We start from the raw sequence: 144,179 nt of genomic DNA on the forward strand, positions 1-144,179 counted from the left end.
CTTCCTGGGGGAGGCTGGACTTCCAAAGAGAAGACCTATTTCTCTACCAGATGGGAAGGTTCCAGACCCAACACCTGACTCCAGCCATAGATTCAGAAGCACATCTGCTTGCCAGTCTAGAATACCGAAGACCTGACAGGTGCCCGTGCTGATGCTGTGCGTGGGACAGGGCGATGAAAAGTCTACCCTACCTTTACAGAAGAGGTTATCTCCCCAATGTGTTCTGAAGCCTGTCAGCAACTGTGTTTCTTTTTGGTTTGTTTTCCGAGACAGGATTTCTCTGTGTATTAGATGTCCAGGAACTTTCTCTGTAGACCAAGCCAGTCTCAAACTCACAGAAATCTACTTGCCTTTGCCTTGCAAGTGTTGGGATTAAAGGTGTGTGCCACCATATCCTGCCTGTGGTGTAGATTTAAAGCATGTTTTCTGAATCATATGTGGCTGAGTGGAATCTCCAGCACAGCTTGCAAAGAGCACACAGCTAATGGGCGGTCTGCATCACCTGGGCTGACTTTCCCCACTCAATGCTCTAGTCATGGTGAGCTCAAACTCCTGAAGCCGGATTTACACAGCCATATCAGGAGGCTGTTGCTTCAGGGTCCCCATGTGTGCATTATTCAAATTCCAACAGGTTTACCTAGCACAGGGCTTGCACACCATAAAGAGCGGAGAGGCCCAGGTGTCTGGACAACAGATAGACAACAAGTACCTTTAAAATTTAGTGCTGTGGTATATTACAGAGCTAGCTGTATTCCAGTAAGGAAGGTCAAAGCATGATGTAGAGCTATCAGTTACTTACTTGTCATGCTTTGAAACCTCTAGATTTCAGGGGCCCTGGGAGCACGTTGCACCAGCACTTTTCTTATGGGGACTGTTCCTTTATAGACCCAGTAGTAGTATTTTACAGAACACAAATTAACTGAAGCCTTTTCTTTTATTACATCTAAAAGCTCTACATAAACAGGTAACATTCAATAGGGAAACAACTTTTCTCCAATGCATGTAATAAATATTTTCACTTGGTACTTTTATACAAACTGACATTGGTCTATTATACATTTTTAAAAGCCATTTTACTGGTTTGGCATGCGGTATGGAAATTCTAAGAGAGAAAGTTTTAAGGCAATGAATCACAGATTTAAGTTCATGGAATTTATGGTAACTTTTATCTATTTATATACATTTCCTCTTTGTTAATAAAACAGCAGCAGCACACTCTGGGACCACCAGATATTCTCCCTCCCTCTTTGAAATCTATGCTTTGTGTTTAATTAAAAACAAAACCAAAACAAACAGAATGCAATGTGTATCCATAAAGCAAAGTTCTTACCAAAATAAATTCAAATGTGCTTTAAAGAGTCCTGAAGATCCTGAAAGTTTTATGTACTTAAAGTTCAAACTGCTTTAAAAACTAGGTTATTTCTACATGTATCCATTTACAATTGGGATATATTTTCACTCAGTTTCATACACTTGTCCTCAAAGAAAAATTGGCTGAAACACTTCCCACACTTTTCAAAACTTAGGTGATTCTTTAAGTCAGTAATGTAGATGTATAATACCTAAATTAGCAATGGAAAAACCTTGGTCAACCAAGTATGATGCATGGTTAAGTTTTATATTTAAAAAATGTGTTCAGTAATACTTACGTAGTAAATTAAAAGCCACCCCTACCCTGCTAGCTGAACAGCTACTTTTCTGATGATGTGTGCTTACAGATAGATGGGGCACACACAGTACTATACAGAGCACATGTGAACATGCTAGTAAGAAAGACTAAGGAAGAGGGTTCCTAGCAACTTGTTGAAAGATACTGAGAACAGTATTTGTCCACAGCCTACCAAGGTTGGCAGGGCTGTGGAATGAGGGTGGGCTAAGGAAAAGCAACAAAAAGAGATGGAGTGACCATGTGCTTTTTCTTGTTAATGTAGGAGACAAAGCAGTGCATGACTAATAATTACTAAAGATCGTGAAAGTCCGTGACTGAACGTAACCATGTGTAATGTTTAGGAAGTCAACAAATGAAGAAATAAACTCTTTTTGACGTGGAACGAGCTAACATGACCAAAGCCATGAACATATATTTCTCACTGTTACCCACTCTCCCCTTAGGTTGATACAATGCAGGACAGGGAAGGAAACTGACCGTTCCTCCACAACTGGGCTGAAGAATGCAGAGGGCTGGTTTTTCAACTGGATTGTTCTAAGTTTGTAATTCAGCATTAGACACAAAAACTGCTGATCAGAATCCTAAAACCACTAACAAGTTAAAAAAAAAATCCAAGAACAAGGAAAACTATTCATTTCATCTCAGATAGTTGAAATAACAAAAATGTTTCCTATTGCAATGCTAACAGAAATAGCCACAATTTTATTGATTCCTACTCTAATCTCAACTTAGACACAAATTAAGACCTTATTTGAAATGAGCCTAAATTAATATAGCACTGAAAAAAAATAAATCAAACGTGTACTCACCACACCCGATAAAATTTAACAACGTAACCATTTCTGGTTTGAACTGACAACAAATACCTTGTTTTATTGCGGATTGTTTTGTGACTCTAACACAGCCGTTTCTGTGTGGAACACACATGCGCAGGGGAAGACGATGTTACTCACACACACTTGTTTATAAATACATATATACACACACACACATATACATATCAACACCAACTTTTTCAAAATTCAAGTTGACAGTTTAGTAGCAGAGACGCTATAAAAACATATTTTTAGATGCCACACTGTCATGTGAACCATTCACTTTATCATACAACTGAAGATACAGCAATCTTGACTTCTACCTGCATTAATATAGGTCCTTCGTTACTGATGCAAGGTTTGAAAACAAGTTTACTATACACAAAGGAGGTCCTTCAACTCTGAGAACACGAAGTTGTAACATAAAAAGTCAGTCTGGGAACTGGATGTTGTGCCCCTTCCTCTCTGCCGATAAACCTGTGCCCTCCATCAGCCACCATCTATCTTTACTGTAAGAGCACTGCATCTTCTCTGATGACTCTCAAGTACGAGAAGCACTTTTTCCTTCCTTTGACCCTTAATCATTTCCTGAAGAAAATTTTAATATATTTACATATTCTGCTATTGAGAGTAGGTAAGACCAAGTAGATATGACTGACTGATTCTTGAATTAAAAAAATAATAGCTTCCTATGTCATACTTGTCATTAAAAGCTGAGTAAAAACAAACAAGGCTAAGAAAAGAAGTATATTTAGAACCAGAGAAACAAAATAACTAAAGTTATTGTTGAGTTTCAACTGTTTATCAAATAGATTTGCTACAGATCCACATGTGGGCTGCACTGTATTGTCAACTTTAGGGTAACTGACTTCTTTCTTTTTTGAGGTGGTACAATGTCTTCTGCCAGTTGCACATGATACCCATACCCCACGGGGCTTCCAGGGCTCTTTCACATCCCACTTTGGTATGAAGATTCTCAAAAACTTGTTACCCTGTGACCAAAATGCAGGTACTCACAGATTTGCCTTACATACAAAATACTGGCAATTCCGATTCAGAATCCACACAAGCGTATCGTCGTTCACAGGCCTGCCCTCAGACTGCCTATCCAGGCAGCTTCTACTCCAACACTTCTAGGAAACACACTCTTAGGGGGTACACGGTAGATCACAGAGAACCTGTGATGGCGAACACGCACTGGGAGAGCTGAGAAAGATGCTTATGTTAAAGTTCAAGACCTCTGAAGCATTTTGAAAAAAGCAGGCAACTGATATTAACTAAATGCCAACAGGAGGAGAGGGGACAGTGATGACAGAACAGTACACTCAGGCACACACTGAAAACACACACACACCCACGAGCTATGTCCTGCAAACAAAGGGAGTGCAGTGGGACAGGTGAGATTATTATAACTTAAGGCTGGCAAAATCCACGCATACATAAACAGACTCCAAGTCTGTTGCTTTGAAACAATGGAAATCAAAACTATCCCAACCCCCTCCCTACAACAAAGCCCATGATTTAAAACTTCATACATACAATTCTGTTTCTGTTATTGCAAGTAAGATAATGCCATTGAAGTAAAATAAAACCCAAACCAGAGGACAAATGGTGAAAAAGTCTTCAGAATCCAGAAAAAAATGAACTGAAGGAGGTTTGTGGGTGCTTGCTTTTTCTTTTCTTTCCTTCCTTTTTTTTTTTTTAAAACAAGTATTTTATCAGACAGGCAGTCTTAGATTTATATACAAAAGTAAAACTGAAAATATAGTTTTGTTCTCTGTACATTTCTTTTAATTTTTTTCCCTAAAAAAAGGAAAAAAAAACACGCTTGTGTACTTTTCTAAACAAGATAAGGTAAAACAGAGCACAGAGTTCTCTTCTGCCAAGTCATTTAATCTGGGACAGGGTGGGAGCAGCAGGACGAGGGCGTCAGTCCAATGAGATAATGTCTGGTATGATGCCAAAGATGGACGCCGTGTCTGCACTGCTCCTGCTGGCCATGCCATGGCCATGGCTCTCCCTCAGACTGTTGGAAGACACAAGGCTGCTGTTGCTGCCACTACTGCTTCCGTTGGTGGCTGGCAAAGAAGTGCTTCCTCCAGCACTTAGCTGATCGAGAAACATCTGCGAGGAGGTATACGGGAAAAAGCGGGAGGAGTGCAGGAGGTCCTGGTCATCTGAGACCGCTGCTGCTGCTGCGGCAAGCAGGGAGGTGTTGTAATGCTAGGAGGGACCAGAGACAAAACACTCTCGTTACAATCAGATGCACCTCTGTACTCTTCTCAGCAGAGCAAGTCCCAAGTTAACATATCCTGAGTGTCTGGCTCCTCAAGTAACAACACATTCTGCAGTGAAATGACTGGTCACTGAGAGCGCTTTGGCATGGTATCTGAAACTGGAATAACACTTTTGATTGTGTTGTGTGTGTATTTTAGTTTGCATTGCACGCAGTTCTTAAAACTCTATTTCTGAGATGTTCAGAAGCAGCAGGAAGGAGGGCAGCTGCCCCTCTCAAGATACATCCCGCATTCCCACTGACAAGTTCATCCTGAGAACTGCATCATGAAGAAGCTCAGCTGCTATCGTGCTCAGGTTGCGGCTCTGTGCAGCCTGTCACTGCTTTCAGCACTGCAGGCACTGGGCACAGTGTTTGTGCACATGAGTAGGTCTGAGTTGGAAAAGGCAGGGAGAACTTGCTGTAAAAGATAAGCAATGTCACACTTCTGCAGGGCACTCCCATAGTGGGGTGTGTGGAGCTGCAAGTCTCTGGGTCAGGGACTGCTGCCTGCTGAGTGGCTGTGAAGGCTGAGGACTACTGTGGGCTTTACCAATACTCTATGCTTAGGTTACTCTACATTTATTTAAAAAAAAAAAAAATCCCAAAGCTCGCCTTTTAATTAATTGGTTACATAACAATTTTACTTTGTTTTTAAGCTTTTTCATTTTTAAAGATTTTATAACATGTACTAATTATACACAATCATAGGTTTCATTATAACACTTTCACATGTAGATAATGTCTTTTGATTATAATTACCCTCTACTGCTTTCCCCTATTTCTCTCCCTCTAGCTGATCCTTGTCTCTTCTCAACAGTCTACCTTCAGTGTGTGTCCTAGTGAGTTACTCAGTGTTGCTTACAGAGTATGAACAACTTACCAGTGGCTAACCACTGAAGAAAAAAACATCTCCCCCACTAAAGAGTAACTGCCTACAGATCTTCAGAGAGGTTGGGGTTTCTTAAACACTCCCAACTATTTTACTCTTTATAATAATACTTAAACATGAATAGACCACGTGGCTGTGCAAAAACCTTCTTTCATCATATCTATACCCTATGAGATCTAATTATGTGTTTTGCTAAAAAGATGTGTGTGTGTGTGTGTGTGTGTGTATGTATATATTCATTCATAGGTCTACACAGGCCAGGGGTCAGTGCCATGTCTTCTAGGCACAACTTGTTTCCTGGAAGGTTTTCAGGGCAGGGGAAATGCCTGCTTCTCCACTAGAGCTCATCCTAAGCAGGTGCCATTCTTCAGAAGCATGCTGTAGTGCTTTGCTTGGTCTGTGCCTTTTCATCGAAGATGAGCTGTGAAAAGTGTACACAAACATTCCCCTTCTCTGATATTCATGTTCTAAAGTATCTCATCTGAAGGGGACTGCTGATGTCTGTGCAAGTTCCACTAGTTCCTTTATGAAACTCAGTGGGGACTCCTTCTGTCTCTTACAGTTCCCCTTGCTCCTGCCTGCTTTTCAGTCCCAAGCTTCCACAGCAGCTTCCTTAGGAAGCTCGCTGGGGCTCCTCAGTGTCACATACACCATCTTGGAGTTAGTGGCCACGACAACTACAACATTGCTTTGCAACCTCTTCATCAAAAGCAAATCCTCTGCAGTCAGCAGTAATCGCTCGAATGCCTACACAAGGCTACTGCACAGCACTGGTGCTATCATCCGTCCACACTCACAGGCTTGTCTCCTCAGTGTTCCTGTTGCAGCAGTAGCCTGGACAAAGGTCCTACTCAGGCAGCAGGTCCCAAAGGCCACTAAATCTCCTTAATCAGTCATCAAGGCAGCTCAGCAGATAAAGGAGCTTGCTATAGAGCCTGAATACTTGAGTTCAACAGTTGAAACCCACACAGAGGTGGAGAAAACTGACTCCATACAGCTGTCCTTTGACTTCTAAACATACATTGTGTCACATATACAACCATGGATACAATAGTAATAAAATTTAAAAATTTATATACAGAGAGGGGCCACAGAGCAGCTGGAGGAGGGAAAGGAATGGGTCAAAATAATGTAAATACAGTATATTCATGTATGAAATCCTCAAAAAAATTTTTTTAAAAATCTCCTTGATCTATTTCTATTGGTTGGGTCAGAGACATGGTGTTGGAACAAGACGACCACTGTGATACTGGGATGAAGGAGGATGTACATGAACACCATCACCAATGAACAACAACATCTTGCAAAGTTTGCTAATCTCCAATTAGTGCTCCAGCTTGCTGGCACGAAACTCAGGAAGGCATCTGGACAGTGGCTGGATCACTGCTTTGGTAGAGAGTGTCACAGTACCGAGCGGGATGTGCTTCTGCATCCTGGCCTTAATCCACATCCTTAGCCATTTCTCTATTGCTGTAGTAGGCCTTTCTCAATCTGTGTTTGTCTCACTGTTTTCGATGAGACTTCTGTCACTTTGTTCTTGCTATGCAAGTCTGTAGCTCTGGTGCAATGGGACAGTCTGACTGCTGAGTAACAGTCACTGACTTTCTCCTTCCACACTCCTTGATCTCTTTTAATCTTGCTTCCAGGTCACTAGATGTGGCCTTTTTAGCAAATGATTTTGTACATTTAGGGTCTGAGATGAATAAAGCAACATGAGCTGAGACAAACATGGGAGCAGAGGAAGCAATCAGAGCTGCAGGAAATACAGTTTGAGGAAGCACAGCATGCTGTATAACTGAAAATCAGATCATTCACTATCACTGTCTAGTACTTACGGACTGCACACACACAACTGTATGCTTTAAACATACCATTGGCAATGCAGTAGCACCACAGACTAATATAACAGCTATGATGTCCTGGGCAACAGGACACTCTTGACACATGTGGCCAAGACTGAAATCTATTAATCACATGGTTCACAGGCCTGTGTCTTTATACAACAGTATTGAGAAATCAACAGACAAATACTGTTTTTACCCTCTACTGGGGGTGGAGGGCAGTGATAAAGGATGGCTTTTATTTAAATTCTTACAGCCAGAGCAACACTGTACTCCCCTTGCCAAGGAAATTTATTCTTTCTTCTGGCTATGTATTATAGCTTGATATTTTAATATACAATTAAAGAAATGGATTGTTTTCACATTAACATACCTGATTGTCTCCTGATAAGAAAGGAAAGAAATCTAATCCTGTGGGAAGAATTACAAAAAAAAACTTAGCTTGTAGGCAAAAAACAACAAAAAGTAAAACTTTTAAATCTTACATTCTATACACTCTGAATTCATATTTAAACACAAGGAATGCTGGACATGTGGTGCACACCTTTCATTCAAGCATTTACAGGAGGCAGAGGCTAGCCTGGTCTACATAAGCAACTTCCAGTCTAGCTAAGGTGATACCAAAAGACTCTTCAACAACAAATACCCCACCAAAAGGAAAAAAAAAGTCACAAGAAGTTAAGTTGGGCGTTATATGGCATTTTCATCTCTAAGCTATGAAGGATAAAGCCCAAGTTTGGCAACAAAGACCTTGCTTTTACTGATTCCTCACAAGTAAACATCTAATTATTTAGATAGAAGTTCATGTAGTTCAGGATGGTCACTGTACTCCATGACCATCCTGGGTGGGTGGGTGGGTGGTGGTAATGGTTTGTCAACAAAAAGTTTCTTTGTGTTAAGAGCCCTAAATGTCCTGGAGCTCGCTTTGCAGACTGTACTCACCTCAAACTCAAAGAGATCTGCCTGCCTCTGCCTTCCCAGTGCTGGGAATAAAGGCGTGCGCCACCATGCCTGGCTTGACTTTGAACTTCTTAATTGTGTCTTCACCTCTTAGTGCTGGGATGACAGGCACATACCACTATGTTCAATTTATCTGGTGCTGCAAGTCAAACCCATTGCTTTATGCATACTTGCCAAGCATTCTATACACTGAGCTATGTCCCTAGCCCTTAGATTTCAATTTAATTTATTCTACATGAATGCCTCTTGGGGTATTTCATACTTTTGGTTTGATTTTACGGGTGAAACTTTAAGAGGCCACCCAAGTTGTAGCAAAGCTTTTTATTCTCCTTCTCAAATGTGTTCACTTCCCATCATCTAAACCAGACTAAAACCCAAATGTGAAGTATGGCTAGGCATGATGACACATGTCTGTAATTCCAGCTTTTAGGAAGCAGAGGCAGGTGGAACTTCTACACAAAGAGATCCTGTCTTTAAAAACAAGTGTCTGGTGGCATCACAGAAAGCTCAGCCCTGACTCCTGGCTGCATTGTTTTACACTAGCCAGCACTACATAACAAGAACAAGAAAAGCAAGGGCCTCATGATGATGTTTAACCTTGACGTACACAAGCAATGCAATATTTTGGCCACTACTCCTACCCACACCAGAAGAGACTACAATATAAGGAACTACAAAATGCGTCTCAGTAGTGATGGATGTGTGCAAATAGCTAAAAAAAAGCATTTTAGAAAACTGCTGGGAGTGACCAGCCTCCAGGAAGTTAAATGACTAGTCCATAAGTCACTAAGTTATAAAGATACAACCCAGACTTGAAATTCTTTTTGAGATACAAATGAATATACTGGCATTTCAGACTACTTCTCTTAAAAAGAGTAAGGCTGGGTATGGTAGTTCATACCTGCAGGTGGATGGATATCTATGAGTTTGAAGTCAATCAGGACTACATAGAATGACTGTCTCAAAAGATTAAGACAAAAAAAAAAAAAAAAAAGGGATAAGGTTCAAAAGAACCAAAGTAAAAAATTTCAAATGTCTCAATTCATTACTATTACAGGGCTGGCAAGATGTCTCAGTGGGTAAAGGTGCTTGTCACCAAAGCTAATGACCTGAGTTTGATCCCTAAAATCCACATAGTATATGGAGGGAATGAATTCCTGCAGGCTGTCTTCTGATCATCACATGTGTGCCATAGCATGCTATGATGCAAGCCTAAAATCCTAGCTCTTGGGAGGCAGAGGTAGGAGGATGACAGCAAGTTTGAGGCCAGTTTGGTGTGCTATATGGTGAGCGCCAGGCCAACATCAGGGTTACACAGCAAGATCAAGTCTCATAATACAACTCAGCTACACATAGTGAGCGTTAGGTGAAGCCATAATCAAAGAATAAAAGCCAGCATTCACCCCCACCAAACTGAAGGCCACATGCAAGAAGTGTTCCAGCAGTCCAAGGGACCGGGAAGCTCACAACACCTTAAAACCCCTGCCTCAGGATTCCCACAGCAGTGAGGGCAGGCTGCCGAGGAAGATGCCACCAAGATCCAGGCCATTGTTCTTGGGCTCCAAAGCCCCGTTCTCCCATCTCCACATCTCCCCTATATCTCTCATCCCCAGACTGCAGCCACACAGAGTGAAGGCATTCCTCAGCTTGTATGACAGCAGCAAAGGACCAGGGACTCACCTTGTAAGTCGTAAGGCATGGGTGTCATGTGGAAAGGGTGCCTGTAGTCCTGGATGAGGGAAGTGTTGATGTAGCTTGTATCTACAGCAGGAAGGCTGGGGGTACGGGACACAGGCGATGCTTGATGAGGAAGACTTAAAATTCTGTGAGAAAGAAATGTTTAGAGAATTTAATAGTCACTAACAGTTTAACAAATGAAACTGTATCCCACAATTGAGCTCTACTTTTTATGATTAAAACATGAAAAGATAGTATAACAAAACCAAACAAACAAAAAACAAAGCAAATGGTAAGAAATAACTTGGCATGCAGTAGCATTTGCAAAGGCTGTAAGGTGAATCAGATAAATGCAATGGAATCACCATTCATAGTTCATAGAGTCCTTAGAGAGGCACCCTCCTTTCTAAGAATACAGGAACCATGCATAGCTGAGTCACCGTAACAGAACAGGAGTGAGAGGTACCCACAACAAAGGAAACTGTAGACCTTTCAAAGTAGGTTCTGAAGGGGTAGATAGTGAAAAATCTAGGGATACTAGGATTGATGTGGGATTCCCCTCTATATGCTGTGAATACTGTTAATTAATAAACTGTCTTGGCCTGTGATAGGGCAAAAGAATAGAGCAAGGTGGCGGAGGTGGAGGGGGACGACTAAACTGAATGCTGAGAAAAGGAAGGCAGAGTCATAGAGAAGCCATGGGGCCGCTGCCAGACCCAGACATGCTGGAACTTTGCTGGTAGGCCATAACCTTGTGATGCACAGATTAATGGAGATGGGTTAAATTAAGATGTTAAGAGTTAACAAGTAAGAAGCTAGAGCAAATGGGCCAAGCAGTGATTTAAATAATATGGTTTCTGTATGATTATTTCGAGTCTGAGCTGCCAAGCAGCCCGGAACCAACAAGCAGCCTCCTTACAACGGTGCCGGAAAGTTTTACATTAACTTGACACATGCTAAAGTCATCTGACGATGGAGGAAGGTCATTGGTTAAATAATAAAGAAACTGCCTAGGCCCATTTATAGGCCAGCCCTTAGGTGGGTGGAGTAAACAGAACAGAATGCTGGGAGAAAGAAGCCGAGTCAGGAGTCGCCATGATTCTCCCACTCCAGACAGACGCAGGTTAAGATCCTCCCTGGTAAGCCAGCTCGTGGTACTACACAGAATATTAGAAATGGGTTAGATCAATATGTAAGAGCTAGCCAATAAGAGGTTAAAACTAATGGGCCAGGCAGTGATTAAAAGAATACAGTTTCCGTGTAATTATTTTGGGGCATAAGCTAGCCATGCGGGCGGCTGGGTGCCGGGGACGCAGCCCCGCCACCGCTCCTATTACAACAATCTGAGAGGAGAGAACCTCAATTACTCAAGACTTCAGGCTGGGCTGTGGGGGTGCATGCCTTTAATCCCAAACTTGGGGAGGCAGAGGCAGGCAGAGCTCTGTGAGTTTGAGGCCAGCCCGGTCTACAAAGTAAATTCCAGGACAGTCAGAGATACACAGAGAAAACCTTGTCTCGAAAAACAAAAACAAAAACAAAACAAAACAAAAAAACAAACAAGTCTTCATAAGGCTGAGCTGCAGGTAATCCTGTATCCTGTAGGGCATTTTCTTAATTAACGATTTACAAGAAAGCAAGCTAAACAAACCACAAGAAGCAAGGCAATAAGCAGCACCCCTCCATGGGCTCTGCATTAGCTTCTGCTTCCAGGTTCCTGTGCTGACTTTCTTTGATGAGAACAGTGATATGGAAGTATGGACAGTGATGCAGAAGTGGAAGCCAAACAAACCCTTTCCTTCCCTACTTGCTTTTGTCATGGTGTTTCATTACAGCAACAGAGACCTTGGCTAAAACACCCCGGTAAGGAAAACACAAATTGAGACAACTAGGGGAGTGCAGCAACTTGAGCACGAGGAGAAAGCAGATTTATGAGCCTGCTGAGAGTGAACTCTGAGCAGTAACTTTGGTTCACTCAACGTCTAGCTTGGCTATCAGTACAGTTCAAATAATAGGGCCTTTGAAGCCAATCAAGGCAGTGAGACAAGGCAAAGTGTCCCACAGTGAAAAGGAGGAAGAGAGGTTTTAAACAGAGTGCTACAACTAGAAAAGAAACAAAGAAACTCCAGAAAAAGCAGTGACATGCTTCATAAGCTAGAGGTCAAATCTTTCTCCTTATCTCCCTTAAGAAATAAGGAGGAAAGCCCAGTGGTAGTGCACATCTTTAATCCCAGCACTCAGGAGGCAGAGGCTGGTGCATTTCTGTGAATTCGAGACTAGCCTGGCCTACAGAGCTAGTTCCAGGTTGGTCAATGCTACACAGAAAAACCCTTTCTTGGCAGCGGGAGGGGAGAAGAAAAAGGGAAAAGGAATGAAGAACCAACTTTGAAAAGAAAATAGTTATGACAGTCCTAGGAAGGTTTATGCATCATTACATGTGATCCCAATCGTGTAAGGCTAACAGGCACAGAGGAAAATAAAGTAACAAGAAATGGAGGAATAAAGACTTCTTTCACGTTGCATGTGCATGGGTATGATGTATGCTAGTTTAAGTGCATAGGTGCTACAGCACACACACGGAGGACAGAGTACAACCCGATGTTTTGGTCCTTGCCTGTCTGTCACTGCTCAATGAGATGCATGACCAGCTAGCTTATGAGCTCCCAGGGCTTCTCCTGTCTGTCTCCCTTCTTGATCCAATAGGGATGGAATCAGACATGCAGACTACTGCACCTGGCTTACACTGGATCTAGGGATCTGAACTCAGGTCATCATGCTTATACAGCAAGTATTTTATCCAATGAACCCCATCCCAGCCCTGGCTTTTGCCTCTAATACTCTACATGAAGTACTTCACAAGACACCAAGGTTAGATTTCCTGGAAGAGAATCCTAATTATGAATATGTACTACACTTTTCTGAGTGGGATAGTAAGCATAAGATACTTTCAGGTGCTGCACAGAAGTGTTCCATGCAATGCAAATGTAAACTTCTTACACCCACAGAGAATGTATGTTCCTTAGCTGTGTCCTTTGCCTATGCTCAGGAGATTGCAACAGGAAGAAGCAGTCAACTGCTAGTCTTTACAAACATCCCAATCTAGCGAATGGTATGGAACTTCTGGGGAAATCAAACATGTGGCAAGATGCTGCAGTCCTTATCTCCTGGCTATGGGATGGCCACCTGTCTTTTAATTCTGTGACTGCTCTCAAGTGTATTTCCATATCACAAAGTCCAGCAGTGAATGATCTGCAGGGCTTAGTGTTCTAGCAGCTAGTGGCTGGCTGCTGCTGTGAACACTCACAGTGCTGCGTAACCATTTTTTTTCCAAATTTAATTATATATATATATATAGTGTTCTGCCTACATGCATGCCTGCAGGCCAGAAGAGGGCACCAGATCTCATGACAGATGGTTGTGAGCCACCATGGGGTTGATGGAAATTGAACTCATGGATCTCTGGAAGGGCAGGCAGCATTCTCAACCGCTGAACCATCTCTCCAGTCCTGCTAATCATTCTTTTAAAGCTGCTAGAGACATTCAGGTTTTATTTATACAGCCATAGAGAAAGGCCTACATTTGTAGAGCTGCATCTAGGCTCAATTCATCACGGACAAAAAGTCAGGGAAGTAGTTAGTGCACATAATGTAATTTTCCAAACATAATAAACAGAGCTATTTTTGGAGGAACAGTAAATATTCAAAGAAATATTAGATTTTTAAAGACTCTAAAGTTTTCTTGATTAAAAATATATACTCAGATAGTAAGACTATTGCAGAGTTCACATATGACTATTCTCTGAAGAGTAGAAAAAAGCCACACAAGTAACCCAAGAGTATTATATACTTGTTTTAGAAAGTATCTTTTAATTTTGCAATTAGGACACAAAAGAACGACAATACAATTTTCTCCTATATCTGTGTGTGTGTGGGGGGGTGGTTCTATGATTTCCTACAGATATCCAGATCCAATGTTATCATTTTTTTATTGTTCCTCATGTGTCATAGGATTTATGTATCACCTAAGCATATCTTCTGAGTCTCTAGGTTCCTTAGAACACTTACTACATTGAAATTGTTATGGTAACTTTTTTTTTTTTTTTTGGAGATAGGCTGTCATCTAGTTCAGGCTGGCCCCAAACCAGTGGCAGTCCTACTACCCTAGCCTTATTAGTGATGGAGTTAGAAAAACGTGCTACCAACCTCCAGTTCCTGGGAAACAAAGGTAACATGTCTTTAAAACAGGACTACTATGAGGGAAAGCCCAAGTCATCTCAGATCTTTCTTGGCAGTTCACACATGTCTACAGCCAGCTTTAGTGATCAGGCATACTCAGCTCTCTACTGTAAGAGCTCTACCTGAGTTAACTTTATAGCAAGTAGGTTCCAGTTTTTAGCCAGTGTTCTAAACCCTACAAGCAGGCCAAAGTGAAATCTAATAATTTTGTGGCTTCTGACCGGGCAGCAACTGTGAAAGGCATTCAACCACCTCCTCGGATTCAGAGGGAGGCCAGTCTTGCCCTCCTTCCCAAGGGCTGAGACAGACGTGCACTGTTCTGTCCACACCCCCAAAAGGGTGAGGAAGTCTGAGTTGTGTGAGGACACATGAAGGTCAGCAGGATGGCAGAGCAGTCTGAGTTCCCAGGAAGAAATGCATTGTGTAAACGGAGATTGTGTTTCGTTCTCAAGCCACCCAGACTCGAATAATCACACAAAAACTACATTAATTACAACACTGTTTGACCAACAGTTCAGTTCAGGTGTATTCCTAGCTAACTCTTACATCTTAAATTAACACATTTATATTATTTTATATTTTATCGCGAGGTTTGTGGTTTGTTACCTCACATCTTGCTTCTTGGGCAGCTAAATAGCGTCTGGTTGGTGACAGACTCTCTGCCTTTCCTCTTCCCACAATTCTCTTAGTCTGGTTGCCCCGCCTATACTTCCTGCCTGGCTACTGGCCAATCAGTGTTTTATTAAACCAATGAATGACAAATCTTTACAGTGTACAAGAGCATTATCCCACAGCAGTATTGTCTACACTGAACAAATTCAATAGGAGAAAGACTAGTGGCTCAGCTGTCTGTCATGTGGTACTCTCTAGCAAGATGGCTATCACCAGGCTAAAATTGGATAAAGACTGCAAAAATAGCCTAGAAGGAAGGTCACATACAAAAGAGGAGAAGAGGAAACATAGAAAGATCTTTTTTTTGGGTGGGAGAAGATGGGGGTCTCATTCTATATAGCAGACTGGACTGGAACTCAAGAGATCTATCTGCCTCTGACCTCCCAAGTAATGGGATTAAAGGTGTATACCACAACACCTAGTCCAAGAGTAATTCTATTTACAATATTAATCAAAAACTGGTTCAATAAGGACTAGTGAGATTGCTCAGCAAGCAAAGGCACTTGCTACTAAGTCTATCAATTGAATTTTGATCCTGGGATCCACATGGTGGAAGGAGGGAACCAATTCCTAAAGGTTGTTTTCTGAACTCCACACACACAGACATAAAAGAAGTCTTTTGTAAAAAACAAAACAAAACAAACTGGTTAAATGTAAACAAAACTTTTGGTGATTCTGATGTGTATCAAGAACCACTGTATACAACAGAACTATCCTTAAAACAAACAAACAAAAAAACCAAAACTGTGTGTATACATGTGCACCCCTGGAGACCAGAAGGTGGCATCAGATCTCTTAGAGCTCAAGTTATAGGCAGTAGAGAACTATCTTGTGGGTACTGGGAACTTAATTTAGGTCCTCTCCAAGAGCACCAAGCACTCTTAATCGCTAAGGCATCTCTCTAGGCCCAGAAGCATGTCTTGATATGAAGAATCTTATATCCAAACCTTGTAGTGTAGTACTCTAATTCCTCAAGAATGCTACATCCCTGGAAAAAGTCAATCTACATTCTGCACTCAAGCATAGTGGTTTATCTGGCAGCCTTTACTTACCAAACAAGCTTTCACATGAGAGTTTTTTTGGAAAGATCGTAGTAGCACTTACCCTTTATTATTTAGTGGTGATGTAGGAGACAGGGAAGGACAGGTCCTCTTGGCAGAGGGTTCTTCCTCTTCTTCATCTGATGAACTGTCTATGGTTAGGTCAATCACCTCGACTTTCTTGTTTTTATTTGAGGACTGGTTGTGGGAGGTCACCTGATGCTCCAATGTGGAGCTCAAGCATCCTGTGTGGGAATGATTAAAGCACAAGACCTGTGTCAATTCTCTTTTCTCAGTGTCCCTGTAGATGAGCATATCAGTTTAGAGTAGCAGCACTATTGTAGCCAGAGTTGAGAAGTAACAGTGGCTCTGTTCTACTCAGTTTAAAACTGCCACTTCTTATTGGTTGTTAATAAATTATTTTGAAAAACATTTTGAATTAGAATAATCAAAATGCACCTTATGGCTGGGTATGGTGGCACACACCTTTAATCCCGGCACTCTAGAGGCAGAGGATCTCTGTGAGTTCAAGGCAAGCCTGGCCTACATAGTGAGTTCCAGGATAGTCAAAGATACATACATGAAGAGACCTTAAAAAAAATTATCTTTCATGTCCACTTTAGAATAAAAGTGTTTTAGAGCAGGATTGTGTTACATATGTTTATCTATACAGCATCCAAAATACCTAGGAAATACTAATATTAAAAAAAAAGGTTCACCGTCTCCTAGCCAAACACTGAAAGTCAAATCTACCCATATATTTAAAGAAAAAATTAGCTAGATGTGGTGGTGCACACCCTGGGTCAGTCTCAGCACTCAGGAGACAGAAGCAAGTGGATCTCTGTGAGTTCCAGGCCCTACAGGGCTACACGGTGAGTTCCTGTCTAAAACAACAAAAAACAAAAAGAAGAAAAAAAAAAGAGAGAAGGTAAAAAAAGCAACATTCACTACTCTGCACCAAAACTACAAAAACCTTTAAAAGGACAGCACTTCAAAACTACGATTTTAAAAGTGACTGTAGCGCCATAAAAATCTTAAGGCTGGCAAAAAAAAAAAAAAAAAAAAAAAAGTTGGTTTAAAAGGAATCTATTCATAGACATTTAATTGATAACCTAACAAGTACTGAGCCAACCATACTGCTCGGAATTTTCAAAAGTCTACACGTGAGAAAACCACGGTGCATCACAGCAGTGACCACCAGATCTGTGGACACCTACTCACCGTCAACTCCGTTGTAGGAGGCAGTAACTTCTTGCACTTCCTTTTTCGATCTCATGGGAGCCCACGAGCCGTCCTCCTTAAACTGTATTTCGTCACAGTCAGTACAGTATTTTAGGATTTCCATAAACAACCTAAACAGATGATCTGTCTTTAGTACAACAGTTTAAATAAAGACAAATGAAAAGTATGACTCTTAAAATACTTAAGATTTTCTGTTTTCTACAAGTAGTAATGGGGGAAAGAAAATACAGCAGATAAATTACATTTGTTCTTAAAACCTAATGCTAAATAGGGAAAATAGTTACTCAGATTGTGTAACATTCATATAAAAATGTCAAGTAACTTTGGAAAAAAAACCTGACAACTTGAAAAGTTATTTAGTGTGTGCTAGATGGGTAAGTAGGTGCCACAGTGCATGTGTGGAAGTCTGAAGACAACTTGTAGGAGTTGGTTCTCTACTTCCACCAGGTGGGTTCTGGGGATCAAACACAGATTGTCAGTCTCGGCAAAAAGCCAGCACCTTTTCTCACTGAGCCACCTCAGTGGCCCCAAGATTTTTAAATATACAGATACATCCCAGTTCACAAAAACTGAGATGGTTAAGAAAAGATATCTAGGGGGCTGGAGAGATGGCTCAGCGGTTAAGAGCACTGCTTGCTCTTCCAAAGGTCCTGAGTTCAATTCCCAGCAACCACATGGTGGCTCACAACCATCTGTAAGGAGGTCTGATGCCCTCTTCTGACCTGCAGACATGCACACAGACAGAATATTGTATACATAATAAAAATAAATAAATATTTAAAAAAAAAGAAGAAAGAAATTTAAAAAAAAAAAAAAAGAAAAGATATCTAAAAACAAGATTCTCCGTGAGAGTAAAAGCATACACTAGTTATTTCTGAGTGGCGATTTTATTTGTATTCAGTTTTATTCTTAATACTATATACTTGTAACTTGCTCATAAAGTGTTACTTAATAAACTGAAGCTACACATATAAAACATACAACCACCTGGGTGGTGGTGGTAGTGCATGTTTTTAACCCCAGCACTTGGGAGGCAGAGGCAGGCAATTCTCTGTGAGTTTGAGGCCAGCCTGGTTTATAGAGTGAGTTCCAGGACAGCCATGGGTACATAGAACTACTTGTCTCAAATAAATAAATAAACAAACAAATAAACAAAACAAAACAAAAAATAAATAAAATGCAACCAACCGTTAAATTCAAATAAAGTAATATATTAACAGTAAAAGAATAGGGAATATATGAAATTCATTGTGGCCAATTATATTATCCAGTTATAATGTTAAATGAAATCAAAAACTAAGTTATTAATAGCATATAATCAGAATTTATATAAATAAAACCAGAAGTTATATCAAAAATGTCTTTTATTTTCTGTTCTTTCCATTTTTCAGAGAGAGAGAGAGAGAGAGTGAGCGAGAAAGAGAGAGAGAAATTTTACTCTAAGAAAGGAAAGAGCTAAGATATATACTATACAGAGCTGGTAAAATATTACTATTAATTTAAGTTTATAAGTTAGTTATCATTTTATTTCTGAAGAATCCAACAGGAAACAACACTACTTACTCATATTCTCCCAAGACTGACATCTTTAAAGTTCTGGGTTGTAAGTCTATTTATAAATACATTCAATTGCTTGTATTATTCCCTTCAGGCTCTTATGCCTTCTATATACTATAAATAAACTGTCTTGTTTGAGTGTTTTACTGAAGAACACTGGAAATAATAGGAAGGCATTTTCCTTTTTCACAGTTCATTTCCTTGTTTCTTGTTCAGTGAGAAAAAGGCAAACAGAAACCTAAGGGAAGAGACAGACTCATGGCCAGATACCACTAGGTCAAACCCACAGAAAATGAATTTTAAGAACTGCTGATCACTGTAATGCAATAGTGAAGACACAGAAAAGAAATATAAGATAAGGATAGAAACACAAGGAACAGAACAAAGGGAGCTGCTATTAGATGGCTGCCCTTTGCTGGGAGCTCTGACAATGGAGACCAAGTTTTGATGGACAGGACAGAAGCCAGATCTAGTCTCTACAAAAGTTGTCTAAAAAGTCCACTTTTAAAAGAGACCTTATTATTTACAAATTGTTTAAATTGTATGTGTTGGCTATGTTCATATAGAGTATGGAAAAGGGCATCAGATTCCCTGTTCTGGGAACTGAACCTGGGTGACCTATAACACCAATATAGGCTCTTCACTGCTGAGCCATTTTTTTAGTTCCAAAAGCTCTTATCTATCTATCTATCTATCTATCTATCTATCTATCTATCTATCTATCTATCTATCTATCTATCTATCTATCTATCTATCTAATCTATCCATCCATCCATCCATCCATCCATCCATCCATCCATCCATCCATCCATCCATCCATCCATGAATGATGGATTTGAGTTAACCAGAACCTCATAATTTTATCATGGTTTCTCCAAAACACTACGTAGGTCTTAGATATACTCAAAAGTATATGCATACCCTGTTTAGAACTACTGGTGCTTAAAATGATAAACAACAGAAGGCACTGAAAGAAAAAGAAAATGCATGTGTTTTTAAAACAAGCTAAACATACACACATAAATGAAAAGTATTTAAAATATTTAATTATTGATTTTTTCAATAATAAAAATCCTATTTTGAAAATTTTACCACTAGGTTTTATCTCAAACCTGATGGTAACAAACTCAGATAACAGAGGCTCATTTTAACACACAAAGAGGAATGCAAACATACATACCCATCAATAATAAGGTGTTCATATGGAGCCTTCTTATCACAGACAGGACAAACCCATGTTGGTTTTTTTTCGTTCATTTGGATATAAAGAGTTGCATCAAAACACTGAAGGTGGGAACAGGTAAGTGCCCGACATGGAATTGTCAGCCGCATTTTCCCAAGCTTTAAGAGAGGAGAAAGTTCAAAAATTAGTATCTGTTATTCAAACTTAAGTTTTAATAATAATTTCCTGAAATAGAATGTGCATATATTCTAATTTAAAGCATGTTGTGTGCACACTTTCTACACCTAAGGCTCAGTGAACATCATGGAAGAGGGGGTAGAAAAACCGTCAGAGTCAGAGAAGCATGAAATCTGCCGACACTGTCTCCTAGAAAATGACAGGGAACCTTCTCATCCACAATTCTGCACAACAGAATTCTGCCTGAACAGAACCCACACCAATAGACATGCTAACACAGTACAGGGAAATCTTACAGGGTCCACTCCTAGACGAAGAACTATATGTAGGTAACTGAGTGATGCTGAGAGTAGGAAAAACAGTCTTCTCCAGGGATAAATCTCCTAATTGGTTATCAGATACCAAAAGGCCAGCTCTGAAATTATGTACATACAAGTAACAATCCATCATATGAACTGAGCAGGTTGTATTTATATATATTTAGGAATATATTGCACAAATACAAGTATATGCAATAATAACACTTAAAAGAAAAAGAAGCCATGATTTTGAAAGGGGGCAATGGAGAAGGTACCTGGGTGATTAGAAGGAAAGGGAAATGGGAAAATGTTGGGTTTTTTTTTGTTTGTTTGTTTGGTTTGGTTTTTTTTTGAGACAGAGTTTCTCTGTGTAGCTTTGGAACCTGTCCTGGAATTCACTCTGTAGACCAGGCTGGCCTTGAACTCAGAGATCCGCCTGCCTCTGTCTCCTGAGTGCTGGGATTAAAGGTATGCACCACCACCGCCTGGCCAAAAATGTTATATTTTAATTTCAATAAATTTAAAATTTTAATATAAAAACATGCTGTATCTGTATTGTTTCTGTTTCAACACACTGGAAAAACATAAGACACATTTTTTTTTTTGAGAAACCTGCCTGCAGGTTAAACACTACAGTTTATCTCTGAACATCAAAACAGTGATTATTTAGCCAACTACAAGGACCATCTGCTACCATCTATAGCACTCTACCAGAGTTATATTCCCAGCCTTCTCTCACTCTCACATTCTAAATCAGTCTTTGATCTGAAAAAAAGAATCATCTAATTAAACATTTAGAAAAAGGAGAGTCTTATTAACTCTGGCCAGTCATGGAGATCAGTAAGGACTCTATCTAGTTTCATCTTTGAATGACTGTCTAGTTCACAGGATGAAGCCAATGGGAGAAAATCACCCATTTCCTCCGCAGTGTGAAGGCATAATGGCTGGGGACAGCTCGGAATAGAAAGCAGATGTTGTGTACTCTGTATTTCTCTCCTCACTAGGCAGCATCACACAGCCAACAGGCCTGGGTCTCAAGTATTGCTAGACAATTCAGGGATATTTTTCTTGCCTCATAATTGTTGAGATGACACAGGCTGACTCTATTCCACAAATGGACGTCTTCTTTGTCCTAAGCTGCTTGTTTGGGCCCAAGGTAGAAACTTTGCCTGTGCACCTGCACAAGGAGTGCTGTATCATGACCACTACAGGGTCCCCAAAAGTCTGTAATGGCCACACAGCCTGTAAGCTTCTCACTTTCTATAATGGTATTACTATATTAAGTTCATGGAAAAAGGTTTTCTGTATGTATGTGAGTTAAAAGAGAAAAAGGTTCTTTCTTGGCTTGCAAAAATTTCAGGGAAACGTGTAATTTCCTGGTCTACCAAGGAAACCAACTGTCACAGGGCCCTAAATTATTGTTCTGGTACCAATGATATACTGTACTTCTAGGGCAAACACTTGACCTCTCTGGGCCTCCTTTTCTTTCTGGAAAGTAGCACCACTTCCTCCTTACTTCCACCGGATGCAGTGATGAAGAATTTAAAAAGGACAATGGACATGTGATCAACTTAAAACAGGAGAATGTCCATTTATCATATCCAAAGACAGGAGAGGAAAGACTCAGTAAAATGAGGGTGCTCTTCTCCTGTGTCCCAGCTCTACCCTTGAGTAAGATTATACTATTTGTTTGTGTACCTCCTCCTGGAAACAAGTCAGACTCATGTCCTTGTCCCCAGCTGTGGAAAAGTACCTGCTATACTGTAGAATGCTAGTTTTGTATACTGATAAACTGTCAGCTGTGCATACTACAGTCCAAAGAGAAATTTTTATGCCTGAAAGATGTGACTGACAGCTGGGACTATAGGAAGAAAGGTATGTTAAAGGGCTGGAGAGATGGCTCAGAGGTTAAGAGCATTGCCTGCTCTACCAAAGGTCCTGAGTTCAATTCCCAGAAACCACATGGTGGCTCACAACCATCTGTAATGGGGTCTGGTGCCCTCTTCTGGCCTGCAGGCACACACACAGACAGAATATTGTATACATAATAAATAAATAAATAAATAAATAAATAAATAAATATTAAAAAAAAGAAAGGTATGTGAAAGAAAAGCCTTCGAGAATGACCTCTTTCAAGAGTAAATTCTATGGCCTCTCTCTTGGATTTTGAAACCATCTTTCTTCCTGTTTTACTGTCTCCATGAAGCATCAGGAGGAGCCCACCAGCTCTGCAGCCGAATTTAGGGTGCTGGCACTGAGTTCCCATAGGACTTTCAACCTATGGTTTCTTTACTTCATATTAAGCAACCAATAGGAATTTGCATTTCACAGTTAAGGTCTAATTTAAGATATAAAAATTGAATTTGGGACTGAGATAAAGACAATAGAACATTTGCCTAACATGTAAGGAAGTCCTGAGTCCTGTACTGTGAGTAACTCACAGATGTGCACCTGGAATCCCAATACTTGCGAGGTAGAAGCTGCTCACAATCATCGTTGGACAGAATAGTGAGACTGAGGCCAGTCTGGACAATACAATCCTTGGTTTCAAAAAACAAATGCCCCTCCCACTAAAAGTGTATTAAAATAAAAAGCTAACAATTTAATCTAGCACCATCAACTAGATCCTAACTTGGAAAATCTTGCTGAACTTAGCTAATGGCAAACAGGCAATGGATTTTCTGTTGCCAGACAAATTTATTCTTTTTTTTTTTTCATGTGCTTATGGAAATCAAATTGTAAGAAGCAAATACAAGTTCAGTAAAAGGTGTCATGAAGCTCTTTAGTTAGCCCTTTGTGCACAAAGGCAAGAAAACCATCCCAAGCCTTTGTGGTGACCTTCACCAACAAGGTGACCTACAGTCTGAAAGCAAACTGATAGGTAAACAGTATGAGTAAGTCATAGATGGCATAAGAAAGCCGAGGTTAATGTTCAAATAGATGGCCTTTTATTAACTATAATACAAATGCTACCTCAAAAGAATTATAAAATAATTCTAATGTGAAAAGTCCTCATATCTCTGAATTTTAAAATCAATCACTAAAGATTTAAGTGTCTGTCAGACAAACATGCATTATCTCTAACCTGAGTGCTGAGCAATTTAGTCTTTTATTTACAAAGTCCTCTTCTCTCATGGGACAAATGGATGTTTGCAACATCCACAGACAAACATAAACAAGCCCTGCATGTTTTCTAGTGAGGCTGACTTTACTTAATGGTGCTACAGCTCATAGTGCTGCATGAGAAAAAACTAAGTCTAAGTAAGTCTAAGCCAGCGTACACCAGCAATGTTATGACTTCTTCTTTATAAAAACGAAACATGACTGATTTAAGAAAAAAAAAACTCCTAAGTTTTCTATACTAATAAATACTTATAAAATAAATTTCTAGTTTATTTTCTCTCTATAAACTCTAAATATGCATTTGGGTTTGCAGGTCTGTTGCACAGCTCACATCTGACTTCTCAACACTTCTATCTCTGTTCTTAATAAATTAGAACAGACAATCCTCAAAGAACAAAGGCATTTTAATTATTTTTGTTGCCCTTAGCTAAATGGCACACAAATAACAGAAATTCATTTATTCTGAGCTCTGCATATTAAAAAAGGGAAATAGAAATGCACAGTAAGATGGCATATTTATATATTTCAAAGAACAAATCTCTTTTTATGATTCCATAAATTTGATATATTGATGAGTTATCACAACTGTATTTTATTTTTTTATTTTTGAGAAAAACATACCTAAAATATATGATCTTGATGTTCCGGAATAACTGTAGGGAGGTATCCCTTTAGCTAGATAGGAACTCATGACATATTGTAATTATATATCATATATAGTAGGTTTTCTATAATCTGAATTCTGAAAGCAGATGCTAGTTTACAAGGAATTGCTAAAACTGTTGGAACTAATGAGAGAGGAGCACAGGGGACTTGAAACAAAAATTATAAGCTGGCTTACTAAATCAAGAAGTGTAAGAAGCAAAATGTGATCAACATTTCCTAGTAACATGTGAAAGCACCTGAAGCACAGAATGCAAAATCATTCCATGAATAAAACTGTCACTATATACCCTGGGCTGCTTCTTTACATGAAGACATTTTGCATGACTGCTCAACATTTTATAAATATTACATATTAGTACAGCTGTAAACACTTTCAAGATGGGAATGCAAGAAACAAGACTCCTCTAGTGATTTAAGTGGGAAATGAAGCTTCTGTGTTTTTCTAAATTTATCAAATCCCCTCACCTGGGATTTTATAATGAAACAAAACAGCAAGAAACCATGAAAAGGGAAATAGGTTAAGTCAGGACTTGGAGAAAAAAATTATTGGTTTTGTTGTTGTTATTTGTTTTTCGAGACAGGGTTTCTCTGTGTAGCCCTAGCTGTCCTGGAACTAGCTTTTGTAGACCAGGCTGGCCTCAAACTCAGAGATCTGCCTGCCTCTGCCTCCAGAGTGCTGGGATTAAAGGCGTGCACTACCACTGCCTGGCAAATTATTGTTTAAGTTTTTTTCTCTCTCTTACCTTCTACTTTCCTGATCTTTAGCCAATTTTATGCTTCTTTAAAGAATTGATTGTTCTTTTATTTTCCAACTATTTCCCCATGTATTTATCAATTTATAAACAACAACAAAAACCTAGTTTCCTTTACAGGCTATATTTAGGGTATTATAACATTTACCTGGTTATTAAAGAACTTTTAGTAATAATAACCTGGCTGGACAGTAGTAGTATACTCAGGAGGCAGAGGCAGGAGGACCTCTGAGTTTGAGGCCAGCCTGGTCTATAACATGAGTTCCAGGACAGTCAAGGCTACATAGAAAAACCCTGTCTTGAAAAAATAAAACCCAACCTGACAATATTACTTTTCTGAGGAAAGCAGGCTATAAAGAGGACTTGGAAGGATGCCCTTCACAGAGCAGATGATAGGGCTTAGCAGCTCTTGCCCTGTGTTTCCTCCATGGCCATTAAGGTGTGTAATGAGTAGGGATCCCAGCTTTAGGAAACATGCAAAGGATAGAACTGAAAATTAACCATACACCAATGACTTTATATTCAAGTCAAGGTTTAGTAAATAATACAAGGCTTAGACATAGGATAAGTACCATATAATTTTTGAAAAACTTTTTGCTTCTTCAAGAACACAAGAACTACCATCATCTTAGGTTAGTGGGATCTCAATGTTGAAAACTTTCAGTATATTGCCTTTCTGAACAATCCGGCAAATCAGAAAACACATGTGTCCTTTCATTCTTCATACATTTAAATAGTTAATTTGACTAATTATAGAACAAGAGATAATCAAAATGTCAATAATTTATTATTCATTTTCACCTTTCATATGAAGGCAATATTCAACTGCCATCCCTATGTTGGTAGGCCCAACAACAAATTAGGTATGAAATGAACTTCAACAACACAATTTTTTTTGCTTATAGGTTTAATACTTTGGTCAAATTTTATGGTTTGATAATTGTTTCATTCAAATGACTATTTCTTATATCCCCTTTCTGGCTTATAAGTGAGTATTCTTGGATTTTCTCCTTTTCTCCTCTTCCCTGTTTTAAAAATTGAGACAAGGTTTAGCTCAACTGGCCTTGAACTCACGGTAATCAATCTGATTCAGCACTCCAACCCACCCCAAGTTCTGGGATTACAGGTATCACCAGGCTTGGTGCTCTCGTGCATACAAAGCGCACACGTGCACACGCGCATGTGTGTGTGTGTGTGTGTGTGTGTGTATACAGTCCACAGTACAGCTGATCCACACTACAAGAAAAGCACACTTTAGAATTATTCAGCTCACAGTCTTATCTCTCAGTGTCTTTCCATTTTGATAAACTCTGATAAGTTTAGAGTGGGCAGATTCTAGAAGTAAGCAGAATTCTCATGCTCAGTACAAAGAATAAGAGTATATACCATTTTCAAAGGCAAGCGTAAGCAAACACTTACTGGACACAGAAGCGAAACTCGTAGGCTGGTGGTAGCTATTTCACTGTCTGGATCTGCAGTTAATTTCTCTTTAACTGAAATGCATTGAAGAGAAAACAAACAGAACAAGTTTATTAAAGACATTCTCAATATAACATATTTAAAAAGGAGCTTACAATCTGAAACCTAAATAATTCAAAAATAATCTACTCAATCATGTTCTCATCAACTGGCTGGACAGCTAAGAGCAGTCACACACTTTACACCCTTCAGAGGAAGTAAAGGAAGAAGAGCCTCACTCTGTAACCCATCTGAAGCCCCTGCAGAATGCTGGAACTGCATCACAGCCCACTGAAATGCTCAGCAGAAGCTTATGTGACCAGGGTTGACTAGCCCCTTTTAGTTATTATTCTAAGACACCAATGATTTTCTTTAAAATCTGATTAATTTGTATTCTTTTAAAGGAAAGTAATAAAGAGCAATGATAAAAATAATTTATGTAAAGAAAAGGTCCGACTATTTTCTTTACCACATAACTGGATCCTGCTGCTTATCCATAAACCCACTGTGTTGTCTTTAGTAAATCAATCTGCCTCTTTCAGTTTAGTTACTTACAGTAAATCTGGAAGCCACACCAGATAATTTCTTAAAGTCTTTTCAGTTAAACTTCATACAATTCTCAAAAAAGGAGGCACCAACAATTTTACTTTTCATGGCTATTCTTTTATTATCCTCCAGTTTACTACAAAGGATTCTTTATAATTCCCATGCATGGTAGTTTGAATAAGAATGGTCCCCACAGGTTCATACAGTTGAATGCTTAGTGACCAGGGAGTGACACCATTTAAGGATTAGGAGGTGTGGCCTTGTGGGGGAAGTGTGTCACTGTGGGTGGGCTTTGAGGTTTCAAAAGCCCAAGCCAGGCCCAGTCTCTGCTTGTGGATCAGGATGTAGTTCTCAGCACTGCTGCAGCAAGTGCCTGCCTGTGTCCTGTCCCCCTCAACCCCCCCTCCCCAGGCTCCTGCCATATTGACAGGAGCCTCTGAAACTGTAAGCAGCCCCCATTAAATGCTTCCTTTTATAAGAGTTGCCTTGGTCGTGGTGTCTCTTCACAGAAATAGAACACTGACTCAGACACCATGTGCAAACCTGTGGCAGCAGTTAACCTCTGCAGACAGCACCAAAAACAGAAAACACAGTCAGGAAATGACCAGGGATAATATTCCAAAAATAAGGGCCTGAGGTGGAGTAGTTGTGAGCACAACCACCTACAGTTTTAGAGCTGTTGTACAATAATTATGACAACACTGATAACTGAAGAAAACCCAGTGAGAGAAGGGCAAACAGATATGCAAATGTCTGGGCCCTGACTCCCATTAACAGAAACTAAGTAGCCAGCCTTTATGAAGTTGTGAGCACACACACAGTTTGGAATTTTCAGAAGGTCCAAGTTTTGGACAGTCTACTAAACTGATCTCTTACATTAGGGAATCTCAAGCAGAAATACACCTGAATTTCACCTGGACCATTCTAATTTACAACTAATCACTACAGTAGACTGGGGAAGAGGAACATGAATGGGTGGTTTAAAAAGCTCTACACAGATTCTGACACCAGCCCTAAGAAGTTATTTTGCAGACTAGATATCTGAAGTTTTCAAAGTCTGACCTTCAAATTCCAAAGTCACAAAACCTTTGGATTTTAGTTTGGAAAGCAGAGTCATCAAGACACTATACTAACTAATACCAAATATAAATTAGGAATTCATGTGTTTGTCACTATTCACCCAGCCTTAGCTAATCTTTCTTAATATAATTTGAAAGAATACTAATTTAATTAGTAGGGCAAAGTGACTTTGTGATCCCAGGAGGATTGCTATAAGTTCCAGGCCAGCCTGGTCTACAGTATGAGACCCTGTTACAAAACAAAATAAAATCCCAATTAATAGTAACAACCCCCTCAACTCTCCACTCCTCTGTGACAACAGAAAATAAACATGAAAATAGAATCCAAATGTGATTCTTAGGGTGTCTGAGCCCATAAACTAGGTAAGGGAGGAGCTGCCCTCATTGTGATGGGACTATCCAACTAACTGTAAAGGGGAGCTGGGAAGTAAACAGGACAGAACGAAAAAACAAAAACCCCACTGGAATTTAGCCTTTGGATTTCAGTATTCATACCCGCATCCCAGGGCTCTGCAGCCATTGACCCCAGCTGGGAGTTACATCATTGGCCTATCTGAGTCTTTGGACTTGAGCTCAACTATGCTTCCCTGCTTCTCCAGTTTGCAGCTGGCATACTGTGGGACTTCTCAGCCTCCAGAGACATGTAAGCCAATTCCTCTATTAGTATGTCTCCCAATCTTCCTATTTTTATCCCCCTGGTTCTTACTCACTCTAGAGGACCCTGAGTTAGACACTGTCTACTTTGCATGTCTTTACCATCCAGTCCAGCAGCACCCTCCTACACTGTAATGTTAACAGTGACTGTCTGAGCGTTGTGTAAACTTGCACTTAAATGCAGCAACAGCATAATATCAGCCCTCAAATCAAAATTCAGTGGTCAGTACTTAGGCAACAAACAGAGGAGGAAGACAACAACAGTAAGTCAGAATTCTGACTTGACAAGTCACTTCAGTAACTTTTTCCATAAATGAGAATAATATCACAGCACTGGATAAAATGAGTTTGACTCAATGAAAAATGTCATAAAATACCTAATATTATAATTAATAAATGCTAGTAGTTGATACTTAAAATGATTTGCACGTTTCCTTTCTCTTGGAGATAGATGTTCTGAAATCATGTTTGCAGATTTCTATTACAACAAGCAAACAGACAAAAATCTCCTTTTGTAGCAGACCAAATCATAGCCTTAAAATACCTCTTTTAAAAAGTGAGGTAACGTAGGTTCTGCTGTTCAGGCTGAGGGTTCAAATCTATTCCGCAATATACTGGTCATCTTTGATGCCATCTGGCAGCTCCTGAGGGAGAATGGCTAGCTGATCTCTGTACTGCAGTATCAGAAGGAGCTGTGTGAACAAGTGTGTGCAGCACCAGCATGTGTTACACAAAAATCTCATTGACTGAGCTACCATGGCAGATGCTGACACAACCAGTCTTACAAAGGCAGTGGAATAATCTTCCAGGAGGCTGCTGTTAGGAGGAGTGACAAAATGGAACAAATCTCCTGAGAAACAGACAACACTAACCAACTGAGCTATTTTGAATATGGGTAAAAAGTCTGTGACTCTTTTTAAGCTGTGAAGAAAACTACTAGCTTTACCATATTCTTAATGGAAATCTGTTAGTGATAAAGCATATCCCACAATTAGGGACTGAACCCAGGGCCTTGTGCCTGCTGAGCACGCAAGTTCTCTCCCATGGAGCTATATGCCCAGTCCTGCCCTGGTAAAGATACTACTAGGGTTTTGACTGGACTGAATCTCTTGATGAATCTGGGGAACTGGCATGAGTTGTGCTGAGTCTTCTGCTCTCCTAACATCTGATGACATAGTTTGTTCATCTAACTCCAGTCTTTTGCTCTAACATCTGACATCACAGTCTGTCCATTAACTCAAGTCTTCTGCTGGGTTTCTCATTAAGTTTTCAGCACCTACACCTTGCACATCTTTTATGCCACATGTCTCTAAGTATCCAAAATTTTCTTGTTACACATTAGTAATAAATACAGTTCAGTTACATGTATTGATCAGGAATTCACTGATTCGTGTTATTTGTTCTAGCAGCTTCTTTAGAGATTCTTTGGGTTTTTTTCTATGTAAATAATCTGCAAATAAAGGTAATAATTATTTATGCATCCTTAATCTTTATTTTATTTTTCTTTTCCTTGTTGAGCTGTGTAGGACCTCAGGGCAATGGTAGGCACCAACACTCTAACTTTATTCATAGTCTTACAAGATTCAAGTGTTTACCACTAACTAGGATACTTTTTTTTTTTGTAAATGTTTGTATCACTGATGTAGTTCCTTTCTTGTTTCATTAATATTTTGCTGAGAGTTTTATCAGGAATAGATGTTAAATTTAGATAACTGGCTCTTTTGCATCATCTAAGGAGGTAGTAATTAAATAATTTTTCTTTTTCAGTTTTTCACAAAAAGTGAATTATAGATTAACTTTCCAATACTCAATCAACTTCCTGGAATACCATTTTTCATAAGGGACTTAAAATAATCAAAATACCTCTGAAAAAGAAAAAGGGGTAGACTGTTTTCAAGGCTTGCTAAGAGGTCTCAGTTATTCCTGAAATAGATTCACATACCTATGGTCAACCAGTTTGTGACAAAAAGCTAAAGAAATTAAATGACGAAAAACTACTACTTTAAAGCAATATTGCTTGAACAGGTAGACACCAAAGAAGCAGGAAAAACAAACCTTTGTACCCTGCTAAAGACAGTTACTGCTCTGTGATCTGTGGGAAGTTCTCTAGATATGGTTTTCTTGTTGTTACTATGATCTGCAGTGGTAAGAGTATTTTATGACTAAAGTTGTAACTAGTCACGTATAAAACTCATCTTGCTATTGGATCCATTTTTTTGTTTTTTGCTTGTTTGTTTTTGAGACAGAGTTTCACTGTGTAGCCACGAAAATCCTGGAACTCACTCTGTAAAAGAGGCTGTCCTTGAACTCAATGGATTTGCCTGCCTCTGTCTCCAAAGTGCTAAGAGGAAAGGCTTACATCTCTGTTGCCCAGCTGGACTCCTATTCTTATGAGTTACTATTAGCTTTAGCAACATGAGGCTGCATTAAATAAATTGAAATATAAATTTAATTTAAAATTCAGTGTCTTAGTTGTACTAGTCACATTGTAAGTGTTCAGTAGCCAATCATGTACAATTATTTCAGACTGCCCTACTAGATGGTGCTATTCTGGGATATAAATGCTTGGTTTCATTTAATATCAGAATGTTTTAATTCAGTCTTTTAGAATTTGGGGGTGAAAACAACCAAACACATTAGGCTCAACAGAGGAGACAGAACACTCTGAAGTCTGATCTCTCTCCACTTCCTTTCATCAGTTCATCCAATCCCTGGGTACAGAAGCACATGCGTGTGGAAAGCTGTGAGGAAGTCACAAATCTGACATCACAAACAGTAACAATAACTCAACAAAATGTGAGAATTTACTGTGCGTTAAGGAACTGTGTGAGGCAGTGAGAACTCTAAGAAGAATGAGATGAAAGCCAGCAGAAAAGATGCTCAGTGTGGTCCCTTCCAGATGATGGGCACCAAGAGACTCTGGAGGTGCTGGGAAACAAAGGACCACTGGAGTGAGGCAGTGAAGCATAGAGAACACTCGGAGGAGAGGGGTAATATGTTTTTGCAAAGTAAAATATAAGAAGAGTAAAAGAGAGATCTGGGGAAGTACTAAGAAAGTCACATCAGTGTTGTATGTCACACTAATGAAGCTGGAGATTTTACTTCACTGGTGTCAGGGGTTCAGGAGATAATGAGAATGGTAAGATCAGATAAGTTAGTAAGTTAGGTATCCAGGAAAGAGGCAAGAAAGGCCAAGAAAGGGGTGGAATATATCATTTAGGATGAAGCTTCTAAAGATAAAGACAAGATTTAAGGATTTATATGAGGGCAATGACAGAAGACATATTTGAGAAAGGTTTAGGTTGTTAGTTTTAAATTCTTGATTCTGATGAAGTAGAACAATGTTTAGGTGAAGGTAGTCAGTTTATGCAATCTCAAATTTGAGGAGAGACCTGAATGGAGATTTATATTTGGGAATTTGTACTAGTTTAAGCAGTAACAGTGAATGTGAAAAGCAAAACAAGCATGGAATCCCAGGGAACATTTACGATACACCCACATCTGCACCCCAGGGTCTCACTACATAGCCTTGGCTGGTCTCTTAACTCACAGTCTACCTCTCCCTCCCCATGCTGGGATTAAGGGCCACTATGCCCAGCATTAGGATGCTTCTCTCCAAGAGTCCCCTGAAGGAACTTGGCTGAGGTTAAGGGAGGAGATAATTTCAAAGAGAAAGAGGTTGGTATCAAATGCAACGAAGTATCCAAAGTAGAAATGCAGTGAGAACACCACTGCAGTCACTGCCTGAGCACATTCAGGGGGGCTTGGGACTCAAAGACTGTGAGTGGCATGGAGTAGGAACACAGAGCAATGCAGACCACCTTTGTTGAGAGCAATTGGATAAACAAGAAGCAGAGGTGTTTTTTGTTTGTTTTTATTGTTGTTGTTGTTTGAGACAAGATCTCACTGTCTAGCATTGGCTGGCCTGTAGATCAGGCTAGTCTTGAACTCACAGAGATTAAAGGTGTGTGCCACCATCGCCCAGCAAGAAGTATAGTTTTAAGGTATGAAGGAGACCTAACAGGAGACCCTTAAGAACACTGGAGGAGACAACAGGAACTAGAAATGTGAGTGAAGAAAAGCCGGGCGGTGGTGTCGCACACCTTTAATCCCAGCACTCGGGAGGCAGAGGCAGGTGGATCTCTGTGAGTTCGAGGCCAGCCTGGTCTAGAAGAGCTAGTTCCAGGAAAGGAACCAAAAGAGCTACAGAGAAACCCTGTCACGAAAATAAAAAAAAAAAAAAAAAAAAAAAAAAAAAGTGAGTGAAGGACCAGTGAGGTATCAGGTCGGGTTAAGGCTGTTCCTGAGCACTGGCACCTTCCTTGCACTCACACCTCAGTTCTCACAGTTGAAGAGTGCAGTCAGCTCTTTCACAATCTCATCTTTTAAATCCCATTTTCATTTCTGAAAATAGCATTAATGTGGAATACAGGCCAATGCAATACTCAGTGGGTTAAGGTACTTGCTGCACAAACTGACCTCCTGGAACACATGCAAAGGTGGAAGGGCTCCAAAGTGTCCTGACTTCCACCCCCAATACACACACTCTCTCTCTTTCTCATACACCCCCCCCCCCAAACACACACTTGTTTTGCTTTTTTAAGCGAAAGGGTGCTAGTTGCTCCAGAGCATCAGACTTGCCCCTCCTTGCTCATCCTCCAGCTGATGATCAGATCTTTCAAATCTGACCGTGCATTCCTCTGTTTAAGAATCCTTTTATGGCTTTCTATCACTTACCTTTACAGCACCTATGAATTTAGAGACCCCCACCCACACCCATCTGGGCTAGTCTCATCCTTTTCAATATTGTTGTTTTCCTTTTCACTGGGCATATTCCCTTCCTATCCTCAGGCTTAACAACTTCTCCTCTTCCAATACTGTCCTTAGCATCACAGACAGAGCAGTAGAATGCCCTGTGGTGTCTCTTCAGAGTTCCCTGTCTTCCTTTCTCAAGGCACATGTCACAACTATAACTTACTAATGACTTGGTTGGTCTTTCCCATCAGACTGTAAACTTTCGAAAGATACAGAGAAGGTGTGGTCTTGTGTAATATTGTGCTCTGCTGTTACTAGATCACAGCAGATTCCTCATTTAATTTCTTGAACGAAAATATAGAACTCATTTCATTCTCTCTTGACGTTTTAATTGTGAGCCTAGCCTTTACTGGCTGAACTATTGCTCCAGTCCACAGAATGCATTTTCTCAATGAAAAGCCTAAATTTTAAATATCAAGCACGGACTTGACTAATACTACTGCTAGCAGACCTTTCTTACAAGGCTAAGAATGACTTACAATCAATGCAATTATAATCAAGTTCAAGTTTCAAAAATTCCCAAGAAAGTCTGGTGGTGGTGAAACACACCTTTAATCCCAGCACCCGGAGGCAGAGGCAGGTGGATCTCTAAGTTTGAGTTCAGCCTTGTCTACAGAGCAAGTTCCATAACAACCAGGAATGTTACACAGAGAATGTCTCAAAAAACAAAAACAATCCTGAGAAGTGACATTTTCTCGTAACTTAAAACATTTTATTTTTATAAATATGAAATATAAGTATATTTTATAAAATACATTTTAATTATCTAATTTTTGGGAAAAGTTACTTCTTTACTGGTAACATAGGGTAAAGCTGCAATATATTCTTTACTGGTAAAATCCAATTAATGTTACATTTGTTCACCTGGCCAACAAGATAAAATAGAACTGCCATAAAATTCACTCAGCCTAAGGCTTAAGGATGCAAAATAACTAACTCTGGAATTAAGCAGTTTTGCTGCTTAACAGTAGCTGGATGGGGTTCCTAGAAATGCCAACCCAGCCCCCCATGACAACCTTTAGGTGGCACTCTAGCTGCAAGTGCAGAAGAAACAAGAGCCTGTGCAAACAACCCACTTTGTTGTTAAACCTGAAAGCTTCGCCTGCCTTCTTCCTAGGTATCTTTGTCTTTTCTACCATGTTTTACTATATAATTCCATAATTCTTTCTGACTAGCTGATATTTATCAATGTAGGGCAAGAATAAAGACTGTCAGTCAGAGATGACTCCAGATATGCTGTAAAAAGGAAAAATGCCTCTCTTGTACATTTCTTCCAGGTAGATGTCTAATCCTTTCTTTTCTGTCAGGATCCCCACTATTTTCTTGTCTCTGACTCATGGAGCCTCCATTCCCTTAGGTGTACAAACAGGGCTTTTGTTTTAGTTCCTCTTCTGACTCAGCTCAGATGATCCTCCTGCCTCAGCCCTCGGAGTAGCTGGGGCTATAGGTGTGTACCATCATGCCCAGCTATTCACATTTTCAAAGGAGCCTTAGTATAGAAAAAAATGTCCAGTTAACTACTGCAGGTGCTCAGATCAACGGGGGTGTTGGGATCTGTCACTCTGCTACAGAAACGGTAGAGAAGTATACAAGTTGTGCTCTAAGGGAGCTGTGAGGAAGTTGGCCTAAGCATCCTATTTCTTCCCATCAGAATGCTAACAACAAATCCTGAGAATAGGCTGCTATTATGAACTCATTTTAAGAGCTTCAAGTGCAGGATGTGGTAGCCCATGCCTACAATCTCAGCACTGGAGCAGGAGGATCACAGCAAGTCTGAAACTAGCCTAAGCTAGAGTCCAGGATAGCGGTCACACTACTGCATGTGCTGCTTCCTAAGCACCGAGACTCTGCCTGTAAATTCTCCTTACAAAGAACCCACATCTTTTGAAAAGAGAATTAAGGAAGAACTTAGACCATCTCTTAAGAAAAGTTAATGATGCTTGAAATTTGAGACAGAACTCCATATGCAGACCTTAATTCCAATTTTAACATATAAAAATGAAACATCCGAGGAGGAGCTGTATGTGTGTGGGGTGGTGGTGATGGTCATTGTATGCATGGATAAAATATTTTTAGAAATCATGTGTTGCAACCTATTGTTACAGATAAGAAATTTGAAAATGTGCCCAAGGTCCATCCCACTGAATTCTTTGGTTTTGGTAAAGCAAGCAGATAGCCATCATATGTGCATTTCTCCTGGATCTAAAGTATCCTTGAAAACAAAAATAATGTTCTTGAAATCCATGCCAAGATGTCCTTTCCATCTCCTAAAATTTCTTAAACGTTGGTTTTAAGAAGTTGTAATAAAATATTGCATTCAGGAAGTAACTTTACAAAGAAATTTTAAGATCTGTAAAACACAGATCATCAAATATAGTTTCACAACAAAGACATTAGAACTACCTTTAGATATTAATTTAAAATCTCACAATACTAGGTTCTTGGAGTTTTTAAACCTCTACAACAGGCTCTAGTTTAAAAAAAAACCACTAAAATTTGAGTTGCGAAAAAACACTACTCTAACCTTAACGAGATAGTTTAGCTGCATATATGAAGTAAGTTTATCATACGTACTTAAAGCTCTAGAATGATCCGGATTCCTTATTCCCTTTGCTCGTAACCTCTGAAGAAGAACTGTTGAGGACAACTGTTTTACAAGATATACTGCCATGGAATAGGTCTGGAAAAAAAAAAGATGTAGAAAACCAATCACATATTTAAGTAAACAGCACATCTATTTAACCCCACAGTGACAGGGAAAGAAAACTAACCCTTATTGCAGCGCCTACTGTGTGTCAAGTACTGTCTTAGGTGTTCTGGTAAATCCTGATTGATACGTAGCTCAGGTGGTTAAAAACCTGTTTTATGTGTGTGTGGATGAGAAAACTGAGGTAGCGAAGCAAAGAAATTGGCCTAACTTGTAGCAAGCGTCAAGCTGAGAACTTCAGCCTAGGGCTGCTGCACTCATTAGCACTGAGTGCTTGAAGTTAATAGATTTAAGATTTTTATATGAAAGAACATTATTAAGACTAAATATAAGCCAAGGCTGTTAAGATGTTGAAGGTATCATAAACTGTATTTAGTAGGTATCACATATTCTAAAATAGCAGCTATTAAGTATTAATAATGAGATGGGCTGTAAGTTCACTTATTTAGTGCCTCACTACGCCTGGGGTACCACTAGATCCTAAAGACACTTAGGCAGTGTGCACGTCATGCAGGTGAATCAGTAAAAGCTGCACAGAGAAGCGCTGCTTGAAGATGAGTATTGGATACCCAATGCCTACAGGGACTACTTGAGAAGATGGTACAAAAAACAGGTAGCAAGCCAAGCTGAATGAAGGGTATATTATTGGGAAAGAGGAAGACAAGAGGGCCAAGACTATGAAGGGACAAGAGAGAAAGGTTACAGATCTTTTTCTGTTTCATGCTGGGATCAAGTAGATCCAGACACTTTAAAAGAAGTGAGAAAACAGAAGTTACCATCTTCTTTATAGCAACAGTTTTTAAGGCATTCCTGATATACACTACAGATCTTATTTCAGCTTTGCCTGCAGCCTTTAGGAGGAAACAGGTGGTACTGCTCTATCTTGAAAGGCTGATGAAACTGAGGCACAGATTACACAATATGCTTATGATCATGTAACTATTTGGATGGGTGAGCAGTAGAAACCAAGAGGAAAGGGCAAGGACTACAGGAGACAGCAAGGGCCATGCAGTTCCACGAATTCTTGCTTCTACATACCAGAATTCACTAGAACCTCTTAGCCTAGCCCTACGAACATTCTAATCTAATCCATCCTGCACTGTTAAGAACTAAAGTAGGGCCTGTACATGTTAATAAGGCACTCCACCACTGAGCTGCTTTCCCAGACTTAGCTTTATACTTTTAAATATGTATTTGCCTCTTAGCAACAGGAGGGCACATCCTGCAGAACCCTCTGCAAGGTTACACTTCCTGTGAAGTCCAGAAAGCTATCTGGGATCAATGCTGAATATTTTCTGGGGGAAAAAAAAACTGAGATAGTGAACAGCAAATTTACTTATAAGTACAACTCAGTATTTTAAAGAAAAACAAGTAACTTTACAGTGTGCCTACATTTTAAAGTACACGACTCACTAATCTAATACAGAAGTGGTAAAGCATCTTTTAGGAGGAAACCCAAACCCTGTTTACCATCATTCCTTAATTGCTTAATGCTTCAGGTCAAACAGAAACTGGAGAGATGCTAATCAACAATGAGACTCTGGACTGACAGCTTCAATGTTCAAACTTGGAAATACCCCAGGGCTTTCTATTAGTATTTATGATGAGATCAAGGTAAAAAAAAATCCAGTTCAGTGAAAAGGTATGTGTGCTCTAGTGGAAACATGTAGTCAGAGAAGAAAATAAAAGTTGCAGGAATGTGAGAAATGAAATTCCCCTTGTACCAATGTCACAAGGGGATATTACACAGAAAGATCCTCCAAAACAGTGGCTAAGTAGACAGTATTTCTGCTGGCCCCTCAAGGGCCAACTCATATATATCCTCTCACATTGTCAATTTGTCTGCATTTTCCCCAAAGTCTGTAAAATTGTAAGTTCATAAGATACTTTCCCCATAAACACATTTGGTCCTTCTGTCCCCCTTTATAATAGTGTCCAAATGATTCCTCCATCCACACGAAAAGTTTAATAAATGCTAAATAAAGTAAAATGCCACAGAATCGAGCAAGAAGCTACAATACGCTTCTCTCCTTCAGGTACGGTGTGGAGTTTACTTATTTTCTTTGAAAAGACAAATTTCTTCCTTTTCGCTTCCTCTTCCCCGACTGCTCTCTCTTTGTACTAGGGTTTCTCTAGAGCTTCCTGTAAGTTAGACAATCCTTCCACTAGGATAACTCAATCTCGTCTTTACTTTTTATTTTGAGACAGGTTCTCACTCAGTTATGCAGGCTGGCCTGGAAATGACCAGACAGGTTTTAATTTTGAGATTCTCTTGCCTTAGCCTCCTGAGTAGGTGGAATTACACCCCTACACCACCAGGCCAAGCAATAGACTATCAGTAATACAGCACAACATTCTGCATGGACTATTCAGAGCAGTCTCATAAGGTAAAATAAACTAGTGATTTTAAAATAATGTAATTATCATCTGAGATTTACAAAATAATCTTGTTTTACAAAAAAATAAAAACCAAAACCAAAAACACACATACAAAAACCTTGTTGTGTGTTTTGTTCTATGGGGGGGGGCGCTATACACTAAAACCAATGGTAACATATTAATTAGTTGAAAGTAAAAATATAACCCTGATAGGTTTCAAAATGATGCTATAAAATTCAAAATTCATTTCTGCTTGCTTTTGTTAATTAATAGGCAAGGCCTCGTGTATCCCAGGATGGTCTTATACTTGTTATGGAGTCAAAGATGATGTATTTCTGATCCTCCTGCATCTACCTTCTGGCTACTAGAGAATAGACATATGTCACCACCTCCAGTTTATGGAGTGCTTAGGATAAAAGCATGGGTTTTGTGCATAGTAGGCAAGTATTTTACCAACTAAATTACATTCCCAACACCCCAAATCCATTTCTAATAACAAAATTCGCAGAAGAGGAATATTATAAATATATAATATATAATTAATGTAACTAAGTTCTAAACTAATAGTGGGTCTGGGCTTGATGGCACATGTTTTTAATCCCAGCACCCAGGAAGCAGAGGCAGGTGAATCTCTGTGAGTTCCAGGCCAGCCTGATCTACATGAGTTCTAGGCCAGCTAGTGAGATCCTGCCTAAAAACAAAACAATCAAGCAAGCAAACCAAACCCCTTCAAGGTGGGACTCAGAAGCTATGAGCACTTGAGGACCGGAGGTTAGGGTTTTCTTACAAAAGTTTCTGACTAGTGATGGAGACAGGAAAACTGCTGGGGTCTGCTGTCTTCTGTTAGGTCTGGCTACCTTGCCTCAGAGGTGCATCAAAGAGTGATAGAAGAGGACACTGATGCCATCTCTGGCTTTTATTTATACACACACACACACACACACACTCACGCGCGCGCGCACACGTACACACATTCTAATACTAAATATTATGACAGCAGTAATATTCTCCTTAACAAAAGATGTTGAGTAGCACCTATGATATATTTAAAAAGTTGTAGCTAGTAGAAGAAATAAGGCATATGTTATGTATTTGTGTAAATGACAATATCAAGTTATATACCACCTTCCTGGAAATACAAAAAGATCAACTAAAAAAACCCAAACAAACCAATATCTAAATTTAAGTAGGAAATGTCCACAAACAAGAAGTTTTAGAGTAAGTCAACAATAAATAAACCCTATAAAATTTAACAGGAACAAAAGATACACTGGAAATAGCAACTAAACCAACACAGGAATTACAAAGGATACAGGACTTACAAAGACAGATACTAAGCCTAATCAGTTACAGGGGAGCATTGAGGAAAATTTGAGTAAATGGAGAAACATGGTTCCTAGAGTTGATAACAGTGAGTATCACCACTAACTACCTCCACTTCCCAGTTCCCTAACTTCCACCTGGGATTCTACAGAAATCCTACTCAAGAGTCTGAGGAAGACACCTAGAGGTTGAGTGAGGAAAGGAGAGGAAGGCACATGGTTAAGTAATTCCACAGTTCATGTGGCAAAATAAATGTGAAGAGAAGGTTCACTGTCTCATGCTAATAACTTTCCCAACTTTCCTCCAACTCCTTCTTTGTAACTTCTCTCTTAGTTTAACTCATACTTCCTACCTGATATATTGAAGAGAAATCACCCGATCAGAAGATAGCTCTCCAACTGTTTCACTATGCCATTAAAGAAGTTGTCCTTCTTGCCTACTATGAGCTTATTCAAGAATGTAATTCAATGCTGATTATCCCTCCTTCCAGTTGTGTCTCTCACATTCTAAAAGATTTCCACCATCATCCAGACACATTAAAAATTCTCCCTCTAAGACAAAGAATTCTCAGTCTCACATCCTTCCAGTTTATCTCCTCTCTCCTAAGTGACAGGCTTATAATTCAACATCTCTACAGCTTTCCTCCAGCCCATAACACCAGAACACTCCAATCTTCTATCAAAACTATTTCTGCTAAGGTCACTTGTGCGTTCTCAAGTTGAACAGTTATTTTGTGTCCGTAAGTTTATTCATGTGTTCATGTGGAAGCCAAATATTGACATTGGGTGTTGCTTCTAAATCACTCTAGGCTAAGGCTCCCATGAACACTTCTGGAATAGTTGGTTTCTAAGATGTGATGATTTGGGCACCTACCTCAACTACTTAATGATTCTAAGGAGTAACTCTGTTCTAAAAGGAATCATGCAAACGTTCTCCTTAAAAAGAGAAAATGCTGCCGGGCAATGGTGGCGCACGCCTTTAATCCCAGTACTTGGGAGGCAGAGGCAGGTGGATCTCTGTGAGTTCGAGACCAGCCTGGTCTACAGAGCAAGTTCCAGGACAGGCTCCAAAGCCACAGAGAAACCCTGTCTTGAAAAACCAAAAAAACAAAACAAAACAAAACGAGAAAATGCTTACCTTTGACCTTTCCTACAAAGCCCTGTGTGGTTTGCCCCTCAGTCACAGTGAAACCCTTTCAGCTGCTTGGCAAAGCAGAGGCTCATCCCTGCCATTGGGTTGCTGTGTTTCCTCTGAATGTTTCCTGACTCCCATCCTTCTCCTAGCTCTTCTCTCAGTCATTGCTTCCATAGGGAAGCCCTTCCCTGAACTCTCTTCTCTTTCAAGTCCTTGACTACCCTAATATCCCAGTCATTTTTCCTCTATGCACTTAAACACAAAGACATTTCTTGGTGTGTTTGTGTAGAGCCCCCAGATCTCAGGCCCCAGAAAAACAAGGGTGTGTTCTCTCTACACTATGCAGTGACACACAGTCAACAAATCTTAATTCATGGGTATCCTAGAAAATGAAAGCTAGGCTAAGAAACAGTATAGAAAAAGTTCAGAAACAGAATATAAAAAATCATGTAACAATGATGGCTTCAGAGCTACAATTTACTTAGAACTAGGTTAGCTAGTGAAAATAAATTTCTCATACAACATATGAATTCAAGATGGATTAAATATTTAAAGATAAAACAAGAAACCTTTGTAGTTTAGTAGTCTAGCTTGTTAACAGTTTGGCAAGCATGGGTAGACAGAGGATGATAGGAAGAAGAAAAGAGTACAAAGCAAAAAGCTGGTTAACAATTGGTGCTATGAAAATGTAAATCTACATACAAATAACCACACAGATTGAAAAGCTGTATCAAAGGGTACAAGATGTATCAAAGGGTAAATTCTCAACATATTAAATCTAGTAAGACAACTAAGAAAAGGACAAAAAAGACATGGACATAGATGCAAATTTAAAATGTTAATAGTTATAAACACCAAATATGTTCATTCTCACCAAAAACAAAAGGGGTACTAAATGCTAACATTTACTTAATGGTGAAGAATTTTAAAAAGATAATATTGTTGCAGGCATGCAAATAAACACTAAAAGTCAGAGAACACATTTGTACATCTTTGGGGAAAGCCATCTGTCAATGCACACAAAACTTCTCAAAATTCCTCATATTCTTTGGCTCAAAAATTCTACTTCTGAGAATTTACTGTAAGGAGATCATCATGCACGTATGCAACGCTACAGCTGCCAGGACAGTATTCAAAGATCAGTATTCAACATCAGAGAGTAGGCCAAATAGTGGCATATTCTTACCACCATATGATATAGTCATTTAAAATGCTGCAGAAGAATATGTAACAACACGGAAAGAAGTTTATGATAAATTTATAGAGTGAACAACCAATGGAGACTACACGATCCTGCATCAAGTAGAAATAGGTTAAAAACTCACAGTGAGACAAAAATCCTTGTCTACTCGCTCACAGTATAATTCACATATTACAGACAACCACAGTAATTAACCCTTCCTCATGACAGGAAAAGAGTTACAAACAAAAGCTTACTTACCCTTCCAATTTCTGCCGTCCAAGAAACAACAATGGTGTTTGGTACTGTCGTGGACAACCGGACAAGTGAGGTGATATTAATTGGTCTGCTAGGTCGCTTTGGTTCCACACCATTTTTAGTAGGTGGAAGGTAACCCTAAGGAAAAAAAAATAATTTATTTATACTATTTCCACAGGTATTTCCATTTCTTAAAACAAAAAAACTAAACAAACTACAAAGTACAGGCTAGAAAATACAAACGATTTCATTAAAAAGTAGAGAAGCAAACATTTATGAGTTACCTAGACAATAATCTCTCTAAACAACCTAATAGTTTCACTTTAGCAAGTCTGAGAAAAAAACAGTGATAGAAATTCAAAATCTCTTAAATCAAAATGAGTTCGTAATGGCTTAAAGAGGTATATAAGGAACATTTCTGAGGAAAACAAACACAGCTCCCAGCATTACTTCATTTAAGGCACAGAGGCCCTGACGAATTCTGCTCACTACAGGCATACAGTTTCACAGGAATATAGCTGAGTGAGATTCTGTCTCCCTAAACCAAGCACAACACCGATGCTACTATGGGCAATGCTATAATTTTCTCCTCATGGCTCATGTCACAACTGCTAACTGAAGTCTGCAAGTCTCACCTAGTCACATGAATATATATAAAATGTCTCCATCCTGTGGCAGTGGAGCTGACCACAGGGTCTTTTCAATACTAAGCAAGCACTCTACCACTGAGCATCATCCTCAGTTCCTCAAGTGTTTCTTAACCGTAAAAGTGCAATTGAAAACATCTAAGATGACTTATGTAATAGTCACATGGATAATGTTATTCAAAAACTGTTTTTAGAACTTACTGGAAGGCTGCAAGGTTTTGTATTCACTTTCACACAAAGGTTGGGTGGGAAGTGATCTTCTTGTGGACAACTGGTTTCTGACAAACAAAACCTAAACGGCAAAGGTAAAGTTTAATTTCCTTTATAAAAGATAACCTCTAACATTTTTATTTCATAGCTAACTTGAAAGATGATCAATTTTAAAATAGAAAAAGAATAAGAAACATAGGCAAATAGGCTTAAAACACAGTTGCTCTTTGAACAGTGGTTTGAATTATACAAGCCTGAATATGTATGTGCATAAATTGTGGTGACTTAAACAAACTGGAAGAAAAACCAGTTATCGGAGATGTTGAAAAACATCAAGAATTTAGATAACCCCAAAATGCATAAAATATGTGGATAATAGTGTTCCTTCTAAGTTACCATAAAATACACATAGATCTACTATTCAAATGTCAAAGTCCATCAAATTTATGTTCACAGACCAACCACACCTGGTTTCATTCTCAATCAAAGTGAAACAAACACAAAGCTGAGATATTAAGTCATAACTGTACAAAACAGCAGCCCACTATGCTTCTTGAGGGATGTCATAGAGCCTCCTGTTTCTGGGCAATTGAAACACATCCCGAGTATGTACTAGGGACAGAAGTGAAAAGGAATTAAGAGTAAACAATTATTTCTCAGTGTCTATAAAAGTAAACAGAGTGAGAACAAGAATTCCAACACTGCCTCCTGTTTCTAAGACACTGAGGATCTACTTCCCGCAGTGCAGGATCAGTCATCTCTTTGAGCAGTCCTTCAATCCCATAAACAGTCACAGTAAAAATGGCCATCTCATATGCTTCTTGTTCGTTTTTACCAATATAGCAGTAACAAAGTATGTGGTAATAAGCTGTCTAGGATCAGTCAACTGTTCAGTTAGGTTTGGGGGAGACTCCAAAATTACATGAGGTTGGGCATAGTGGTCACATCTTCAATCCTAGCAGTCAGGGAGCAAAAACAGGAGGATATCTGTGACTTCCAGCTAGCCAGGGCTATGTAGCAACACCCTCTCTTAAAATAACCAAAAAGGTTACATGTGGATTTAGGAGAAGAGGTGGGAGTTTGTCTCCTTAACTCCTTATATCTCACCTAAGTTGCATAAAGTCAATAATAAATAGTTCCATCAAGTATCTGGATTAGTAATTACAACTACCACTTTGCAATAGTGTTAATGATGGCTTTAGAATTATTTAATTATCTTCTGAGGGACAGAAGCTTCCTCAGATATTATTAGCAGGTATTAAAAATCAATTTTTCAACTTTTAATTTTTTTGAAATTATATCATGTCCCTTTTCCTTGCCCTCAACCCCCTTTCCTTGTTCTCTTTTAAATTCATAGCCTCTTTCTTTCTTCAACTGTTTTGTGTGTGTGTTTCTAAGTATATAAATATAGTACGCTAATCCATAAAATGTTAGCTGTATGTACAGGTCTTCAATTTGATCATGTCATTTTGGATAACCAGTTGGTGTGCTCTTCCCTAGGGAAGACTATTTTTCCTGTTCTCAATATTCCTTAGTTGTTTGTAGTTTCCTTGTCTAAGATTGAGGAGGCATCATGAACTTTCAATTTTTTTTTTCCTTTTTAAGGCTCTGTAAGTTGAATAAACTTTTAAAAGCCTAAGCCAAAACAATTAAACCTTCTATTTAAAGACTTTCCCAGAGCTTCAAACTGGTTCATGTGTATTATAAAACAAAGAAGACATATAGCATACAATAGTTCTGATACTGCCTTTGAAATATTTTTTTTTGCTTCTCAGTAGAATATACTGAAAACATAATTTCAGGGCCAAAACCCCACTCCTAAGACCAAGTTCTGTCCAATGAGCCAAGGAGCTCCTTCACTACTGGAGAACCAAAGCCACTGAATAATCACAGCATTTGTGCTGCATCTGCATAAAGTAGAACACTGTTTCAGAAAGTCACAAAACAGGGCTGGAGAGATGGCTCAGAGGTTAAGAGCATTGCCTGCTCTTCCAAAGGTCCTGAGTTCAATTCCCAGCAACCACATGGTGGCTCACAACCATCTGTAATGGGGTCTTGTGCCCTCTTCTGGCATGCAGGCATACACACAGACTATTGTAAAATAAATAAATAAATAAATGTTTAAAAAAAAAGAAAGTCACAAAACATTTATTTCTAAATTAAATGCGTAATTTTTTGTGAAAACGAAGGCTAGATACACAATTTATAACTTCTCATCTGACTGATTGACTTTTACTAAACCAGATAAGTGTTTTTTTATTACTTCCCATTCCCAATATACAGCCATCTTTTACTCCATTTTTACAGCAAACTCACAGCACCTCTGGGCTGTACAGGAGGAGAGCCCTCCTTGTGAATTCTGTGGAACATTCATTACATGCAGTCATCTGCTCTTCACATCTGTTGTGAGGTCTTAATGTGCCAGCTATGGAATCTGTGTACAGGAATGGTTCACATAAAGGAACCACTTTGCCATGTCAAAAAGCACATGAGTGCACACTTATACATACATATATACATACATGCACCCCCACAAACATTCGTTTTTAGAAAAACAATCCATAGTTTCCAAAAGATTCTCAATTGGTTAAGAAATACTAATTTACAACCCCTTTGCTAGAAATGTTCCCAGGAAACAGCTATCAGAGTTCACAGAGATAGGTATAAACCCAGTAGAGATCTTCATTACAGGTTATTTCTTTTGTCATTGTTATCATTTTGTTTTTATTTTTGAGACAGGTCTTACTATGTATTGGCAATCCTCCTGCCTCTGCCCCATGAGTGCTGGGATGACAGGAGTGTGTCACTGCATCTGACTTACAACAGTAAAACGATGCCACAGCTTATAATTATTCAAGTGCAGTGATAAATTCAAACAAAGACACCATGATTCCTGAACCTGTAGGAAAAGAATAATCTACATGACAAGTGACTCCTCATTCTATTAGGTAAAAGGTGTCTCAAAACTGAAGGCAAAAGAGGGGCCAACAGTTTCTGTGAGACACAAAGACTGACAGCACAAAACGTTTTAGGTGATTTTTTGTTCATAAAAATCTAGAGATAAATTTTAACTGAAAATGGCTAAGAAAGGCTGAGTGTGGTGTTTTACAACCTTAATCCCAGCACTCTTTGAGTTCCCAAAATTAGTCTGGTCTGCAAAGCAAATTGAAGAAGAGCCAGGATTACATAGTAAAAGTCAGATTCAACAAACAAACAAAACTGTAAATAAAAAAACAAAGGTAGGAATACAACAGCTTTCTAATTTTAAAAGATGTATGTGAGTCTCTGTGTTTGTAAGAATATGTGTGTGCAGGTGACTGCAAGATCCCTTGGAGCTGGAGTTATGGTGGTTGTGAGCTGCTGAATATGGGAACCAAATTCTTATCCTTTGCAAGAGCAGCAAGTACTACATAGTTAGTTCCAGGTCAGCAAGGATTATGTAGAGAGACCCTGTTTCAAAAAACAAAACAAATAAAAGTAACAGCAGCAACAGCAACAACAACAACAAAGGGGGTTGAGGAAGCCAAGAGAAGCAAGTCAGTGATCAAGTCAGTGATCAGTGTTCTTCTAGGGCCTCTGTATCAGCTCCTGCCTCCATCCAGGTTCTTGCCTGGTTTGAGTTTCTGCCTTGGATTCCCTCAATAGACTATGACTCATGATATATAGGTCAAATAAATCCTTTCCTCCCCAAGCTGTTTTGGGTCGTGAGGTTTCATAACAGCACCCGTAACTGTAACATAGCTAACATCTAAGAAAGACAATCATCCTTCAAAATGTGAACTGTATTTGTTGAATATGAATATGAAATACTTAGCATAATCACTAGATCTTAAGTCTCACTAGATCACAATCTTTACTTTTGGTCTTGGTAGCCTAGAAGTCAGACACAACAGATGAGGCAGTGGGACTTCTATTCAGTAGACCTGCACTGGGCAGAGGACAGTAAGAAGGAAGAGATAACGAGGATTCAGTGTTGAGCTACTAGTAAATATACACAAAAAGCAATGCGTGAAATAAGTGAAGAACAAACAGCCAAAAATGGTAGCTCACACCTGAAATTCCAGCACTTGGGAGACAGAGGCAGGAGGATTGCTGTAAGTTCTAGGCCATCTTGAGCTACTATGTGAGACTCTACCTCAAAAACAACAATACCCACTATCCAAAATGGGAGAGGGGGCGGGCAGCAATGAGAGATGGCCTAGCAGATAAAGCCTGTAAATCCAAGTTCGATTCCCAGAACTTACATGCTGGAAAGAGTGAAGTGACTCCCTCAAATTGTTCTCTGATCCCCACACGCAAACACACCCAAACACAGCAAACAAATCAACAATACAAGCAAAAGTAAGAATAATATGTAGACACAAGAAGTGCAGAATATTGTAGCAACATGTAATTATTTATGAAGACACTGAATTTTGTCTTTTACTTTGTTCAGTCATTTTCACAGTCTGTTCTGGACACGCAATGACATCTTTGCTAGTGCCTTTTAGAACTAAGTCTTATATTAAGGCTGGTCCTGTTGCTTTAGGGTATAAAAGCTCCTAAATCTTGTCAATCACTTGGTTTTCTCAGCAAGTCTGACCTCACTACTAGAGATTAGGTGAGAAGTGTTTACATGGCTCCATGAAGCTGGGCGGTGTATAGACTGTTGACCTCTTTTCTGTCTTTAATCTGTATGTGACTGTTGTTACCATGTTGTTTACAGGAAAAACAGCCCACTGCTTTGTTCTCTTCTATTTCTTATTGCAATGAGATATGGAGACTCGCCAAGTAAGAAAAGCAAGCAAAATGGGTTTATATAAGGAAGAAAAGGGGGCTGGAGAGCTGGCTCAGTGGTTAAGAACACTGGCTTTTCTTTCAGAGGACCTAGGTTCAATTCCCAGCACCACGTGGCAGCTTACAACTGTCTTTAACTCCAGTTCCAGGGTATCCTACACCCTCACACAGACATACATGCATACAAAACACAAATGCACATGAAATAAAAATAAAGTAAAAAAAAAAAACTAATTAAAAAAAAAAAAGATGTCTTAGATGCTCTAGAGGGAGAAGGGCCCAGAAACAAAGCATGAGAAGGGCTGCAAGCCTGTGTTGGCATGCTTCTGTTCATTCCTGAGAACTTCCACAAAACGACAGGTGAAATAGGATGAAGCAGATTAGAATATCTAGTGAATGTTCATGATATTCTGCAGACTGTGCTGTCTGTCACCTCTTCAGTAGAGAAAGCACATGAACTCACAGAGATCCTGCTGAGCCTTCATCCTAAGTAAGTGCTGGGATTAAAGGCCCGTGTCACAACGACCCAAAAGTTGATGCTTCTTAAGTGTCTTTAAAGATGTCATCAGTTGCATCTTCCCAACCACCCAAGGACCACCACCATGGAAAAGATCCCACATGGGCAGCAGAGCCTCCCACAATGCTTTTTCTTCCTAGGTATCTTGTTGAAAATTGAGGAGACTTAAAAAAAATTAATTTCTAAAGAACATATTTTAAAATTTGAATATATATTATAGTCAACACTGTACCTTAATTGGACCTGTACTGTGAAGTCACATTTGGTCCCAGAAATATCCCTAGAATAGAATGAGAATAGAAATTACTTTAAAATAAATACATGAAGACATGTTACTCCATTCCTAAATACCAGAAATGTCAACAGTGCTTATACTCATGTGTCTGTGTGTGTGTGTGTGTGTGTGTGTGTGTGTGTGTGTGTGTTAGAGAGAGGGGAAGAGGGGAAGAAGGGAAGAGGAGGAGGGAAGAAAGGAGGGAGGGAGGGAGGGAGAGGGGGAGGGAGTGAAGGAGGAAGGGAGGGAGGGAAGGAGGAGGGAGAGGGGGAGGAAAATATGCTGGAGGCCAAACCCATTTACTATGTTGGTCCTGGGCTTATACCAAACTGCAGGTCAGATAGAAGGTGACTTACATGGAGCTGCTGATCTGCTGCACCTGTTGTGGAGTCAAGGCAAATGCAAAACAGGTTTCCCGAAAGCGCTGGCTGTTGTCTGATGCTAAAGAAGAAAAAGAGTTACATTTTAATAAGCTTGAAGTTCATCAGAACAGAAAACAATAGTCAGAACCACATCCTTAATTAACTGGAGTATATCCTAGAGACCAGACAATGAAAGCAGTGAGAATTAACAAATATGCTAGATATAATATATCAGAAAGATACAGAGAGGCCTAATTCCAGATAGCAAATTAGAATTCAAATTCACAGTACACAGCAAACACTAACCAAAAGTTGTCTAATTATATGCGCATTTTTATAACAGCATATTAATTTCATTTAAAATGCAATTATATAACCTCATTTAAATATACAGTTTCTGAAGTAAGAAACAAATATATCTGCTTTGAGATCTGCACAAGTAAAATTGCATTTAGTTTTTGAAGTAAATGAAAACTTGTCTCCTATTAATACTAGACTTGTTTGTTTTGAGATAGGGTCTTGCCACAATGCTATGCAGTCAAGATCAGCATCAAACATAACTCTCCTGTGCCCAGAACCTGAATGCTGTGATTATAGGTGTGCACCACCACACCTAGATACATATTTTGTATAATGTTATATACAGTTTCTCTTATTCTTGGATGAGTTTACTTCTCAAAGAAGGAACAAGGTATAAGAGAAATACAAGAACGAAGAACAAAAAGGATAGGGGTGGGGCAGGCAGCAAGCAGTCAGGTAAGCACTTGTCATTGTAGAACAAGGATTCCCTCCCTAACTATGCTGAGATCAACAACAGATCCACTGGCTTTCCGAGAGACATTCAGGCACACAGAAGAGAATATACATAGTGTCTGGGTGTCGAGCACTGAATGACTATTTGTTGAATAAACAAATAAACTGTAAACATTAAGAAATATCAGGCCTGGGGGTATGGCTCCATTAAGAGGTTTCTGGCTGGCAAACTCCAGTACCACATAGACTGGGTGTGGTGGTACACACCTGTAATCTCAGTACTCAAGAGGATGAAGGTTCAGAAAGCCAAGGTTATTCTCAACTACACATTGAGTTTTAAGGTCATCCTGGGCTATATGAGGTCCTGTCTTTCAGGAGAAAAATTTAAACTGCACTTTTGCAAGGTAATTTTCTACAACTGAAGAATCACTAAGAGTTATTACCATGGAATTCTTGGCTGTGGGCTATTTAAGATTGCAGACAAACTGTTGGCTAATTTCAATCTCTTGCTTAACCAGGTTTGTTCTCTTACAAGCAGCACTTAAACCACGTCAAATGCAGCATGCTTCATCAAAAAATCTGCACAACCACCACTCTAAGAAAAAGCGATGGAAAAGAGCATGGATCTAAAATTACATCTCAGTGCAGAAGCAGCATCTTTTAAAGGCTAGATTTGCATTTCTACTTTATGTGTGGGGAGAGGCTTTTTCTTAAAGAATTATCACCAAGGAATGGTTGCTAACCAGAAAAAGTTATTGCAATTCTAAGTGACAGTTTGGCAATGACCAATAACTAAGGAGCAGTGTGCAGGAAAGCAAATATTGCCCTCTGTCAGCAACCCAAGATACTAGCTTTCTTTCTTAGAGGATCCTGTATGGAGATTTTTTTTGCCCAGCAGGCCTGGCCTAATTTAAATCTTTGGCTCTGCTCTAAAACAGTGCTAAAAAAAATCTCCCAAGAACAAAAATTCGTATTATTCACTAGACAAAAATTTAGATTCATTTTCAAATATATGACTATTGTGAAGTTTCAGATGTGTATAGATTTAGATAAGATGATTGCTAAAACAACGTGGTTGCTTCTTCCATCCTACAATGATTTAAAATCTGCAACGCAATGGATTCTACCCATGGATGCCATAAAGCACTGACCTAATCTCATTATTTAGAACAGCGATTTTTCAAGTATCAGAAAACACGGACACCTTCTCCCTTCCCATCAGCCATTTCTCTTCACATATCCTAGGCTGTGACACTTGATTAAAAGGCCATAATAACTGAACACTCTTTTATAGCATTTATTATTTGTTCAAAAAAATCTGCAGACCCTCTGCACTGACTGGCACAACTGGGTGGGAGGGTCAGACTGCCCTGTGCAAATGAAGTGAAGCAGCCTTCTAAGTTTCATCGCCTTTCTTGCCCTCTTGCCTTGATTCCAGAGAGCAGAACATGAAGCAAAACCACAGCCAGGAACACACAGAGAAGCAAACCTCAGTTGTCAGCCACTGACATCTGTCACTCTATGATACTACAGGTGGGCCATGACCAGAACACCACAATTACTACGGTTACTATCACTGTTTATTATTTGGGACAATCTCTGAACATCTCTGAGTTTACAGGTTAGTGTTTGTGAGCGAGGAAGGTGCTTATTTTCTGTCAATCAAATCAGAGCTGTACAATTTCACAGTTAAAAAAGTATGACCATGGACTGCAGAGATGGTCAGTGGTACAGTGCTTGCAGGACTTGGATTCCCAGAACAAAATGCCAGACATGTTAATATGCTGGTGGCACACATTTGCAAACCCAAGGTTGAGACAGACATTAATGATCCCTGGGGCTTGATGACCAGCCTGTTCAGGTGAACAAGGAAGCTTTAGACTCAGTAGAAGACTTTGCCTCAAAAAACAAGGTAGAGGGGCAACTCTCTCTCCCTGGCCTCCCAACCCCAACAGTTTCATGAATAAAAATACAAGAGGATTAAGTAGTTGTGCTAATATAACAGCCCACAACAGTTTATTCATCTAGTAATTGCCCTTTCTGAGTTGTTGCTAATTTAATGTGTAGTTTTCAGTAACTACTTAGTAGTTTAATTCACATTTAATATTTTTATTTGTTTTTGTTAAACTTTTTATTTTGATAATCTTATTCTGTGCTTACTTATATGATTTCATATGCGAAAATATTAAAGTAAGTCCTTGGAAATTTGCTACAAATATTTCTTAGAGTCTGGTAATGTCCCCCACATCACCACTCCACTTTGGCTCCATTTTTAGATGGTATGAAAGTTAAATCTTGGGGTTGTAGAGATGGCTCAGTGGTTAAGAGCACTGGCTGCTCTTCTAGAGGACCCAGGTTCAATTCCCAGCACCCATATGGCAGTTTACAACTATTAGTAGTTCCAGGGGATCGGACAGCTGTACATAAAACCAAGCTACATATTAAAAAAAAAAAGTCAAATCTGGGACAGAGAGAAGGCTCAGCAGTTGTTAAGTGCTTGCTGAGCAAGTTAATGACATCGATGGATCTCTAGAACCTATGCAAAAGTAAGATGTGGTGGTGCATGTCTGTAGTCCCAGCATTCCTGTGCTAAGATGGAAAGTGGAGCCAGGAGAATCTCCCAGAAGTTCAAAGGTCAGTGAGCCTGGAAAACACATGCAGAGGAAAACAGGAGACGTTCTGCCTCAAACAAAGCAGCAGGTGTGAACTCACATCAGAGATTGTCTACTGACATCTACGAATGATACAACACACATGTGCCCTCATACATGAACATATATACACATATATCATAAACATACAAAAATAAATTAATGAACAAATATTTGAAGTTAAATTTTTATGTAGCTTACTCTATTAAGTATCGTCTTTGTAAATTCTTATACTAAGATTAGTACACAAATACTTTTGTTGTTTCTATATAATTATTTTACATATATGAAACTTATTTTTGTATATGATATTATAAAGTTAAAGTTCTATTACTTCAAACTGCTTATAGTTGTTTGTTAAATAATTCAGACTTTCAAGCTAGACATGGTGATACATGCCTTCAATCCCAGCATTTGGGAGGCAGAAGCAGGCAGATATCTTTTAATTCAGTTTCTGCTGGTCTACAACAAAGTTCCAGAACAGCTAGGGCAATGTAAGGAGAAAATGCCTCAAAAAAACAAAAGAAAAGGAAAATGTGATTTCTTCTAAGTCTGTATGTTTGTTTGATCCTATATTAGATCCTTACACCCAAGCTATTTTTTTTAAAAAGAGATTTTTCCACTGACCACTTTTGGGGAGGGTCTTAAGATAAGATTTACTCTGCATCCAAACTTGTGATCCTCCTGACAACCTCCCCAGTGCTGGGGTTTCAGGCAGTAATGTCCATGCCCAGCTTCCACTGTTCTTTTACCTTAGTACTCGAATACTACTTTTAATTTCTATAGCTGATTATGATTTAGCATTTTGTCATTAGGTTTCTGCATATCCATCCCCCCACTCACTCAATTAAGGCTCAAATACAGGCATCTAGATGAATTTCCAACTATTAGGGTATTTTGGGTTGTGGTGTGTGTATCCATGTGGAAGACAGAAGTCAGTTGGATATCTTCCTCCATTTGCTCTCCACCTCTATTCTTTTGGGACAGGATCTCTCACAGAACCTAAAGTTCACCAGTACAGCTAGGCTGGTTGGCCAGAGAGAAATCCTGGGATCCATGCCCGGCTGCTGTGTTACAGGTAGGCACAGCCACTCCTGGCTTATTTCTGTAAACACCGGTCTCAAGCTTGCAGACTCTTACCCACTGAGCCATCTGTTGAATCCTACTATTATCATTTTTTCAAAGAGACTCCAACTGTGAAGACTACACTGGCCTTGAACTTACAAGATCTGCCTGCCATTACCTCCTGAGTGCTGGGATTAAAGAGAGTGTCACCATACCTGGCCACTACTATGACTTTTAAAACCTAATTATATTTCAAGTAGAACTACTATAAACTTACAGCTTACTTTAAGAGTATTCTATATTAACCTCCTTAATCTTTTTGTCCTGGAATATTATACTTGTTATCCACTGATTTATAGTCTCAAGGCTTTATATCCACCATACAGCTGTACAGTTCACAAAATACCCGTTTTATACAGAGTATCTACTTATATGAGACATCTGAATAAGCATACATATAAAAGAATATAAGGAAAATAATGAAGGTAATCACTATATATTGCTATGGGAGTGAGCCTCAAAATATATCATTAGAGGCTGAGAGACGGCACTGTAGTTGAGAGCACTTTGTTCTTGCAAAGAACGAGTGTTCAGTGTGCACACAGTGGCTCACAACCATTCATAACCCCAGTTCCAGGGTAGCTAATGTCCTCTTCTGACTTCTAAGAGCACCAGGCACAAATATGGTGCACATACACGCAGGTAGAACACTCACACACATAAAAAGTTTAAATATCATTCAAGTATATATGAGAAACCAAGACATGAGGTAAAGAAAAATGCAATCCACTGCCTTTGGTGTAAGAGAAGAAATAAGAAAATACAAAGGGTGCTGAGAGTGGTGGCACATGCCTTTGGTACCAACACTCAGGAGACAAAGGCAGAAGGGTTTGGTGGAGCTATATGCCAGCCAGGGCTGCCCAGTGAGATCCTGCCTCACATACAGAAAAGGCAGTATATAAAGGGCTGAATATGGCAATGCACCCCTGTAATGCCAGCACTTAGAGGCAGAGGTATGAGAATTCTCCAAGTTTAAGGTCAGCCTGGTTTACATATCAAGTTCTAGGCCAGTTGGAGATACAAGATGAGATGCTGTTTCAAACAAAACGAAACAAGCAAAACCTCCACAAAACTGTATGTGTGTGTGTGTGTGTGTGTGTGTGTGTGTGTATATATATATATATATATATATATATATATATATACATACCCATGTGTATACATACACAGACGCATAAATACTGGCTTTTTAAAAAGAAAAATAAGAAAGATAAGCTTTAAATTAATTAAAAATGATTATATAGGGCCAGTAAGATGGCTTAGTGGGTAAAGGTGTTTGTTTTTCTCGGTTTTTCGAAACAGGGTTTCTCTGTAGCTTTGGAGACTGTCCTGGAACTAGCTCTTGTAGACCAGGCTGGCCTCAAACTCAGAGATCCACCTCCCGAGTGCTGGGATTAAAGGCGTGTGCCACCACTGCTTGGCTGGTAAAGGTATTTGTTAATCAAGTCTAGTGACCTGAGTTCAAACCCTTGAACCCATATAAGAGTAGAATGAAATTACCAAATCCACAAAGTAGTCTCCTAATCTCCATACCCACATTATGGCACAAAAACCCAATTACAAGTAATTATATTTTTTAAATTAAAAAAAAATGTAAAGGTTACCTATGAGATAGGAGAATATGGAATAAGGAGAAAAGAGACTCTGAAGTGAATTCTTGTTTATTCTGCCTCCTCCCCACCACCCCCTCCCCTCCCTCGTCATCCCGAAGAGCAATCAGGGTTCCCTGCCCTGTGGGAAGTCCAAGGACCACCAACCTCCATCCCGGTCTAGTAAGGTGAGCATCCAAACTGCCTAGGCTCCCACAAAGCCAGTACGTGCAGTAGGATCAAAAACCCATTGCCATTGTTCTTGAGTTCTCAGTAGTCCTCATTGTCCGCTATGTTCAGCGAGTCCGGCTTTATCCCATGCTTTTTCAGACCCAGGCCAGCTGGCCTTGGTGAGTTCCCGATAGAACATCCCCATTGACTCAGTGTGTGGGTGCACCCCTCGTGTGAATTCTTGACTTAATTTGATCTCACTTTCACTGTTGTTCAAGTTCATCATTACTCAATGGTAAAGTATATTTTTTTACTCACTGAGACATGGCCCCAGCTCCCACTGGGAGCTGAAAGTTCCATGTTAAGCTGGCTGATCCATATGCCTGTCTCCCCAGCACTGGGTGACAGTTGTATGAATCACCACTTCTAGCTCTTTGACATGGGTGCCAAACTCAAGACTATATTCTTTTACAGCAAGCATTTTACTGGATGAGCCATATCCTAAGCCATAATCAATTAATATCAAGTCACAGCTGGACAAGAGTGAGAAGGTCCAGTGTGCTACTCCACAGTTGGACAATTATAAAGTAACTCCTGCACATTTTAAAAAGCAGGAATAAAATACTTTTAACGTTTTCATTATAAAAAAGTAATAATTGAGAAAACAGACATGCTTAACTGATTTAAACATTACACAACATATAAACATCACATTCTACTTTTTTTTTGTAAATATCTTCTTGTTCATTTAAAAAATAAAATCATGGCCAGGTGGTGGTGGTGCACACCTTTAATCTCAACACTTGGGAGGCAGAGGCAGGCAGATCTCTGTGAGTTCGAGAATAGCCTGGTCTACAAGAGCTAGTTCCAGGACAGGCTCCAAAGTTACAGAGAAACCCTGTCTTGAAAAATAACAACAAAAAAATCATGGGACTGGAGAGACAGCTCAGTGGTTAAGAGTATAACTATTTTTCATTTCCAGCATCCACATGGAAGCTGACAGCAGTCTCTAACTCCAATTCCAGAGGATCCAATGACCTCTTTTGGTCTTTGGGGGAACTGTAAATATGTGGTACACAGATACAATATGCAGGCAAAAAGCAAAAAATACCCATTCACGTAAAATAAAAATGAATGACTCTTAAAAAGAAATTGGGGGCTGGAAAGATTGCCCAGAGGTTAGTAAGTACTGGCTGTCTTCCAGAGAGTCTGAGTTCAATTCCCAGTACTCACATGGTGATTCACATCCACCTGTAACTCCAGCTTCCATGGATACCAGGCATGTGTGTAGTACACAGATATAAATACACACAAAACATCCAGATACATAGAATAAAAATAAATAAATCTGTTTTTCAGAAAAGAACTGTATTGTTAGACAACTTAGCTGTCATGCAAAAGTACATAAAATATACTTACAATCTAGAGACTTACGACACTAGGAGGTGTAATGTGGCCAGACCATCATTGTATTATTTATCCCTGACCAAAACATCTTTATTCAACACATAACTAGATAAATTTTTACTTAACAAAATTTGGCTGAAGTCTGCTTATATCTTTACTAATTATTTTTGGTAAAACACATGGATATCGTACAAACACCAGTCAACATTGTTTTCTTCAATTAAGCACAGTGCTGGTTAAATTGTATCTAATTTACTTTATTAATCAACTCACTGAAGACATAAATTATCCAAAATTCATTTTATAAATACTGTTTTCATAAATATTATAGAATATAGATGGGGGGTACTGCTCATGCAAGTTTGAGTTTCTAAGCAAATTGGTTCCTCCAGTTTAGCCTTTTCTCCATTATTTAGCATGGAGGACACGACTCAGAGTGTTCTAGGCAACTGTTTACTTTAAAGGCAACTTTTAGTTTCAACCACATTCTATTTCCTAAGTTTTCTAGAACAGATAGATACATTATATATGCCAAAACATAAGGAGAAGAAAATAAGATTAAATAGCAGCTTTGATTTTATTATAAAGAAACCTGTTTTGGGGAATTACAGGACTATGTAAGAATTTTGTATTTTAAACTTCTCTGAGATTTAAAAATGTAAAAGTTTCTAGGCTTTTCAAAACTAATAGATTCCTCCCAAGAATGAAAATGCAGGGACTAGAGGACAGTTCAGCAGTGAAGAGCATTTACTGCCGCTGCAGAGGACCCAAGTTCAGTTCCCAGCACCCACATGGTGACTCACAACCATCTCTGACTCCAGTTCCAGGAATGCAACACCCTCTTTTGATTTCTTTAAGCACAAGGCATATGCACACATACATATACAGGCAGAGAGATAGAGACAGATTGGATTTCTCTAGTTAGCTCTTTCAATGACAAACAGAATGAAAGAAAACCAGTATGGATACTACTACGTGTGAGCAGCGACTTTTACATTCAAAAAGAAAAAGAATAATCAAATTATTCCATTTCAAAGACTGTCACTGATATGGCATTCAAAATTAAGTTGCTAGAATTTAGTTTTCTATCAAACAACAAAAATTATAAAATTAACTGTAAAGGAAACAGGATTATAAAATGCTCTGGAGCTACCCTGAAAGCCATTTTCATTTGCCTCCCTAGCAGCAGTGTGGTCCCTCTAGGACGGCATCTCACTAGAGTGTAGGTAAATCCTGCATCACCCATTCAGTTACACAGTATACCCTAACAGAGTAGGGTATGGAGAGTAGAGATAGGCAATGTAATCATACCTCTCTTCTTACAAATCATTCTTCTAGCCCCCAAAGCTCTTGGGGGCTATTCTACTGTAGCAATTTTGCCTGAGTGCCAGATTCAGTGAACGGGGAGGGGTCTGCCTAGTTAGTGAAGCTAAATGAAGCCAGCTACACACCAACCAGCCATCTGCCCCTTTGGTTCTTCTCTGAACTGCTTTCTAGTAGCTTGTCAGATGTATGAGCTCATCCTTTAACATGTGCCTCCATTTACAGTTCCCTCCATGGATATATTACTTCTTTCTATTTAGGTAGAGAAAGTTATTAGGAGCCAGACAGTGGTGGCACGTGCCATTAATTCCAGGAAACAGAGGCAGGCAGAACTCTGTGAGTTCGACAATGGCCTGGTCTATAAGAGCTGGATCCAGGACAGGCTACAGAGAAACCGTTTCAAAAAAAAAAAAAAAAAAAAAAAAAAAGCCAATAAAAAGAAAAGTTATTAAGAAACACAAACATAGGACTGGAGAGATGGCTGAGTGGTTAAGAACATTTGCTGTTTTCCCAGAGAACCCAAGTTTGGTTCCCAGCACCCTTATCAATCAACTCACAAAAATGTCTGTGATTCCAGCTCCAGGGTATCTGAGGATTTGACTCCTCTGCCCCACCCCTTAGAGCACCTGCACTCACACGTACATACCCACATTCAGAAACATACAGGTACACATAATTAAAAATAATAAAGGTAAAAAAGTAAAAAAAAGAAATACTGGGTGCAAACAAGCAGTGGTAAAGCAGTGGATGACAGCACTCTGGTGAATGGAAAAGCCAACTTCTAGGAACAATATCAATTAAGAAATGAGATGGAAAGCAGGGGTAGACACAATTTTAAGAAACCATGTGTTCAACAAATTACATTCATAATGAATGAAAAGAAAGTGCCGGCAGAACACATCACTGTGATATCACTTAGACACATGACAGCAGGAGAGTCTTAAAAGTGGCCAGAAGAAAAAAGGCAAAGGAGAGATGGTGGGTCAGCAAGTCAACAGGAGTGTTCTCGTGGACTGCAGAAGTTCAGGCCTCTAAACCAGAATGGGCAGGGGTGAGCATTTAAAGTATAAATACGTAAGCAAACAAGCAAAAACAAAATAACAAAAACTATCAGCTGGGATTTCTTAGCTCAGTTAAAAAACTACAAAAACAAATCCGAAGCATATATAAGAATTCATTTCAAATATAAAAAAACAAATAAAAAGTTAAGATGAATGTATTGCCACATGCTTAAAAGTCTGGCCCTCGGTAGGGAGCAGGAGGATTACAAATTCAAGGCCATTCTGAGTTATGTAGTAGGACCCTAGCCAAAAGCAACCAATTAAAAAGTGCATACTTCTTTTAAAAAAAAAAAACCTACTGGAAATCTTTGTCAGGTCATAGGCACAACACAGACACAATGGAATGTAAATTACACATACTGAGCTCAATCTGACTGCAAAAATACTATGAAATTGTCACTATACCAACGGACAGCTGTAGCCGCAACAAAAGCACTTTCTGAATACATTCTGATGTCTAGATTTAGCATGTTGTATAATACTCAGCATTTTCCATTCTAAACAAAAAGCTGGAAAGACATATACATCAATGGAAGTGAACAAAAACAAAACAAAAAACAAAAAACAAACAAACAAACAAACAGAAATACACCTAGTTTCTGACAACATGCCAAGGCTGCTTCCTAAGGGAAGAGGTCTCTTCAACAATGGGTGGGGGGGTGACTGGACATTCACTGACAAAAGAATGGAGCTGGATCTTCAGTTTACATTGTCTATAAAAATTAATTCAAAATAAGTAGAAAACTAAATTTAAGAGTTAAAGCAAAAAACTTAGAAGAAAACACAGAAATTAATTAATCCTCTTAATTTTGAACTTGACAAGATGAAACAAAACATAACACAAAAACTAAGGCAAAAGAAAAATAAAGTGAAATTCAATAAAAAAAAAAGCCTACCCTTTCATATCATATGTCAAGCAAAGGGATAAAGACAAGTCACAGAATAAGTGAGACTATTTGTAAACACATACCAGATAAGTGTGGACACCCAGCACATGTAACATCCTACAGCTGGACACAACAGCCTACACTACCACATTCCTCAACAGGCTGAGGTGGAGGAACAGAAAGTCAAGGTCAGTCTGGGCTCCACAACAAGTCTTGGTCACAGAAAACTAAACCAACAAAATCAACAAACCCCTATAAAAAGACAACCCAATAGAAGGAACTATGGAGCCAGCTTGTCATGCAAAGATAAGGACCTGAGTTTGATTTCCGGAGCCTATGTTTATTTAAAAAAAAAAAAAGTGTATAATTCTACTTGTAGGAGATGCCTAAATTAGTCAGATCCTTAGAGACACAAAGTAGATTAGGCGCTACTAAGGTCTAGTGGGGGAGAAAAGAATATGGAATGAACTACTTACTAAGGTTACTGTTTGAGGAGATCTACTATTGTGCCACATTTGCTAATATCACTGAACTGTACTTAAGTACAGTTTATAAGTACTTAAAATGGCAAAATCAAAGTCAGCATTTAAGAGGCAGGAGAACCACTAATAAACTAGACTTCATAAAGATCAAGAATTTGTGTTCTTGGAAGAATCTGTTAAGAGAATAAAAAGAGAAGTCACAGCATGGAAGGATATATTTTACAAATCAATTGAAGTACTTTTACCCAGAATGCACACAGAAGGTCACTAACTAAAAAAGGCTATCTAAAAAAAAAGTCACTGAGCAAAAGATCTAAAGAGACATTTCAGCAAGGACATGGGTAGCTAAAAATCCACTAAAAGATGCTCAACAGTCTTAGCTGAGAAAATACAAACCAAAATCATTGAGCTAGTACTACATGTCTATTAGAATGTTTAAAATGACAAAGATAACAATAGTGGCTGGCACTAAAATGGCTCAGTGACTAAAGGCACTTGTCACCAAAGTAACGACCTGGGCATGTGACATGTATGCATGAAAATATCACAGCGAAGCCCATTATTTAACTTTCTATTTATCTCTATAGTTAACTAATCATTCATGCATAAATGTGCCAGTCTATAACAGCATGTGCAGAAGCCAGACTATAACAGGTTTAGGTAATGAATGGTTTATTAGTCATTGATTTTAATATACAAATAGGAGATCTTTGTGGTCCTAAATAATATAGGAAATTAAACTCTGAGGTTTGAAGTTCAATCGCCATTGTGGTTTGAGTAACTGTTATCAATTCTGAAGGTTCTTAAAGTACTACAATGCACAGTAGTTTGAAACTTTGCTAAGACAGGAGTTTAAATACTGGCTATTTGAGATAGAGGACAAGTGTCCCTCAGTTAGGGCAACAGTCACTCAGCATGATCTGAAATGTTAGAAACTTGCTCTTAGCTCTCAAGCGCAAACAGAAATCATGTAAATTCCCACAGCATCTTCTGTGACATTGTGGGTAAAGATGAACCATTCTGGCTGCGTGCATCTGTAGGGACTGACAATGTTTGTGAGGAGCATTTATGACACTAAGGGGAGATGACTTTTAAATACTCTACCTTTGCAAGTAAAAGCTGACAAAGTCCCATCTCTAGGAAAGACAAACACAGCCTAGATATACACAGAGAGAGGGTTTTAGAAAGTTCATCTTTTAAATTTTTTGCAAATTATTCCACAGAGATGAACTAAATCAAAAAGAAAGAGGAACCACATTGTGTACACAAACTCAGAATACAGGAAGGCAAATCCTAGGCACATAAAAGCAAGGCTATGAGGCCAGATACAGAAACACAGAGCTCAGTTAATGGCGGTACTTTCACTATTCTACTTTACAACAGAAAGAAAATCTAAAAGCAGTCATCTTTCAGTTACAGAATACTTCTTGTTGTCTTGGGGGAAGTGAAACTAAAACACCTATCTCTAAATGTCAACCTCTTGGTCTTTAGTGAACTCTGGTTACAGTCCCAAATTTGTTAACTAAGTAATATTCTAAAACATAACTGTAATGATATAGTTTCATCAGGCTTTCAACTGTCTTTAAAACTAAAATTACAGGCTGGGTGTAGTGGTGCACAACTATAATTTTCAGTCAGGAGACTGAATCAAGAGAATTTATCAAATGGTCATGGTCTGCACGTGCTAGGATTAAACAGCAAGAATATCTCTAAAAACAGCAGTGGAAGGTGACAGGAAAGTGTTTCCTCCAACAGAAGACAGATACTGACTCACTATCAAATTTCCATTGCTCCGACCAACTGCTTCTTGGCCTCAACTCATTATGTAGTAGAAGACCCTGAACTTCTGGTCCTCCTACCTTTACCTCCTGTTATTAAGGGTGTATAACACCCTGGTTTCTGCAGTCCTGGTATTGAACTGAGGGCTTCATGTAAGCCGGTCAAGTACTCTTAACTGGGTCACACTCCCAGTACTACTTTTTATCTTTAAAATGACAATTTTCTAGAAACAATATTTAATGACATGAGAACAGAGCCATAATATATCACATGAGGGCTAGGAAGATTGTTCATCTATTACAAGCATTGGCTGCTCTTGCAGAGGACCTGGGTTAGGTTACCAGCACCCACATGGAGGCTCACAACTACCTGAAACTCCAGTTCCAAGGAATCTGACACCCTCTTCTGACCTCCACAGGCATGCACATAGTGCACAGACATACATATAGGCAAAATAGTCATACACACAAAATAACCAGTATAAATAAAAGTTAAATTATTGGGTTTAAAAAATTAAGTGAAAAAGGGCCCAAAACATCCAATATAAATTGTAAGCAAATATAAAGTATTGCATTGAAAGATCAAAGCAAACACCAAAATCATATTTCTTTGCAATTTCTATTTTAAACTTCATGTTGAATATGATTGCACCTATGATTCTATATGCCTAAGGCAAAACGGATGTATTACTCTTTGTGTATATTAGTAAAGTTTTGGCATCCTACTGCTAACATCATGAAGTGTCAAAAGTATTTGATAATAAAACCAGTTCAATTCTTGGGGAGCACGAAAGTTCCCTATTTCTCCCTCTCTCACAGAACTCATTAATAAAACAGGCTGTGCCTGCACCATGTGACACCACTAGACTGATGCTGTACACAAGGAAGCAGCTTCACTCACACATGCCCTCACTGCAGGTCCCTGTCAACACACCTCAGCTAGCTTACATTTTTCATCATTTTCCCTTCAGAGCACAATTCTTCCTGCTCTATTTATTTTCTCTGACGTTATTTCTCAGATTAGCCCCAAGAGTTAGTAGCTGGCCTTCAAAAGGATGCACTGAATGGACTCTACAGACTTCTGAGGCAGCTCTGGAGCAAAAACATACGAGAAGATTTTTACCTGGCCCATGAACTCTCTTCACAGCTGGCTATCAAGCTGAACCAGGCAGCTAGGAACCAAGCTTAAAGAATATATTTTAAAGAAAGCAGAAAAAGGAAATAAACTGCAACTGAGTGTTCATTCTCACTCTTTTAAAGAAGGTATTTTTTTGTTGTTAATACAAGCCATGGAAAAGCAAAGAACACAGTGGTGGTAGCAAGTCAGCATGCAGGAGGAATACGAGATCAATTCAAGGTTATCTTCAGTGACAGGAAATTTGAGTAATCCTCAGCTACTACATTGGACCCTGTCTCAAAATAAACAAATTTCTCCAAGGTTGGTGGGATGACTCACAGGTAAAAATACTTGTAGCCTGAGTTCCGCCAACTTCAGAAGGCTGTCTTCTGACCTCCACACATACTCAGTGACACACCTGCACTCCCATATACATCACATACAAATAATAAAATTATAAAACTCAAGGTATGTACATGTGTAAAGCTTTCATACACATTGTCAAACTGCTACCAGAAATACACTGGTGTTATGGACTGGAGCAATGGCTTAGTAGTTAAGAACAATGGTTGTTCTTCCAGAGGACCCAGGTTCGATGTACAGCACACATACATAGTGGCTCATAAGTCCTAGGGAGCCCAATGCCTTCTGGCCTTTGGGAGTATAGAATATACCAGGACATAAATGCAGGTAGAGAACACTGATACATATAAAAAAATAAAGATGACCTCTTTTAAATTAAAAAACAAAAAAATACGCTGATTTTAGCTGGGCATGAAAGCACAGGCCTAAAATTCAAACACTTGGGAGGTAGAGACAGAAGAATCTTAAGTTTGAAGCCAGCCTGGGCAACATAGAAACCTTGTTTAAAAATCAAAACAAAACAAAAACTTAGGGTTACGGTGGCACACTCCACTAATCCCAGCACTCCAGAGGCAGAGGCAGAGGGATCTCTGTGAGATACAGGCCAGTCTGTTTTACATGGTGCATCCCTTTTCACTGACATAAACAAAGGATACCCAAGAGCTCTCCATTTCTTCCTGACACTAAAGAGAAAAAGGAAATGATTTCTGTCTTACCACTACACCAACCATCCCACTGGGCTGAGGAAGTCACTTATTTTGATTCTGCAAAACTTGGAATCACTTGCTGTTTTTTGATATTACAATGGTCATTAGTGGCCATGGTAACAGCAGCTTCTATGGTATGTAGTAGGAGAAAACCTATTTGGACTAGGTTCAGACAGAAAGAGAATACATCAGAAAAGACTGAATTAAGATATACTCTTGACAAGTGATTTTTTTTGCGGGGAGGGAGTGGAAGAAGAGAAAAAATGGAGAGGGTGGCTAAAGGGAAATTAGAAGAAAAAAATTTTTATTTAAAAATTATTATTTATGTGTGGGTGCTTTGTTTGCATGCCTGTCTGTGTAACATGCATCCAGTGTTTGTCAAGACAAGAGGAGGGTGTCAGATCACCTGGAACTAGAGTTACAGTTTCAAGGTGTCATGTAGGTGCTGGGAATTGAACCCGGGACATCTCGAAGAGCAGTCAGTGCTCTTAACGCTAATCTAGCTCTCCAGTCCAAGTTTGTTTTCTAAATAAGAAAATTAGCATAAAAGTGTACATAAATGGTAATGAGCTAATAGATAAAAATGGATAAATGATATAATAAAATGGAAAGAATTGCTAAATACGCCTTTGACTAAACAAGCAAGAGGAATCTAATTCATAAGACCAGAAATTGGCCTCAGCTCAGAGTTTATCCAGCTCATAGAAGAAAGCCTACGCAACATCTCAGGCAGTAGGGGGTGGGGGACCGGAGGAATATAAGCACATACACGAGAGCCCGCAAGTCACTTCTGCTAAGAAAGCCACTTGCAGCCAAGCCTGACAGCCAGAGTTCAATCACTAGAACCCACATGGTGGAAGACAGACTTAACTCCCCTAAGTTGTCCTCTGACACACACATGCACATACACAATAGGTTAATGCAAAAAAAAAAAAAAATACATCGAGAAGTGATTTTGATTGGTTCCATTTTCTCAGTGAGTAAAATGAAAGCAGAGGTCTCATTGAAGAAGCACACGAGCAGCTGGCAATGTGAAGCTAGGGATGAGGTGGGAGAGATAATCTGGAAACAGGAGGATGGCAAGCAGAGTTATGCACCCTAACAGCACACTGGCCAAGCTCCCACACATGATTTCCAGTCACCCTTCATAAGATGTGCTGACAATGAGGAGTGGAATCAGGTGTTGCGAAATATCTCTACTTGGTTTATTTAGCCACTTAGCATAATAAAATTTTTTAAGTCTCCATAAAATCTTCAGTTAATCACAAAATCTGATTTCTTCTTGGGTTTAAAACTATTTTCTTGAAATATGTATACATAAGAAAATAATTTTGTTTTCATTTTTACTGTTCTTTGAGCCTTTTCTCTAATCTAACTATTTAATTTTAGAAGCCACAACACAAACATTTTTCACAGTGTAGTATATCACAATATTCCTGGAGGTGTTCTAGATGGAAAGTAGTTTCAAGTTAAGGAATTTTGGGAATCTGTTTAATATTTCATACTACTTCCTGCTTGGAGATACATGGAGTACATTATCACAATGAAATTCAGCTTCTGGGGCTGGACAGTGGTGGCACAAGCCTTTAATTCCAGCACTTGGGAGGTAGAGGTAGGCAGATCACTGTGAGTTCAAGTCTAGCCTGGTCTACAAGAGCTAGTTCCAGGACAGCCAGGACCTGTCTCGAAAACAGAGAGAGAGAGAGAGAGAGAGAGAGAGAGAGAGAGAGAGAGAGAGAGAGAGAGAGAAGAGAGAGAGAGAGAGAGAGAGAGATTCAATTTCTAAACCTAGTGGGACAGACTTGAGCTCCTACTGGCATCCCAGGGAGTCAGCATCCAAGACAGTATTTTGTACTGCCCCGATACATATGTTAGTAGACAGTTCTTGGAACTTGTGAGGAACCTCTGCTATTCCAACAGACATTTTGTTTGTGGCTTTATCTCTAGATTCAGAATCAGAACACATGATCATAGACTAGGTCAGAAAATGTACTGCATTCCCCTGGCCATGACTATGACTGACTAGTCAAGGGCAGCTAACATAACTCTATAGTAACCTCAGGATTTTCTGCTGAAAATGCTGGGACATGGAGTTTTCCTATTTTGCTAGATTTGAATCTGTAAGGATTCCAGATACTCTGGGAACCACATAAAGCCTAAAAATGGTATCAACATCCGAGAAGGAAAGGCACAGAACAGAGATCATGAAAAAAGATTTGTTGCACAAATACTCAACACTGAGCAACTAATATATATATGATAAAAGGTTATTCTAGATACTGGGATGCGTCAATAACAAGTAAACAAAGACCAAAACCACGGCCCCACGTGGTCACGTGTAGACCATCTGCTCTCAAATTCCCTGCATAGTAAATGTCTTTAAACTGCTGATCTTCCTCCTGCTACTTTCCAAGTGTTGGGACTACAGGTGAGAGTCATCATGCCTACTGTCTAATAATTTTCTGCTACAATTAGTCTTGTATAATAATGTAGTAGCTGGGGAATAAAGAGATGACTCAGTGGTAAAGAGCATATTCTTTTTATTATATTCTTACCAAAAACATGGACTTTGATTACCAGCACCCACACAATAGCTCACAACTGCCTGTAACTCCACTTCCAGGAGATCAGATAATTCCCTCTTTTAGCTTCTGCAAGAAGCACACACACACACACACACACACACACACGATGCACATTTATACAAGGAAGCAAACACTCATATACATAAAATAAAAACCAACTTTAAAAAAAAAGCTTTAAGAGCAAGAATACAAGACCTGGAAAGATGGTACAGTAGGTAAGAGTACTGACTCTTCTTCCGGAGGACCTGGGTTCAATTCCCATCACCACATGGCAGCTTACAATTGTATTAAACTCCAGTCCCAGAGGATGTGACATCCTCTGTGGGTACTTCATGCACATGGTGCATACACATATAGGCAAGCAAAACAACCACACATACTAAAATAAAAAATTTAAAGCAAGAATACAGCAGTTGGCTGGGCAAAGCTGCAGTCCCAGCACTTAAGAAGCAGAGATAGGAAGACCACCTCAAATGTGCTCAGAACTATAAAGTGAGTTCAGTCTAATTGGGGTTACAAAGATAGACCCTGTATTAAACAAAGCAAAAGAAAACAAAACACAATTTTTTAAAGTTGGAAAAGTATACAGGAAGAAGGGCTTGGGATTGCATGTCAGCAGTAGAGCACCTGCTCACCAAGAAAGAACCGAAGAAGCTGTGTGTTCATCCCAGTACCTCAGAAATTAATGTTGCATTTTTACTTGTTTTTAGTCATTTATTCTCTGATATGAGGCACTGAATCTAGGGCTTCAAGCTTGCTAAGTGAGATGGTCTGAAGAAAATGGCCCCATAGGCTCACTGGGAGTGACACTAGCAGGAGGTGTGGCCTTGTTGGAGGAGGTGTGACCTTGTTGGAGAAGGTGTGGCCTTGTTGGAGGAAGTGTGTCGCTGTGGGCAGGCTTTGAGATTTCAGATGCTTAAGCCAGGCCCAGAATGACATTCTCTTCCTGCTGCCTGCCAATCTGGATGTAGAACTCTCACATCCTTCTCTAGCACTACATCTTCTTTTGTGCTGCCATGCTTCCTACCATGATAGACTAAACTGCTGAATTGTAAGCCACCTCCAATGTTTTAATTTTTTTGAGAGTTGTTGTGGTCATAGTGTTTCTTCATAACAAGAGAACACTGACTAAAACACTAAGACAAGAGTTTCACCACAGAGCTATATGCCCAGTCCTCTTTTCTATTTTATTTTGAGCCAGGGTCATATTAAGGCTAGCCTGAACTGTATTCTTCTATCTGTCTCCTGAACGTCTGGGTATTACAGGTGTACGCCATATTTGGTTTTAGGTTTATTGTTGCTTTCCTTAAATATGTTTCTCTAGTTAAGAACATAATTTTTTTTTGCCATCACCATCTCCTTGTTATAAATGTTCACCATCTTTCTTTCATCGTGTGATTGTTAGTTGGACAACTTCATTTAGATATATTTAACAGGCGTTTTGTCAATACCATTCTACATGGGCCAGTAAGGTGGTTCAGTGAGTAAAGGTGCTTGTTGAGTAATCTTAGCAACCTGAGCTTGATCCCTGGAACCTATGTAAAGGTGGAATGAGAAAACCAACTCTTCAGAGTTGTCCTTTGACCTTCACATACATATGGGCATACACATGCTAATAAAGTTTTAAAATATTGTATCTATTCTATACCATCCTTCCTTCTTAAATGAAGAATAAGGCCAAAGGACACTGAATAAGAAGCCTAAATTCATGAGCTCACACAGTACTTTGAAGATTAAATGCTAAGTGTAAATATGAGACATTTAACATTTGCCTATCACTGATTTTATATTCACAACAGATGAACTAAAGATTCTGGACATTGGATAAATATTGGCTTATGATTCTGAAATATGTATCTTAGGAAAACACAATCTTACAATGGAATTCCTTCTGATGAGGACTAAGAACTCACTGGGGTACATAGTATGAGTGAGTCCATGCCTGTGTACACCAGTATAAGCAACGACCAAAGGAAAACAACTGTAAGTGAATGGACAACCCCAGACAGCCCCTGAATCATACACAATGCTGCTGCTCACCTACAGTCCTGCCTCAAACAGAAACCCAGCATATCCTGCAGCAGAGATGTGATCAGAAAGGTTATTATTTACTGGAGCTGGCCCAGAGATGTTAGAGTAAAGATGGGCTCCTTAGCCTGAGGAGTCTGTCTTCATTTGTCCTTCCTATGTAGTTCCAAAAAATGTAAAAGCACAGCTGGTCTCTGCCCTGCCAGAAGAAGTAGGATGGAGAAGGAAGCATGGCTTCTTTGCTGGTCCTTCTCCAGTGAGAAGATCTCAAGGTCTTTCACCACCCACTTAAGAGTTTTACACTGCATAGTTCCAGCCATCATCCAGTTTCATCTGTGTTCACAGCAAGAATAGTCTTCCCTAATGCTGGAGGGGAGCTGAACCTGCTGTATCTATTTAAATATAGAACACAACGGTAACTGATGGACAGTCCTGGAAATTTCCAACAGCTGGGCCAATACATTGAGTTTGGAATTTGATCCACTACACTCTATAGATGATTATTTTCTATTTTATAGGTAATAACAGAAAGAAAGTGGGAGACATTCTTAGCACTAACAAGGGGTCTATCTGCAGGCCTGGGAGAAGCCAGTAAGAAAATGAGGACACTAATGCTAAGGAGAGGGCAGCAGGAAGCAGGAGATACCCAAAAAAGTAAACCTGAAAGATGCCAAAGAAACTGTTTCCTGAAATTTGGCCTGAGTCAGATTTGCACCTAAGTAAGAGAATATTTTCTTCTATTTCACCTTTCTAAAACCACAAAGTCTACTGTTTAGAATATCACAAGGGTACAGAGATGACATTAAGCCATCGCTTTTTGCCTTGATGAGAAGGTGTGGATGGATATTAGTAGCTTTGTCTCTCATGTGTGCAATTATATATGTAAATATAATTAATATATTTTATCCTTTTCCCCCATCAGAGTGCTAATGGGCAGTCTTTTGCACTGACATGTGCATATTTTCAACTCAAGTGTGAAGGGGAAGGAGCTAATCTTTCACCACCACAAACACTTTCACGGGGACAACCAGTTTAAGAGCTAAACTCAAGGGAGAATGTTTTGTTTGTTTTTTGTTTTTTCAAGACAGGGTTTCTCTTTGTAGCCTTGGCCATCCTGGAACTCCCTCTGTAAACCAGGCTGGCCTTGAACTCACAGAGATCTGATTGCTTATGCCTCCTGAGTGCTGGGATTAAAAGCATCTACAATCACTGACCAGCTCAAGTGATGACTTTTATTTAAAAGAAATCTTCTGTTCAAGAATCAAAAGGGGGCCGGGCAGTGGTGGCGCACGCCTTTAATCCCAGCACTCGGGAGGCAGAGGCAGGCGGATCTCTGTGAGTTCGAGGCCAGCCTGGTCTACAAGAGCTAGTTCCAGGACAGGCTCCAAAACCAGAGAAACCCTGTCTCGAAAAACCAAAAAAAAAAAAAAAAAAAAAAAAAAAAAGAATCAAAAGGAAAGGGTTTACCTTCTGATTCTACAGAGCAGACCTGAGTTACACATTAAGAATCTAGCAAAGCACAGTTATCAAAATGGAACTTTCTTTGCACAGGCTGAGCTGGATACATTTCAGTGGCTATGTTAAAAGCAGAATTGGGGAAAATCTTAAACCAGGAGTAGAAAAAAAGCCAAGTGCTGGATATGCTACCATGGGTGGCCACAAAGCAGCCAAAGCCCCAGTTTATGCTCTAGAAGCTCTTAGCTAAATGAATGTCTTCTCTAAACACTCTCCTGTCTTCTATACCTAGACCACAAAGTGAGAAATTACCTGAGACATAATCATATATGAACCTGAATAACTTTGAGTTGCAAAATGCTTACATTGCTCTTTATCTGTCTGTCTGTCTATCCCTCTGCTTGGCTAAGAGAACTAAGGCACAAATACACAGATGACAATATAAACAATGCCAGGCTATACATGTCAGCAAACACATGCAATGGCAGTACTGAGGAGGCTAAGAAAGGATCAATAGCTTGAGGCTAATTGATGCTTTCTGATAAAACTCTGTCTCAAAAATAAAACAAACAAAAAGAACTGTTAAGTAGTGTCAAAGTTCTAGAAAAATCAAAGAGAAGCAAAGAAAGACTAATTCATGTCAGAGAGACCAGGGGGGAAAAAATCCCTAAATGACAAAAAAGAACAAAATGAAGACTGAATATAATAAAAAAGTGGATTATGTTTTAAAACCAAACTTTCACAGAGGTTACAGTGTGCTATTTTTATAAACAAATGTGCCACTCTGTCCACTGGAATGGTTTCATTCAAAAAGACACATAAACCCAGGCAATCTCTAAGTTCAAAGCCAACCTATTCTACAGAGCTAGTTCCAGAACCACCGGGGCTACACAGAGAAACCCTGTCTTGGAAAACAACCACCACCACCACAACAACAAAAGACACAATAACAAGTGTTGGCGAGGATATGGGAAAATGTGAACATGCATACAGTATTGGTGGGAATGTAAAATGGTACAGCTGCTTTGGAAAACAGTCTGGCAGTTCTTCAAGGGTCATTCAGAGTTACCATATAAAGCAGTAATTCTACTCCTAGGAACATATAGAAGGGAACTGAAAATGCGTATGTCCTGGATTGAATGAGATCAACCCCCATAATCTCAAATACTTGAGTGTTTGGGCTCCAGTTGGTGGAACTGTTTGGGAAGGACTGGGAGGTATGGCCTTGTGTGAAGAGGTGTATCATTTGGGGGTGGGCTTTGAGGTTTCAAAAGCCCACACCATTCCCAGTTAGCTCTATCTCTGACTTATGCTTGTGGAGCAAAATGTATGCTTGCAGCTATTGCTTCAGTGCCATGCCTGCCTGCTGCTATGCTCCCTGCCATGATGGTCATATACACTAACCTGAACCATAGCCCCAATAAACCATTTTTTTTCTTAAGTTGCCTTGGTCATGGTATCTTATCACAGCAATATAAAATTAACAAAGACAACATCCATGCTAAAAATTGTACATGAATATTCATATTAGCTAAAATACATGGGAATACGTACATGAGGAAATATATAACCATAAGAAAAAAAATGAAATTCTAACATACACATACAATAAAAAATTAAAAGCAAGAACCAAAAATTACAGCACATGCTTGTAATCTCAGGAAGTTGAAGTAGGAGGATCCTAAGTTCAGAGCCAGCCTGGCTAGAAAGCAAGACTCTGTTAAACAACAACAACAACTAATACTCAAAGACAGAGAAACTTTAAGATGGCTCAGCAGGTAAATGTAGTTGTTGAGGATGGTAGTTTGAACGAGAAAGGCCTCCACAGGTTCATAGGCTTGATCACTTGGTCTGCAGTTGGTAAAACTACTTGGGAATGATTAGGAGGTATAGCCTTGCTGGAGGACGTGTGTCACTGGGGGTGGGGTTTGAGGTCTCAAAAGTCTAAGCCAAGCCCAAGAGCTCTCTATTCATACCTGCAACTTGTGGGATCATGTGTGAGCTCTCAGCAACAGCTCTACCACATCTGCCTGACTACTATCATGCTTCCCACCTGCCACCATGCTTCCCGCCATGATGCTCACAGACTAACCCTCTGAAACTACAAGCAAGCTCCCAATAAAATGCTTTCTAGTCTAAGTTACCTTGGTCATAGTGTTTCATCATAATAACAGTAATCCTAACTATGACCGGAGTATGAACTAGAGCCCACAGAAGGAGGAGAGAATCAACTGAAAGCTTACTGAAAGATGTCCTGTGATCTCTCTACACATATATAAACATGATCTGCCTGCCTCTGCCTCCCTAGTGCTGGGCTTATAGGCATGTGTCTCTATGCTCTGCTGTGCCTAAATTCCTTAATTTTAAAATTCAGGGGGGAAAACAATCCAATTTGAAAGATAAATATCTAACAATCAGTTTATAAGAGAAAGAAACAACAATTACCTAAAACACATAAACAACTCCACCTTTATGATGACCCATTCAGGTTAAAGCTAAAGGGTTATAGATTTGTAGCTATTAATTAGAAACGTGCAACAAGTTTTATATTACATGACATAACTAAAAGCCTACGAGAAAACTGTGACATAATATTAAATATTCACACAGACCTTTCTCTGGGAGGAAAATTAGACAATTCTACCAAAAAATTTAATACATATCCTATTTATAGTAATAGTCTTATAAAAGTATTGGCTGTATTTAGATATGTACATAGAGGTATGTACCACAGAACAGTCTATGTAATACTGTCTTGAACGGCAAGAAACTAGGGAAAAGTCAGACTTCCCTCCCCCGCAAAAAACCTGGAGAAATTCTTAACCCAGTCACTCCTTTGTGAAGTCGTCACTAAAAAGAATGAGACAAGCATTTTTCTATGCAGGAACTGTCTCTGGGAAGATGCCTACAAACAGTGTCACAGCCGGTGGTGACCAGGGTGAGAGAACCTTCTTGTAAACCCTTCCAGATTTTGGAGGGTCAAATTAGAAGAGAAGAATGGCACATGTGTATGAAAATGCCATAACATAAACTATGACATTTTAAGAGGTCAGTATTTGTACCAAATGAGTATATTATCAATTTTTTTTAGTTAAAATTGCATGTAATGATTCCATGTTAATGAAGATATATACAAGTAAATCAGTGAAGATCAGCTGTTAAAGCAATCACTCCTATAGTCCCAATGTTAGGACCAGCCTCAGATACGTCACAAGTTCGAGGTCTGTTTGCAAGAAATACTGTCTAAAAAAAACTATACAGAGTTGGGCAATGCTGCCGGGTGGTGGTGGCGCACACCTTTAATCCCAGCACTAGGGAGGCCGAGGCAGGAGGATCTCTGTGAGTTCAAGTCTAGCCTGGTCTACAGATCAAGTTCTAGTACAGGCTCCAAAGCTACACAGAGAAATCCTGTCTCAATCCCCACTTCCCTGGGGGGAAAAAATCCCAACACAACTCAAATAGATTAGTAGAAAAGAATAAATTCTAAGTCAGGTATGAGGGAACACTCCTGTAACCCTAGCACTCAGAAAGATGAGGAAGGAGGCTCAAAAGTTCAAAGCTTCTTTGGCTACACCATAAAATAATGTTACCAAACTTAAGCAAGGTAGCTTTAGTGACTTATGCTTAATATCTCAGTATTCAGAGGGGGACAGGATAGGACTGCCATGGGCTGGAGGCCAGCTTAGACTCATAAGCAAGTTCCAGGCTAACCTGGGATAAAAAGCCAAAATCAATCCAGCAACCAAGATGCCTTCCATAATAAGAAGGTACATACTTCAAATTTAACAACCCATGAGAAGGATTTTATACCAATAATTGAGAGCTCCCCCTATCAGAAACGCAAGAATAGTTCAATATTACAAATACAGAAAGCCAAGAACGTGTCAAGACACATAATTAACATGCAAAAATTAGTGCTAGCATCAGAGAAAGACATCATCTCAAACAAAACTAAATTATACAGCAAAATAAAAAAAGAAATGAAACCAAAAGACTGGTTAGTTGTTTTTAGGAGCTGGGAGAAGTACTGTGAGTGACTGATTGCTTCAGGGTCTTTGAGAACAATGAAAAATTCTGGAATTGATATGGCAATGAGAGCTCACCCTCTTGTTCTGATTCAAGTAATGGCCTCTGCCACATCTTTCTGTCACATCCTGTCGACCTCACCATGAGTACTCTCAAACTTAACCAAAGGAAGTCTTCCTGCCTTTATATTCCTCCATCCTTTGTCACAGCAACAGAAAATTGGTACCAGGGAAGTCACACTGTCATCAAAACTTCATTATCTGGTTCTTAAGGAGTTGGAACTGGTTTCTGGAAGAGTTTGGAAGTCTGGAGATGATGGTCTGAGAATACCTTAAAAGAAGCTTATTGGGTGATTCTGGTGGGTGCTCAGAGATCAGAACTCTAACTCTAGGAAAGGAAGGTCAGGCTCTTCAATGTTCACACAGGAGTCATCTGTGTTACATACACTGTAGCAAAGCAGCCACCACCAATTGTGCTTGCTCTGAGCCTTTGCAGAAGGCTAGGCTTAAAGGTAATTGACTGACAGAAAATGTCAGACCTTACCAGATTATTGCTGGCTACATTCAGTAACACTTGCAGTGAGAATGCCAGCAGAAAACAAGTTAAAAAAAAAAGTTTGAGAAACTTTTGTTGTGAAACAGTTGCCCAAATAAGGAAGGAGTGTAAAGTTGGAGCTGAGAAAAACATGGCTGCTGAAAAAAAATGGTAGCCAAGTACTTTGTGAAAAGACACTAGGAAGGATGCCTTAAAGGCACCTCCAGATTGCTCAGGCACCACACACCAAACCCCATCCTGGAATGCTCAAGCATATAATGGTCTTAACACATTTCAAAGATTTTATTTAAAGAAGAGTTCTAGGTACACTGCATGCACAAGGTAACTGACGGAAGGGTTTGCAGTCATCTAGACACCCAGAAACAGAATGATCCAAAAGGCTCGGCCACCACTGGAACTGGTGACAGAACCTGGCACTGTGCACATGATGCTAGTTTTGTGAGTTACAGGGTTATGAGGACTACCACCCAGATTGCAAAAGAAGGTCTAGGAGTTCTGACATTGTGTGCAGAGTTAGGATAGCTGCAGCAATCCCTGCAATAACAGTGCATGAAGCTGTGAGTGTGAGAACCAAGACAAATGGAAACCCCAGGAAGTTAGAGGTGTCAGGAAGATGAAAAGACCAAGAAAGCTGCAAGCAGCAAGTACAGCCAGTCCAAAACAATGAGCAAGATGGATGGGATTTTAAATCTCATTACTGACTTACTTAGAATGTTATGTCTTTTACATTTTTTAAATTAAAAAAGATTTTTTTTATTTCAAAGAGCTGAGATGAGAAAACTGGCAGCTATGCCCCAAAGTTGCTCATTTTGAAGATTTGTTTAATTGATTTTTTTTAACCCTCTCTCACAGTGATCTATCAGCTCTTTACATTGGCTTTATCTTTGATTACTTTCCTACCCCTAAGGACAGGAGCTATGGCCCAGCAGTTAAAAATACTGGCTGCTATTCCAAAGAATCAAGATTTGATTCTCAGCATCTACACAGTAATATACAACAGTCTGTAATTCCAGTTCCAGGGGATCTGATGTCCTCTTCTTCATGGAAACCAACCACACACATGGTAAACAAACATACATGCAGGCAAAACACTACACTCATAAAAACAAATATTCTTTTAAAAGCTGTTTTTCTGGGGCTGGAGAAATGCAGTGGTTTAGAGCGTTTGCTGCTCTTGCAGAGGACCCAGGTTCAGAATCCATGTGGTGGCTCAAAACCCTTTGTAACCCTACATCCGGAAGATCCAAAAGCCTCTCTGGCCTCTGTAGGCACAAATGTGGTGAATATATGTATATGTGTGTGTGTGTGTGTGTGTGTGTGTACACACACACACATATATATATATATATGCATGCAAAGCAATCATATATGTAAAAATAAATGAATCTTTAAAAAAAGTTTTCCTATTTGATATTCACCTTTATACTTCAAACTTTAAAATCTCAAATAGGGAGTTGTGAGGGAGGTCTGGGAAAAACTAGAGGTGAGTACGGGTGAACATACATTATATTATATACATGCATCATAGAAAAATATTTTTAAACCTTATGAATAAATAATTATGTAACCAGATTTACCCATCATTTCCTTTAAGTCTTCTTAAAATGTGGCCATAGGCTACTAACTGCACACTGAACATTGTATAGACAGTCAAAAGCACAAGGAAGTGTTTACATTAAACAAAAATAATTTCTTCTTTATGTAATAATAAAATCATATCAATTAAGAATTATCTGCATTTGTGCATTTTGTGTGTATGTGTATGCACACGTGTGTGAGCACACATGCACCAGTGAGTGTATAAAAATGGGAGGCAGGAAGACAACTTGCAGGACTCTGTTTTCTACCACACTGGGGACTGAACTCAAGCTGTCAGAATTGGCAGCAAGCAACATCAGTACCCAAATTTTAAAATCAAATAAAAATTTAAAATATACAATTCTCATTTAAAAACATGGTAATCATGGGATAAGAAGGAGGCTGTTCTTTCTGCTCCCAATATAAAACACACTGAGTGCCTCAGACAACTATATATCATCCAGGCAAGAGCCTGACTTGGGCAGTTTTCTTCAAGCACCTACCCATGGATACAACCATACTGAGAATACTTGGGTGACTAAATCCCATTTCCAGCCATTTTCTTTCTTCTCTTCTAACAGTATTTACAGAGAATCCCAACAGTTTTAAGTGGAGATGAATTATTCAAATTCTTTTTTCTGTTGTTTAGTTATTTTTATTTTTGGACATTACTCCTGGCTAAATTTGCTAAAAATAAAAATGTAATCAAGTTTTAGTTGTACCAAAGAAGGCAACAGGAAGATGAAAAGGAAACTAGATGCTAAATGTACTACTTTAGACAAGATACTTTACAATGTGCTTATTGACTGATTCCTTTTTTATTTTTGTTTTTTTAATAAGCCAGAATATCAATGTAGCCGAGGCTGATTTGAATTCACTACATGAACTTGATTCTCTTCTACTTCTTGAATACTAGAATTATGACTTTTCACCACCAAGTACATCATGAAGCTGTGTGTGTGTGTGTGTGTGTGTATGTGTGTGTGTATTTTCAAACTTGCATTCTATGTATATGGGTGTTTTGGAAACATGTATGTCTGTGCATACCTAGTGCCTGTGAGGGCTGGAACAGAGTGTTCGATCTCCAGGGTCTGGAGTTAAAAATAGCTGTGAGCTGCTATATAGGTACCTGTTGACAAATTAGGTCGGTACAGTAAATAACCAGACCAGCTCAAGAATAACAGTTATTTTTTTTTAATAGTTGAAAAGGGGAAACTCACGCTACAAGAGTGGGAGGTCCGAAATCCAATCTGTCCGGTGGGCACCATGCAGAGAGAGAGCGCACCTGTGTCCAACCAGTTTTGTTACCTGGGCTACAGGTAGCCATACCCTAACTAGATGTGATTGGTTGATGGTTTCCCCATCAAGGTACTGGAATCAAACCCAATCCTCTGAAAGCAGTCAGATGCTGAGTCATCTCTCCATCCCAGATCTCTCAATTGTAACTGGTTCTATTTCATATTTACAACTATATAATTGAGTTCTTTACTGATTCTGTCAAAATTACTTTCTAAGCAGGAAAGTCTAATACAGTTCCCAAGATTACATTCAAATACTCAGACATCATTCACTAAAGCACATGGAATCTCAGTTACAGGCTTCGGGACAACTGTATAAAGACTATGAAACTAGAATCAGCAGATAAAAAGATTATCAATAAAGCATAGGTGTGCAAGGTAAACCTTGAAGTTTTGTTCTGAAGATAAAGCCAGTGCTGCCAAAAGGCTCTCCACCCCATGCCCAGGTTCCCAGCACACAGGAGCACAGCTGTGCCCACTTCTTAAGAGTGCTTGCAAACCCCTGAAAGCCCTCCCCATCACTGCTCTGGGCCTGCATCCATGAGTACACTGCCCCATTCCAGGCACCAGCTATTAGGCATGTGGAAGAAGGAAAACTAGATTATACAAAATGAGAAGGAAATTGTAAAATATAATCTGCTGTCAGCAGTCCTTGGCAGAAAACACTAGTAGCTGATGTCATAAAAATACAGCAGGAACATCACCTGTGGGCACAAACCTCAACAGGATGGATAGCTCGTCTTAGCTCCTGAGTAGAGAGAAAGCATTTGTTGCCTTCGTTTCCCTAAAGCAAAACCTAAGTGTACATGAATGTATGCTTTTATACACACAACCTACACAAAGTTGTGGTTTTTGTTTGTTTTTTAATTTTTTTTCAAGACAGGGCTTCTTTGTGTAGCTCTGGCTGTCCTAGAACTCACTCTGCAGACCAGGCTGGCCTTGAACTCAAGAAAGCCACCTGCCTCTGCTTCCCAGGTGTTGGGATTAAAGTTGTATGGATCACTGACTGGCTAAAATTTTTTTATTCTGAAGTTTTTTTTTTTATATGACTCATATATCTTCAAAAGTCTGAAACTTGCAAATATCTGTATGAAAATACCACCTTTAAAAGGGAGAGGACTGGGGCTGGAGAGGTGCCTCAGTAATTAAGAGCTTTGCCTGATCTTCTAAAGGTCCTGAGTTCAATTCCCAGCAACCACATGTGCTCACAACCATCTGAAATGAGATTTGGTGCCCTCTTCTGGACTGCAGGAATACATGCAGGCAGAACACAGAATACATAATAAATACATAAATCTAAAGGGGGGGGGCTGCTGCAGGTTTAATCCCATGACAGCTGCCTTCCTTAAATGCACAGGGCCCCGAGCTCAATCCCACACAGAGTAGGGGAAAAAAATAAAGGGGCTACTTTGGGCTAGAGAGATGGCTCAGCAGTCAAGAGCACTGACTTGCTCTTGCAGAGGCACCAGGTTTGAGTTCCAGAACCCACATGGCGGCTCACAACCATCTGTAACTCCAGTCTCAGGAGGCCCAAAGCTCTCCTCAGGCACTAGGCATGAATGTGATACACAGACTTAGATGTAAGCAAAACACCCCACACATTAAGAAAATAATAGTAATTTTTAAAATTTTAAGGGGATACTAATCTAGATTCTAAAAAAGACTATAAACCCACAGTGGGCAGGATACAGCTCAGCTGACAAAGCACTTGCCTAGCATGCACCAAGTCTTGCATTTTATAAAACAGGTCATGGTAGCATGTCTATAATCACGAGCTCAAAGGCTCAAAGGCTCCACTAAATAGGGAATTGGAGGCTAGACTGCTACATAAGACCTGGATCCTCAAAACTTGTCTGACTATTAGCAAGAAAAAAAGGTTACTTGACATACATCTGTGATTACAGTACTTACAAGGCAGAAGCAGGATCTGAGTTTCAAGTCTAGTTATGACTGCATAAGGAGACCCTATCAATTGATTATCTGATTCATTCCAGTTATAAGCTGGATATTTTTATGTAGTGTTTGTGAAGGTCTAGGACTATAACACATATCACAATATCCAGACTGAGTATTTGGGGGCGGGGGTTCAAGACAGTTTCTCTGTGTAACTGCCCTGGCTGTCCTGGAATTCACTTTGTAGACCAGGCTGGCCTCAAACTCACTGAGATCCTCCTGCCTCTGCCTCCCAAGTGCTGGGATTAAAGGTGTGCACCATCAACGCCCAGTCAGACTGAGTATTTTTTAAACTGCGCTTATGGCCAAAGAGAAGGGAGAAAGAATAATTAAATTTACCTGTCATATTCTGAACTCAAGTGACAACTGCGATCAGGTTATCAATTAATTATAAGCTAAGTTCTTTAAAGGCTTTAAAGTATGCATTTTTAAAATAAAGAAAACATCAGAAGTTATTTAATTTCTCAAAATACACAGTTTTCCAAGATCTGAACAAATGAGCTTTTCAGGAGAAAAAAACATTTGGGAAAGCTAATTCTGTATGAATAGAATCATTTCATTCTATAGAGAAAACACATATACATATACATACCCCAAAACCGTCTTGCCAGGTGTGTGGCACATGCCTTTAATCTCTGTGAGTTTGAGACCAGCATGTACTACATAGCAAGTTCAAGACCTACCAGAGTTACATAATAAGACCCTGTCATTTACTAACACTAAAGAATCCAGAAAAACACACTCCTAAAACTATGTTCATTCTCAATTTCTCAGGTTACTCACAATCTTTCTTAATAAATCCTTTTTAGATTCATTAAAGCACTCCCATGCAACAACAAATGAATCAATTTCCCACAGATTACATTCTGGTAAGATGGTTTGATTCAGAATCAAAATATTTATTTTAATTCTATGATAGGGAATGAGAAATTTGAAAGTGGCACACTACTTTTGTATTTTTATGTGAAATGTACCACATTAAAAAAAATTGGTATTTGAATTAAATTATACATGTAGTCAACTATGGTTATTTGCAGCAGTTTTGCTCTATTCCGTCAGTCACTCAAGCAATGAACTAGTACTAATAAAAGCGGGGTTTGGCTCCTTTAAGCCTCTCTGCTCACAAAATTAACATCAACTAATCAGCACCTAACCTCATTGTATGTGCTAATGTTTTGTGTATTGTGTGCTTCTATGTGGAAACTCCTTATTTAATAATATGCTGCTGATTCTCAACCTTAACTCGTGGCTGACAATATTGCTAACTCCTGCCTGAACAAAACTTGCCTAACACTTGCATCTTACACATCTGTTGTTGGTTTTGGGGACAGGTTCTCTCTGTGTAGGTGGCCCTAGCTGTCCTTGTTTCTACCTCAAAAGTGCTGGAATGAAAGGCATGGACCACCACACCCAGCTAAATTGTGGCTTACGTCTCTAGTTCTTACAATTAGACCTAAAGCCAACATTTTAGTGTGACTTTGGGGGTCATTTAAAACAGAAAAAAAAAAAAAGGCAAAAGAACCAAGTTGGGTGACAAGTTCAGGAGGTAGAGCCAGGAAAATCCAGCGTTCAAGATCAGCAGCTACCTGAGTTGAATCTGTAGCTATCTGCTTAATATCTCTTTAGGGGAAAATCAAATATACTTATCTATCACTATTACACATTGAAATGTCTTTAAGGGGGTGGGGGTGGTAAGTAGAAATGGACATGGATAAGATATATTGTTTACATGCATGAAAGTATCAAAAGAAAAAATATAAAAAGCTAGGTTTGGTGGTTCACACCTTTAATCCAGTATTTGGAAGAAAGAAGCAGTTGGAAGCCAGTCTGTCTTTATAGAGTTCCAAGTCACCTTGCCTCAAAAAAAGAAAAGAAAAAGAAAGGGGTTCTAAACAAAACAACTAAAGACCCTCATTAACCTTCAGGCTATAGTCGTATATGCAGGTAGTAGTTACAGAACTTGAGAGACTGAGGCATCAGAACTACAAGTTTGAAGCCAGCCTGGACAAGACACAGGGAGTTCCAAGTCGGGCTACATGAGACCGCTTTAAAAAAACAAAAAACAAAAAAACTTCAAGAATTCTCAAACTATGTTCTCAAGTCCCCAACCCAGAAAACTGAAATACTAAGTGATTTTATGACAAGAATAGACAAACTTTCTCCTGAAAGAGTCAGACAGTAAATAGGATGTGTAGGCACACATGGTCTCTGTTACATATTCATTGTTGATTTAAAAAAAAATTATTTACGGGGTGGGAGTGGCACAGATATGTGGAGATCAAAGAACAACTCTGGAGAGTCAATTTTCTCCTTGTCCATGTGGCTCCCCAGGATCAAAGTCAGGTTGTCAGGCTTAGTGACAAGCCCCTTACCAACTTGCCACCTCCTGGTACAGTCACCGGTTTAATTTTAACTTTTCTGGAGTATACAAAATTCTGAACTGGGTGTGGTGGCTCACAAGTAATCATGATCCAGGAAGTAGAGGCAGGAGGGTTGCTGCAAGCTCCAACTAAGCCTACGCTATATAATGAGTTCCAAGATAGCCTGGACTACACAATGAGAATAGCCTTAAACAACAAAATTCTTACCAAAGAATCACACAAAAAGAGGCCACAGGTTACAATCAGTTTGCCACCATGGGTTACATAGCAAGATTCTGGTCTTAAGAAAGGGGGAGGAGTGTGGGGTGGAGATCATGTGCTGGAGAGATGGATGGCTCAGTGGTTAAGAGCATGTATTGTTCTACTAGAGGACCCAAGTTCAATACCCAGCAACCCTGTCAGGTGGCTCACAATCACCTTTAAGTCCAGCTCCAAGGGGGATCTAACACCTCAGGCTTCTTTGGGCACCTGTACTTACATACACACACAGATACTTAATAGGAAAAATCAATATTTTTAAAATTATTTTTATTTTTTGTGACAGAATCTCTATACGGCTCTGGCTGTCCTGGAACTTGCTCTGTAGAATAGGCTGGCCTCAAACTCACAGAGATCCACCTGGCTCTGCCTCTGGAGTGCTGGGATTAAAACACTAAGATGTAAGAGTAAAAGATGATAAATTAAATCAAACTACAATACCCATAGAGGTATGCAACTGGAAACAATGAATTCAAATATCAGATGGAAACAATGAATTTGAACATCAGAATGAAAAAACTATTAAGTACATTCGACAAAATACCACAGCAAAAATGAGTTTAACTTTCTAAACATTTTCTAATATGCTCATCCAGGTTGCATTTCTACTCTCCATAACAAAATTGGTACACATACTAAATATCATCTAATCACACCAACACTTGAGATTTATGTACTAAAAGCATGGGAGGTTAACTATTAAGACCAGAAAAAGAGTTTAAAAGCCAGACTCAAAACCAAGTAACCATCATTCTTCTATCAAATTTCAGATGATATGATTGTTCTTCAGATATATGTGTCTACAGAACACATAAACTTTGTTTATATAAACGCAGATAAGAAATTAATTTAAAATGGTAGACATCTACATGAGTCAGGCATGAAAAGATGCTTATCATATTAAGAAAGAAATAAAAGTCACATCACACAATCCTAAATATAAAATTGATCTGTGAAAAACAACAAACACCATGTGTATACATACAAACTGCTAACAATTTCTTTCTCCTTTTTTACAATGAACATACACAAGGTTTATTACATGCATTAGGTAGATTCTCAACAAATCTTATCTTTTTTTTCTCCCTTGTTTGTCCATTTTAAAAATAAAATGGGACTGGAGAGATGGCTCAGCAGTTAAGAGCACTTACTGCTCTTGTAAAGGACTTGGGTGATAGAATAGTCAAACTTATAGTCATGCTAGTTAGGTTTTCTAGATAAAGATATATTTCAGATAGATAAGTATTCTTCAAACATTTCAAAGACCTACAGAATATGACATTTAAAATGTTTTAATAACTTAAACTTTTCATGACAGTGAGACAAGTCTGCTCCTGGCAGCATCAATGTACTCAAGAGAAAATGATGGCCATCAAAAAACTCTGTATGAAGTTTATTTTATGGCAAAAGCTAGTGGGCAAAGAAACTGTCCTTGCTTCAGTTGCTTACAGTTACTATCTAAACTGAACCAGCAAAACACAAGAAAGGTGTCTGCCAAGCTTTGCCAAGACATGGTAGGCCAGTCCTTCCAATTTCCCTGCTTCACAGGAAAGTCTGTCAGATACGCTATGCCTGTAGGCCAAGGATGGATGTCCCAACATTACAGAGGAAATGTGGATGATTGTCCAGGAAGCCAATTGTTTCTATCATTTCCTACATTTTAGGAAGTTGCATGCCTGTACTTCCTGCTTACTTAGGTATTTTTATTTCCTTCTCAGGTCTTTGATGGAGTTCAAGACTAGATAATTATAGTTTTTCTTAGTTATGATAAAAGGTAAATTAGATATAAAACTTTAAGCTCGCCAAGATAGGATAGATAAATATTTTCTCTAATTTTGTCAAATACAAATAGACTAAATATTGTAACTGTAATTCTTACTTGATAACTGTTTTGCTGTTATGTAATTTTACTATGTTAAAGTTAAAACCTTCTCTTTTGATTAGACAGAAAGGGAGAAATGCTGTGGTATGATCTTTCTGTATGCGGTGACTATGTATTCCTCTCACTGGTTAATAATAAAAGTTGTTTGACCAATATCCAGGCAGGATAAGATTAGGCGAACAATCTAACTGAGAACTCAGAGGAAGAATGGCAGAGTCGGGAGATGCCAGCCAGTGGAAACAGCTAGAGTAGCAAGACCACAGGAAAGGCTATGAGTCACATGGCAATATATAAATTAATAGAAATGTATTAATTTAAAATTAGGAGCTAGTTAACAATAAGCCTGAGAAATAGGCCAAACATTTTGAAATTTATATTAAGGACTGGGCAGCTGGGAAATGAAAGCACCACCTCTGTTTACACCTGGGTTCAATTCCCAGCATCCAGAGGGTGGCTCACAACCAGTAACTCTAGTTCTAGGGAATCTAAAAGTCTCTTCTGAGCCCCACTGATACTAGGCACCCATGTGTAGGCAAAGTACTCATAAAAATAAAATAAATCTCAAAAAATTTAAAGAATAAAATGGTGTTATAAACTTCATGTTTGTCAGACTAAGAGGGCTCAGGAGGTAAGGGCACTTGCCTTCAAGCCTGACCACCTAAATTTGATTCTGAGGATTTGCATGGTAAAATCAACTCTCTGACTTCCTATGCATGCTGTAACATGTGTTTGAAGGGAGTACACCCGTCTATACACACACATACACACACAAATGTAAAAATAAATTCATATAATAAAATTCATGTTGTTTGAAAATATCTTCTGTATCTTCATTTATTCTTAGAAATTCTACTAAATGCAACTAAAACCAAGAACTTCCTTGTTCAATGACAGAATTTCAGCAATGCTCTAAAAAATCACGGCCCCACACCAATCAAATAGGAACCACTGATTGGACTCAGTGGATTGTAAACAAACCAACAAAAAGGAAGGAAATATATTGAAGAGGATCCAAGGAGAGTTGAAGGAGAGATGGTGGATATGATCAAAATACATTGTATACATAAAGTTCTCAAAGAAAAAAATTTAAAATCTAATTTAAAACAATCCTCTCCAAAAGACTGGTGGTACACACCAGTAATTCCAGCTTAGAAGGTAAAGAGGAAGATCAAGAATTCAATACTCTGCTTCTTGAAGAATACTAGGCCAACCTAGACAACATCATACCTCAACCCCCAAAACACCCCACCTTCTCTAAAACTTGTCCTCAATATTCAACAATTCCTCAAACTGACATGTTTAATATTAATGAGAGGAATCAACAAACATTTCTATAAAAGTCAGACAGGAAATACTTTAGGCTCTGGGGCACACATGATCTGTTATTTATATATTCATTAGCTTTGTTTACATTTTAGGAATATATTTAAAAATTTCTGAGCTGGGGATAGTGGCTCCCATGTGTAATCTTAGCACCTAGCAGGCAGAAGCAGCGGACTGCTGTGAGCAGTGCTAGGGCATCAGAGTCACAAAGAGCCTGCCTCAGACAACAAAATTCTTACATAAATGTCACACAAAACCAAACCACTAGAATTAGCTGCCAGTCACAATTTGCTAAGCACTGACTTCTAAGAAGTCAGCATCCAGAAAAAGTTTGCTGTTAGAGTATATTCTACTAAAGTCACCAAAAAAAAAAAAAAAATCACACCAAAGTCAACTGTGGTTCACATTAATAAAGCAGATGACATTGTAGCAACTAAAACTGATAATAAATATGTTGAACTCTATACTTTGACAAGGAAATCTCAAGATGAGAAACCTACTAACAGAAACTTCTACAACTCATATTACACATGAATAGGAACTTGTATACCACATGTGTATGACTAATGCACATGTCTCCACTTGGAAAACAGCAGCTGAAAGTTGACTACAACATCAAAGCTCAAATTTTCTTTCATGATAATTAAAACCATTTATACATTCAAGTAATCAAAACTGGTAAGTCTGTTTTAGATGTCATCGACTGCTGAAAATGAAGAACAGAATCAAGAGACTGGTGGTGATTTGCTTTTAATTTTAATTAGAAGCCAGCCACAGTAGAACATACCTATAATCCAAAGGTTCTAGAGACAGAGGCAGGAGGATCTTTGTGAGTTCAAGAACAGCAAGGTAGAGCCGGGCGATAGTGGCGCAAGCCTTTAATCCCAGCACTCGGGAGGCAGAGGCAGGCGGATCTCTGGGAGTTCGAGACCAGCCTGGTCTACAGAGCTAGTTCCAGGACAGGCTCCAAAGCCAGAGAAACCCTGTCTCGAAAAACCAAAAAAAAAAAAAAAAAAAAAGAACAGCAAGGTACAGGATAGCCAGAGCTTATACGGTAAAACCGTGTTTCAAACTTAGTATTTATTGTGTCCAAAACTACTGGTCACCTTTGTCTAAATAACAACTTTTATATATTTCCAAATATATAAACTCAAAAGATTCTCATTAACATTCTGATGCTACTATCAAACATGAACTTCACTAAGAATAAAACTGGGACAGATTCAACCAATGCCCATCAAAATCCCAGCAAAATTCTTCAGAGACCCCGAAAGAACGGTACTCAACTTCATATGGAAAAGCAAAAAACCCAGGACAGCCAAAACAATCCTGTACAATAAAAGAACTTCTGGGGGCATCACAATCCCTGACTTCAAACTCTACTACAGAGCTACAGTATTGAAAACAGCCTGGTATTGGCATAAGAACAGACAGGAGGATCAATGGAACCGAATAGAAGACCTGAATATCAATCCACACATCTTCGCACACCTCATCTTTGATAAAGAAGCAAAAAATATCAAATGGAAAAAAAGCATATTTAACAAGTGGTGCTGGCATAACTGGATATCAACATGTAGAAGAATGAAAATAGATCCTTATCTATCACCACGCACAAAACTCAAGTCAAATTCAAAGACCTCAACATAAAGTCAGCCACACTGAACCTTATAGAAGAGAAAATGGGAAGTACACTTGAACGCATTGGCACACGAAACCACTTCCTAAATATAACCTCAGCAGCACAGACACTGAGAGAAACAATTAATAAATGGGACCTCCTGAAACTGAAAAGCTTCTGTAAAGCAAACGACATGGTCAACAAGACAAAACAACAGCCTACAGTATGGGAAAAGATCTTCACTAACCCCACGTCAGACAGCGGTCCGATATCTAAAACATACAAAGAACTCAAGAAATTGGACACCAAAAGAACACATAATCCAATAAAAAAAAAATGAAGTACAGACCTAAACAGAGGAATCTAGAATGGCTGAAAGACAATTAAGGAAGTGTTCAACATCCTTAGTCATCAGAGAAATTCAAATCAAAACAACTCTGAGATTCCACCTTACATCTGTAAGAATGGCCAAGATCAAAAACACTGATGACAACTCATGCTGGAGAGGTTGTGGGGAAAAGGGAACACTTCTGCATTGCTGGTGGGAATGCAAATTGGTGCCAACCCTTTTGGATGTCAGTGTGGTGATTTCTCAGAAAATTGGGAAACAAACTTCCTCAAGACCCAGTAGTACCACTTTTGGGTATATATCCAAAGGATGCTCAATCGTGACACAAGGACATGTGCTCAACTATGTTCATAGCAGCTCTGTTTGTCATAGCCAGAACCTGGAAACAACCTAAATGCCCCTCGACCAAAGAATGGATAAGAAAAATGTGGTACATTTACACAATTGAGTACTATACAGCAGAAAAAAATAACAACAGCTTGAATTTTGCAGGAAAATGGATGGAGCTAGAAAACGTAATTTTGAGTGAGGTAACCCAGACCCAGAAAGACAATTATCACATGTACTCACTCATAGGTGGTTTTTAATCATAAAGCAAAGAAAGCCAACCTATAAACCACAATCCCAGAAAACTTAAGACAACAATGCAAACACTAAGAGACACTTACATAGATCTAATCTACATGGGAAGTAGAAAGTAAAAAAAGACAAGATCTCCTGAGTAAATTGGGAGCATGGGGACCTTGGGGGAGGATTGAAGGGGAGAGAGGAGAGGCAGGGAGGAGAACAGAAAAAAATGTAGAGCTCAATAAATATCAACTAAAAAAAACTATAAAATAAAAATAAAAAAAGAATAAAACTGGGTCAGATTGAAAGTCTAAAATGAAAATGCTAACCACAGCAGTAATCAAATGGCCTCGTATCTTACCTAAACTGGTGGGTTTGATCAGCTCGTCCAGCAGGTCATAGAATGGTAGCTTTTGCAGCTTTATATCCGGATGGACTGGGTGCAGTGCTGATGTGAGATGTGGGAGTTCCAGTTCATGTTTAGGTCCCAGAAGGGAAACAGGGAGTAGTGGGGATGATGCAGGGTGACCATCATAGGTGAGCTGTGGAATGGTAGATGGTGACAGAGTCGCTGGCATAGGACTTGAATGTACGTTGGGGATAGACAAGTCCGCAGGCGTCATAATTTTCTGAGGGAACCGCCGCCTGTAGAGTTCTTTAATTTTCATTTGTACAGCAGGACTACAGCCAGCCTTTAACAAATGCAGGGCTTTTGTAAGAAGTTCGTGTTTGCGTCCGTGCTTGTTCCTCCCAGCGTAGCCCAACAGTACTTGGAGTTCAGAAACTCTAAGGCTCATAACCATTTGCTTAGAGAAAAAAGTTAAAATGTAAAATATTAGTATCTGATACATAATTTACAATTCTAAACAACTTTTATTTAGCCTCTTCATTGGTTTGCTTAAATACCAGCCCATTTAACATCCTTACTACTCTAAACAAAGTTTACCCAATTAATAGAGAAACTTTAAAAGTAATATGCATAAGTTTCTATAAAGGATACAGGATCAAGTTTACACTACGCAGGACCACATCTCACTTTATCCCTACCAGAGTGACATTAGCAAGTACTTACTAATTTTCCAGAAGCATAGATGGCAGAATAGTAAGAGCATTCCTGCCTTCTTGGGAAAAAAAAAACTAAGTACATTCAAACCAAACATCCCACCTCAAACCCCAGACACATTACCAAATTCGACTGTCTGTATTAACTCTGGAATGCAAGGAACAATCGCTATTTTCCTGAGGCCTGTCTCTTAGTCTGTGCTGTTATATTGCTAGCTAGCAGTCCCAGATACTAAAACTCTCGATTCCCACTTAGACATCAAGAATTCCATCTGTACACTGTAATACATGCAGCTAACGACAGAAATCTACTTACCTTTATCTTGGGTTCACAATTTATTTCATCACTGCTTCTATTCTCCACCCCTTCTAAGAACAGGAAATGGAAATCTAAACAGAACCTTCCATTTTAAAGCAACAGAAAAGGGAACCAAAGAGGAGGGGTCGACCCTACCCACACTACTACTTATGGAAGAAGCCCTGTCTCTGACAGGATGACAGGAAATGCCAGGATGAACACACACCTGCAAGCTTCCCATTCATTAAATTCTCCATTTCCTAAACTATTGGATTCTCTGGATTCATATCAAATACCAACACACAGTGGCTACAAGGCCTCCCTACCTTCCTGTGTGACTTATACAAATACCTTTTCTCAGCCAACCCATAGGAGCAACAGTTCTCAACCTTCCTAATGCTGCAGCCCTTAAGCACAGTTCTTCATGTTGTGGTGTTCCCCCAAACATAAATTATTTTCTTTGCTACTTCATAGCTGTAATATTGCTAATGTTATGAATCATGATATAAAAATCTGTGGTTTCTGATAGTCTTAGGTGATCCCTGTGAAAAGTTCAACGCTCCTAATGGGTTGCTAGCCACAGACTGTGATCTGCTATATTATAAAGTCCTTTCAGATAGCAGAACAGCCCCCAAAAGTGACCAATGAAAGAAGAACTCTGATGCAAGACAGCTGGTCAATCAAAGCTGTCAGTCACTCCACTGTTTCCCACCTTCAGGTCCAGCTTCTCCAGCCTGCCCCAGTAGATTGGAACTGTTTTACTGTCTATTGCTACTGTCCGTTTCTTGGGTATTTAGTTTTCACACTTAACCTGCTGCACTGTCATTTCTATCCATACACTGATTCCTTGCCTAGATTGAGGTTCTCCAGGACTGATGACCATTCTAGACTGAGGTTCTCTGAACATATGATCATTTTATTTTCAGCATCTAGAACAAGAATTTGTTATCAATTATGTTGACAGTTAAGGAATGAACAAGAAATGCATGTCAGAAGTAATGGCGGTAGAGTGTACAGTGATAGATCATTCAAACCAATGCCCAAATTCATGAGTTCTACAGAGGCATACAAAGGTATAACTCAGATGTTGGAAACAAACTGTTGAGTATATGGCCCACGTGGAAAGAGCCGCGATTGGGAAGCTAAGACAGGAAGATCTTAAGCTTAAGGCCAGTCTGAGATACATGGTCTCAAACTGTTGCGGGAGGTCCTTCCGCTCCTCCAGCCAATAGCCGCCGAGATACCAGCCCATTGGGGCATGGTCTCTTTCCCTTTAAAAAAAGCGGCTACTTCCCTCCTCTCTCTCTTTACTTCCTGCTCCGGTTCAGCGACTAGACTTCTTCCTAATTGTGTGCGCAGAGGGCTGTTGTCTGGGACGGTGATCTGTAAGTTTATTCCCCTTTAAATAAATACCACCGTATTAATCACAATTCCAAACTGGTGTGGGATTGTTTATGACTTGCGCCTTCATCAAACAACAATAAAACAAATAATTATACTCCAATACTATAGGTATTTTCTTCTAGGATATTAACAGAGATTGTAAACAGGACAACAATTGTATTTTCTCCTTACTCACTGAAACATCCTAGAAAGGTATAAAACAACTAGAAAAATTACTTAAAAGACAGCTGCCAGGAATGGTGGAATGTATTTATAATACCAGCACTTGGGAGGCAGATCTCTGTGAGACAACCTGGTCTACACATAGAAAAGTTCAAGGCCAGCCAGAGCTATACTAGCTAACTGTGAGCCCTGTCTGACTTGGGATTTCCACTCTGAATGCTGTGAATACCATTGGTTAATAAAAAAACAAACAAAAAACCTGTCTTGGGCCAGCGGTAGGCAGGGAAAACTAAACTAAATGCTGGGAGAAAGGAGGCGGAGTCAGAGAAGCCATGGAGCTGCTGCCAGAGACAGACATGCAGAAACTTGCCAGTAGGCCACGAGCCTTATGGTAAAATATAAAATAATGGAAATGGGTTAAGTTAAGATGTAAAAGCTAGCTAATAAGAAGTTAGAACTAATAGGCCAAGCTGTGATTTAATTAATACAGTTTCTGTGTGGTTATTTTGGGAGTCTGGGCAGCTGGGAAATGAACAAGTGGCTTCCTACTACACCCTGTCAAGTGAGGAAGCCTGCAGAGGTCAAGAGAGGGCACTGGATCCTATGGAAAGAGTTATAGGTACTGTGACGTGCCCAATAAGGACACTCGGAACAAAACTTGGATCCTCTCAAAGAGCAGCAGCATGTGCTCTTAAGCACTAAACTGATTCTCCACTTCCAGTAATGCACTGTAAATCTTAAATTGGACATCTGTACTACTGCACTTGGGAGGTTGAGAGTGAGGGAACTTGAGTTTAAGGCCAACTTGAGCTACATTGGGAGATCCTATTATCTCATAATAATCTTCTGTTTGTAATGAAATAAAAAAATCAGACATCAAGGATTAGTAATAAAAAACAAACTGGAGTTGGCTGGTCTTACTTTCCTATTGCTGTGATAAAACACCATGACCAAGGCAACTTATAGAAGGAAGGGTTTGCGTAGGCTTATGGTTCCAGAGGGATAAGATTCCATCCATCATGGCAGAGAACTGACTGCAGGCGGCAGGAACAGATGAGAGCTCACATCCCAAACTGTAAGCAAGAAGCAGAGAGAGCAAACTCGAAATAGGATGAGGCTTTCAACTCTCAAGGCCCATCTACAGTGACATGCTTCCTCTAGCAAGGCCACACTTTCTAAATCTAGCAAACAACTGGGGACCAAGAATTCAAACATCTGAGCCTATGGGGAACAATCTCATTCAAACATTACACTGTCTTAGTTTCTTTTCCTGTTCTTGTTATAAAATGCTCTGACAAAACCAACTTAAGACAAAGGGTCTATACTGGCTGAAAACTTGATGGTAAAGCCTATTAGAGTGGGGAAGATGACAGGCGCTTAAAGAAGCTGGCCACATGACATTCACAACTGAGAGCAGAGAGCAATGAATGCATTCATGCTGCTCAACTCCCTTTTTCCATTTATAAAATCCAGGACCCACCGCTGGACTCTTGAATAAGCAATTCAATAATTAGCACAATTAGTGATGCCTTTGTCATTAATTGTGAGTAGAAGATTAAAAATGTAGCACAGATGCATTATTGTATTTCTATGAAAAACACATTGACAATTTATTTAACAGCCAGGAAATGGAGTTGCCCACAAGTGGGCAGGTCTTCTCACATCAATTAAAAAGTCAAGATACTTCCCACAGGCATGTCCAGAGGCCCATTTTCCAGGTGATTCTAGAGTCTGTCAATTAACACTAGCAGTCACATAGGCAAATGTGTTTGTTCTTAAAAAGGGGGAAACAGCATTAAATTTTAGATAAATATCTTTCAATTCAAATCTCTAAGTCACAAACAAAAAGTGAATTAAAATTATTGAAAAGTAATTCAATAATTAGCACAATTTCAGTGATGCCTTTGTCATTGTGAGTACAAGATTAAAAATGTAGCACAGATGCATTATTGTATTTCTATGAAAAACACATTGACAATTTACTTAAAATCAAATCTCTTGTTTGAAGGATCAAAGAAAAAGTTAAATGACAAAAGAAACTTGACAGCTGTCAATTATATTTTGACTGCCTCAAAAAAAAAAAAGTAGACACTAGCAACCATTAAACAAATACTTATATAGCATGCTCTCAAAAGACAGCTGCTATTAACAAGTCAAGGTTTCTAGTTTGGGTTTTTTAAAAAAAAAAAAAAGAGAGAGAGAGAGAGAAAATTTATCATTGTGTTTTTGAGACAGGTATCATCATTTTTTTCACACAGGAAGCAAAAAATCTGCTGAATGTCTGAATGTCCACAACTAATTTTACTTCAAATATATTTTCACAATTTTACAGATATTTAAGGAAACAAGCCATATGTCTTTTAATGGAGGGAGGAATTAATTAAAAATGAATATAGTTTACCTCAATTTCCAGTTCAAGCTTCAGTAATTGAACTTTAAAAAAAAGTTCTGGCTAAGAAGTGTGTGTGTGTGTTCCATTAACCATTCACTACACCTGATCTTGCACAGCGGAAGGCCAGGTGGTGTTCCTTGCTATTACTAGAACAGATTTTGCATACTCTTGGGGGACCATAATCAGCACTGTATTTTAAGAGAACTGAAGAAGGGGGCGGAAAAGGTCCAGCCATCTGAAGCATCATTCAAATGAAAGGCTCAGAGAAGCATGCAGCAATTAATTCATAATGTGGAAGTGTTGACAACACACAAGAAAACTAAACATTTAAATACTTCTGAGATGCTGAAATAAAATATATTTTAATATGCAATATGCTTAAAATTCTTCAATTGTTGCGACTAAAATAAAAGGAGTATTTACAACTAAAGATAACGTTAACCATGATAGCTATTAGAAATCATCACCTCCTAGGGAATTCTAGTATTCTGCTAACTGCATCTTTGGATGATCTAGTTCTTAGAATCCCAAGGGATTAAAAATGGTTGAAAAGTGTATATATTCTGCACAGAATTCTGTGAAGGGAGTCTTCCTAAAGTGTTTTATTTTTTTTATCAGACAGACATATGCACCACTTTAAAATTCTTTAACTTTTTTATATTTGATGTATACCTGCATGTGGATCAGGTAATCCAACACAGAGGGGGGTCATCAGATCCCCTGGAACTGGAGTTATAGCCAGTTGTGAGCAAACTGATGTGGATGCTGGTAATTAAACACAGATCCTCTGGACAGCAAGCTGGTTTTAGCCACTGCATTCTCTCTAGCTCCATGTGTATAAATTTTTTTTTATTTTTTTTTATTTTAGTTGCAAGTATGAGTGTTTTACATCCATGTATGTATTTGTACCATGTGCATGCCTGGTGCCCATGGACGTCAAAAGTGGGTATTGGGCCGGGCGGTTGTGGCACACGCCTTTAATCCCAGCACTCGGGAGGCAGAGGCAGGCAGATCTCTGGGAGTTCGAGGCCAGCCTGGTCTAAAAGAGCTAGTTCCAGGACAGGAACCAAAAGCTACAGAGAAACCCTGTCTCGAAAAACAAAAACAAAACAAAACAAAAGTGGGTATTGGATCATCTGAAACTAGAGCTATAGATTGTTATGAGCTACCATGGGTCATGGGAATTGAACCTGGGAATCTGGGTCCTCTGCAAGAACAAGTGGTCTTAACCATGGAGACATCTATCTAGCCGAAGTATATTTATTTTGGTTTTTTTTTTTTGTTTTTTTTTTTTTTTGCTTTTTGTTTGTTTGTTTTTTGAGACAAGATATCTCTATGCAGTTCTGGCTGTCCTGGAACTCACTCTGTAGACCAAGGTAGCTTGAGTTCAAAGATCAACCTGCTTCTGCTTCCCAAGTGCTGGCATTAAAGGCTGCACTACCACCACCTGGCCCATACACAACTTCTAAAATCGTAATAGTTTTACAAGAAAACTATTCCTAGCTGCAGCTTCAATTTTAGCTTTTTCGTCTGGAATTTTTCATCATTTGTACAGCAGTCTGTTCATTTTTCCTTGAAGGTATCTACTGACTTCCAATTATAAGAGGTAATGTTTTTAGCTGTCAAATCTCATCACCTACCATCTCATTATAATTTGTGATTGAATCAATTGTCTCTGCTTACATTATTACATCTGTAAATAAAACACATAAAATGCTGAACCAAAAGTATATCATAATTATGCTTTCTTTTCATATAATTTTGCTCTCTTTATATTTAATATCCACCATTTTATGCTTGATTGGTATTCTATGTACCTACTGTCCATTCATCCACATAGTCAAACATTCCTCTCAACATATTCAATTATATGAAGGAAAGCTGTTTGATTTTGATTGGTTTTGTTTTCTATCTCTTATTTCTTTTTTTTTCCTGATCTTGTTTTGTTTTGTGTTGTCTTGTTGTATTTGTTTTTAAACAGGGTTTTCCCCCATACAGCCCAAGCTAGTCTGGAACTTGCTATGTAGCTCAGACTAGCTTCAAATTCAGTATCTTCTTATTTCAGACTCTGGTGTTCTAAAATTATAGCACTCTCTTTCTTCCTAAAAACATAGCTCCAGTAGCCTGCTACAAGGCTACAAAGTGGACAGTTAGATCTGAGCCTAGTGCACACTATGGTCACAGAATTTCCCTTTATTATGTCCCAGGAACTCCCATCTGTATCCCACATTGAACCCCATTTCCTCATCACTGTGGTTCTTCTTTTTGCTTCTCTTCTTAGTGGGGCTTTTCCTTCAGTAGACTTCTGAGAAAGGGGCATGGGAGGTGTCTTTTTATATCTTGCATTATTATAAAATCAATACTTCCTCACACTCAATTCTTGAGTTTGGCTCAGTAAAGAATTTTAGAGAGAAAATTTTTAGTAGAATTTAAGACATTTCCTTATTTTCTATTTCCAGTGTTGGTATTAAAAAGGTTAGACTAGGCTGGGGCGGTTTAATCCCAGCAGTAAGGAGGCCAAGGCAGGCAGATCTGAGTTCAAGGCCAGCTTGGTCTACGTAGTTCCAGGACTGGCTCCACAGCTACTAGGAAACCCTGTTGCAAAAAAAATTAAGCAAAACAAAGCAAAAAGGAGAAAGCTCAGCAGTTAAAAGTACTTGATGGTCTTATAGAGGGCCCAGGTTCAATTCCCACCATCCACATGGTGGTTCACCAGCATCTTTTAACTCCAGTTCTAGGGAAATCTGACTCCTTCTTTTGATCTCTGAGTGCAGGAGGCATGTATGCATGCATTCAGGCAGAACACTCATACATATAATATATAAATAAACATTTTTTAAAAAGCTAAAATACTAGACTTTGTGGCACATGCCTATAATCCCAGTACTTGGGAGGTGGTAGAGTGGGGGGATCAGAAGTTCAAAGTCACTAGTCTGTGTTCCAGGAGACACTATCTCAAACAAACAGCCACCATACTGTTCATCTATAATCCTTTATAATTACCTATATATCCCCCATCTGGAAGCTGGTAGAATTTCCTCTTTAGGTATTCTGAAATAGCATCATGACTCAGCAATGATTTTTTTGGCTTGTTTCTACAAGACCTAATAACTGTTGAGCTTTTACATTCAGAGATGCATGTCTTGGAGACTTTCTAACAAGTCTTCCTTTTTTTATTTCCTTTCTCATAGACTGCCATTTAGATACTAAGCTTTCAAAAATGATTCTCTACATGTTCTCAAGAAATTGTATTGAGGAATGGGATGTCTGTCATTTCAAAGACAACATCACCCTCAACCTCCTTTGTAGATACATAAAACTTACACACACCTACGTATTCCCAACTACACAAGTGAAAGAAGTCCGTTCTGCAATTAAACAGAAAGTACCAGTTTTATATTCTCATTAGCTATGGTCTTCCTTATTAAAAGTTATATCTACATTTTAACCAAGAATGAGGACCCCCCCCCACAGCTCTCATTCAAGCGTGCTGTGGTAGTTTCAGTCAAAGCAGACTCTGTACTGTGAGTCTTTATCTAATCTCACTATAAAACCAAGTATGAACTAGAATTCTATAATTATATACACTAAAGCCAGGCACAGTGATTCTAGGAAGAAGCAGGAGGACTGATGGAAGCCTGCAATCTACAAAGTGAGTTCCAACCCAGCCTGGTTCTACATAATGAGTTTCATGATCGGCCTGGTCTACATAGTAAGTTCCAGGCCTGCTAGGATGCAAAATGAGACTACCCTTCACAAGAAAACGAACAACGAATCAGATACATAAGAGAAGCATATTAAAATAAAAATATTTTATCCATTATTATTGAAGTCAGATTATTCAATACGACTGGATTCTAAACTGTGGACCACTTCTAATCTTTCCCATTAGAAATGGTTTACAGGTTGGGCACAGTCACTCATATCTCTAAAGTCTAATACTTGAGAGACTGAGGCAGGCGCTTTGCCATAAGTGAGAAGTCAGATTGGGGTTACTACACAGTGAGTCCCAGAGCCTGGACAACAAAGAGACATAGCCCTTAAAAGCAAACAAGCAAACAAACAAGGACAAGAATACAGAAATGAAGACACAAAATAACCAACTGGTAGATTAGCAATCTGTCAACAACACCTAGTTCAACCAGAAAATCTAGTTAGACAGTTTTAACTCAAAGTAGTAAATCAGGTTGGCTGCATCCTTCTCCATAATCATCTCCCTCCCAATTTCTCATCTTTTATTTATTTCTCAACATAAGACAACTGGAAAGAGATCTGCAGCACCAGCCCCTCCAGCTATCACCTTCATCTCTCAGTCTCCATTCCATCATGCTGATTACACTACGCTCTCAAAAGATGACAAAATATTGTGATTATATGTAAACAGAGATTCCATTTTCTTTCAAGAAATGTACAAACTTAACATTTTGAAAGGGTTACCATGGTTTCACTTCTTGATAGATGATTTATACGTCATTCCCATCTATGTCCTACCACATTTTATGAAACATATGGATATAGGCTTCAAAAAGCTCCTTCTTGTTAACATGAATACTAAAAATAACAAATCTAACTTACACTGTTTTAAAATTTGGACCCAGTATTAAGTTTAGTTATTTAATTTAAAATTCTAAAATTTAAAACACTAACACATTGACCAACTTCATGTGCAGAGACAAGAAAATATGGTTCTTAATTAAGGAAAATGCTGCTCTGTCATGACTCAAATAGGTTCTCCTAGTGCCTGCATTTCCCCAGGGCCTAAGGTGCACTGGGACCATACCCCTCATCTCTAGACCACCTGTAACAGACTTACCTTCCGGCTTACCAATTGCTCAGCAACCCATCCATCAGCAGGAATTAGGTAAGTTTCTCCTTTGATCTGTGCAAACATTTTCCTGAGTTTGAGGAAGCAACCTTTGAATGTTTGACACTCCTCTGGTACTCTTGGAGGAGAAGGAACACAACCCTCTTCACCTGATCCCATTCCCAGATCCTTGGAGGAGCAATAATGCAGATCCCTCAGGCCAAACCAGAACTTGCACCCCTTCCTGCCCTCGTCTCCCATCTTCCCTTCACAGCAGAGCAGAGCACAGAGCGGAGGAAGAGCTCTGCTAGAGCAAAGCATTTTGCTGAGAAAACCCTTCCCCGCTGGACACAAGTTTTAACATTTCTGTTGGGAAAGCCTTCTCTTCAGAGCTGCCTGTAATCCCACAGCTCCTCTAAACCCTTGTGGCTATTGGGACCCCATTTCCAACCCTTTCCTGTAGATGAGACCCTCCTCCTGGAGCTCAGATTCTGTTCTTTCCTCACCTCTATGAAAGCCCTGGCAACAGGCACCAACAGCTAGCTAGTCAGGCTAAGCGCCTGATCTCCGCTGAATGCGGTGATGACCCACTCAACAGCTTGGTCCTTGTTCGATCCTCTGAGTCCTGTACAGGCTGTAGTGACATCTTCCTTCTCTCATTCACGAGACTGTGACTTCCATACCCTCCCATTCCCCCTTGGGATGCCTCTTAGATAACCTCTAGCCTCTACACTTGACACCCTACCTGAAGGGACCTAAATTTATTTACTTTTGCAATAAAATTTGGCTTCAATATCCCTTAGATAATCAATCCAAAAGGTCACCTAATGGCACCTTCCTAGATCCTATTATTTGGGACTTTTACTGTAAGCGATTGGGGAAATGCAAAGAGAGTTCCCATTCCCTATTTCTCTTTTTTCTGCTTCAAGCCCTATTTTTGTCTTTTCTACTCCCCCACTACACACACACACACACACACACACACACACACAGTGTAAACTTCCTCCCTGTCTTTTAAGTTACCACTGATGGATATGTAAGTTTGTTGTAAAGTGAACGCCAGAAGTCAGACCTAGCAGTACTGGCAGACACCAGGAGTAGGTCAGTTCCAACACACACACACACACATACACACCTTGCACACACTCTTCACTGGCTTGTGCATCTCTCACTTCTGGCCCTCTTAGAATATACCAATCTGGATCCCCAGACCCTAGATGGAAAAGAACTCCTTATGACCTACTTCTTTTCCCAGAGTTCCCTGATGTTAAGTCTCTTAAACATCTAGAAAAAGGACCTAGATGTCACAGACAGAAGTCTTAGCAGATGCCTTTAAGGTGTACAACAGGAGAGATGAAAAAGCCTGAAAGGGGCTAGAGAGATGGCTCAGTGGTTAAGAGCACTGGCTGCTCTTCCAGAGGTCCTGGGTTCAATTCCCAGCAACCACATGGTGGCTCACAACCATCTGTAATGAGATCTGGCACCCTCCTCTGGCATGCGGGCATACATGGAGGCAGAATGTTGTATACATAATAAATAAATATTTAAAAAAAAAAAGAAAGAAAAAGCCTGGAAAAAAATACCCGATGCTAGCAAAGGCCTTTGACAGGTCATAGCAACTACCCAGGTTCCCTGGACTCCCAAAACCTGAGAATATCTAGGTTCCTGTTTCAAATGCAGTCAAGAGGGTCACTGGTCTTGGGCCTCTCTGAACCCTCATAAACCACCAAGACCATCCAAAGTGCCATCAAGAAGGATACTGGGGTGTTGACTGTCCTCATGTTTCTCATGGTATGAGGGCATCTGATGTGAGAGTCCCCTTGTGCTGTGATTACCATTAATGAATAAAGAAATTGTTAATACGGCAGAGCTTAGGTAAGCAGGGAAAACGGAACTCAGTGCTGGGAGAAGGAAGGTGGAGAGAGAGCTGCCGTGGATCCGCGGCCGGAGATAGATTCACTGAAACTTTGCTGGTAGGCCACAACCTCGTGGTGATATACAGATTAATAAAATTGGGTTAAATTAAGATGTAAAAGTTAGCCAATAAGAAGCTAGAGCTAATGGGCCAAGCAGTGATTTAATTAATACAGTTTCTGTGTGGTTATTTCGGGGCTGGGCAGCTGGGAACCAAACAAGCAGCACCTTCTCCAACAGGCATCAAGCCCAGAATGCCCTTTTCTGATCACCTAGATCTGGCTGGCCATGGACGATGCAAGTGGATCAAGCTCTCTTGACCTGATCAAGCCTTGGGTAGTTACCACAGTCCCAGGGCCATCTATCCACTCCTTTCCACTGGAAGCCTCGGGTAGTTATCACAGTACCAGGGCCATCTATCCACTCCTTCCCACTGGAAGCCTCGGGTAGTTATCACAGTACCAGGGCCATCTATCCACTCCTTCTGAACACTGGAGACCACCAACTTAGTTCTGACGGCATTTTAGGAACCCACATCTTATCAGGGTATGGTGACAGCTTTACCAGCCTCACCAAATCCCACCAAATATATAACCCAGGCTCAATACCCACACTCTCTCTATACCTCTAGCTTTTGTAGACCAGGCTGGCCTAGAACTCTCGGAGATCCGCCTGCCTCTGTCTCCTGAGTGCTGGGATTAAAGGTGTGTGCCACCACTGCCTGGCTACCTTTGATCTCTTAAGAAATAATCTTCTGCAATCTTTCATTGTCCCCTTTCCCTCAGAGCTACCTGATCCATCTCTTACTGCCCTCCCGGGACTATATGTTGCAGATTTTCCTTGCCTCCCAAAAAAAGAGGTATCTGCTAAATCCCCCAACTTCCTTAAGCCCTTCAGGGCCTCTGTGACCTTGTCCCTCTTGGAAGTCTCAGAGCTTCTCTATGCCCTTTTGGGCTTCCCTCTTGCCTCTCAGCTCCCACTTGGGACTTACAGAAACTCCCTCCAGTGGAGATCGTTTGGCAGCCCTTCCTCTCTTCCTCCACTGACTCAGAGGAGAGAGGTGGTCTTTGTCTCTTCCTCAGAGAGGAATGCCGCTCCTATGTCAACCAGTCAGGTGTAGTAAAAGACAGGATCGACAACTCCCGATGGATCTATAAAATGTAAAAAAGTTCATGCATCTGGCCAGTGGCCCACTGAAAGTCCAATATGAAATACCACCCTTCTTAGCCCCTTCTCCTCTTCTTAATCTACTAGTCGCACCCTGCCTTATAAACTTGTCTAAATTTCCTCAACAATAGATTCAAAAGATTTCGAATCAGACTTTTAATCAGTTGCTATGACAGGATTACTGGCCCCTAGCTACAGAGCCAGAGGCCAGCAACTCTAGACTATACCCTGATGGTGAAGAATCAAGATCGCTCAAAGGACCTTGAGGCCTCTATTCAACAGAAAGTAGTCAAATTATAACATTGTCCCTCTTTCCTGTGACCTGATTGTTTACAATAGTAAACAAAAGGGGGGAATTAAGCCTTCCCCTGAGGATCTCCAACTTCCAGGTTTCACCCACAAGACACTCTAACTGCCCTAAATGCTGGACCCAGCCACCCCACTCTACAGAGTAAATTGTCCAATCTCTGGACATGAAATTCCACCAATTTCCATCCTGGAAAGCTTTTACACACACACACACACACACCAAGAAACTCTATAAGTTCTCTATCATGTACAGTTCTCCGCTGTTATCTCTGAGCAGAGGCAGCCACCCGCCTTGTTTTTTTTCCCCCTCCTAATAAATCTCTTGTGTGGGGTTTGTGGTGCAGCGTGACTTTGTGGTATTCCTCGGCTCCCAACTCCCAGGATACCTTTCCATCTGAGCTGTAATGCTTACAGATGTGCTATAAATGTTTCTCCCATGGATGTCCAGGCACTTACTCCAAACAATGAGGAAGGGAGTTTGGGAAGGATCAAGAGAAGAGCATGAGAATAGCCCATGCTAACCTAACACCTACTCTATGCCAGGATGGTAATACTATGTATAGGATTTGGATTTTGGGTCTGAACCCCAGGACTATAAAAGAGGACAAAGAAAAACCTACTAATTACAAATTAAATAGAAAATATTGAACTTTGTTTTAATTGGGGTTTCTATGGCTGTGATAAAACATCACGACCAAAAAGTAACTCCAAAGAAAAGGTTTATTTCATCTTACACTTTGAGCTAACAGTCCACCACAGAGGGAAGTCAGCACAGAAACTCAAGCAAGGCAGGAACACAGAGGTAGGAATTGATGCAGCATGGGGGAGTGCTGCTTACTGTCTTGTTGCTCATTGTTTGCTCAGCTTGCTTTCTTATATTACTATAGTACCCAAAATCCAGGAGTGGCACCATCCATAGTGGGCTGGGTCCTCTCACATCATCAATCAAAATAATACACTACAAGTTTACTCACAGACCAATCTAGTGGTAGCATTTTCTTAGCTGAGGTTACCTCTTCCAAAACAACTCTAGGTTTATGTCAAGCTGACACAGAACTAGGCACACTTGTACTCACTTGTACATTTCTTCATTTGAGAGAGGGTCATACTATATAGCTCATGCTAGTCCTAAACTCAAAATTATCTAGATAAGACTGCTTAGTGCATAGATTAGAGGAATACACCACCAGGTCCAGTGAAATAGAAAAAAAATGTCATTTAAAACTGGCTTAAGACAGGCAGTGGTGACGTACATCTTTAATCCCAGCACACGGGAGGCAAGAGGCAGGCAGATCTCTTGTTCAAGGCCAGCCTGGTCTAAAAGAGCTAGTTCCAAGACAGTCTCCAAAGCTACAGAGAAACCCTGTCTCGAAAAACCAGCTAGCTAGGTAAATATGTAGGTAGGTAGGTAGGCAGGCAGACAGATAGACAGACAGATAATAAAACTGTGATAAGTTGAGTGTAGTGGGGCAAGTCTTTAATCACAGCACTGGGCAGACAGAAACAGGCATATCTCTGATTTCAAGGCAAGCCTGAATAACAAGTTCCAGGATAGAACTACATAGTGAGACCCTGCCTCAAAATAAGTAAGTAAAAAACGGCAATGAACGGTATTGAGAGATGGCTTAGCAGTTAAAAAAGAACTCAATATCTATCAGGTCCTAGCACCCAAGTTGGGCAGCTCACAACTACCTGTAACTCCAGCTCAAGGGGATCTCATACCTCTGGCTTGCATGATCATCTGCACTGGAACACATACATACCTGTGTTCCTCGCCTCCTCTTACACACACACTTACAAATAAATATTAAATGATAAGGGGACTGGTCAGACCGTTCAGCCAGTAAAGTGCTTGCTGCACAAATCTGGTGTGTCACAGCCACCCTTGTCCCACAAGGAAGACGCGCAACACCGGAGCTCTTCTTGCTAAGCAGTTTATTCAGGACCTTGTTAACAATTGTAAAATCTCTCCCTCTCTCTCCTCTCTCCTCTCTCTCTCTCTCTCTCTCTCTCTCTCTCTCTCTCTCTCTCTCTCTCTCTCTTTCCTCTCTCTCTTCCTCTCTCCCAGGGAAAACCTCTCCCAGCCCTTAAGTAGGCATGGGCTACCAATCCTGGATTGCCAGGTGGGCACTGCTCATAGGTCCACGCATATGCAAGCAGCTGACAATCATTACGTGATAATTGCATAAGTCAGGCCTAGTTGATATTAGGAGTTGATTATCACAGAGAGCACTCGCTTTTGGGATCGCGGAGAGGGCGGGAGCCAGCACCATCAGGTGCGACTCCACGCAGCTCTCTACACATAGCCATCAGGTGTGACTCCACGCGGCTCTCTACACTGGTGACCTGAGGTCAACTCTCAGAAACCATGTTAAGGTTTAAAGAAAGAACTTACTCCACAAAGAGAGAACCAACTCCATACCCAGCTGGCAATTTCTTAAAGGCTGTTCCAATCTAGAATCTGAAACCATAACAATGAACATTTCTTATTTATTAAAAGTCATTTCAAAGGCCAGATGTGGTGGTGCACTCTAATTCCAGCACTTGGAAGACAGAGGCAAGTGGATCTAAGTTTGAAGTAAGCCTACAGAGCAAGTTCTAGGACAGGGACAGTAAGGTCTACACAGAGAAACCCTGTCTCGAAAAACCAAGGTCATTTTGAAGCACAGTGGTACACATTTGTAATATCAGCACTTGGGAGGTACAAAACAGGATAAACAGAAGTCAAAGGTCAGTACTAGGAATCTAGCTTCATTGGTAGAGTGTTTGCCTAGCAGAAAACCCAAGGAAGTCCTGGATTCGATTCACAGCACTACATAAACCAAGCATTATGGGAGATGTCTATAATCCTGGCACTTTAAAAGTTTTATCAGAAAGATGTTTCGAGGTCATCTTCAGTACATACAGAACTTGAGAGCAGCCTGGGATTCCTGAGACCCTTTCTCAAAACAACAACGAAAGTAAGTTCAAGACCAGTTACAAAGTGAGTTTGAAGCAAGTTTGGGCTACATAAAATCCTATTTCAAAAAACAGACAAAAGTCATTGGTCTAACTTCAATTCCAATTGGTCTTTTTACTCATACACAATGTTATAAAACCATGTACTTGTTATTTTAAGAATGTTGAGTTCAGCTGAGTAAGGTGGCAAACACCTGAAATCCTATAGCATTTGAGGCAGGAAGGTCAGGAGTTCGAGGTCACACTTAGCTACAAGACCAGCCTAGGCTACACGAAATCCTGTGTCAAGACAAATGAGAGTTCACCAAGTTCCACACTTCTTCAAACATTGATGCAGCTCATGACTGTCATACAACATAACACATTTACTCATATCACACCAACCGCATCAAAGGAGTTGAGTACGGAATCTGTCAAACTCACAGTGGCAAATGCAGTAGTTTTCCAAAATTCAATTTCCCCTTGAGAGCTCAAATTTTATCATTAGCAATGAATACTGTCAGTTGTTTTCCTTGTAGTGACAGGCTCACTTTATTCAAGAAAATGTATGCCAAATATCCATTCTATATAACCATACTTTGCCAAGCATTCAAGTAAAAATAGCATTCCACTTAGAAAGGCAGCTAGTTTAATTTGTGACTGCACAGGTTCTTTTCTAAGCTAACTAACTCTCAGGCCTGCCTATCAGTAAAGCACTTCCAACAGCCAGGCTCTAGAGTTAAGCAAAGGCAGAATAGATGACAAATCACTAAGTTTTATTGCTTCATCAAGGGCATTAAATGTAACCAGTCAGTCTTCCTGACATTCCCCACTCTGAGTTTGTGTTTGTGTGTGTGTGTGTTTGTAGAATCAAACTCAGGACCTTGGAATAGTAGGCAAGCACTCTACTACCAAACCACACAACCTACCCAGTTTGTTTGATTTTTAAAAGCATTTATTTTTTTTTTCAATTCTAAGAGTCTGGTAATGGGGAATACACTACTAGTATAACTCAGTAACACGACAGTATTGATCACACTACGTCACAATAGCTTTACTCACCACTGATGCTATAATTGTCAGCATGCCTAAACAATGCCAACTAAGTACTGGGGAAAACAGTTTTGACATGGAGATACCCAGAGAAACACCAGGACACCGAGAAACAAACTCTGAGATGGTAATGGTTGATGCATTTATGCATAATCATAAAACACAGTTTTTTGCTTAAATAATCATATCAGATACTCAAGCTTATAGTCTACTGTCTCACACATTCAAACATATAGATGAATGGAAGAATGTGAGCTACTTCATGTACTAGCTATCTCACTACAAGTCAAGTTCTAAGCCAGAAACATGTTATGTTTGATATTGATGTGTCCCCCATGGACTCTTGTTGTTTGGAGGCAGTACTATTTTGGAAACTGGTGGGAATCTTAAGGGTAGGGCCTGATAGAGGAAGTCAGATATGGGAGCTTCTTTGAAGGGTGCCTTGTCCCTGGTCCCCTCCTCTCTCTGTTTCCTGATGACCAGAAAGCAAACAATGCTGCTCTCCCACCAGCTCCTGCCACCACGATGCCCTCTGCTCCACTACAGACCTACAGCAGTGGAGTAAATGTGGGCTGAAATCTCTGAAACTGTGAGCCAAAGTAAACCTCCCCTCAGGCCTGCTCATACCATGTTCTTTGTTAAGTGTCAAGAAGCCTGACAATTCCTCCTCATTCCCTTCCTCGGGTAACTTGCAGGAACCTAGGATCCACATCAATGACTTTGTTTTATTTAAACATGTGTATTCCTGGCTGGCCTGGAAATCATTACATATGTAGACTACACTAACCCCGAACCCAGTTGCCTTGGCCATCTGAGTGTTGGTGATCAAAGCACACCACCACCCAGGCACAAGGATTTTAAAATACTGCAAAAGCATTCACCTCATACATCTGTGTAATTACATGTCAAATAAAAAAAAAAACACTACAATACAAATAAAACACCTAAAAACAGGAAAAATAAATAATCTTTAGAAAGATATTTGAAATTTAAAAAAGAGCCAAGCAGTGGTGGTGCATGACTTTAATCCAGCACTCGGGAGGCAGGCAGATCTCTGAGTTCAAGGCCAGGCCTGGTCTACAGAGTAATGTTCCTAGACAGCTAGAGCTACTCACAGAAACCCTATCTTGGGAGGGAGGGAGGGAGGGAGGGAGGGAGGGAGGGAGGGAGGGAGGGAGGGAGGGGAGGGAGCTGGAGAGCTGGCTCAGTGGTTAAGAGCACTGACTGCTCTTCCAGAAACACCGGGTTCAATCCCAGCACCCACATGGCAGCTAACAACTGTTTGTAACTCCAAGATCTGACACCCTCACACAGACATACATGCAGGCAAATCACCAATGCACATAAGGTAAAAACAGATAATTATAAAAAAGAAAGTAAATTATGTTACTATATATAGTACAGAATCAATTTATGTACTTATACACACATTTTATAAACATGAGGCCCTTCTACAAGCTGAGTTTTGTTCTAATATACATAAATACACATATAACATATTACAAATTTACAGATACTGCCAGGCAGTGGTGGCACACGCCTTTCATCCTAGCATTTGGGAGGTAGAGGCAGGTGGATCTGAGTTCGAGGCTAGCCTGATTTACAAGGTGAATTCCAGGACACCCAGGGCTGTTTCACAGAAACCCTGTCTCGGGGAAAAAAAAATTACAGATACACACTTAAAGCATGTAGAAAAAAATGAATAGAAGCCAGGTATAAGTAGCCACAAATCATACATATGTGTGTATGAAATACCAAAATAGGCAAATCAACAGACAAAGTATAGATGAGCAGTTGCCTGTAACTGAGGCCAAAGTAATGTGGAGAGATGGCTGTAACAACTGAAGATGCAATTTCTTAGGGTGAGAAAAATCCTACAACTGACTGCAGTACTAACTGTACAACTTGGAGAATACACATGAAAAGCAATTAATTTAACTCTTTAAATGTGTGACCAATACAGCACTAAATTGCATATGATTCTATTAACACTTTCCCCACTCACCTAAAAATGAATAAGCACAAATAAACTCAGAATGTTACACTAATAAGCCCAGTATTCAAGTTGGCTAAGGCAGTAGATCCCAGGTCAGCCTGGGCTACATAGTATAAACTCAACTCAGAAAGTGTACTTCATAAATTATTCTGGGGACTGGAGAGGATGATTCATAATAAGAGCACTTGTTGCTCTTGCAGAGGATCTGCGCTCAATTCTCAACACGCACACAGCACCTCACAATCACACGCAGCCCCAGTTCCAAGGTATCCAATAGGTATACATACACGTAAATAAATAAATCTCAAAAAAAAAAAATACCCCACACTTAACACTATTCTGGTTAATCTAAGAAATAGCATGGGAAGAATAAAGACACGACACTCTAGAAACACTTCCAATTTAGACTGCCATAGCAGAGATGAGCATCAGCCTGGTTCCTGACAAGAACAGTAACGTAATTTGTTAAGCTGGAAGATAGTAAGCATCTACTGGATACTGACAGAACACTAGCCAACAATAGAGCACATGAACAATTCCGTATCCAGTTACGAGCTTCTGCCGTAGCTGAGAAAGTACAACACACATAAAGCAGACTAAAGTCAAACTGGACAGAGTCCTGAGTATCAGACCCCAGAGCTGAGAATAATCGTCCTATGGGAAGCCACTGAAGGTTTTTTCTTAATTTTTTTCTGTTCATTGCTTTGGGGATATTTTTGACCCTTTTTTTTTTTTTTTTTTTTTTTGGTGGGGAGGAATGGGGGTGGGAATGAGACAGGGTCTCTCTACATAGCCCTGACTGTTCCAGAACTCACTATATATACTATATAGACCAGGCTAGTTTAGAACTCAGAGACTTGCCTGTCTCCAAAATGCTGGGATTAAGAGCATGTGCCACTACACCCAACTCCACTGTAAATTTTTATAGATAGGAGTCACTGTGAAAGAACTATTTGTGTGAAACATGGCAACGAGAAAGAGAAACTGAAAGCAAGAATAGCATGAAGGTAAGGAAGTGAAGTTCTCAAATATAGGCGCATATGCACCAGCACTGTCAGTATCTGGAACTGGCTCCCGTTCAAAAGGTTTACACTTCTTTTATTTACTTGATCTAAGAAAAAACGGGAAAAAAATGATGGTTTCTTCAAAAACGTCTGAGGGAAAGGTTCTGAGTGATTGCCTTTTCATATGAGACACTGAAACCACAAGTAGAGGGCTCAGAAACACCTGATGCAGGAGGGGAGGCAGAGGAAGGATGAGCAAAGCACAGGGCAGCTACACTAGTGCGCTATGCACCCTATGCACGGGAAGGAACTGTATACTGATAAAGCCTCAAGCCAACCCCACCGGGCACTGGAGTGGCTGCTCTTACAGTTAGTTGGCTGTGCACTACGTGGGAGCTAGGCTCTGTCAACCACAGGGGTCTTCTGTGAATCACTACGTAATCATCTAAAGTCAAAGCACAAATCCCAGATCACTCACACTTATAGAACAAAACTAAGTATTTCAAAACTTCTGCCGCCTACTCAGAAAACGCTAATAAAGAGCAAATTCCAACAAATTTAGAACACAATCCAGTCCACAGATTAGCTTCATGACATGTTCCTTCCCGGTTTTGCAGACTTTTCAGACACTGCAATGTTCTGCCAGGGGTGGTAGCACACACCTGTAGTCTTAGCATTTGGGAAGCTGAGGAAAGAGAATCCTGAGTCTGAGACTACTAGCCTGGACTACATGGTGACAGAGTCTCAAAAAAGAAAAAGCATTCATAACTTACATGTGCACTTATTAATTACACTAACCCAAGAAGGTTTCTTCTTAAAATAGAAAAATATTTCCACAGCCTATATAACCTTTCCATAACCAGCTCCTCCAAACAGCATTACCTACCAATTTAAAACCATGGCAACCCTGATTTCACATTAAAAATGGGAAGTTGTTCTCATATCCACTTGCTCTATATTAATGTTCAATAGAGTTTCAACATGCCATTTAAAACTGACATGCACCCAATACACAAAACTCACAATATTTGATTACTTTAATATAATTTCCAAAATGAAACATACTTGAAATCAATTAGATATGCCACATCATCAAGTACATTCTTTATCAAATGTTCTGATTCCAATGCACTGTTTGCTGACATTTTGTAAAATCTCTCTCTGCCATCACTTAGTAATCTTACCTGACACATAAAAGACATTAAGAACAATGAAGGTAAAACAAAAAACAAGCTAAGAGTTACTAATTCTCTTCACTTGAGACACCTGCATCAGAAAAGCTTCTACACTGCTCTCTACAGCTTGAAAGTCTGTGCTGTTAACATTAATCACATTTGCAAAGTTTTATACAAGGCTGTCAAGGCATGAAAATCACAAGGGTTCAATCCCAGCCCCTCCCTAACCAAAAAACCAATGTTGAGTTACTACAAGAATAAAATACAAAGTGACCTGGATCCATATCTACAAACTTAAAAGGCTTGTCACAAAAATAACAGATTAAAAATAAAAAATATAAACTGTGGATGTAGTTGCCTAACATTCAAGATGTGCACAACATACCAGTTCTAGGTGTGCCTAGAACTCCAACACTGGGGAGGTGGAGGGGAGAATGAGGTGTTCAAGGTCATCCTACACTACTAGGGAATCTAAAGCCAACCTGGGCTACTTGTGGCGCGTGCGCGCGCGCGTGTGTATGTGTGTGTGTGTGTGTGTGTGTTTCGTATGTACGCCAGGCATGGTGGTCTACAACTTTAATCATGTGTGTGTGTGTGTTTCGTATGTACGCCAGGCATGGTGGTCTACAACTTTAATCCTGTGTGTGTGTGTGTGTGTGTGTTTCGTATGTATGCCAGGCATGGTGGTCTACAACTTTAATCCCATCGATGGGAAGGCAAACGCAGGTGGATCTCTGGGAGTTCAAGACTAGCCTGTTCTACACAGCAAGTTCCAGGACAGCCAAACCTACATAATAGAGAGACCTGTCTCAAAATAAATAAATAGATAATAACAATGTTTTACTATTGTGATCCCTTTTTTGTGATATAGTAATACACCTACAGTCACAGAAGGTCTAAATGGATAGATGTCCAGATGTTAAACCACAGTGTTCTTGAGAAATGAAATTATAAGTGTCATTTTTCTGTCTTCTTTTTAGAATTTTATTAAAGTTTCCTCAGCAAAATTAATTGTAAAAATTGGCAAGCTTTAGTTAGTTGGAGGTTAGTCTTAGGTACATAGTGAGACTCTTAGTCTCCAAAAAAAAGGAAGGGGGGCTTGGAGAGACGGCTCAGTGGTTAAGAACTAGTTGTTCTTCCAGAAGTCAGAATTCTATTCTAGGCACCCACAAGGCAGTGGTTCACAACCATCTGTTAACTCCAATTCTAGGGGATCCAACGCCCTCTTCTGGCCTCTGTGGATACTGCATGAACGTTGTGCATAGACATACATTTAGGCAAACACTCAAAGGCATAAAATAAAAATAAAACCTCAAAATTAAAAAAGAAATAATGAATTTGTATGACTCCAACTAACATACTCCAAATATTTTGTAAGAGAGATTTGCAAAATCAGGCATAGCGGTACTCACCTTTAATTCCAGCACTCTAGCGGCAAAGGCAAGCAGCTCTTTATGAGCTCAAGGACAGTTTGGTCTACATAGTGGCTTACAGACCAACTAGGGCTATATAGTGAAACTTTGTCTTTAAAAAATGGCAACTTAAAAAAGCATAGAGAGTATCCCCCCCCCAAATATCCTTGAATATAGCAAACAGAAACACGCTAGCAACATTACAATTCTTTGTGAGCTAGATACCTAAATACCTCCAGGACTGCCCTGGCATCTTTGAGGAGGCCTACATAGGTGAGCTTTGAAACCAAAGACTCAGATGCCAGTTCTTGCCACTAATGTTGGTAAAATTTGCCTTTTTCTAGGCTTCCTTACCTCATACATCACTCTCCTATTTCAAAGAACTATTGTAAAAAGTAAATGATATAACATGAGGCAGTATAAACTGAGCAGAACTACACGACTAAGATACTAGTATTCTTCAAACAGTAGAAGATAGTAGAGCACAGCGGCTTAAGCCTATCATCCCAACACTTGGGATAGAAGCAACATCAGGAGTTCAAGTCATCTTCAGCTACACAGCTTAAGGACAGGTGAGGCTACATGAAACTACTATCTCAAAAAATAAATGCTTAACAGAGCTGAACACTTAAAACAGTACCATCAATTCTGTGATGTAATAAGGCAAGTTCTTGTTTTAGTAGGCTACATCCTATAAAATCCTACTTTCTGAGATAGATACGTATTCCTTGATCCCACTACAACTACAAACCACTTTATTTTTTTATCCCTAGTTACCAGCATGAAAGGGTACAAATTACATTGAAATCAAAAGCCTCAACATGAACCCTGGAGCAGCATGCTAAGGGAGTTCACCAGGAGAGAGTCAAGGTTAATCAGCTATGGACTCACTACTAAGGACTACTGCAATCAAAAGGGATTACAAGACACTCATTTAAGAGAAAGACAATGCAGTCACCCGGAGAAAACCACCAAGGAAAAGGCAGCAATATTTCAAAACAATTACATGAAATACTTAAAAACTAAAGTGTTTTTCAAATTGTTTTAAAATACTGTTCCCAAGAAGTGACATAAAACAAAAGCCATCTAAATGCAACCCTTCACGAAAGCAAGTCAGAGAGATTAAAATCAAATCCATGAATAAAATGTCAGATTTACTTGCCTCTATGTGAAATAAAAGCAGACAAATTACACCACAGAGATCAAAACGAAGTGGTTATTTGTTGAAAATAAAGAGACAGATATGACAACAAAATTTACTGATATGCTTACACAGCAGATACTCATAAAAGTATGGCTTTCCTTCTCATTGGATTCCATTATTTACTCCTTGAAAGCAATGAATTCTCCCCTCCTACTGTTCTCCTGTGAGTTAAAATACCAATATAACTTATGTTGAGTTTTAATGCAAAAAACATTTGTTAAGAAAAAGTAATAGCTTTGGACGGTGAGTGTGGTGGCTCATGCTGAGATCCAGCATTCTGGAAACTGAGGAAAGGTTGTCAATTACAGGCTTCAGAATTAGAAGGTGAGTTCTTGTCAGTAAACGAAAAACGTTTATTTTTATTTGTTTTTTTCTTGGTTTAGGGCAGCAGTTCTTAAACTATTAGTTGAGATGCCTTTGGGGGTCAAATGACCTTGTCACAGGGGCCGAATATCAGATATCCTGCATATCAGCTATTTATATTACAATGCATAACAGTAGCAAAATTATATTTATGAAGTAGCAAAGAAATAATGTTATGGTTGGGGGTCACCACAACATGAGGTACTGTTATTAAAGCGTTAAGAAAGTTGAGAACCACTGGCTTAGAATGTTTTGATGTCTGAGGTCTTGTTTCCTTTTGTTATAACCTGATTTATTTTCTAGATAATCTTATTATATAACCCAGGCTGGTCTAGAACTCACATTCCTCCTATATCTCAACCTTCTAAATACTAAGATTAAAGGCATGGGAGCCTTCTAAAAGAAATTACTTTTATTTTTATCTTTATTATTACTATTTTTCTTTGGTTTTTTGAGACAGGGTTTCTCTGTGTAGCCCTGGCTTTCCTGGAACTTGCTTTGTAGACCAGGCTGGCCTTGAACTCAGAGATCTGCCTCCTCTGTCTCCAAAGCGCTGGGATTAAAGGAATATGCCACCACTACCCAGAATATTTAAAGTATTTTAGAAAAATATTCTAAAAGAATATTTTTTAAAAGGCTCTACAGCCAGGCACGGTGACACACCTTTAATCTCAGCAGTCCAAAGGCAGAGGCAGTAGGATCTCTGTGAGTTAGAGGTCAGCCTGGTCTACAAAGGAAGTTCCATGCCAGCCAGAGCTACAGAGAGATCTGTCTAAAAAACAAATCAGAGTAGCTACAATGAAACTATCAAGTTAATCACTCCCAAGATCTCCTGGTCTGCAAACTTGAAGGGCCTTCACCTTCACAGTCTCAAAAGAAGTCACTTGTGGGTATTCCCCTAAAGAAAAATTAAACTTTTCATAAATAAAACTGCACAGAGAACTTATTTTGATACGTATGACTCAAAATCTCGTTTATACTGGCAATATCTTCAAGCTTGCCCTATTCCTACAGGGACTAGGGATCTGCTTTTCCCATCTGATCTTTGCAGAATCACTATAGATTTAAATGGATTCACTAAAAGGGCCATTAAGAAAAGAGCTATGAATACAATCCACAGCATAGTCAAATGTGAGATGTGAAATGGGGTAAGGAAAAAATAATCAGTATTTTCTCAGTGGCTCCCGTAAATTAGGTACTTCTATTTAAAAATAAAAAAGTAGGCTTTTTCTCGCTCTAATTATTGTTTGGATTTTCCCCTATTCTGTTAGATATATATGATATTTACCTCCCAAAATATCTCTTTCTCTCTCTGTTACACACACACACACGAGCACCTGTGTGCACGCACAACCTCAAAAATATTTCTGGGGCTGGAGAGATGGCTCAGAAGTTAAGAGCATTGCCTGCTCTTCCAAAGGTCCTGAGTTCAATTCCCAGCAACCACATGGTGGCTCACAACCATCTGTACTGAGGTCTGGTGCCCTCTTCTGGCCTGCAGGCATACATACACACAGAATATTGTATACAAAATGAATAAATATTAAAAAAATATTTCTGAAAGGAGTATCTTCCAAACTTCACTGCACAAAAAAACTGTATGCATTCTTAAGTAACTATGGCAGGCATTCTTGTTAGCACTTTTACTCTCCAAAAAGAGAACAGAACAGTAAACCTAACCACAATGAAGCGTTAACAAAACTTTTAACAGAGCTATTACCAACCAAGTAATCTACCACAGCTCCTCAAGTCTCAGGCACATACAATGGCACACCAACAGAAACATAAAAACGGAAAACAAGTCCTCTGGAAACCTCTCGAGTAGATTTTAGAGACAGTGAAAAATGGAAACCAGTTTTAGAGAAATACCATTTCCTATAAACGTTCAGTGTCTTTAAGATACTGGCTCATTTTTGTAAAGAGAAACTTTACCTAGCAAGATTCACTCCAGGGATCTCATCTATCCCACAAAGGCACTTTTCTTTCCTTCCTTTTCTTTTTTCTTTTCTTTCTGTCTCTATTTTTTCCAAGACAGGGTCTTATCTATGTAGCCCTGCCTGGAACTTACTCTGTAGACCAGGTGGCCTCAAACTCAGAGACCTTCCTGCCTCTGCCTCGCAAGTGCTGAAAACTGAAAGAACAAAGAAAGCCATCTCTCAGCATGCATGTGCTTTTCTCACAAGCTTTTCAGTCTTACTGCATGGCCCACGAATAAAAGACCTGGCTAGCTAATTTTCAAACAGATTCCTAACAAAATTAGTATTAAGAGACAAAGACAGTAAGATCCTGGCAGTGATGGTACACTCCTTTAATCCCAGCACTAGAGAGTGCAGAGACAGGTGGATCTCTGAGTTCAAGACTGGCCTGGTCTACAGAGCAAGTTCCATGACAGCCAAGTCTATACAGAGAAACCTTGTCTCCAAAAAACAAAACATAATAAAACAAACAACAAAAAATATGACAGTATCACTGTGACTGTTAAAAGAATAAAAAACACACATACTTGAGTTCCAGCTTTTTGTTTGTTTGGGTCTTTTGAGTTTGTGGATTATTTTCAGGGAGGGGGATAAGGACAGGGTTCCTCTGTGTAGTCCAGGCTGTCCTGGAACCCACTCTGTAGATCTGGCTGGCCTTGAACTCAGAGACCCTTCAGTCTCTGCCTTCCCAGTGCTGGGATTAAAAGCATGTGCCATCATCAGTAAACTTGTTTGTTTGTTTTTTTTAACTGCAAATTGATTATCTCCAAAATTTCAAATTTCTGAGGCTTCCTCGGTGAAGTCAATAGTCTGAAATTGGGATAAACGAAACTATCTAAGTAGGGCATGGTGGTGGATGTCTTTAATCTCAGCACTGGAGAGGCAGAGGCCAGAGGATCTCTGCAAGTTCAAAGCCAGCATGGTCTACACAGTGAGTTCCAGGATAACCTGTGTTACACAGTACACCTGTCTTTTAAAAACAAACAAACAAAAGGAATTCTGAATTCAACATATTCTGTTTCAAACAAGTTAGTAATTAGAAGTAAACTTAAAAGAACAAATACCCAAATCTTGTACAAAGATCTTGTTTGGTTGGTTGGTTGGTTGGTTGGTTGGTTGGTTGGTTGGTTGGTTGGTTGGTTGGTTGGTTTGTCCAGACAGGGTTTCTCTGTGTGGCCCTGGCTGTCCTCAAACTCACAGAGATCCGCCTGCCTCTGCCTCCCCAGTGCTGGGATTAAAACTGTGTACCACCACCGACCGTAGTAAGCAGGTTTTGTTTGTTTGTTTACTTGATTTTTGTGCAAAGATCTTAATACAAAAATCTTGGAATGTTTAACACTGCAAAGTTACTAGGAAAAAAGGATATTCTAGTTAGGCTTTTCCACACACAAAAGTACCCAGAAACAAACGTAGTGGTCTGCTTATTCTAGAAGTTATTTCATCATAATGCAGAAATAATAATTTTTTATTGATTATAAAAAGAATTTCTAAATCCCTCTGAAGATTTACAATTGCATAGCCCAATCTCCACTCTGACAGAGATGTTAGTTCTCTGCTGGGCTATAACCAGCTGTTTGGTTCGCACACAGGAAGCCAGAAAAGGGAATATCGTGTTCAGAGCCTCTAAATAATATGCGTTAGTTAAGAACTGCCTGCTACTAAACCAAAATTATTCAAGCGGAGCCCCATTTGTCACAATCCAATCATAAGGGTTCCAGCAGCCCTCCCCCAACTGCTTGTGTAGTGCTATATCTGCTTCGGTAAAGAAGCCATCATCAGGTAAAGATTGGGGTGGGAGAAAAACCGGGGGAAAGGGGGCACCCTTTCATCTAATTTCGCGAGGCGTGAGTAATTGGTACAGTTGAGAGGAACGATGGAACATTCTATTTATTGGAGGTTGGAGTAGGATGGGGGGGGGTGGGAGGACAATTTCGTTTAAATCAACATGGCCAGCAAGATGTCCCTAACAAACAAAAGGCAACGGGGGGATATAAACACAAACCATTCACCTCCATCAGCTATAGCATCGCCATCATGGTGTATGCAGATACCCCCAAGACTGCTCTTACCGGCCACACCAGCGACAGCAAGAGTAGAGAGGTGGCTGCATTCCCTCCACCGCTCCCAAATGCACACTTTTCCAGGGGGTTATTCCCCCACCCACCCCGGTGGCCCGAAACCAAGAGAAAAACAGTAACGTCCCGCCCAGGCAGACCCAGGTTGTCTCCCTGCAATCTCTTAACCGAACCCCCAACGCCGGCTCCGAGCTCGCTAAACTTTCCAAGAGCTTCTCCCCGGTGTCCCCAGTCGATCGCCCCAAGATCGCGCTTTCCCACTGGCCCGGCACCCACTGACAGGCGGGCAGCGGCGGCGAGCGGGGCGGGGGCGCCTGGGCGCCACGGAGGGGCGGGGCGGCCGGAGCCAAGTTCCCGGGGGTCCGAGCGCAGTGCCTGACAGGAGCCCGGGACCGCGAAAGAGGAAGAGGAAGCGGCGGCGGGGCAGTTTTCCCAATCCCCCCCCTTCCAAGCGCACCCTACCCCCCCAGCCCCTGGCTGCCCGTGGGGGGGGGGGCGGGGAGGCGGGCTGCAAGGTGAGGCACCAGGGCCCCGGGGACCGCCGCTACCGCCACGTCCCGACTCACTCTCTCTTCGCCCCGCCACCCCCGCCAGAGGCGCCCACAACAATAACACGCCGGGGACGACCCGTCAGCGCCCCCGAGGCACCCGGGGCCCACGGCCCGCCGCAGCCAGGCCCCCTCCACTGAGGCCCGGAGCTCCTCTCCCGCCTGCAACTCCAGGCCCGGGTGGAGCCCGGCCCGGGCGGCCCCCGCAGGGTCCGACCCATCCCCCCCGGCACCAGCGGCGCCGTCTCCGCGGCCGAATATTAGAAGTGAATTCGAGCTGCGCTTTACCTTTAGTTCCGCACTGTCCGCCATCTTGCGTCTGTCAGCGCAAGCGCAGTGAAGCTCGCCGGGGGCCGTGCTGGACCCTCCCCTATAGCTGGTTTGGCTCCGCCCCCTCCCCGCCCCTCAGCCTTCCCGACCCGCCCCTAGCCTCCGCCCCGCTCCCGGAGCTAGCCGCCCCGCCCGGAGCACGCACAGCTGCTAGACCGGCACGTACTATTTAAATAATGGCGCCAAGCGGGAGGTTTGACAGTTACTACCACCTCGGTCTCCCCACCCCCACACTGGTCGGGCCGGGAGCGTCCCGGAGAGAGGCCGCAGCTGAGCTTCACTCTTAGGCTGTCCGCTTGAGCCCCTGTTGACAGAAGCCACGACGCCCCGCATCCGCTAGACGTTCGACACCTGCGCCGTATGTGGGCCACAACTAGCCAGTTTCGTTGTTTCTGGGCTTATTGACGCAGTCTTTATGATGAAGCAGTGAGGTCATCAAAGGAAACATTCCCACGGTATCTTTTTTTTTTTTCCCGAGACAAGTTTCTCTGTAGCTTTGGTGCCTGTCCTGGAACTAGCTCTTGTAGACCAGGCTGGCCTCAAACTCACCAGCCTCTGCCTCCCGAGTGCTGGGATTAAAGATGTGTGCCACCACCGCCCGGCTCCCCACGATATCTTTTACGAAATAAAAGCTCAGAGGAGAAAAGGGACTCGCTCATACAGCATTTAACAGAGGTGGCCAAAGACAAAGTCTGCTGACATTCATTTGTCAACTCGCCCTGTAAGTTTAGAAGTTAGGCAAGATCACTGTATTTTCCCTCCTGGGAGACGGATCTGTGAACTAATAAAAATATAATTACTAATGGTAATGAATAGCATTGGGATCCAAGGCTGGGCAGTGGTGGCACACGTCTTTAATCCCAGCAGACGAGAGGGCGTCTGTAAATTCAAGGCCAATCAAGGAGGGAGTGCTAGGACAGGCTTCAAAGCTACCAAGAAACCCTGTCTCAAAAAAAAAAAAAAAAAAAAAAAACCAAAGAGAACTGGGTGGTGGTGGTGAACGCCTTTAATCCCAGCACTTAGGAGGCAGAGGCAGGTGGGTTTCTGTGAGTTCAAGGCCAGCCTGGTCTATAAGAGCTAGTTCCTGGACAGGCTCCAGAACTATAAAGAAACACTGCCTTGGGTGTGGCGGGGGAGGAAATCCAGAGAGAGAGAGAGAGATGGTTTAGGGGTGTGCAAAAGGTTTTTTTCCAACTACATTGATATTTAGACTTGAAGAAAGATTATTTCGTGTCTACTTCTCTATATTAAACATCTCTTCTACTTCCTGAAAAGTCCCAGCCTTTATTACTGATGATCAACTTTTCATTATCAAAATTCTTTAAATGTTTGGGTTACTCTGAAGTGTCTCAGAATTCAAGAAGGCCAGGTCCTGACCAGTGACCTGGGTTATTTTCACTCCCGCATTTTTTGTTTTTTGATTGTTTAGTTGGTTTGGTTTGGTTTTGGTGGGGGCAGGTTTTGAGAAAGGGTTTCTCTGTGTAGCTTCGGTGCCTGTCCTAGAACTAGCACTTATAGATCAGGCTGGCCTCGAACTCACAGAGATCCGCCTGCCTCTGCCTCCCAAGTGTTGGGATTAAAGGCGTGCACCACCACCGCCCAACTAAACTTCCTTTTGGATCCAAAATCACCTTCAGTGGTTACTCTATTTCTCTGCTTTCTTCACTGAATAAATTCATGAACATGATTTCATTTTTCTACAGTACTTGTTCCCACTTCCTCAGTGGCATTGGCCTGTCAATTGGCCTAGATTGCCTGCCAATCCCTTGATCACTTATCAAGATGACTTTATTTACACCTTTGCAAAGCCCACTCTCCGTTCTCAAGTCTTATCTATGTTGGCTAGAGGGAACTGCTAACAGTGGATGGACTTGCTTTCTCTTGAAACATATTTCTCCTGAACTTTCCTCCAGATCACTGTTGCTGTCCTGACATTCCATTCCTATCCTCTTCCCTAGGCAGTTTCTCTTTCTCTCTCTCTCTCTCTCTCTCTCTCTCTCTCTCTCTCTCTCTCTCTCTCTCTCTCTCTCTCCTCCCTCCCTCCCTTCTCTCCCCTCTCTCCTGACTCCCATCCTATGCAGCCCTGGAATTCTCTATATGGCAGACTGGCCTTAAACTCCCAGAGATCTACCTACCTCTGCCTCCCAGAGGAGTTAAAGGCATGTACCACCGTGGCCAGTTTTGGCTTCATCTTTAAATAGTGGAGAATCTAGGACTCCATGATCTTTATTCAACCACCCAGAGCTATTTTTCAACTCTGACTTTTGGTCTATAATATAATGATTTTCAAATATCTGCAGTTCAGACTTCACCAAATCCTAATCCAGGCAGGCCTAGGGATTTGACTTTGTTTGTAGGTTCTTTGCCTAACTGCCTAATACACAAGAAGCCATGTGTTTGTTCTCCAACACTACATAAAACTGGGCATGGTATTGCATGCCTGAAATCCCAGTAGTTGGGAGGTAAAAGATCAGGGGTTCCAGTTCCAGGCAAGCCTGGGCTACATGAGATCCTATCCCAAAAGAAATAATTTATTTTATTATGATTATTGAGGAACTGGCTGGGGTAGCACAAACCTTTAATCCTAGCATTTCAGGCAAAAGTAGGCAGATCTCTTTGTGAGGTTGAGACTAACCTGGTCTACATAGGAAGTATGTTCCAGGTCAGCTAGAGCTACAAGTGAGGCCCTGTCTCAAAATTAATTAGTTAGTTAGATAGTTAAAGGTTGATTCATGAATGTTGCTAACTACCTAGTATCTATGATGAATCCCTTCATCACCTCACATTCATCCTGTCAAAGAGACCCTAAACCCCCAGTCTTACTCCTTTCCCAAGAGTTTCACTATTATCCAGTATTCATTCAGCTTTCAAAATGAAAGTCAGGAAAGCATCCTTACCCCTTTCCTTTATTCATTTATTCCCAATGCCCAGAGCTTCTGTGAATCCAGCTGACTCCTGCTTTTTAAAAAAAAAAAAAAAAAAATATATATATATATATATATATATATATATATATATATATAGAGAGAGAGAGAGAGAGAGAGAGAGTGTTCTGGGCACCAGATCTCATTATAGATGGGTGTGAGCCATCGTGTGGTTGCTGAGAATTGAACTCAGGACCTCCAGAACAGCAGTCAGTTCTCTTAACCTCTGAGCCATCTCTCCACCCCCCAACTTCTGCTTTTAAAATATACCCAAGGTGGCCTGTTTTGTTTGATCTTCACAACCACCACTCTCTTCCAGACTGATGCAGTATTGGCTCTACTGGGAGGACAGACTGACTGACAGGGTCTCACCTAGCTTTCCTGACACTCAGGCATCTCTGCCTTCTTGGGCCCTGTGTTTGGAGCTGGCCATGACAGGGAAGGCCTGTAATCCCAGAACTTGGGCCGTGCTCACTAACCTTTCTGTTCACAGCTGAACATGCAGTACAAAGACATAATCTCAGCACTTTGGGGGGTCTGAGACAGGAAGATTTCCAAGCATGCAAGACCATCTGGGCTATATAGTGAGTTCTAGGCTAGCTTGAGCTACATACCCAAAATGTGAATAGCCAGGTATGGTGGTCCAAAGCTAAAACCCCAGCACATGGGAGATGAGGCAAGAGGATCAGGAGTTCAAAGACAGCCTGGGTCACACAGCAAGTCTATGGCCAGCTTGTCCTACAAGAAGCCTTGCCTCAAAAATAGATATTTAAAATAAAATTTAAAATTTAGCCTTTGTCCCTACTTCCAGGCACAAAACTCCTAAAATCCCCAGCAATTTCCTAATAGCTATATCTTTTTGTTATTCCTAATGAGTCCTACCCTGTTACACCTGAGTATGTTAATCAGGTGATTCAGGCTGAGCCCCCCCTCAATAGACACAATATAGCTAAGTGTTGTGGGACTCCCCTCTGTATGCTGTGAATATGTTTTATTACCATTGGTTAATAAGCTGCTTTGGGCTATAGCAGGGCAGAATATAGCTAGGCTGGAATAGACATAGAGAGTAGGGCGGAGTCAAGGAGATACCATGTAGCTACTGAAGGAGACAGAAGCCCTGGAACCTTACCGGTAAACTATTTGCCTTGTAGTAATATACAGAATAATAGAAATGGGTTAATTTAAGATGTAAGAGCTAGCTAGAAATACGCTTAAGCTATTGGCCAAACAGTATTGTAATTAATATAGTCTCTGTGTGATTATTTGGGTCTGGGTGGACGAGAAATGATCCAGCAGCCTCCATCTACAGCTAAGCAAGATTTGTTATAGAATTATGAAATTGATCTTTATTGATTGTTTAATATTTGAAAACCAATAATTTTAATTTTGAAAGATAGAGTCATGAATATCTGTGGTTCCAGAATTTGGGAGCCTGAGGTAGTATTGTTTGAACCTAAGACTTCATAACCAACCTGGATAACAGTGATAACATGCATCTCAAGAAAGGTGTGAGAGTAGTAGAGAGCTAGAGTGCACACGTGAGCCGTGCTTGTCACCTTTGGCTATACAGTGAGTATGAGACCAGCCTGAGCTCTATGAGATCTGTGTTAAAAAATAAAATGGGGGATAGGGTATTCTCATTTAACAGATACACACACAAAAATTAATAAAAATTGAAAACCTACTCACGATACCATCACTTACCAAGACAAGAATACAAGACAATTTGTTTATATGGTTACAAGTATCTTCCCCAAATCTACAAAAATTATTATAGTTAATGGTAAAATATTGAAGGCATTCCTTCTGATATCAGTAATGATGCAAAGATGCAGACATTCCTAAATCCTAGCATTTGGAAGGGTAGGAACAGAGAACTTAGAGTTTGAGACCAGCAAGCCCTTCTCTCAACAAAACAAGGTAAAAAAAAAAAAAAAAAAGCTATCATAACTACATTTTTGAAACAGTTACACAACAGTAACAAAAACTCTAAGAGTGGTGGTACTTGCCTTTGAGCTCAGTATTGGGAGGTGGTGGCAGCTGCATTCCTGTGAATTTTTTGTGAGCCAGCCATTGGTAGTAAGTTCCATTAATATGTAATGCTACATATTAAGACCCTGACTCAAACAACAAACACATAAAAAAATTAACAAGTAGGGACTAGAGACATGGCTCGTCATTCAAGAACAATTACTATTCTCACAAAGGGCCTGGTTTTGATTCCCAGACCCCACACTGTAACACTAGCTCCTGGGGACCTGATATCTCAGGTCTGCTTGGATGCTACACACACATTCACATGACCACACACAGGTATATTCTGTCTTAGGGGTTTATTGCTTTGAAAAAATACCATGACGACAGTAACTCTTATAAAGAAAACATTTAATTGAGGTGACTAGCTTACAGTTTCAGAGGTTCAGTCCATTATCATCATGGCAGGGAACACAGCAGTGTACAGGTAGACATGGTGCTGGAGTAGTACCTGAGTCCTACATTTTGCAGGCACAGGCAACAGGAAATTGAGACATTAGATGGTATCCTGAGGATAGGAGACCTCAAAGCCCAGCCCCACAGTGACATACTTCCTCCAACAAGGTCATAGGCACTCCACAAAAGTCACACCTCCTAGTAATGCCACTCCCTATGAGATTATTGGGGACAATTACATTCAAATCACCACATATACAAGTATATAACCTTAAAAATTAAATAAATATTATTAAAATAAAAAATTGAAATAAATTTATCGATAAGGGTCCTACTCAGAAAATTATTAATTTAAAATTTCCCTAAAATTTAAAGACTAAATAAGGTTGTACTTTTTTCATAGATGCAAATATTCAATATTGAAAAGATGTCAGAAGTCAAGCATAGTGGTATTACCTGATAATCTCAGTATGTAGACGACTGAAGCAGGAGGACCTAAATTCAAGGCCAGCCTGGATTACACAAAGAGACATTATCTCAAAATGACAATAACAAAACTGCGTAAATTAATATAGATTATCTTCATAATCTTGATTGTGAAAATGTATTTATTTTTATTGTACATGCATGAGTGCTTTGCCTACACACACCATGTACATGTCTCATACCCATGGGTGCCAGAAAAGGGCATTAGATCCTCTGGACCTGGAGTTACAGATGGTTATGAGCCACCATGTGGGTGCTGGGACCCAAACCCAGGTCCTCTAGAAGAGCAGTAAATACTCTAACCCTTCAAGACTTTTTTAGAACAGTTTATCAATAGACCTAACCAAAAAAAGAAAACCTTAAGGAGTTGAAATACATGAAATTTGTGAGCTTTTAATCATCCTAAAACAATGTGAATGTGAACAAAGAGAAAAGGCAAGACAATAAAGATAAAAGATACTGAAAATACATACATCTAACCAAGGAACAATCTAGAATATACTTGAAATTTACGGTATTTTTTCAGTAAAATAGAAGGTAGACTGCCAATAAAGAAATGGATGAGACTGGAATTGCCATGACATTAAAAAACGTATTCCCAATGCCAGATTGATATGTGAAAAGATGCTCAATTTCATTATTATTACAGAAACAATTAAAACCATAGCATATATTTATGAATATATATGTATGGTAGGCATATGCATATATTCATGTAACAGCAATTAATGAAAAAGAGGGCATTAATTTGAAAAAGGAAGGGTATAAAGGAGGGCTTGGAGGAAGAAAAGGGAAGGGAGAAATGATGTAATTATATTAAAATTTCAAAATAAAGCCGGGTGGTGGTGGTGCACACCTTTAATCCCAGAACTCGGGAGGCAGAGGCAGGCAAATCTCTGTGAGTTTGAGGTCTGCCTGGTCTGCAAGAGCTAGTTCCAGAACAGACTCTAAAACTACAGCGAAACCCTGTCTCAAAAAACAAAAATAAAAATAAAAATAAAGAAAAAAAAGAAAAGAAAAGAAAAAGCAAATAAAAACCATAGTGTAAGAATTTGGGGAGGAAAAAAGGAGGCTTTTGACTCAGCTTAAATGTTCCCACTATTCAGGAAACAGAAGCTACCTGCTTTACTCAGAGATCAGTCTGCCTCTGCTTCTCAAGTGCTGGAATAAAAGGCACACTCCATCACATCTGATATAAATTCTCTTTTAAAACTCATAGCAATCTCCTCACTGTAATATCTTGCAAAATAAAAAGGCAAGAAGGGGCAGAAAGAATAAGAGCCTGAGGAAGGGGTGGCATGCTGTAGAACACCATAGGACAGGGCAGGGCAGGTGCTCTTTTGACCTCTTACCAGCTATAATTCCCTGGAGAAGACCTGTGCAAGACTGGCCCAGTAACATTCCACTAAAGATGAGGGAGGGGCGGGGCCTTGTGAGCCAAGGTCTACGGGTAGTTAATAGCTGCTTGGGGGAAGAAAGGATATTTTCTTCAGGGGTACAGCCAGGGCTAGTTGTCCCTGCTATCATAAATAACAGATAATCACTGAACACTTTCCTATAAAGAGCCTACTAAATTCATTGATTCAACATGAAAAAAATGTTTATAAAAGACATGAAAGTAGAAACAGAACTAGCTTGGAAGAAGGGGAGGGTCAACAAGAGTAAGAGGGAGATGAGAAGTGATGAATGTGGGTGAATCCACTCAACATACACAGGTATGAGACTCATTATCATGTATAATCTGCACTGTGAGTGTGGGTCAATGCACTCAACATCACAGGTATGAAACTCTTTATCATGTATAATACATACTAACAAAAACTTTTAAAAATAAGTTGCCCTGGTGATGGCAGAACATGTCTTAGGTTGAGCGTCTATCACTCTAGTACCTGAATGCCTCTGGCCAACAAAGCATTCTGCCAAGCCATCAGTCATATGGTATGAGTAAGAAAAGACATTTTGAGGTATTCGTCTGACACTAGAAATCAAATCCAAAGCATCCCACGCCCATGAGTGTATAAGCATACAAATTTCACTCAATGGTTTGTTTTTGTTTTTGTTTTGTTTTGTTTTGAGACAGGGTTTGTAGCTATGGGGCCTGTCCTGGAACTCACTCTGTAGACCAGACTGGCCTCAAACTCACAGAGATCTGCCTACCTGTGCCTAAACTACACCTCAGGGCTAGAAGCAAACTTTTGAGGTAGGCTATTGAGATTTTAGGGGACTGTTATTGTTGTTTATCATTACACCCCTAAACTTATTTTGACCAAAATGTACAGATGCTTAAACATTGTGGAAAAAAATTACTAGGCAGAGAAGGAAATCAACACACCTCAAAACAAAAGAAGTTACATTAGACTATAGATACATTAAATATTTTTAAATTAGATCTATTTTTATTTTATTTTTCTTGTTATTATTTGGAGATAGGGTCCCACTATGTAAATCTGACTGTTCTAAAACTCACTATGTAAACCAGACTAGCCTCAAATTCACAGAGATTCATCTGCCTCTGCCACCTCAATACCAGGATCAAAGGTGTAGACTACCACACCTGGTGATTTATTTTTATTTTTAATTATTTATTTATTTTAAAAATTATGATCCAGGTGGTGGTATAACACACTTTTAATCCCAGCACTTGGGAGCAGAGTCAGGCAGATCTCAGTGAGTTTGAGGCCAGCTTGGTCTACAAAGTGAGTTCCAGGAGATCCAAGACTGTTACACAGAGAAACCCGGCCTCCAAAAAAATAATTATGTTGTGTGAGTATGAATATGTATGTGCAAGTGTTCGTGAAGGGCAGAGGAGTTAGATCTCTTGGAGTTGGTGCTATAGGTGTTTATGAGCCACCTGATGTGGGTGCCAGTAATGGAACTCTGATTCTCTGGTAGAGCAGCGCATGCTCTTAATCTCTGACCCATCTCTCCAGCCCCATTATTTTATTTTGTATGCGTGTGTGTCTGCCTGTGGGTATGAGCACATGAGTGCATTTGCCCAGTTCCCAGGGGTATTGGATCTCTCTGGAACTGGAGTTATAGGTGATCATGAGCTCCCTGACATGTGAGCTGAAAATCAAATTCAGGTCCTCTACAAGAGTCTATTCAGTGTCTTAGTCATTGTTCTATTGCTCCAAAGGGACACTATGACCACAGCAACTGTTATAAGAGAAAGCACTTAATTGGGGACTTGCTTATAGTCTCAGAGGGTTAGTCCTTTATCACTGTGGTGGGGAACATGGCAGCATGCAGGCAGATGCTACAGCCCCACACTCCAGAGGCTGTACAGTTTTAATTTGTAATGTTATTTTATTTTGTATGTATGAGTATTTTGTCTACATGTATGTATTTGTGTCTCATGCATGCTAGATGCCTACCGAGGTCAGAAGTGAACATTGTATGCCCTAGATCTGGAGTTATAGACGGTTGTGAGCCACCATGTGGGTGCTGGGAACCAAACCTGGGTCCTTCTCTTTAAGAGCAACAAGTTCTCCTAACTGCTGAGCCATTTCTCTACCTCCCTGGTTCTCAGCTTTCCTAATGCTATGGCCAACAGTTCCTCATGTTCTGGTGACCCCCAGTCAAAAAATTATTTTGTTGTTACTTTTAACTGTAATTTTACTACTATCATGAATCATAATGTAAATATTTGATATGTGACCCCTACAGGGGTCATGACCCACAGGTTGAGAACTGCTGCTGTGGCCCCTAAATTAATTTTTTTTTTTTTTTTTTTGGTTTTTCGAGACAGGGTTTCTCTGTAGCTTTGGTGCCTGTCCCAGAACTAGCTCTTGTAGATCAGGCTGGCCTCGAACTCACAGAGATCCGCCTGCCTCTGCCTCCTGAGTGCTGGGATTAAAGGCGTGCGCCACCACCACCCGGCTCCCCTAAATTAATTTTTAAAATTATTTTCTTACTTTTGTGTGTATGGGTGTTTTGCCTGCCTGTGTGTTTTGTACTACATGAGTGCAATACCGGTGGAGGCCAGAAGAGGACGTCAGATCCAGGAGGACCAGAGTTATGAATGGCTGTAAGTCACCATGTGGGCGCCAGGGATTGGACCTAGGTCTTCTGGAGCAGTGACCAGTCCTCTTAGCTGCGGAGCTATCGCGGCAGCCCTGTAGGCCCATATTTCCGTATGGTGTAGCAGCCAGGCATAAAAGCCATAGGCCCAGTCTGAGCTGATCACGTAGCTCTGCAGACAAGCTGTTTCTGCGTAACAATAACAAGGATGTACTGCTCCTTTCTTCTTTTGTTAGAAACATAGATCTCCTGAGGAGAGGTGTTGGCTGAAACTGGTCAGGATGTTTGGTGCTTATTTCTTGGTAATTTGGAGGAAGTCTTATAGAGATGCTAATTCATGGCCTACCTAACAGCTAGCATACAGGTAGGTGTGGACGTGACTAAAGACCATTCACCAGGGTTACCTAGGATACAGTCTAAGGTGTTTTCCCTGCTCAATTTATGTGATGATATATAAGGTGTTTGGATAATAAACGAGGGAAGATTTTCAGGAGATCATCAGGAGAAAAGACCCTGAGATGCCCTTCCATCATGACCGTGTTAGCTGTGTCTGATTATTCCTTGCGTCTCCGTACCAGTCCAGTTAGGGAAGATAATTATCTGTGTTAGACCCACACAGCCTCCAACACAGCCCCCTAAGTTAATTTTTAATGTAGCATACAAAGTAATGGGTTTCATTATGGCATTTTCATACGTATGTGTTATTATACTTTGCTCTGTTCCTCTCCTCCACCAAACTCCTCCATCCTCCCTTTACTCTTCTTCCTCTCTCTAAAGAGTCTCTGTTTCTATTCTCATGCCACATCTATTCCACTATTCTCTTTTTTCCTCCCTTGCACTTCCCTTAGATCTCCTTTCCAGTTTTATCACACACACACACACACACACACACACACACACAAATTGGGCTCTACATATGAGATAAAACATGCAGTATTCATTGTTCTCATTCTGACTTTTGCTTAAGATAAAGGTTTCCAATTCTATCCATCACCCACAAATATCATTTTTTTTTATGCCAAATAAAACTCCATTGTGTACGATGCACCACACTATCTGTTCTCTTGCTGATGGGCATCTAGGCTGGTTTCCTTTCTTAGCTATTGTGAATGGACAGCAGTAAACACAAGTGTGCAATACCTCTCTGGTGGGCTTAGGATCCTTGGAATATACATACATCTGCATGCAGGGACTGTGCAGCTGGAATAGGAGGTAGTTTTAGTTCCTTAGGGGCAACCACACTGGCTTCCACAGCTGTTGCACAGTGTGTGAGGTTTCGATTTCTTGCATCCCGACTGTCAATTGTTTCCTTTACGATAGCTATGCTAATGGAGGTGGGATAGTCTCCTCATTGAAAAAGAGTTCTGAGCGCCTTTTTCAAATGTTTTATGGTTGAGAACTGTCTGTGTGGTTCATTAGCCCATTTACTGATTAGATGATTTGGTTAGGGGATAATTTTAGTAGTTTTTCAGATATTAAAGATATGACTCCCTATCTGCTATGTAGGTGCTCCTGATAGGAATCCACTATCAGCTATAAAGGTGCTCCCCATGGGAATCCCCGCCTGCTACGGAGGTGCTCCCTATTCTATTCTGTTCTGCTGGTTGTTTCCTTTACTGAGCAGAAGCTTCTTAGTTTCATATAAACCCATTTATGAATCCTTGGTGCTATTTGCTGTGCTATTAGAGTTCTTTCCAGAAAGTTCTTGTGTGCTTTTATGCCTATATTTTGAAGGGTTCTCCCCAAGTTTTCCCCTAAAGTTTCAGGGCTTGCATTAAGCTAGGGTGTGTATGTGTGTATGTGTGTATGTGTGTATGTGTGTGTGTGTGTAAGAGAGAAAGAATGTGTACATCACCATTATCATGTTCAGTGTCTAATCTACAGTAGGTACACTTTCATGTGTTATCTTTGCTTATTGAATGCCTACAAATACCCAATAAAACAAATCTCAAATCTTGGTACATCCTAAGCTTCCCCCTCCCTTCGTGTCTCCTATACTACTATGAAGATTGCTGTAGAAATACTAAACATTCTTAGATGATGAGAGTTCATTGTCCACACTATCTGCAATGGCAAGCCAAACACTGTGCCTAGAGACCCCATTCCTCCCCACCCACAACATTCCACTCTAGGAAGGGAGTGGACATTGGATTATGGTGATGCCGGGTTTACCCAGCACCATCTACTAGATATGCCTGAACTGCCATGGATGGCTCTACAGTAGATCTGACCTCTGACCCTTGAAAGGCCATTCCGATGAGAGGCCGTGGGAGGTAGGGACACTTGGCCCTAAGATAAAATCTCCCAGGGTTGAAGAAAAGAAGAAGAAGAAGAAGAAGAAGAAGAAGAAGAAGAAGAAGAAGAAGAAGAAGAAGAAGAAGAAGAAGAAGAAGAAGAAGAAGAAGAGAAGAAGAAGGGGGGGGGACTGTGTACTCTCCACAGCTTGTTTAAATAAGAGTATGGAATGTGCTCACGAATCTTGAAGTCAGACCAGTTAAATTCTAAAGAGTTCAAAAACTAAGGGCAAACACTTAAAAGGTTTTAAAGATTAGCGTGATAAGGTTGTTCAGAGGTCTCAGGCATTCTGGGACAAAGGTGGGGGAGGGGTTGAGTCTGTTAAGAGGTTCAGGAGGTCACTCACCCTGCATTTTTCTGGGGCTCTTTCAATATCAAATATCTGGCGCCAGTAAAATTATTAGCTTGGAATTTTGTTTTTGAAAGTGTGATTACAATTTTTTTTTTTTGTTTGTGCATTGGGGTTGGGCTGGGGGATAGAAGCCAGAGCCTGGTTCAAGCTTAACAGCAATATTGATTGAGACCATCTATTCCAACATTATTTATTTATTTATTTATATTTATTTATTTTTCCCTGAGCCAGGGTTTCTCTGTAACAGTCCTGGCTGTCCTGGAACTCACTTTCTATACCAGACTGGCTTCTAACTCACAGAGATCCACCTGCCTCTGCCTCCCAAGTGAGTGCTGGAGAATTAAAGGCGTGCACTACCATGCCCAGCCAGCTTTAGCATACTTGTTTTGAAAAGATGTGAGACCTAGGACTTGGAGAGATGGCTTAGTAAGAAAAGTACCTGCTATGCAAACAGGAAGACATGTGTTTGATCCCAGACTCCACAAAAAGTCAGATGGTGTATATCTGTAGTCCAAAGGTTGGGGATGCAGTAGTAGACAGCTCCCTGAAGTCCCTGCTAAGCTATCCTAGCTAAGTCAGTGAGCTCCAGGTTAAGAGAGACCCTCCCTCAAAATCAAGATGGAGGGGGGTGGGAAAGAAACTGTTAAGAGTGGATACTGCTCTTCCAGAAGACACTGGCTTGGTTTCCAGAACCTATGCAGGGCTCATAGTAAGTCTAGTTTCAGAGAATCTGGCGCCCTCTTCTGACCTACAAGGGCCCTGCACATTTATTAGCACATAAACTCATGCTGGCACACACATGTACACATATAAACAAACAAACTAACAAACAAATTCTTAAAAAATAATAAGAGCCAAGCAGTGGTGACATACATCCTTAATCTCAGTACTTAGAAGGTAGAGGCAGGCAGATCTCCGAGTTTGAGGCCAGCCTGGTCTAAAGATAGGGTTCCAACACAAACAGGGCTACACAGAGAAACCCTGTCTAGAAAAAGCAAAAGCAAAACCAAACAAACAGACAAACAAAAAATTCACAAAACTCAAAAAAAAAAAAAAAAAAAAACCAGAAAAACTAAAACTACCAGAAAACTCAAAGAACAGGAGACCCAGTGCTAGACACAGTCCTTAGCCATGGAAGCTCACAGAATATTTGAGAATGAATGACTCTTGGGCCAATGACTTGCTTATGAATAGTGAATTGTAGAATTAGAACTCAAATTCAAGTTTCTTGACCCTGAGTTCTATATTCCCTCATCCTTGGCTGGCGGTAGTACCTCTGGAGTGAAGAGGTTTTGTGCCACACATCACATGGTCTCTCTTCATCTTCCCTGACTTTCTCAGCTGGAAACCATCCACAAAGCCTGGATTCAGGGCATGAGGGAGTAGGCCCTGCAGCGGGTGCAGCAGAACATCTGATGTCCCAGGAGCCCTCCAGTGACCCAACACTACAGTGCCAAACTAAAAAGAGTCACTTCTCAACATTCAGTTGGCATTCCAGGATGCCATATCTTTGGATTCAGCTGAGTTTTTTTGAGACAGGATCTCACTAAGCAGCCCTGGCTGGCCTGGAGCTCACCTCACCATGTAGACCAAACTGGTTTGGAATTTGCTTAGAAGGCCGAGTGCAGGGATGAAAGGTGTGGGCCGACACGGGTAGCTGAATTTAAAAATGTGTGTGTGTGTGTTGTGTAGGTATGTGTCATGAGTGCAGACTCCTACAGAGGTCAGAGAAGGTGTGGGATCCCCTGCAACTGGAATTACAACAATTGCTAATTGCTGGATGTGGGTGCAGAGAATTGAACTTGGGGCCTCTGCAAAAACAATGCATACTCTTGACTACTGATCCATCACTCCAGCCAAGTTTGTTTTTTACAATATTTGAAGAAAATTGTGTTGTATACTAAGATTTACTTTTCTTCCTTCCTTCCTTCCTTCCTTCCTTCCTTCCTTCCTTCCTTCCTTCTTTTCTTCCTTCCTTCCCTCCTCCCTCCCTTTCTTTTTTTATTTTTCAAGAGAGAGTTTCTCTGTGTAGCCCTGGATGACCTTGAACTCCCTCTGTAGACCATGTAGGCCTCAGAAATCCACTGGCCTCTGCCTCTGAGTGCTGGGATTAAAGGCGTGCACCATCACCACCTGTTGATATTTATATGTTTTATTGTCATTATTCCCTAGACAAACATTTCTCAACCTGTGGGTTGTTGCCCTTTTACAGGGGTTACCTAAGACCACCAGAAAACACAGAGATTTACATTACAATTCATAACAGTAGAGCAATTACAGTTATGAAGTAGCAATAGAAATAATTTTATGGTTGGCAGGTTACCACAACATGAGCTGTATTAAAGGGTCACAGCATTAGGAAGGTTGACAACCACTGCCTTAGACAATAAAATTTAACAAAGCTTGAACATTGTGTCATAGTCTAGAGACTTTCAGTATACAGGAGGACAAGCATAAGAGTGGATATTATATAATGGTTATGGGGGATATGAGGACCCTGAGGTTTAGGTATCTGTAGGGGTCCACTATGAACACGGAGAGGACAGCATCCTTGAAGTTAGTTGAGGAAACCTGAAACCGTTTGGGTTGTATTGTCCAATCACAAAGAGCCTCGGGGTCACACTCGGACAGGTGGCAGAGCTAGGCATTTTCCTGGTGTCTCTTTTTTTCCTTGTCCTTCCTGCATACTGTCTTGACCCTCAGACCACATGACTGGGGTGCTCTGTCCACATTTGTCAGCCTTTCCTTGAAGGAATTGATTGGTCTTTTCAAAGCCCCCAACTTCTGGCTACAGTCTTTCTCCTAATAAACTCACGGTCCAGAACAGAGGTGCTTCCGCTTGTCGGCCTCTGAGTACTGCATGTCCTTGGGACACTGTGTCTCTGTCTGCTCCCTGCTCCCTGGGGGGTTCCTCTGACCATGGGGTCATTTTGTTTAGCCCCATTCCCATGGGCTCTTGGCCCTTCTCTCCCCCTTTAACCCACAAATGCTAAAGGTACAACTCAGCGGGGTCCATATGGCACAATCTGGCCTTTTTCCCCATCTAGCTTTTAAGATCACCTCTAAGAGAATATAGGCATGGTTGATTGAGTTTTAGTAACACATCATGTCCCCTCACTCCAACCATTTCTTACTCTCTTGGTATGTGTATTTCTCTTATTCTTCAGCAAGAGACAAATTTAACAAATCCTCAGAGTAGGAGGTAGAGAGATGGCTCATTAGGGAAAAGCACTTGCTGCTCTTTCAGAAAATCCAGGTTTGGTTCCCAGAACCTACACGATGACTCAAAGCCATTGCAACTCCAGTTCTATGGGATCCAATGTCTTCATACCTCCATAGGTAGCAGATATGCTTGTGGTACACAGACATACATGTAGGCAAAACACTCATACACGTAAAACCAAATAAATCCAAAAATGTGGAAATTCCTTTAAAATTTTTATTTGTGATGTGATGTGATGCGGTGCGGTGCGGTGCGGTGCAGTGTGTGTGTGTGTGTGTGTGCAGTTGCCTACAGAGTCCATAAGAGTCCCCTGGAGTTATAGGTTATTATGAGCTACCACATAAGTGCTGGAAATCCAACAGGTTCTCTGAAAAATCAGCATTCTCTTTTGTTGTTGTTGTTGTTGTTTTAAGACAGAGTTTCTCTGTGAAACAATCCTGGCTGTCCTGGAACTAGCTCTGTAAAACAGGCTGGCCTCAAACTCACAGAAATCCATCTGCCTCTGCCTCCCAAGTGCTGAGATTAAAGGCATATTGTAGTTTTAAGTGGATTTAATCCATCACGTTGAGCATCACTCTGTAGTGAGGAGGCAAGCAGGCCTGCTTTTCCTCCTGCCCAGCTCCCACATGACTAGCTTAGCCCCAGAATAATTACATGGAAACTGTATTCATTTAAACACTGCCTGGTCCATTAGTTTCAGCCTCTTATTGGCTAATTCTCACATCTTGCTTAACCCATTTCTGATAATCTGTGTAGAACCACGAGATGGTGGCTTACCGGGAAAGTTCTAACTACCGTCTGTCTTGGGTAGGAGAAGCATGGTGGTTGCCACCACCCCTGACTGGGTGAACAGCATGCCCTTAAGCACTGAACTATCTTCCAAGCTGGAAGTAAATATTTGGGCTAGGGCTATAGCGCAGTAAGACCATTTTCTTAGTATATGTGAGGCCCTGGGTCCCATGCCCAGCACAACCAAACAAAACAAAAACAGAAACTAAAGATTAGAGAGAGCATCTAAGCAAGAGAATTAAGAGTTCATTTGGGCATGGTGTTACACACCTGTAATCTCAGCATTTAGGAAATGGATGCAAGAGGATTGGGAGTTCAAAGTCATCCTTGGATACATAGTGAGCTTGGGGCTAGCCTCAGATACACAAGATATTGTTTCAAAAATAAATAAGTAAAAGAATGCTGGATATTATAGGTGTAGAATGACATGTCTGGCTGTTAGGTAAATTTTAAACACAGAGACACACACATATGAATCATCCAGCCTCAACATCCAGCCCATACTTAGAAAGCTAAGGGGGAATTGCGTGAATTTAAGGCCAGGCTACACAGTGAGTTCTAGGCCAGCTTGGGCTACAGTAAAGACCTGTCTCAAGAAAACAACTAAAAGCCAGGTGGTGGTGGCACACACCTTTAATCCCAGCACTCAGCAGGTAGAGGTAGGCAGTTCTTCTGACTTCAAGGCCAATCTGGTCAACGGAGTGAGTGAGTTCCAGGACAGTCAAAGCTACACAGAAAAGCCCTGTCTTGAAAATACCAAAAACAAAACAAACACCACAATTAGAAACAAATATCTTCCACATATTTATTCTTTTATTATGTTTATTTATGTATATGTATAGGAGTGCCTATGTACCATGGTTCACAAACGGAAATCAAAGACAAGTTGTGGAAATCAACTCTTCTTCCACTGCGAGGATCCCAGGGATTGAACTCAGCTCATCAGTCCTGACAGACGAGCTTTATTTTTACCTGCTGAGCTATCTCCATAGCCCAGATAGATACATTTTTATTTCTATTGTATTCAGTTCACTGAGTACAGTGGGTAGATGAGGCAGTTATTGACTTACAGGTATTGAAGGTTAATTTAGAATGACAATCACTAACTACTGTCACAGGGCCGCTTCAGACTCTGCTCTGTGATTCCCAGACCTAACTGGTCTGCATACATCCACAGTTCTTCACAAGTCTCAGGTCCTTCCCCATCTTATCTTCTTCCTCTTCCAACCTTTGGGAACCTTGGTTGTCCCTTGTTTGTGTGACAGGATTCTATATTTTGTGATTCGGTACGTTGCCCTCTCCTTTAATCAGACAGCTAGCTCGGAAGGAACTATAATCATGAGAACTCTGGGACAGTGCAGAAGGCAGAAGCAAGCAAAGCAACCTGTCTTCATGCTTTCCACAAAGCCAGGGCGCTGGAAGGAAAATTAAGGGTTTTGTAGAGGAAGGAGAGTTATTTACTGGTACAGATAGTGTTTACGGAAGAAACAAAGCTCCTTGGTGAAGGCAAAAGGTGTGTGGGGGTGGGGTGGAGTGGAAAGTCCTGAGGGGCTCCAGATCAGCAAGGAGCCCGGTTCTGCCTCCTGGTAGATTGCAAGTCCCTAGGAAGGGGTAGCTGCTGGATGATCCAGACTGGGTGAGTGTAGGCATATTTGTAAAGATGCCCTGATCCCCAAATGTGGTGCAATTGCTGATAACAGCATTGTTGGGTTGGGAGGATCATGTAGGCAGGGTCAGTTGGCTGTATGAGTGGTACCAGTCCTGTCCTCCACTGAGTGAGAGCCTGGAGTCCCTGCTGGTGAAGAAGGGACCCTTCGACACTGCCAACTGAGGTTAAGTCTGCTGGATGGGGCATAATTGAGCCTCAGAGGTCTGGGAATCTTCTAGTCCAGGTCTCATGGTTGCTAATAAATTGACCAAGCAAGGTCAGGTCTGTGTGCTTGATTATTCTGCAGGACTGCAAAGTTCTGGGCCTCGGAACCTCCATCAGCTCTCAAGTAGCAAACGGCATTCTTTGGTCTGCAAAATATGAAGCTGTACTGTGAGTCCTTGCTTAGGAGCGGCTTATCTGGAGTGGGGGAAGAGGTCTGTGCTGATGAGCAGGGCTCCAGCTCCACAGATCTCCCCTAGCCTCACGGAGCTGTGTGACAATGGCAGGGATCTGACTTCCCATTACTGAGCTGAAGGCACACTGCCTCTCTACTCTGCAGACCCTGAAAAGTCTGAGAGAAGTAATAGAGATGACATAAACTGCCCTGTACAGAAATGTTCCTGCATGGGAATAATAGCAATAAGCATATCAACAGTAGCACTTTAACCACAGCCCCAGGCCCTGCTAGACTTTTGAGGACAGTCAGTTCTGGGAGGTTGAGCTTTCTGGTGTCCCTGCTTCAGCAACAGACTGCTCCCCTTCACTAGAACATCTTGTCCCACCTTGTCTTTATTCTTTCCCTTTGCAAATCCTACTGGTCCTCCTACCTCTCTCTTCTAGTCAGGTCTCTGTCACCCTGACTGGCCTGGAACTCCACATGTAAACCAGGCTGGACTTGAACTCACAGAGGTGTATCTGTCTCTGCCTTCAGAGTACAGGAGATCAAAGGCATGTGCCACCACACCCAGCTGATCTAAACTCAGTGAAAGGTGGCACCTCCTGAGGAGCTTCCTGGACCACATCCTATCTAAGCATCTGGTGACACAGTCCTTCCCCAGGAGGTCACATTCTTCAGATTAGCATTGTGATCTCCTAGTAATTAGCCCCCTGCCCCTCGCCCTCCCCTTTCAGTCTTCCCCAGTTAGCCAGGTGTAGAGGCTCATATCTGTAATCTCGGAACTCAGGAGTTGGCGGCCAGAGAGTCACTCAAGTTCAAGGCCAGTCTGCACTATAGAGTGAGACTGTTTCAGATCATAGATCAGACCATCTCTCAACTCTCACTGGAGATGCCAATTAACACTGAGACCCTCCAATGGCCAACAAGCAGAGAATAAGAGGCTGTGAAGAGCTCGGCCCTAAATAGGACATGCATATCCTCTTTCCAATGCTCAGAGGTCTTGTAGAAGAGAGAGTGAAAAGATTCTCAGAGCGAGAGGTGGTCAATAACATCAAGGACACAGTGTTTTCCATATGCAATGAGGGAAGTCGCATAAGAACTCACAGTGACTGTGACATCACGTGTAAGATCTGTGTGGCTCAAGCCAGACAAAATCCAGGCATAGAGGAAGAAGGTCGGCATGAAACCCCACTACTAGCTGAGGAACTCTTTGGCATTTGATGGCTATTGGAAGAGTCAGTGTTGCAAAGAGAGGGCACACTTGTTTATCCAGGCTGCCCAGCTAGCTTAGCCCCGAAATAACCACAGAGAAACTGTATTAATTAAATCACTGCTTGGCCCATTAGCTCTAGCCTCTTATTGGCTAATCCAGCTGTGGGTCCATGGCGTCTCCTGACTCTGCTTTCTCCCTCCCAGAATTCAGTTCTGTCTTCTTTGCCTACCTAAGTTCTGTCCTATTAGGCCAAGGCAGTTTATTCATTAACCAATGAAAGCAACACAAAGACAAAAGGACCTCCTACACCAAGTCAGAGTCAGTTTTCTTTAATTATGTGACTCCCAGTAAGTCCACCATACACCAGGGCAATCTCTGCCCCCAAGCTTAGCTGAGGCCACAAAAGCCAGGACTTGAGGGGAGAAGGATGAGGAGGAGAAGTAGGAATCTCTCAAAGCTGGGTGGGACGGGATGGGAGGGTAGAGAGAGTGGTTATGGAGGAATTGTGGGAATGAATATTTTCAAAATACATTGTATGGGATTCTCAAAGAATGAATAGAAGTATTATTTAAAAAGAGACTCATTGAGAGTGGCATACTCCTATTTTGCTAATCTGCTGAACACCCACCAGAGTTTAGCCACACATGCTGGTAAAGTATCGGCTGGTTCCACATACTGGTTCCCCTAGTGATGGCATGGCTGACTTAAGAGCTATGGCTCACTGCCACTGCCCGACATCCTGAGACAGGACTGTAAACTGTGAGCCCAGAAAAAGAAGAAACTGCACAGTTCAAAATGCGGTTTGGTTTGTACTGAATAGAAATCCCTTCTGGATTCCATTTAGGATTTAGTGTGTGTGTGTGTGTGTGTGTGTGTGTGTGTGCATGTGTGTGCATGCTGGTTACGTACATGTGTGTGGTGGCCAAAGGACAACTTCTGGTGTCATTCTCAAAAATACTATCATCCTTGAGACTAGTGATCTCATTACAGTTGAGAGACTCACCAGCTACTCTTAGGATACTCTTACCTCTTCCCTGATACCATTCCTGGCATTTATACATAGGTTCTTAGGCTCAAACTCAAGTTTTTAACTCGCAAGACAAGGCTTTACCAGCGAGCCCCCCTCCCCCAGCTCTTTGTGATTGGTTTGATTTAAATTTTTGTTTTTAACTTTACAGTGGTTCAAAATGTACCCATCCAGCCTGTTTGTTCTCTCTTGTGCTTTCAGTACAGTAATTAATAAGATATAAGACATGCTCATTTAAAAATAAGCCTTGTGTTAAATGATTTGCCCAGCTGGAGGCTAACATATGTGTTCTGAGCACAGTTAAGTAGGCTATGGCTAAGTATGATGCTTGGTAGGTTATGTGTATTAAAAGCATTTCTTTTAAGATTTATTTTTTAGTTGTGTATGTCTGTGCACTTGAGTGCAGGAGCCCATGGAAGCTGGAAGAAGGAATCAGATCCCCTGGAGCTGGAATTACAATCTATGAGCTGCCTGGTGGATGCTGGGAACTGAAAATGTGCTCTGGAAGAACAGTGACCACTCTCAACCTCGGAGCCACCTCCCCATCCCTTAAACACTTTCAGCTTTCAATGAGTTTATCAAGATTTAACCCTATTGTAAGTAGAGGATTGTTTGTACTTGGTTATCTGGTTTGTTTGCTTTATTTTTGGGGAACAGAGTCACACCATATAAGTTCATCTGGAGGAGAACACGATGTCCTTCTGTCTTAGCCTCCCCCATGTAAGGATTACATGTGTGACTTACCATGCCAGGTCTGAATATCTTCTAAAAGAAAAAAGAAAACTTCAAATATGACTTCTGACTCATCCAAGGTTCGTTTTTGGCCTTAATAGTCTCAGAGCAAACTGCTATTTTCCTAAAATTAGTAATACAGCTATGCCTTAAATCAAACACAGCTAGTCACCAGCCTCCTGGAATTAAAGCTTAGGCTCAGAACAAGCCTGATAGTCCTTTGAAAGTCCTTCCTTGTCCTAAGAAAATTCTTGGAAACTATTTCCTGGGCCATCCAGAGCTTAGTAGAAATAGGGGCTTGCAGCCAAGTCTGGCAAATTTAATTCAGTCTTCAGGGATCATGTGGTTGAAGGAGAGAGTCAGCTTCAACAAGTTGTCTGTCTTCTGACCTCCACACTGCTCACCCATACACATAGGCAAACCTGAACATAAACGAAGAAACATAATAAGTAAAATCAACTTAAAAGTGTCTTTGAGTAAATGATAAGCATGATATAGTTTATACTGTATCAAGTCTGAATCTTGCCCATGAATGGGTGTTGTAGGATTTCACAACTCAGGCACTGAAAACTTTTCACTTAGAAGATATCAAGGACGGTCTACGAGGCTCGATGTCAGAGTCATGGGATGGCCAAGTGCATCTGGAGTTTGGATTCTCTACAGTCTGTCCTCAAATGTGCACAACTCCTAATAGAAAATAATAAATCATCCTAAACTCAGTCCTAGCTCCTACTCACGTTGATAGATATGTGCTGAGCTCCCCTTCTTACCATGGGCAGACCAGAGAGAAGTTAATGAACTTAGAAGTCACCCAGGCCCTGAACCAGCTGGCCTAAGCATGTTTGAGATCTAACAGCTGTAGACATGGTGAACGGTGAGCGATGGGAGAGATGCAGTTATTCACAGAAAACAGTCTTAGATTGAATCCAAGCCACCTACCATGATAAACAACTAGGCCATTACAAATTACAGGTTGCCGTTAGGCTAACACCCTCAAGAGCCTTTCCTCTCTGCAGAGCTGGCACAGATAGGTGGTATGCTGGCTTTGTTATCTGCTAAAATCAGAGCACTAAGTTCTCCCATAGTGCTTTATGGGACTGGTCTCAAGAGGCAGCTACATGAATATGCGCATGCACATATATAACACACATATAGAGTATTGTTTTGAGGCAGAGTCTCACACAGCCCAGCCTGGTTTCACATTTCCTACATAGTTGGGGAACTCCTGATCCTCCTGTCTTTACACATGAAATTATAGGTGTGAGCCCCATACCCAGTTTATGCTTCCCTGGGGATCGAGTCCAGGCCTTGGGGTATGCTGGGCACTCACTCTACCAATGGAGACAGCCCCTTTAAAACCAACTTTTTTGGGGGGGGGTTCAAGACAGGGTTTCTCTGTAGCTTTAGTGCCTATCCTGGAACTAGCTCTTGTAGACCAGGCTAGCCTCGAACTCACAGAGATCGGCCTGCCTCTGCCTCCCAAGTGCTGGGATTAAAGGCGTGCACCACCACCGCCCGGCTTAAAACCAACTTTTCTTTTGACAGAGTAGTGAGTAAACTCTGAGCAAACAAAAGTAAGAGATGTAGACTTGTATTTTTGCTCTCTTTGCTCTGCCCTTCAGGACCCTCTCATCTGTGTTTTATCTTATTTTATGTGCATTAGTGTTTGCCAGCATGTTCGCCTGTGTGAAGGTGTCAGATTCCCTGGAACTGGAGTTACAGACAACTGTGAACAGCTTGGAATGCTGGGAATTGAACCCAGGTCTTCTGGAAGAGTAGCCAGTGCTCTTAATCATTGAACTATCTCTCCAATTGCCTCATATGTATTTTATAAAAGAAACCTTGGCCAAATTCAGAGTAAATGTCTGAACAAGCAGGGCCTATAAACTCCTTACCTGGGGTTCTGGACTCACACTGAGAAATGCTAGTTTCAGTGTGAGATGTTTGTGTTCAGAACATAGGAACTCAAGAGCTTGCAAGTGGTGGTTTCTACTATATGGGTCAGGCAGCAAATGAAGCCAGAACATAGGAAAAAAGAAAGTGGGTTGGGGTGCAGTTCAGCCATAGAATATAGGCTTGGCAACCCCAAGGCCTTTGGTTCAATTCCCAGCACTAAAGTGGGAGGAGATAACAAATTAGTATTTAGTACTTTTATTTTAAATAAAATGTGTTTAATATATTTAAGTTTGCATGCTTTAATTTTTTCTTCCATTTATTTGTGTGTGTGTGTGTGTGTGTTCATACCACAGGATGTGTTTGGAGGTCAGAAGACAACCTATGGGAACTGGTTCTCTCCTTCCACCCTGTGGGTCCTGGAGGTGGAGCTCAAGTTGTCTGCCTTGCTGAGCCAACTTGCCAAAGCTGTATAATTTAATTTTAATAAAAACTGTCACTGGCAGAATTCCTATAAACTTCACCATCTGCTTTGGTAAACCAGTATGTGACAGCACACCACCAACTAAAACGAATGTTTGCTAGTCAAATTCAAATACAAACCCAGAATTTGTATTATAGCTGAAATAGAGCAGTCTCATCTTCCCCTTCATTCCTAGCAACTGAAGCATTAGTTCTTAGGTGCTGGCTTCTCCAACCTCTAGAAGGTCTAGCCTCCAACCCACAGTCTGAATGGCCACTCTTAGCCCAGCACGGCTATGAGTGCCACCTAGCAGAAAGCCAGAAAGTCATCATGGTTTTTTTTTTCTTTTCTTCTTTTGCAACTTGATTGTGCAGTTCCCAAGGATAAACTTTGTGGATGACAACATCCTGTCACAACATGAACAGACTGGCCATTTCATTCCCCATAACATCTGTTCAAAGATTTCCTCTTTCAAAGAGCAGCCGCCTCTTCCCATGCCCGAGTCTTAGGATTCTTAGCTTCCCCTGGGTCCCACTCTCAGCCATCACCTCTAGGACGTCTGACCCTTCCACAGAAGTCGGCATTTTCTGAATCCAACTCATTGTTTTCTGCCTGAACTTGTTCTTCCTCCATCTTCTACACCGATTTTACACCATAACCACAAAGCACTGTTTGGTCCTATCTCATTTGATACCACCCCCCTCCCTCTGTTTACCAAATGTAAATTTACTGAATGTAAATGGTTCTCCACTTTGGCTTCCTTCAAACACACAAAGCTGGGCACCACAGACAGCAATTCAGATGTAGTTGATAAGAGATATGGCCTGGGCCTTGACCCAGAGGAAGAAGCTAAAAATAAAACAAAAAACAGTCTCCCAGGGGACTTTGAAGGTACAAACCTCTGTTTTAGTGCCATACTTACTGGCTCGGCTTAACATTTATTGTTGCTGTCATTAGCAGTAGTGTTGGCACCTGGAGTGGAGCGAGGTCCTTGCACGTGCTAACCAGGTGCTCCACTTCTGAGCTACATTCGGATTTATTGTTGTTCTTTCTCCTTTTTTTAAAAAAAAATTGTAACTGGGTATAGTGGTGCACACCTTTAACCTCAGGAGGCAGAGGCAGGCGGATCTCTACGAGTTTAAGGACAGCTTGATCTACATAGCAAATTCCAGGGCAGTCAGAGCTACACAGAGAGAACCTGTCTCTAAAAAATATTAATATTACATGTTTCTGTGCATGTGCTTGGATAAGTTTATGTGCATCACATACATGCAGGGTCACAGAGGCCAGAAGAGGTCACCGGATTCTTTGGAACTTGAGTTACAGGCCGATTTGAGCTGCCTTGGGTGTATGCTGGGAACCAAACCTGCATCCTCTGCAAGAGCAATAAGTGATCTTAAATGTTGAGCCACCTCTTCAGTGCCCATATCTTTTGGGCAGTGGGGGAGGGAGTCTTCTCTCATCACCTGTTTCCAAAACTCTGACGGGAACACACCTCACTAAAGGGTGGGATGAGTCCAGACAGTCACATCTTTGGGCACTACTCCCCTGAGCCTGGGACTGGTGCTGGGACATCTATGGTGTGCTGGGTAACTCACCAAGAACTGTGTGGACCCTGGGAGCTTCTCTGACTGATCCTGGCAGCAGAGTTATAGAACTGTGGCCTAGGCTGGCCTTGAACTGTTAATCCTCTTGCCTCCACCTATTCATTATGTGCTGCTGGCCTGTACCAACTACCAGCGGTTGTCTGTCATTGTCTGCAAGATCAGCTGATTCTGACTCCAAATCACGTCTCAGTAGCTGCTGTTCTTTCCCTATCTCCTGCTCTCCTAGGGCACCCTAATAGCTTCTGGATCGTCTCCCCAAGACAGCCTCTCCCTTCCCACACCAATTTCAACAGCCAAAGTGGTCTTTTTTTTTTCCATTGCAGGTCTGGTCATGCTTTATACTCACTCTGAAGTCTGCGTAGCAGCAAACATTTGTTCCAGAGTGCTTAGACACAAAGTACATCAAGTCTCATTAGCTTTCCAGGGCA

The 144,179-nt window shown here is 40.4% G+C and overlaps 1 protein-coding gene across 1 annotated transcript; it reads right to left on the reverse strand.

The window, feature by feature from the left end:
- Positions 1-915: 915 nt before the first annotated feature.
- On the reverse strand, positions 916-118,262 carry Pias1 (protein inhibitor of activated STAT 1). Its single transcript, XM_057766866.1, has 14 exons — positions 118,208-118,262; positions 89,026-89,470; positions 49,386-49,470; positions 48,988-49,035; positions 43,454-43,544; positions 42,609-42,743; positions 36,199-36,304; positions 26,492-26,565; positions 20,053-20,213; positions 17,295-17,425; positions 16,138-16,318; positions 10,133-10,275; positions 7,866-7,903; positions 916-4,707 (listed from the first exon to the last, which is right to left on the reverse strand). Exons 1-14 carry the CDS (start codon positions 118,229-118,231, stop codon positions 4,414-4,416), a joined length of 1,956 nt encoding a protein of 651 aa, XP_057622849.1. The 5' UTR covers positions 118,232-118,262; the 3' UTR covers positions 916-4,413.
- Positions 118,263-144,179: the final 25,917 nt, after the last annotated feature.

This window comes from Chionomys nivalis, chromosome 4 (assembly GCF_950005125.1).
Source record: "Chionomys nivalis chromosome 4, mChiNiv1.1, whole genome shotgun sequence".
In the NCBI taxonomy this organism is placed as follows: domain Eukaryota; kingdom Metazoa; phylum Chordata; class Mammalia; order Rodentia; family Cricetidae; genus Chionomys; species Chionomys nivalis.

Bases quoted from the DNA above. Each gene is read 5' to 3' on its own strand.
- Pias1 (XM_057766866.1), bottom strand. From the start codon at position 118,231: ATGGCGGACAGTGCGGAACTAAAG. The intron at 49,471-89,025 runs GTAAGATACGAG...TTTCTTCTTTAG, and splicing joins GATCAAACCCACCAGTTTAG to CATCAGACAACAGCCAGCGC. The intron at 16,319-17,294 runs GTGAGTAGGTGT...ATTCCCACACAG, and splicing joins CTCCTACAACGGAGTTGACG to GATGCTTGAGCTCCACATTG.